The 137,618-nt window shown below is 41.3% G+C and overlaps 1 protein-coding gene across 1 annotated transcript; it reads right to left on the reverse strand.

Moving 5' to 3' along the window:
• Positions 1-14,684: 14,684 nt before the first annotated feature.
• Positions 14,685-93,903, reverse strand: LOC124775072 (elongation factor G, mitochondrial). The gene is made up of 15 exons (XM_047249876.1): positions 93,685-93,903; positions 93,389-93,544; positions 92,107-92,239; positions 77,491-77,695; positions 57,584-57,700; positions 57,350-57,468; positions 57,073-57,262; positions 56,810-56,981; positions 48,733-48,879; positions 39,731-39,925; positions 35,021-35,173; positions 34,787-34,904; positions 30,623-30,742; positions 23,353-23,513; positions 14,685-15,316 (listed from the first exon to the last, which is right to left on the reverse strand). The coding sequence occupies exons 1-15, from the start codon at positions 93,754-93,756 to the stop codon at positions 15,134-15,136; spliced, it is 2,241 nt and encodes a 746-aa protein (XP_047105832.1). The 5' UTR covers positions 93,757-93,903; the 3' UTR covers positions 14,685-15,133.
• Positions 93,904-137,618: the final 43,715 nt, after the last annotated feature.

The raw sequence follows: 137,618 nt of genomic DNA on the forward strand, positions 1-137,618 counted from the left end.
GTCACGGACATGCGTCACTGTTTTGTCGTCTGCTGTATTTGTAAACAGAAGCACGTGCTTGCGTACAACTGTAGTCAAACGTGTAACATTTGTTGTTTCTGTGTGTACTTTTGAAAGGAACACACAGTATCCTTTTCTCTCCCATAATATATTTGCGATATACCTCAGTACTTATGTCGTTTAAGGAATGAGACAGAAAACTACTTTCATTGTTGAGTCACTACGAATACAGGGCGTGTTTTGCATGCTTTCTACAACAATCGAAATAACCCAATGTTAAGAATAAAGTTACTAATAATGAAACAGTATTACACATTTGCATTTTATAAATGTTACCTGGGATGCAATAGTCATTTCGAAAACTTACTTTGCTGTCATTGTTCAGCATGAATTACCGTATATTGTTTTCAGAAATTCTAAACGGTGGTTAGAATTTATACTGCTTCAGTCACATAAATCGCCATACGCACAAGTCCTCCACTTGAGCTGCATAATAAATTAATAACAACTGTGTATAAATAATTAATGTACGGCCTTCGAAACTTTACTGTGGTATTTAATACATCGACATTTGGCCTCACATGAGCGGTACCGGTATGAAAAGGTCATCCAGTGGCAAATGTGATGATCATAAAATTTATGTTGAACGTGTCACTAATACGTAAGTCTTCTTTGCACAAAATAATTTATTTATTCATTTTTTACCGTTACTTCTTCATACCAAAAAATTAACGTGTTGAGTTGAAGGAGCTGTCATTCAGAAAATCTTTTAATTCGTTTTTAAATGTTGATTGGCTCTCTGTTAGACTTTTAATGTTTTTTGGCAATTGACGAAAGATTTTTGTGGCATTATATTTCACCTCTTTCTGTCGCAAAGTAAGATTTAATCAATAATACTGAAGCTCATACTTTCATCTAGTGTTGTAGCTATGCACTTCGCCGTTATTTTTTAATTGGGATGGGTTATTAACAACAAATTTCATAAGTGGATATAAGTATTGCGAAGGTGCTTTGAATATCCCTAGTTACGCAAATAAAGGTCTGCGAGGTGATCTTGGGTGGGCCCCAACTATTATTCTGATTACACACTTTTGTGCAGTGAATACTTTTTTCTCTTGATGATGAATTACCCCAAAATATGATGCCATATGAAAGCAGTGATTGAAAATAGGCATAGTAGGCTAATTTACTGCTGATATGTTTATCACCAAAATTGGCAATAACCTTAATAGCATAAGTAGCTGAACCTAACCGCTTCAGCAGATCATCGATGTCTTTCTTCCAATTGAATTTTTTCATCAATGCACACACCCAGAAAGTCTGAATATCCTGCCGTAGCAATAGGCTTCTGATCATAACCTATATTTATCAATGGTTTTATGCCATTTACTCTACAGAATTGTATATACTGTGTTTCCTCAAAATTTAGTGAGAGTCCATTTGCAGAGAACCACGTAATAATTTCTGAGAGACATTATTTAGAATTTCCTCAGCTGATTCTTGTTTGTTTGTTATGATTACTATACTTGTATCATCAGCAAAACGAACTAGCTTTGCATCTTAATGATTATAGAGTGGCAAGCCACTAATATATATTAAGAACCAAAACTGAACCCTGTGGGACACCATTCTTGATACCTCTCCAGTTAGAGGACTCTGCTGATTTTTGCAGACTATATGTACTGTTAATTTCAACCTTCTGCATTCTTCCAGTTAAATATGAATCAAGCCATTTGTGCACTGTCCCACTCATACCACAATACTCAAGCTTATCTAGAAGAATTTCATGATTCACATGATCAAAAGCCTTTGAGAGGTCACAAAATATCCCAATTGTTGATGTTCAGTTATTCAGTGCATTTAATATTTGATCAGTGAAAGCATATGTAACAGTTTCTGTGGAAAAGCCTTTCTGAAAATCAAATTCACATTTTGTTAGTACTTCATTTTTTACGAATATGTGACGTAACTCTTGAATACATTACTTTCTCAAGAATTTTGGATAAACCCGTCAGAAGTGAAATTGGGATGTAGTTATTAGCATCAGACGTATCCCCTTTTTTAATGCAATGGTTTAACAATAGCATATTTCAGTCTATCTGGAAAAATGCCCTGTTTCAGTGAGCTGCTACATATGTGGCTAAAAATCCTACTTATTTGTTGTGAACAACCTTTTAGTACTCTTCAGTTCCATGTGAGCTCTTACTTTTGAGTGAATTTATTATTTTCCTAATTTCAACAGGAGAGGTGGGATGAATTTCAGTTTTATCAAATTGCATAGGTATTGCATCTTCCATATACTGCCTTGAATTTTCTAATGAGTAGCTGGTTCTTATTTTCTGTACATCTCTTAAAAAATGATCATTAAAAATGTTTTCTACTCCTGACTTCTTACTAACATACATTTCATTGAGTCTGATAGAAATACAGTCTTCCTGTACTCTCAGTTGCCCTGTTTCCCCTTTAACAATATTCCAAATTGTTTTAATTTTACTATCAGATGTGCTAATCTCAGACAAAATGAATGTACTTCTGGACTTTGTAATAACTTATCTTAATATAGTGCAGTAGTTTTTATAACTTTTCACTGTTTCTGGATCATTACTCCTCCTAGCTATAAGATACATTTCCCTTTTCTGTTCACAAGATTTTTTTTTTTTTAGCCCTTTCGTAAGCCATGGCCTTTTAGATGGTTTCTTACAATTATATGCCATTATTTTCTTTGGGAAACTGTTTTCAAACATACTCACAAAGATATCATGAATTAAGTTAAATTTTAAATTAGCATCAGGTTCCCTGTATATCTCATCCCAGTCTAACTGTTGCAAGGTTTCTCAAAAATTTTCAGTTGTGAAATTGTTAATTGAATACACTATTTTAGAGGACTGTTTTGCATTACTGTATGGAACTATGTCATATACTGTAACTAGCTGTGCATCATGATCAGACAGACCATTCTTAACGGGAAAAGTTTTTATTTGATTAAGTTTATTTTGATCAATAAAAACATTGTCTATCATTGTGCTGCTTTCCTCTACCAACTGTGTTGGAAAGCCAATAAGTGATGTCACATTGAAAGAACCAAGTAATACGTCAAGATCGAGCTTTCTATCTGACTCTTTCAGAAAATCTACATTGAAATCCCCACAAACAATAATTTGCTTCCCTCAGTCTGACAGACATCACAACAAAGAATTCAAGTTTTTCAAAAATAGCTGAAAATTTCCCAATGGGGACCTATACCTGGCTACAATTATAAAAGTACTATTGTTTAGTTTAAGCTCACATGCACAAGCTTCTATATGTTGCTCTACACAAATTTTTTAGTTTCCAAATTTTTCAAACCATGGCCGGTTTTAACATATATGCAACTCCTCTCTCCAAAATGTCTCTACTTACATGTGCTGAAAGCTTATATACACCTTCATTTAGCATTTCCATTAGAGTCTTTCAAATAATATATTCACATTTCTATGAATTCTACACTGTGCGGAACCTTGCAAATCTTTTTCCAGCAGCGTTTAGCAAACAATACAGGAAAGCAGCTATATGATTTGTAATAGCAAACATTAAGTAGGTATATTCAGGGAAGACATTGTCTTCATAGGCTGTTTTTTGCAGCCACTATGGAGCCATACACACAGAAGACTATTGATTACCAGTAGGTTGGTAACTGTGGTAGGTACTTATTGATTAAATAGTTGCACCCATAAGGCATTAACAGATGGTAGCATTGCTAGAATATTGCCGTCGAAGACACCGTTTTTAAATTAGCTACATTTGCAGATAATTATCAAAATAGTGTGGAAAAAACAAATGGCATGGTACAATGGTCAGCACACTGGATGTGTGTTTGCGAGGACTAGAAAAAACCAATTTGTTTTACTATGATAAAGCTGTGTTTAGCACTTGCATGAAATAATTGAGAGTTGGGTGTTCCTAGTTACAATGTGTAGCTGCATAACAGACTTAAAGTTGCCTAGTTCTGTAGCAGCCACGTTATTTAAGGTGATTTCATTATTTGACTATCATCAGTGATTCCATATGTACATAATGTCAAGTACTGAATCAAATTATATTTAAAGAGAGCTGTATTACATATTCTAAAATAGATAAATTGTCATATTGACATTTCCTACAGCCCTGGAAAAGCTTTTATGGAGCTCATATCACATGATTATGGGAACTAATTGCAAGATGATATGGCATCAATGACATTTGTGTACCCAGAATCTTACTTTCAAAACATAAGATGAGAGAGTCATATTTATGTGCTCCATACTGGGAAGAAGACTGATAAAGAGTGAATCCACTGCCAGAAAAAGTAGCCGAACAAACACTGAAATTCATTCATATGAACACATTGGTAAATTAATGAAAATTAATAATTTGACATGCTTAGACCTTAAATACATCCATATGTACACACAAAATAACTTACATGTATAACATACTATCACTGGCTGTTGTCTAGCAGTAGAAAACATTTCTGGAGTAATACTGTGGTACTTAGCATCCAGAAATGACAATAACATTGTCATATGAAACTGATGGTTAAACGTTTTGTAGCTGCCATTTTGAGAATGTGAGAGGGCTTATGTTCACATCTTAGTGCATGGATTTTTACAGGTACCGTAATATTAAAAGTCGTTTGTGGCTGTATTGTGATATGAACAGTCTCAGTGTGGCAGAAAGTCATATTATAATCAATGAATAGCTGCTCCAGTTAACAAATATAACTTTCAGGTACACTAGTTAACGGTTTGAATATAATAGTCTGAACAGGTCGTAGACTATAATAAAAAACATATTAGTAACTGGTGTGACTATTCATTAATTCCAGTTACAATTACAAAAGAACAGGACACTCTAAATGTGGAGCAACTATAAGTCTATTTCAGCTGTCAGCTGATGGAATCAGGGCTCAAAAAGCATAAAACAGTAGCAAGTGCTTACTCTAAAAGCAGACAACTTTGTAGATGTGGATGAAATACAGATCAGACTAACGACGCATTGCTGGCATGGAATGATGAACCTACCAGCTGTTCTGAAAAATTCAACGTAGCAGAAAGAATATTTTCTACATGCACAAAAAAGGGTAATGTTGTGGGCTTAAAGAACATTAAGCAATGGTCCAACTCCAATCAAGCTTTAGCTGTATATTATTCAGACTGTACAAGCTATGTGATCAAAATCATGAGGCGGTACATCTAAGCACAGATCAGTATCTTGTATAGTGATACCTAGTTACAATGCATGGATTGCTATCATACTTTAGGTCAATATTGTTCCGTAGAAAAAACTTCAGGACAATGCAGCTAAGGTACAAAGTATTTATTTTACAGATACATATGGGTAAGAATATTATATAAAGTTAACAACCGAGTGTCTTACAAAAGCCTCTTCAGGAACTTCAGGATTCTTACTCTAATCTGCCAATACTTTTGTTCGCTATTGAAATTTGTGGTTAACAACAAGAGTTAATTTAGAACAAAATGTGAAATTTACAACCACAATTCTAGAATTAAAAATGATTTCCATGTACATATGCATCCTAGTCTAGGGTACAAAATTGACGTTTGTAGACTGGTGCAGAAATCTTCAACAGGCTGGTGGTAGATGGTAGGAAGGAGCTGGATATCCTCAGTCAGTCAGAAACAAAGTAAAACTGTACCTTATTAGCCACTATAATTTAGCAGAATATTCTGATCAAGGCATAATCTGCTCTGCTCACAGAACACACATTGTTCCATTCCTCTGTTCAGTTGTACCTCAGTACACTGTTAGACGCAGGTTGCGAGGGGATGAAGTGTGAGAGCGAGTCTGATGAGAGGCACCGCAACAACAAGGCTTACGTAAAAAGTTCTTGACTTTCCTAACAGACATTCTAGAAGCAGCAATGGTCCAAATTTGTGCTGCAGACTAGACACAACTAGAAATAGCTGCTCAAATAGGGTGACATTAAAGGTCCAAATATGTACATTGCTTCCACCTCGAACCAGGATAATGAACACATGCACTCTCCTCTAGTACTGATAAACAGTTCATGTTCAACCAAATAGAAAACTGTATTCCATATTCCAGCCTTCCTCTCCATCTTCTGTTAACATGTCTGTTAGGAAAGTTGGGGTCGCAGTCACTGAAACAAAGGTGGTTTTCTTTGCGGTGTGATCTATTTTTGAAATTTCAATCACCAACTTTCTCTTCTGAATACGTAGTTATTTTGTTGACACCCACCTACATAGGGAGAAATGATCATCATAATAAAATAAGAGAAATCAGAGCTCGAACGGAAAGATTTACGTATTCCTTTTTCCCACGCGTCATTCGAGAATGGAATGGTAGAGTCGTAGTATGAAAATGGTTCAATGAACCCTCTTCCAGGCACTTAAGTGTGAATTGTAGAGTAACCATGTAGATGTAGACGTAGATGTAGATATAGATAGGAAGCAATGTATCCTAATTCATGTTATTACATCCCAGGTTTTCCATCTTTTGCTGTGGGGTTACAGAACATGTTTTACCCATGTATTATGATCTTTTCAGAAAACAAAAATATATAGGAACAAAATGAATTTCAGAGAGGTATTTTAAAATTCAGCTCACTCTGTTAGTCCATGAGATACAGAGGGTCACAGATAAAAGTACATGATTTGGTGCGATTTTCCATAACATCCAGAAGGCATTCCGTGCAGTTCCACAGTGTCACTAAGTGAATAAAATAAAAGATTATGGAATACTGGATCAGCTATGCAGGACATCGTAGTAGATGGAACTCAAAACATAATACGTAACAGGGTGACATTGTATGGTCTACAAGTAAATGCGAATCACAATATTCTCCTAAATAAATTTATTTTATGGGATTGACGGTGTGAATAATTTTTCATGTAAGCAAAAGAATGCAGAAAGTTGTACTTAATAATTCACACAATCCAAGCAGTGGAGATTCTTCTGATTTGGAGAAATCCCTTATGAGGTTCAGTCTTAGGTCCACTGTTGTTTTTCATTTATGTACGTTACCTTCCTTCTAATAAACATAATGTGTTCCTTTTGCAGATGACACTACAACTGCAACCCTTTTGCAGATGACACTACGACTCTAATCAATCCAAACATACACTTGCAACAGACGAACTGGTAATAATGTTCTTAGATGTATTATTGTGTGGTTTCTAGCAAGTGGTCACTCTCACAATTTCAGAAAGAAACAACATATTCAGTTCTGTACCTTTGTGGGTGCTACACCAATGATAAGGTGTGAAAACAATAAGCAAGATGAAAACTTCAAAATGTTTAGATGCCCAAACTGACAAGATATTAAATTGGAAAAATTCATTTCGGAACTCCTAGAAAACCACAGCTCAGCCACGTCTGCACATTGAATCATTGCAAATATTGGAGAGAGACAAATCAGTAAGTCAACATGAAAACAAACTGAAAAAAATCTCTAAAATAATTTCTATTTCTTGTGATGTGTAGGTCTAAATGGTGAAATGAAATATGTGAAGATGTTTTAACAGAGAGGACCAAAGAATGGAAAAGTGGAAATGCTGAAGGAAAATTGAACACTGCAATCAATTGAAACAGTAAAGAAAGGAAAAGGAAAGGATAATTAGAGAGGCACTGAAAAGAGGAAACTGCAGAAATGGAAGAAAACTTTTCAAAAAATAATATCCATGATTTTATGAGCATACTGAAGTGATACCAATCCCAAGTGTCTGTTCCATAAATGAGAAAGGCAGACATAACTTAAGCAACAATGAAATTGTGAAATACCTGCAAAATACTGATTAGATTTTTAGCTGTCCAGAACCAATCCATAAGCTGGAATTAAACACTCATGAAAATCATGAAGAAGATTTATCTCAGACTTTCAAAGAAATTAGATAAGTAATTAAAGCTTTAACAACAATGAAGCTAGTGAAGAAGACTATTACAGTGAAACCTTTAAAATTGTCACTACCATAAACAAAACAAAAAAGGGCTAAAATTAATTTTTGAAGAAATCTGAAAACAGAAAAACTCCCATGAGAGTGGAAGGTAGCCTTGATACATTCACTACATAATAAAGGCAATAAACCAGATACTGTATTAACAGCTACAGATGAATTTCTTTGCTAACAGTTGCAAATAAAATATTATCCAATATTTTACTAAATAGAGTAGAAACAACATTGACCAACCATTTAGGTGAATGTTAAGGCTGTTTTAGCAGGGCAGATCATGCTCTGAACAAATATTTAATGTGAAGTTAAAGCATACAACACAGATTACTGAATTCAGAAGGTACTGTCGCAATTTTTGTTGATTTCGAAACGGCCTTTGATTCAGTTGAAATAGGAACTAAAGATAAAATTATCCGAGAATTGATGTAAAGTCTAAATTAGCAAATCTGATTCATGAAGAAGTTACAAACACAGTATCTAAAGTGAAATTTATTGGAGAAGTATCCAGCCCTTCAAAATAAGAACATGCGTACAGCAATGTGATTGCTTATCTCCAATTCTTCTTAATTCTGCACTAAAAAAATCAGTGGGAACTGGGAGTGAAAAATTGAATGAATGGAAGATTTCATGTACAAGGTTGGAGAGAGGGGGGAAAATACTGGAATTAACTGGTTCACATTTGCAGATGACTTCTGTATTATTCGGAAAATGTTACATCTGCTTTAATATAAATTAATCCTTTAGAGGAAATAGCCAGTAGGAGCATCTTAAGAATTTCTGGAGAGAAAACTACATTTTTAACAAACATTAAAAATGTCCTGAAACTCATGAAAAAGAGATATTGGACAAATAGAGAAGGTAAAAAAAAATTAAATATCTTGGGAAGATAAGAAAACCGTTCAGAAAAAGCTGCTGTAGGGCAAAGGATACATAAAATAGGAAGGGCATATGGCACAACTATAAACATTTACAATAAAAAGTTCCTGTCTAAAAATTCATAAATAAGGCGTTAGAATACATTAGTAAAACCAGAATGTCTATATGCTAGAGTATGTGTACCATTATACTATAATTAGATAAATTAGAAATGCTGCCAAGGTGATAATTACAAAAGTATCATAGAAAACATATCAAAGGTAAAGAGAAAAAAACGTGGTATTTTTTTGGACATTAATATCAAATACAAGAGAGTATATCAACCGAAAAGATCTCGAAATATTTGTGGGATAATAAGTCAACAACACGTTGGAACCACAAAGTAAAAAATAAATAAATAAAAAATATATATAAAAGCTGAAAAAACAGCTTACAGAGACATTCTGAGGGAAAAAGTGTTGTATATGGAAGGATTGCAAGGTAGGAGAGTGAAAAGATGAAAGTGTATGAAGAAAGGGACAACAAATAATGATGGAGGGAATAATGACCATGATGTTGTTACAGAAACAATGGTCACCAAAGGCATAAAGATCACCAAGAAAACTTGTACAAAACATATGTGGGTAACCACTTAAGGAACCGCTGTGCACAGCAGCCGTATATCATTATGAGGAAGTGTAGGAACACACAGCAATCACTCGCAATCCCATTGCATTTTCAAATTTCAGTTATAAATGCACCGAAGATGGCTATTTATAGCTGAACTCTGTATATGCAAGAATAATAAGAAACCAATGGAATTGTGACTGATTGCTGTGTTCCTATCCTTCCTTATAATTGTGGGTAAACCTGCAAGATAAACAGATACATACATGCATATCAAATAAATTAATGAAAAGTGACAAAGACACATCTTAGTTTGATTGTCACATACACTGTAGCCCATATGAAACTTCTAATTGAAATCCTTTGCAATTCTTGGAAGAAAGATAACACAGTTCTTGTCAAATCCTGTTGGGTAAATTCAGAGAATATTTACTCGAAGAAGACTGAGCAACAATTCTGGTGCCATCATTGTATATCTTACATAAGGATCATGAAAATAAGGTAACAGAGGGCACATACAAAGATGTATAGACAGTCATTTTTACTTTGTTCAACATGTGAATGGAATGGGACACAAAATCGACCTTATAAGTATAAAGTATCCTCCACCACGCGTTGTACAGTGGCTTCTGGAATATATATGTAGATGTAATTTTGGGAGTTTGCAGAGGGAGCATTATAGACCTTTTACTGTTCATGTTATATATAAATGACCAGGTGGATAACAATGGAAGCTCAGCAAGACTATTCTCAGATAATTCTGTTGTATATAGGAATGTTGCTATTCCAAGAAACTGTAGCAAAATGCAGATACCCGCACAGGATTGATGCTTCGAGCAGGGCTATCAGTTGATCCCCAATAAATAAACATTACATACAAATGTAAATAGGTGGAAAGATACAAAACTATTCGATTCATTTAGGAGCTATAGCTCACCACTTTTATAAAGTTATATTATAGTACTCGTGATAAATCACTGGAAACAGCAATAACCACAAAACGTCAGGGAGTACCATCAGAAGTAACTTAAATTAGAACCACCATATACCACCTGTTGCTTGAAAGCAAATGCCAGACAGATTCATTGGAAGAATTGTAAGGAAATGTAGCTTATCTTCAAAAGAAATGGCTATAAAAAGCCTCACCAGTTCACGTTTAGTGTTTGTGTGTCTGGTTCATTAACAGGTAGGATTAATAGAAGAGATAATGGAGATTATAATATGAGTGGTGCATTCCGTCCTGGGCTTGATGAACAAGTGCAAAAATGTTACAGAAACCTCATCAGACTCCAGTGACAAATGGTATAACATAGGAATTGTGCACAGCAGGATGGATTATTGTTTAAATACTGAGAGTTTATGTTCCAAGGACAGTCATGTAACATATGAGTTGCCTCAAAATAATGTGTGCGTATTTCTAAGTTTCTTAGTTGCTAAACCTCATACATATACAATTTATGTCAGAAAATAACATGTCCATTTTTTGAAACAGAATACTACATAAACTATTTGTGGCAGAATTATAAAAATCATGGTACAGTTATTTGAACAATGGAAGTGGGTAGTTAAGTGTTACTGGAAAAAGAGAAATTGTGAGTGAGGCTCCACAACATTACAGCACTGAATCTGGAACACATCCACTAACTAGGTTAAAGATTGGAAGAATCCCAGACAAGTTTGAAGTCAATGGAAAAGTACAGGATGTAAAGCTGCAGATGATAGAGAAGTTTAATGACCAACAGAAATGTAGTTGTATTGAGTCAGGCTTTCACGCGATTCCTAGGGAATTCCGGGAGACAATATTATTGTAACATTGCACTCAGGAGAGCAAGTGTTTGAAAAATTTTGTGAACTGAGGAAAGGGAGCTTTACATTTTGAGACTTCTCTGTGCTCCAAACAAGAATATCAATAGGCAAATAAAATTTTGTGATTGTGTTGAAAAAAGGAAAGTTTATAGATTTAATTTGTTTGTTGTATGAAGTAAACTTAACAGAACAGTAACGTGTCATAACAGCATGTACTAAGATAATGAAAATCCACACATTATTGAGCAGAAGTATGTTAATTTACCAGAAGTATCAGTGCTGTGTGTCTTCCAGATGGCTGATTGGGTCATACTTCTTTGTATCGACTGTTATAGAATGTTTCACATTATCACTCCTGATCTTAAAGAATTTCTTGATGGTGTAGATTGTTACTTGGAATAGAATGGAGTATCTCTCCAACTTCAATTCAGTGTAAGGCGTTCCTGATCTCACATTCCCTGACAGATACACAGGACGAAAGTGGGGATATCTAGCTAAGTCTCTTGATTTACTGCTCCCTGTAGTCTTACCTTGGAGTAACTACAGAGAACAAATATATATTGCGAAGCCATAGATGCTGAGAGATTGTGACAGAGCTATTAGAGTACACATGTCAGGTAATTATATTGTTACTGATGACGCATTGTGGCAGGAGCTGTCATTTTGAACATTTAACATTGTGAGGTACACAGTACATCAGAAACTGCATATCTATGTGGTTTTTATTAAATGCAAAATCACTTGAGAAAACTATAAAATTAAGAGACAGAATGACAGGCCAGTAATTAGTTTCAAATGAAATACTGCTGACACACACACACACACACACACACACACACACACACACACACACTTACAAGAAACTACAGTAACTTTTGAAATTATTCATTCCTACCTCAGGGAAAGTAGGGACAGGTCACTCAAGACACCAGCATGAGAGGAACTCATCTGTTGTCATCTTTGCAACATGTGGCTCCTAATCTTCCTGGGGTCTGAGTGAACAGTCCCTATCTTACCTGAGTCAGGAACAAACAGTTCCAAGCTAGGATAATTGTTTGTACTTTAGTTCCTGGTTTTTGGTAGCACTAAGAGTTTATCTGCTGAAGGTAACCACTGGCCACCCATTCTGTTTTGTAATTTTATCGATGCAATTTAATTAAACAAATATTGTTTTTCAGAGACTACATACATTATTTTTTACACATCTGTAAATAATTTTATATTTACATTGGCGTGTACTGCACTACAGGGCTGCTGTAAATAATTTTATATTGCCTGATGATGATCATTTTGATTGAAACTGGTAGCGAATGAAGCTATATTTTATCAGGACCTCTTCGTGGCTCATAAATATTACTCACTTTAAATATTTAGGAGCTACAGCTCACCACTTTTATAAAGTTATATTATAGTACTCGTGATAAATCACTGGAAACAGCAATAACCACAAAACGTCAGGGAGTACCATCAGAAGCACTACCACGAGAAATTATGAGCTCATATGGATACTTTGTGACAGTTGTTCTTCCCATTCACAAATGGAACAAGAGGGCAGGGCAGGGCAGCGTGGGGTGGGGGTTGGAGGGAATGACAGCAGTACCAGAAATACCTTGCACAATATTGATGGTTTGATAATTGACCTACCTGGTGTTGATATTGGGGTTATTCTCAGATGTTGCTCCACAGCTGACCTATGCACATGATTACTTAAGATATTTTGGGAAACTGTTACCACTGTTAGTATAAAGAAAAATACTCATTATTTTTTAAGTAGCTTTGACATGGCATAAGTCATCTTCAGATCTATATGGAGTGTTCAGATGAAAAAGTATGAAATGACATAAAAACCAGATCAACTGAATCTGCATATGCCGCTATGGAATAACATTGTGAGACACCTAGGCAACATGGCATGCGTCACCGCCTCCCCCTAAAAATTTTGAAGTTTGGCCACAGCAGGCAATGTGATGCTCACCGCCTTTTTCTGATGTCAGAAGTCTGATACTCTAATCGAATTCCTCGAGCACTGAAATATCATTAATAGTGAAACTTATTGTGAGACACCTGATAACCCATGCAGATCTATCGAGAGCAAACAGCGTGGGAGTGATTCTGCTCAATAATGCCTGTCCACATGTCTCCAAGGTCACACAGAGTGTAATGGCCAAGTTCTAGTGGGAACAGCTTCAACGTCTGGTGGCACACAACCTGGACATGTTGCCGTGTGACTTCCATGTGTTTGGTCCTCTAAAAAAAAGAAAAAAGGGGGGGGGGGGGAAGACTTCATCTCGGATGACAAACAGAAGGACATAGTGTAGTGGAGGACTGGCTTCTGTCACAGCCACAGGAATCCCGGGAACAGGGAATCCTATAGCTCACGAAACACTGGGATAGTTACGCTTGAGCCTCCGGTGATTACTTCTGAATAAAGACTTCAGTTATACTCACAGTGTTTTTTGTACTTTTACTTTTGAACGACCTGCATAAAAATAATAATGTAAAGCACACATTTGACAAGATGAGGATGAAAAAGTGAACTATAATTAAACTGTACTTTATTCATGCATCCATGGCACATTCCCCCCACCCAAAGGTTATGCATTCATACAGATATGCCTGTCTCAGTAAAATATGTTGGAAAGAGTTTACTTTGCATTACTGTGCGATTGTGGAAATGGTGGCCAGTAATGTAGATAACAGAGTGTGTGTCGAGGGCTCTGCCATCGTGGGAATAACGTGTAGTCCACTTGAGTGTACTGTGCAAGCTGGTGCATTGCCTTTAGCACAGATACCATTGATTTCCAGATAACTGTTAATATCTTTCATTTCCACCCTGTATACACCACATTCTCCTAAATAAAAAAGGGTTTAAATCATTTTACACACTATCCTTTTTCCCATGGATACTAATCCCATAGCAACTTGGGAGAGCCTGTGTGGCATTACGGAATGCAGCAGTAAAACATTGGTAATTTGAAGCTGTGAGCTGGAATGCATGTCATACTTGGATCGCTGTTTGGCAGCATGATGATGAATGGTGGAATGCTTTTTATTATTAAAACACAAAATACTGAGTCTTTGCTGGAGGAAGAGAATTATACAATATCCAATGTTTTAATTGTGTATAGGGAAAGGAAGATTTACAATTTCTGTCTGTAATAATTACGAAACAAAATGTATGTAATATTATTATGAGGCTGGCCCACACAGAATTATACAAGGTGACAGGCATTACATTGCATATTCAAACATTCCAAATAGTCCTTGCAATTCTGTATTTATTATAAACAGATCATGATATACTCTGTTGTTACCAGTGAAAGGTATTCATCTTATGGAAGGTGAAGTTAACAATTTAAAATCTTTGAAAAGCTGAGAAATATGTCAACTGTAGTAACACAGAATTGAAAGTCAAACACAGTTTCTTAACTATGAACAACAACAACATCAAATGTCTCATACTTTTATTGACTGCTATATACAATATTTACATCTCATCCTGATACGAATAACTTACATTTCCAGATCAGAGAGATTGACTTCTAAAGTCCATCCAAAGTTTGTAATATAACACAAACACAATTGTCATTCAGCATAAATAGGTAACCTGTTCTTCAAATCACAGTTTTGTGGCAAAAGTTCTCTAGCCACATCTCTTCAACAAATAATCTCACAGACTGTATCTATGTCTTCAGACCACTGAATAATGTCTAGTAATCAGACATTCAAAATATCACAACTGATCGAGGAGAATACACTGAGTTATTACACAGTAACTCACAGAGACAGTAGTCAAATGGAACGAAAAGTGGAAAGGATATTGATTCCACAGTTTTCCCCCATTACTGTGATAACTAAATATAATTTGCTTAGATCAAATTATCTAAAGACTTTATTTAATTTTTCCTTTTCTTCTGCTGAGGTACATTTCCAATGCTTTCTTGATATTCTTGCATTAGCTGTTCTTGAACATCGGGTAGGCATGGTGAGTAGCGACTGTAATCCATGGCAAATTCCCCCTTCCCCTGTGTGGAGGAACGCAGCTCAGAGGCATAACCAAACATTTCATTGAGAGGTACCTGAAATCATAATATATGCATAATAATGATATACTCAACAGAGTATTAAAAATTTCAATTATACAGTATATTAAAACTGGTCCTTGAATTCATTTCAAACACTGCAGCATATCTGAAAGAAAGGGAGTCCTGTAACAAATGTAACACATCTACAAAATAAAGCAGGAAAAATAAATAAAAAGTGTGAATCAAAAAGGAGTTGATATGCTCTGGACTTCTTTTTCATTCCACATAAACACAATGGCTGCAATGTTATTTTTATTAAGACTGGTGACTATGTTAACAGGGACGGAGCTTATTAGCCATTAGCAGTGCTTTTGTAACTGTATCTGTCACATTCTTTTTGTTAGTTTACCCCTTGGTTAATAAACTGCCAATCTGATACCTACCATTATTTTGAAAATTGTATATGTTTTTATCATAAAAAATGCTTCCCATCAATCATTTTTATTTAATACTTTTCTGCATCAGAGAGACTGGCTTCAAAGGTCAAACCAAAGTTTGTGACATAATACGGACACAGTTGTCATTCAGCATAAATATCACTAGATCCTTCAATTAATACTGTTTCTTGAAACTTTGTACATAGGTTTTCATGGAATAATTAGCACATATTTTCAAGTGTCTGCCAATACAAATTTTTCAGTGTTTCCATGATCCCCTCCCATGAATCAAACAAACCTGTGACCATTTGTGACCCTCTTCTTTCTTTTTTGGAAATCAAGCCATGGGTATTCTTTGTAGTGGAATCAGTGCAGTGTCAGAAATGCTAGTGTTGTTTCTCAAATGAAAGACACTTAATCTGGTCACGGGAAATAAGTGACTGTTTTCCAGTTTTCAGAATAGTGAAATTTTCTGTAGAAGGTTTCCACCCTGCAGATAAACTGGTATTACAACTGGTCTTTTTCACCTATTGGAATTAAAGGAGCTGAATAACACTGTTGGACAGTACATCGTAAGCCAAACACAATTTTAAGGCAGATAGCAACACAGTGAGCAAGATGTTCTACAGAGAAGGCTGAAGTACTATGCTGCATTAACCTGCTTATTTTTTATGCTCGCTAATAATGCAATATTTATAAGCTTCTTCGAGAAGGGCACTAGGTGTCCAACACCTGTAAAGAAATAAAATTTCTTTTGTGCAACTGGTTGTTAATTTTTTTCAACAAATGTACTTACAGTTGCTGAGGATGGACAAAGTACTAGGGCCTAAACCCTTTTTTGTATACATGTAGTATAACTTGTTCATCATATTTGGCACGGATCCTACACACTTGAGCAGTATTCTTAAGATGGGAGGCAGTTGTAACTACTCTGTTTTGTAGAATGAATTTTCCCAATATTATGCCAATGAACTGAAGTCTGTCACCTACCTTACCTAAGAGTGAGGCTATGTGATTGCTCTATTTCTTATCTTTATAAATTGTGGGTTACTCCCAGGTATTTGTAGGAATTAAAGGATGCCAACTATGACTCACTGATATCATCATAAAATACTACCCTCTGCTTTTGTGAAGTACGTTATTTTACATCAACAAAACATTTAAAACAAGTTGCCAACCTCACGATTTTGAAATCTTATTAAGGTCTTATTGTATATTTGTGCATCGTTTTTTTACACAGTTCTTCATTATAGTTAACTATGTCATCCATGAAAATCTGAGCATACAATTCTTATTGTCTGCCATGTATTAATAGACAACATGAACAACAAGGACCTCAACACTTCCCTGGGACACACTTGAAGGTAAACCAGTTGCACTTTCACTACAGAGAAATCCTCAATCTTATCATGAATTGTGTTTGATGCCCCATATGATCATATCCTTTTAATAAATGTTGGTGTTGTACAGAGTCAAATGCTTTTTGAAAGTCAAGAAATACTGCTATCACCAGATTTCCTTGATCCATGACATCTAGAATGTTATCTGAAGGAAGTCCAAGTCATTTCAGACAAATTTCGAGATGGTTTCTTCTACAACGCCACAGCCAACCAGTATATACATACACTGGTATACATGTTTTTCCTTTATGAAGCTGACAAATGATCTATGGACAACTAAATTACTGGTATTGCTACGCCTTTCAAATAGCAATACGGTGTCTGATGGGCTTAATGCTCCCACCTACTGGACAGATCATCATCAGCAGTGTAATATGCCCTCACACTTAGCATCACGGCGAAGAAATTTGGAACTAGACATTGATATAAATTTTGGTGATCAGTAATTCTATGTCATCACCTCTCCTCCTCTTGCTAGCCAAATATCAGCAATGAAAATTCCTTCCACCACCAGGATTCAAACGACCTACTTCGGCACAAGTGTGCATTTGGAACCTTGGCTGCACAGATGGGTTTGTTCCAATTTATGTTAATATGCTCAAGAATGCACACGTCAATGCTAGACCTTCCATCAAACTTTATCACAGTAGTGGAAATTTCAGAACTGAAGGAGAAGACAAGCAAAGAGTTTCTATAGTCCTTCAAATATTCTTAAAAACTTTAGAAGTACACTGGTATCCAAAATTAAAGCAACAAACTGCTATTTCCCCGTCCTGTGTCTGATTCATGATATAATCATACAAACTGTTAAAACATTTCTGTACGATCATGTTCTGTGCGGAAGATAGCACCCCAGTCGAAAGGTAACCACACCAAAGATGATGTCAGGGCACCTATCAAATAGGGTAGTCTTTGCCAGGTAGTCTCACATCCACAATCACTGTTTACACAGTCACAGATGGTGCAGTATGGCACAGAAAAGACACCAACCAGACACACTATGGTGGAGGGCCATAGGCTGACTGGAAGCAAGACAGCCGCAAAATGATGAGAGCCAGTGGCTTAATGTGAATCGTTCTGTTTCTCAGATCTGGCGACAACTTATAGAGACCAAAACTGTACCTCAAAGACCAGTAAAGGGCTGACCACATGTGACATCAGAATGAGGGGACCGTTATTTGGCTCTAAGGGCATGACAGTACCGGCTAGTACTTCATGGCAACTGGCATCTGACCTTGCAGCATCCATTGTACATGTTATATTGAGGCAAACTGTGTACAGAAGGCTTCAGTGGAGTGGCCTTTATTGTTGGAGACCTGCCGTATTCGTACATCTGATGCGTCTTCACAAAAGGGAATGTCTAAAGAGGAGTCATCAACATGGCCACCTGGACGTTCAAACAGTGTGCAAATGTTCTTTTCACAAATAAGTCCCGATTTGGTCTGGAGAGTGATTGTCGGTGATTCACATCTGGAGGGAACATGGAACACAATTTCGAGATCCAAATATTGTGGAAAGAGACCGATATCGAGGATGATCCCTAACTGTGTGGGCAGGGATTATGTTGAGCACTAGAACACATCTTCATGAAATTGTAGGGGTGTATCAGCAAAGTTTAACTGGTTCTCTTGGAAATAGAGAAGATACTGTACACATGGCATGGTTTGCTTGCTCTCTCAATTTGAATCCCATAGAGCATGTCTGGGGTGCACAAGGGAGACGTGTTGTATCACGTCAGCATCCACCAACCACTCTCCAAGACTTGTGAACAGCTCTGCAGGAGGACTGGTTGTTATTGCTTTGAGATGTATGACATCATAAAAATAAAATACAACTATTATAAATTGAGCTCCAATCTTTGAATTTCACAGTAGATTGTATTACTGAGCAATGGTGTAGAGACGCAGAAATCCAACATGTAGTATTATCATTGTATGAAAGGGCAAACTCTTCCAGCAGAACTACTTCAAATGGTGGAGGATCATGCATTTATATCAGAAAAGGAACACATTTCAAATCAAGACATGACCTCAGTACAGTAAGTGAAGACAAACACATTGAAATATCAGCTGTTGAATTAACAGGGCTTGATATCACCAAGAAATTAATCATTTTGTGTGTGTGTATATATCTCCCAGTGGTAGTGTGGGCACTTTTTTCAAAAAAATTAACAGAAGTTCTAGATACAAAGGTCAAAATAATTCTTTGTGGGGACATTAACATCAACACTAATATCATAAATGAATCCAGCAGCACCTTCATAAACATCCTTCAAAGTTTTGGCATGTCCCTATTGATCAACAGTGCAACAAGGGTTACTAAAACGACTGCATAAGTAATTGACCATGTGACCACAAATATGGACAGGGAAAAAGTGATGTAGCTGTGAAAGATCTCGGACTATCGGACCATCTCTGTCAGATAACAGTAAAATCAGGCATCGAATCATTCCCTAAACTACAAGCCTACAAACGACTTCTATCAGAAATCAAAATAAAAGATTTTTCAAAAGAATGAATCCTTCACATCAGGGACATTTCCAGAGCAGTTAAAACAGGCAAGAGTTGTACCTTTGCTTAAGAAAGGTAATGCAGAAGACAGAAAATTACTGGCCCGTTTCCCTGCTGTCAGTGAAATACAAACTTAACAAGAAAATAATTCCAGAACCAAGGGTTGCTACATGAGCAATGGAGAGATGCACATTTGGAATTACTAGAGGAGACAGAAAACAAGAAAAAGGACAAATGATCAAAGCAGAGTGGAAGTTTATGGTACATGTTGCCAGGCAAATGTATGATTGACAGACCAAGGAAGTTCTTTGCTGGACTCCAAGAAACGAGAAAAGACTGAGAAGATTACCCAGTGGATGGTACACAGTTGACATTAAAAAAAACATCAAGGAATGACATAGATGTGAGTTGATGAAGACTGTAATGTATGGATAAATCTAGAGGAGTTCTTTATCTAGCAGTTGATATTAAGTAGCTGAGGATAATAACGGTGCATTTTGGAAAATCATTCCCATTTTCCATTGCAGTCTGCAGAAAAACATCATAATTTGATGCTTTTTTTATCTTGAACCTTCATCAAAATATAAATACTCATCAAATGTACAAGTGACAAGGAGAGGTTGTTGGAAAATCATCTGTAACATGTAACAGTGTAACTGTATATACTTTAGAATAGAAATACAACAAGCATTTTAATTATTGTGTGGGGAGAATTGCTATGATCATAAAAAGAAAATTTTTGAGTCAAATGTTCTCAACTGAATGAAGTTAAAATGATGCATACATATTATGAAAACAGTTTAAGGGAATTGAATGTATCATTACAGCAATATTTCAGAAGCATTCTGATATCTGTTACTAAGTCAGTACTTTTTCTTGAAAACGTCTCACATGATAACACTTGACTTCTGTGCAAAAATGTTCCTGCAAAACTTAAAATTAGCTTCATGATATAGTGTCAAGCAACACTCAACATGCAATAGTCCATCATGATGCTCTGAAGTTACACAGTAATCAAAACTGAGAGGTGGCCATTTGCACAGCATACGCTGCAAATTGCAGATAGCATGGAAGAATAGACCACAAACCAATTGCCAAACCATACTATTATTTAGATAATTCTTTCACCACTTTTCACTGGCTACAACTCAAGCACAATGAATAATTTAAAGGAGGCCAAACCAGCACGAAAGGGGACAAGAAACAACAGCAGCTGAGCACATCGTTTCCACAATCTACAGCAGAGATTGTGAGGAGGGCACAGCAGCAGAGGATCAGCACACTAATGAATCGGACACCGTAATAGAGCATGAAATCTGGCATTTTGACAAGGTACATGGGCTCCTGTTTTATCAGTTCGGCTAACCATTCATGTATCTTGTCTCCTCCTCTTTTGATGAGCTCTGCTGATATCATGTCTATTCCAGGGGCCTTCTCATTTTTTGGTCTGTTTATTGCCTCCTTCACCTCCATCAGAGTTGGTTCTTCGACTAATAAAAGAGATATGGAGAAAAGAAATAATGCTGGAGGAATGGAAAACTGCTGCTGTATGTCCCATATAAAAGAAAGGAGACAAAATTCTGACACAGAACTACACAGGGATATTTCTCCTATGTATATGCTATAAAGTAATATCAAGAATTATACTGAACAGGCTCAACCCATACATTGAGGAAATATTAGACACAGCAGGGTTCAGAAAAGATAAATCAACGATCGACCAAATATTCACACTAAGGGAAATATTAGATAAGAACTGGGAACACAATCATGATACCTTTCATCTGTTTATAGATTTCAACAAAGCTCATGACAGCATAGTAAGAGAGGAAATGTGGGGGATAATGACAGAGTATGGGATATCTGACAAGCTGATAAAGCTAACTAAAATGTGTGTGATGGAATCAAAGTGTAGAGTGAAAGTACAGGGGGAGTTCTCAGAAGCATTTGAAGTAAAAACAGGAGTGGGACAGGAAGATGACATATCACCAACCCTGTTCGATTCGGCCCTCAACAACACCATGAGGAGAGCAACATGTGAAAGTGCAGGAGTCACCATAGGAAAAAAGATAAATGTCCTGGCTTTTCCGGCTGATATTATGCTGATAGGAAAGAACATGGAAGAACTGGAGAAAATGGGAACTGTGCTAAAGGAAGAAGCTAAGAAAGTAAGTCTAACTATAAATGAAAGTAAAACAAAGTTCATGGTATTAGAAAGAAGAGCTCATTTAAGGACCAAACCATCTAAAAATCGGAAATATAACAATACAGAAGACAGACACATTCACGTACCTCGGTGTCAACATCAACCAACAAAACCTTATAGAACAAGAGATAGTAACAAGAATTCAAGCTGGGGGAAGATGTCTAGGAGCTATGCACAACATCGTAAGATTTAAGTTACTATCTAGGCAGGTAAAAATAAGAATATATCAGACCGTCATCAAGCCAATAGTGTGCTATGCAAGTGAGACATGGACCCTGACAAAGAAAACGGAGAAAAAAGTATCACTTTTGAAAATAAAATACCGAGAAAAATATATGGGCCACTGAAAGAAAATGAACAGTGGAGAATAAGGAAAAACAGAGAACTCAGATAATTATACACACTGCCTGACATCGTAACGAGTGTGAAAATTAACACACTAAGATGGTATGGACGTGAGGAGGAGAGGGGAGAACACAATAATAAAGGCTGTAATGGATGGAGAAGCTGAAGGAAAGAGAACACTGGGACAGCTGAGAAAGAGATGGAAGGATAATACCATGGGAGGCATGCAGATACTGGGTCTGGGGGATGAAGATGCAGATGACATGATGAGGCAACAGAGTGTGAAAATTAACACACTAAGATGGTATGGACGTGAGGAGGAGAGGGGAGAACACAATAATAAAGGCTGTAATGGATGGAGAAGCTGAAGGAAAGAGAACACTGGGACAGCTGAGAAAGAGATGGAAGGATAATACCATGGGAGGCATGCAGATACTGGATCTGGGGGATGAAGATGCAGATGACATGATGAGGCAACAGTGTGTTGCGAAAGCTTGAATTTTGTGTGTATGTTTGTGTTTGTTTGTGTGTCTATCGACCTGCCAGCACTTTCGTTCGGTAAGTCACCTCATCTTTGTTTTTATATATATATATATATATATATATATATATATATATATATATATATATATATATATATATATACATACACAACCCTCCTTTCAAGTCACACTGCTATAGTCAGGTAGGATAATTTGCTTGCCTATTGGCAAATTCAGCTAAAGAAATGCATTTTAGTGGTCATATGATGGTGAACATATTTGATGTAGAAGCCTCTTGGCATATGCAAGGCAAAAGTAAAATCAAGACTGGCAATAAAAATATTCAACTCCTACTGAAAATTCTTTGAAATATCACAAACCGACATTTCAGCAGTTCACTTCACCATCAATTCTGAACCAACAACAATGTTGAGACATTAATGTCATTTACCAACTAATTACATGTAAAGATAGTTTCCAATTCATTATTCTAAATCTTCTGTCAATAATCACAAGGATAAGACGACGATTTTTGTGTAACAGCAAAGAAAGAAAATTATGCAAACAAACAAACATGAACACACATACAATAAATCATTTGTGACAGACACAAAAATTTATAGTATATTTTTCAAGTTTCATATCTGAAAAATCTAACATAAAACTGTAAATTTAAATTATAAAATCTTTTAAGTGTAAAACTGGCAAACCTCAGCATAAATTGTAAACCAGCCTTCTTGACTGTCTGTCCCTGTTACGATTCCATGTCTCTTGCTTATATGTCCAGCAATGACTCCTTGAAATTCTTCCGGTGCAGTTATTTCAACTGACATGATTGGTTCCAATATTTGCCACACACCATTCTCAAACACTAAAATTACAAATGACAACAAATAAGTCCAAAATAACATATACAATAGAAAATAAACACTCCTGAAGCATAATTTTAATAACCAAATTAATTTATATGTAATTTGATACAATATGTCTACAGATTTTTTACATTTTACCCATTGCTAAGACTAATACAAGCCTTGACTGTGTTGACATTTTGATACCATTTGCTATGGCCTGAAACAATGGCAACATGACCCATGCCAGCTTCTGTTGTCTAGAAGCCACAACTGGCTCAGACTGCTATGAGTACACGAATATTGATGTGTGAAGTGGCAAACTGTTGTGTTTTGTGTTAAGTCTTGCAGTGGTGTCTGCACACTACTGTGGTGACCACAGTGTGGCAGTCTGCACTGCTGATAGGCAGAATAGGTAAATGACAGCTTTGATTGTGTAGGCCATCACATGAACAGATACAAGATGAAACACCTTGACTCCTACATACCGAAGGAACTCTTGAACAGCAATGGCTACAGCAGGAAGGTTTTGGAACAGGGAGTACTGTCCCTCCTTCACACCACTGTCAGAAGGGCAACACCCACTCATGCGTAGCAACAAATGTGTGAGACTTTTTATTAAGGAACAACATATTCCTGCCCTTGCTTGTCACCCACTGAACATATATGACATACGTTTGGCCAACAACTCAATACTTGGTAATCTGCTCAAAACATTGTGTATCTTAACTTCGACAAGTGAATACTGTTAACAACCAGTTCTACACATAAAAATGCTTCCTAATTACAGTATGGACAGCTCTATCCATGATCATAGAAAAAGAACAGACTAATCTCACATTTACCAATTATTTTTTTTAACAAAAAACTCAAAACAGAATTTTCTACCATGGAATAAAACTTTACAATAGACTGCCTGTTAAGATTAAAGTGATTACTATAACATACTTATTTTAAAAGGTACTTAAAAGCATATGTAAAGCAACGCATTCTATATAGTAAATTACTAGTCACACAACACACAGTAGGGACTTTGGCGTATAGATCTTTCATTTCACGACTCACCTTCACACTCATTTTTTGTTCTTTTTCTTCTTCATGTAGGCAACATTACATCACAGTTCTTTTCCTGAGCTGAATGTATCAGTCACTGTGGATGATGCTGAGTCAGATTTTTATTTAAACAAAGGGGAAGTGTGGTACACAAAATAGAAACCAGACACCATTGTCATGGTCTTCTTGTTGGCTGATAGTGTGTATACTGACTGGTGCTAGGAAGTGAATGTACAGTACAGCACTAGCTTTTTACATTATGAAATAACTCCTTTACAATAATGTATAAACACAACACTAAACATTGGGGGTATGATGAATCTGCTTCATAATGCAGCTAATCTATGGCTTAAAGATAGTTCAATCAAGTATATCCTTCTTGATATTGCAGTTCCTGAAGAACTGTGTTCCTGTGGGATGAATATTTCTTTTTTGTATACAAAAATGCAGAAAATTCAATGACTCCAGACTCTAATGCAGACAATTATTTTTTTATAACACAAACTATTATATGTTGTGATTTCTATAGCAAGAAAACTCGCTGCCATTTTAGAATGAATGAAGGGACTTGATTGCCTCAATGCTACTGAGAAGACAAGAGAAAGAGATCTTGAAATGAGAATATGCGCTGACGAATTTGGCAATATTAACATTCAAATAGTTAAACCCAGACAACCATTCTGAGCAGTATTTGTGTTCAACTTTCTGGCAGATTAAAGCTGTATGCCAGACAAATAGTTGTACAGAATCTTACCTTTCACAGGCAATGTTCTTACTGACTGAGATATCCTGCCATGACTCATGACAAGTTACAAACATGGGTCCAGCTGATAATGGGAAAGAGATGGCAGAGGGGCAATGAAGAATGCAATTCATGTCCTTAAAGTAGGTAGTTAGAGCGTACAGTGCAGGCTTTTACATCCAGTTTTGCATCTTCATTGAGTTTCGTTACATGGACAATAGACCATGGTGTAAGGCATGTTTCTGTGCCTAACATTTTGTCTCCTAATACTGGTGACATCGCCTGAGGGTATAAACACTCAGATAGTACCTTCAAACTCAAGAAACCTCAGCAAGCATCTGTAAAATTCAAGATTAAAACTACGAAGATTCAGAAAACTTAAAGAGATCCCACAATTTCTGCTCTTGAGGTAATGAACAAGTGAATAAAAGCCCTATGGCTGCCATCATTGATTATAAAATTTTCTGAGTCATTAGGTGGCATCAAATTCCTCTTCAAACTTCTTCATTCCTTGAAGTTTTGATGGCATCTTCTTCAGGATTCCACTGGTCCGTTGATGGCAGAACACTCCAGAGCACACGTGGAATTCTGAAGAGGATGCTAGCAGAGGGATCGAAATGTTGAGTAGTGAAGAAGTTTGAAGAGGAATTTGATGCTGCCTAACAACTAAGAAGACTCTGTTATCTAATAAAAAGCCTCTTTGATTTCTTCCACTGAAAGAAGTTGTAATCAAATTGGAAGTGTTGCCACCAAACTTGTATGGTTTATTAAAAATTCAAAAGCCTGGCATTCTGTAAAGGCCTACTGTTAGCATTATTGCCTGCCCGACCTATGGGATTACCAAACATTTGGCCACAGCCATTTATATGAAAAACTGACACTTATATTAACAGAAGAATAAAATTCAAAAGGTTTCTCTTAATGAATTGATGTCACAGGTGGAATGTATTTTCACAAGGATATGGGAGATCTCTCCAAACACTTAGTCAACTTATTTTCTATGGGACAACAAATTCTATGAGCAAACTGATGGTGTGGCTATGGGAAACCCACTCAGCACACTTGTGGTGAATTTGAAGTAACGGCCCTTCAGATGGCTAAGACGACTAAATCCAGTTTCGCCATGTTGATGCTGTTTGGCCCCGTGGAAAGAACAAACACTCTAAATTTTTAAAAAGTTCACAATAGACAAAGAGAAAGAAGGTCAAACTTCATTTTTAGAAGTACAGGTACTCCAAAAACATGACTGAACTTTGTATCCTAAAGTCTACAGAAATCCCATTCAGGAAGATAGGTTCTTTCACAAAAATTTCAATCGCCATTCCAAACAGAAATGAGCAGTAATTAAGGTGTTGGTGGACTAGCCTAAAGAATCTGTGAAAAACAGTACTTTGAGAAGAGCTTGATGATTTAAGAATTACTTTCAGAAGAAATGTCTACTGTAATAAATGGGCCATTACATCCTAAAACATCTGGAGCTTCCAGCAGAAAAGAACAAGTTAACCAAATATTTTCCTTCTCCTCATAAAAAAAGTCATATGTCGTATTGTTAGGATGCTAAGAAATCACGGTACTGACTCAGTTTTTTTCAAACTGACAAGAAAAGTGCATCACTGGTTGAATACCGCAAAAGGACCTATGCCTGCCACTTGCCACATCACAGTTATACATAATATCTTATATGAGGTGCATTCAAGTTCTAAGGCTTCCGATTTTTTTTCTCCGGACTGGAAAGAGATAGAAACATGCGCATTGTTTTAAAATGAGGCCGCACTCATTGTCAATACGTCCCAGAGATGGCAGCACCGTACGGCAGATGGAATTTTACCGCCAGCGGCGAGAATGAGAACTGTTTTAAATACTTAAAATGGCGATGTTTTCCTTACTTGAACAGCGTGCAATCATTCGTTTTCTGATTTTGCGTGGTGTGAAACCAATTGAAATTCACCGACAGTTGAAGGAGACATGTGGTGATGGAGTTATGGATGTGTCGATAGTGCGTTCGTGGGTGCGACAGTTTAATGAAGGCAGAACATCGTGTGACAAACCGAAACAACCTCAGGCTCGCACAAGCCAGTCTGACGACATGATCGAGGAAGTGGAGAGAATTGTTTTGGGGGATCGCCGAATGACTGTTGAACAGATTGCCTCCAGAGTTGGCATTTCTGTGGGTTCTGTGCACACAATCCTGCATGACGACCTGAAAATGCGAAAAGTGTCATCCAGGTGGGTGCCACGAATGCTGATGGACGACCACATGGCTGCCCGTGTGGCATGTTGCCAAGCAATGTTGACGCGCAATGCCAGCATGAATGGGACTTTCTTTTCGTCGGTTGTGACAATGGATGAGACGTGGATGCCATTTTTCAATCCAGAAACAAAGTGCCAGCCAGCTCAATGGAAGCACACAGATTCACCGCCACCAAAAAAATTTCGGGTAACCGCCAGTGCTGAGAAAATGATGGTGTCCATGTTCTGGGACAGCAAAGGCGTAATCCTTACCCATTGCGTTCCAAAGGGTACTACGGTAACAGGTGCATCCTATGAAAATGTTTTTTAAGAACAAATTCCTTCCTGCATTGCAACAAAAACTTCCGGGAAGGGCTGCGCGTGTGCTGTTTCACCAAGACAACTCACCCGCACATCGAGCTAACGTTACGCAACAGTTTCTTCGTGATAACAACTTTGAAGTGATTCCTCATGCTCCCTACTCACCTGACCTGGCTCCTAGTGACTTTTGGCTTTTTCCAACAATGAAAGACACTCTCCGTGGCCGCACATTCACCAGCCGTGCTGCTATTGCCTCAGCGATTTTCCAATGGTCAAAACAGACTCCTAAAGAAGCCTTCGCCGCTGCCATGGAATCATGGCGTCAGCGTTGTGAAAAATGTGTACGTCTGCAGGGCGATTATGTCAAGAAGTAACGTCAGTTTCATCAATTTCGGGTGAATAGTTAATTAGAAAAAAAATCGGAGGCCTTAGAACTTGAATGCACCTCGTATATGCAGTCAAGTGAACATAGGAACAGCCAGAAGAAGCATTAACAACACCTGTCCTAAAGACAGAAATAGTTGTCCAAGAAACATGGATATATCAGCAGTAGCAGATCATGAACTGTAACCAGGAATCACGAAATTCATTCCTCCACTACTATTTGTTTATCAAGATTCAATCATTACTATGGTAGCACGTACGAAGAGACCACAAAATTGAAAAGCACGGAAACAATGTTAACAAAAAGAAGGCTTTAAATTAAACAAGTTGGTTGTCTTAGAACTAAATGAATCTAACAGCATCAACTCTTTCACCCTACAAGGTCCGTATCACAAGTTGGCACATCTCCGTGATCTTAGGAAGTGGCCTGATGATGCTACAACTCAACCACTGCATGGATATGTATAAATAGTTTGGTTTGGTTGTAGCTACTATTCTAGTCTTTATAGCCTCTGATGATGTCTCCAACATTAGAAGACAAAAAGAAACAGACCTTAGACCACAGCCTAATGCCTATGTCATAAAAATGAACAAAGACAGGAAATTAGGTTTCAGGCAATGGGCTGGAGATGGTCAACTACAACAGAAATTCCTTTCTTGTGAGCATAGTGACTACCTACAATTTTTCTTCCAGGGTACTCGGTTCAGGTGATTTTATGGAACATATGTAAGATGTGGGTAGGGTACGGAAGTGTGTGTGTGTGTGTGTGTGTGTGTGTGTGTGTGTGTGTGTGTGTGTGTGGGTGGGTGGGTGGGTGGGGGGGGGGGGGGGGGAGTTGGGCAGAGGAATGGATTTGGGGCAAGATGTTCTAGGAAGCATCTAGGAATGAGAGTGGAGATTCGATGTTGTGCTCTACTTCTGGGATGAGATTACTATGGCAGAGTTAATTGGTGGAAAGAGTCCAACAGTTGGCAAAAACCTTTCATCAGGTAACATTGTGAGATCCAGGGCACTGATGGAATCTTTATCTGCAGGGGTGATGACAAAATACAGCTTCGCTTTCACACTGCAGATAGCCACCAGCTGTTATTGAAAAGGAACCTAGGGAAAGATAGTAAGACCATGTTGTGAAGGTGAATTCCTGGGATGTAACGAGGGTGGTTACATGAGAGCGGGGAAGAGTGCAGTTGAAAAGAGGCATCAACTGAGAAAGGTAAGCAGCATAAAAGTGTTGCTATTGTAGGAATCAGAAGAATGATAATAGATCTTTGATGAGTCCGGCGTAACTGAATTTGGGTGGAATAGGTTGTCAAGTGTCCTGGGTTTCCCTGATTTCTACTTCTTGTGGGAAGGATGGAAGTGAGCTATGGGGAATTCAGCAGAGAGAAATAGTCCACATTGCAGGGTTTGTGTGACATAAGAGGTTGACAGGGCAGGAGATATGGGTGATGGAGTGCAGGAAATTGTATTTGCACAATAAGAGACAAAAGAAGCAGAAAAATTTCCATGATGCCTGAGCCATGGAAAAAAGATTCTGCACAAATTGATTTAAGAGAGATTAGGATTGGAGAATGTGATGACTAAAGAGGTCTTTGTCTGAGGAGGGGTTGGCATTCAGAATAAGGAATTTTTGTAAGAAGGCCATTGGGTGGATATCCTGGGTTAGGCAGTATTTCAGGAAGAGGATGGTTCTGTTAGAGGTGGGCTTTTCTGAAATGAATGTAGCAGGGATACTTTAAGATTGCAATTAAGTTATTCATGTGTTCTTCCATTCATTGTTTACCTCCACAGCATTTATTACAATTTTTATCCTAAAAAATAATTCCTGAAGATCATTTATATTCCTTCCCTCTCCTCACTCATACATTCTATCCCTAATGGATCCCTGTTCTGGTTGGATTTCTCCAATGAACCTATGACTATGGCTGCTCTATATTGTGAAAAATACTATGTACCAGGAACCAAGACGTTGAATAGATTCCTGAATGTAAACAAGTACTACATACACTGACGAGTTAAACATTGCGACCACTGCTCAAGGCAAGATTGAATGCCACCCACTGGCACAGCAGTAAACTCGCACTGATCTGAACCCAACTGAACGTATTTTGGACATTGGTAGGTGTCAGTTCTGTGTCCAAAAACAATCAGCATGTATTTTATGTGAATTGCAAGATTGGTGCATAGACATATAGTGCCACACACCTCCAGAAACCCACAAAGGACTTGTTGAATCTGTGTCATGTAGAATCATTGCTGTGTCATATTCCAAATGTGGACCGGCATGTTATTAAGCAGGTGGTCATAATATTTCAGTTCATCAGCGTATGTAGCAACACTAAATGAAGCATTAAACTGGACAAATATAACAAAATGTAATGACAATGTTAGAATAATACCTTGTTTGACAGCTCCATGTGCTGCAAGCATGAATGCCAGTTCACTAGAGTCAACTATGTGGTGAGCACCATCAAATAATCTGAATTTCACCCCTGCTATTTTGTGGCCAGACAGAAGACCTAAGATGGAAAAAACACATTCAAAAAACAAGTACATTAGAAAAGCAAATTATCAGCCATCAAGATAATAGGCTGCAATTGCAAAAGAACAAACAAATAATTTTCTTCTGAGCTATTAGGACACTCATGACCACACGTTTACAAAATACTCTTGTTAATATTCTTTTTATTTTAAAATGTCAGAAATACTTACACAGTTGCTTATCAACCAATTATTATAAAAAAATTGTACATAGGATCTTTATCATTCGGAAGGTTCATGGCAATCATCTAATAAATTGTATTATAGAAGCTGAACCACAGTTTTAAACCATTTCAGATAAACATCAACCTTAGACCTATGGCTGCTGAACGACCAAATGGAGTTGAAAACTGTTGGTGAAATATGTAAGAACAGTTAGAAGATTGAGCATTCATTGGTGTCATTACACAAATAATGTATAGGTCGTCAACAATGTGAAGTGAATTATACAATACATTAATATTGTAAGTTAAGTCAGCTGCAGGGCATAGCCTGTGGATGATAACTCTGTCTTATTTTTGTCAATATCACATTCTGTATTGTAATAATGAAGGTCAGAAATAACGCCCACAATAATCGTGTGTTCTGTGACAGTTTAGGTTCATACATAAAGATAGATAAGTGGCAAAAATCTGACTGGAATCCAAGTAGTTTATTTGAAGTTTCTCATATATTAACACTGGACAGCAGTACACCTTCTCATTGAGCTAACGATTTTTGTGAAAGTTGTGTGAGCACAAACAATAAACTAAGATTAGCATAACCAAAAAACAACAGATGAATTCAGTGTGAAAATTGTGGCAGATGCTCTTGAAAATCATAGTGCAGCATGTGAGGAAATTTCTGTCAACATCAGTATACCGTTTTTTAACAAATGAGTTGAACAAGAGAAAAATTTCTACACAGTGCTGAACATTGTGACTTTGTTGAAACAAATATTTGACACTGAAGGTCAACCTTTCTTGCACTGAAACATGACTATTGATGATATGTAAGTCAGGGACTTTTAGCAAGAGTTGAAATCACAGTCAAGTGGGGCAAGATCAACTGTCCCTAAGACCAAATTTTTTTGTAGAATCAAATTATGATCTTTAAAATGCATTTTTTATCACATGAACAAAGATAGCATTTTAAATAGAAGTTAGTAAAACCTTCTAAACTTTTGAATGCAGCAACTTAGTGTGTGTGTGTGTGTGTGTGTGTGTGTGTGTGTGCCCATACAAATGCGCACGCACCGCACATTACTCTGGCGATTAGAAAACTGAATCAATTTTAGAGAGAACATAGCAATATGCTCTCACTTATTAGCATGGCATTGCACCCTTACTGCCATGGATGTATGCACTGATCTATTTGAGAAGGGTGTCAAAGTCATATCTTTTTCTGAAATAAGTTGGCTCACAGCTGCTGTAACTGGTCCTTGATATCCGGGACACAGAAACAGAGCTGACATCCAAGCTGTTCCCACACATGTTCTGTCTGGGGCAGATTTGGGGATCTTACTGGCCACAGTCAAGTCTCATCATGTAACACGAGCGGATGAGCATTGCCCTGTTCAAAAATGGCACCACAATGCTGTCACGAGAGAGAACACACGAGGACACGGGATGTCCATCCATTATATACCATTGTGCCATCAGCAATCTCTCAATAACTACCAGCCAACCAATAGCTGCCCACACCCTGATGCCACGAGTAACACTCTTGTGCCTCTCTAAAACATTAGAAGAATAAGACCTCTCTCTAGGTCACTGTCATACTCCCTGGTGATGGTTTTCTGGGACTGCAATACTGGGGTCCATTGCTTAACAATGTGTGAAATAATTTGTCAGCAGTCCATGCTTACCAGCCACAGCACAATTCCAAATGCAGCTGTTTGTGTTGTGGTGTTAATGGCAGCCTAAACATGGGATGGTAATTCCCTAATTTTGCTGCTGCAACACACTAATAGTGCAGGATGACACAGAATGTTACAGGGTGTCCATTACTTGCTCTTGGATGGCAGGTGCAAATATGACAGTGTTCTTATGTGCTCAGTGCACAGTGTGGTAATTCCTCTTGTGGTGGTCAGATGTGGTCGAGGACCTTGACCTGTCCTCGTATTTCCGTGCACACCGACATCAGGCCACTGTCACATCCAAATGCCCCACAAATCTATTGCACAAGTTGACAATCTGGCCAAATGGAGGTCCACAATGGAGCCAATTTCAAACTCTGTGAAGTGCTCGTAACACTGTTTCACATGAGCACAGGACAGCTCAGTGTCCTTCACAGTGATTACTCAACGTATGACACTGTTCATGACCCTCATAAACTCTACCAGGAGGTAGACATGTGGAATGCATGCAGAGAAGAAAGTAGGAAAAGAAAAATGAACTGGATGTGAAGAAGACTAGTAGGCACTAAAATGTCTCTGAAATGGTGAAAAGTATATACCAAATTATAATTCTGAGGACTGCCAAGGCTCAGTTTGATTCAGTTAACCATAATGTACATTGGTTGGTTGGTTTGGGGTATAAACGGAACAAACTACAGAGTCATCAGCCCCTTTTTCCTGACGCAAACAAGGCTCGAGGTAAAACAACACCCAAATTAGTTTGGGAAAGTAAAAGGGGGTAAAAGGAATGTTTAAGCACACCGAAAGAGAAAATGAAAGAAATGAACAAAAAATGGAGAAACGCACACAAGGAAAAGCAGATGAAGGTGTTGAAACCTTAGAGCAGATGGTCTGGACTGGCTGATCATAATAACAAAATAGGGTGAGCCAGCCACTCTGCACACTAAAATGTCCAGCCCAAAAAGACAACGCGAGATGAACACTCACAGGGGAAAAGACGAACAACAACACAAACAAAATGTAAAGAAAGGGTGACAGAGAGTTAAATCAGAGGGAGGGTGGAGGCCTCGAAGGAAGGGTGGAGGCCTCTGAGAGAAGGCCAGACGCCCACACTTAGATGGTATGATAATACCCCCCCCCCCCCCCCCCAATCATGAATAAAATGTAAAACTAAATCTACTGTTGAGACATTGGCACCCAATACTGAAGGTACAGTGCTGGGAAGGTTAAAAGTCCATCACAGAGCAGCTAAAACTGTGCAGATGTGGACGGCAGTCATCGGGGAGTCACAGTGATACCGAGGTGGGTCCTCATGACGGAGGAGGTGACCATGTGTTAGCCACGTATGGCCAATGTGGAGCAGGCAAAGGACAACAGATTCCCTGCGAGTGGCTCGCACGGATGACTGCCACACATTTGTTGTCTCCTTGATAACATGAAGTTTATTTGGTGAACTGAGGGTGTGCCATTCAGTATCCCAGATCGCAAAAACTTTGCGGCTGAAGACCGATCGCAAATCAGTCTCCGGCAGGCCAATCTCCAGAGTTGTTTTACTGGTAGCCTGTTTGGCCAGGCGGTCAGCAAGTTCGTTGGTCAGTATCCCAATATGTCCTGGGGTCCAAATGAAAGTCACTGAACATCTACTGTTGTAAAAGGCATTAAAGTCATTACCAAAGCATGTCGAGGGAAGCAGAGCCCTCAAACTTGCCGAGAAGAGAGAGAAAGTGCCCTAGGAGGGCTTCAGGTGGAACTGAGCCTTTGGGAGCTTGCAATAGGTCCAGCCGAAGCCGTGGCCGAGGTATGGACCGTGGAACTGTACGAAAGGGGACCACAGGAAAGGTGGTAGAGGGGAAGTGTCCAATTCAGCAAGAAACGACCGGACATCCACGGCAAGGCGATTCCATATGTAGAACTTTCAACTATTTCATAAATGTGACTTTCACTGAACATACGAAGATCAAGTTTTTAATTGTATGTGACTCAACTCCCTATTTCATTACAGTCTTGTTTTCTTGTTACACTCGTACATAATAAATCATGAATTTGTTACACAATTGATACATACTACTTCCCAGCATAAAACTGTACAATGTGAAAGTGCAACAATAACATAAAAGAAAAGAATGTAATAATTAGTACAGATAGAAACCTGATAAATATATGATGTAGTTTTGATTGCACAAACCTTTCTCTGCCATCTGACGAAATCCTTTCTCTACTCCAGGAATGAACTGCTTAGGCACATTTGTTCCCTTTGTTTCATCCGAGAACTCCAAAACTGTATTTGCCTCTGGAGGAAGTGGCTGGAAGGATTTTTTTAAAATAATTTTTATGCTTGATGCAGTGTTCAGAAATTTTGCACTCCTTTGAGTTAATCAACATCACCTTAGCTTAATGCATCTGTCAATATCATTATTACCTCCAATACACCTATTACTCTTGCATACTGCCCAGCACCTCCAGACTGCTTCTTATGCAGATAGTCAAATTCACAGGGTTTAACAAGAGTCTCTCTGAAGGAAACTTTGGGCTTACCAAGTACAACTTCACAGGAATACTCTCTTTGCATTCTCTGGAAATGCAGAATAAAATAAATACAATTTATCAAACAATGGAAAATACAGGATGAAATGTAACAATATAATGAAAAGGATAGTCACTACTCACCATATAGCAGAGATGCTGAGTCGCAGAAAGGCATAACAAAAAGACTGTTGGACAGATAGCTTTGGGCCAACAAGGTCTTTGTCAAAAACAGACCCCACACACATACACACACGTATGCAAGCACAACTCACACGAACATGCCCAGTCTCTGGAAGCTGGAGCCAGACTGCAAGCAACAGTGCATTGTGGGATAGGCAACTGGGTCAGGGTAAAGGGGAGGCTTTCGCAGGGAGGGGGAAGGATAGCAAGGTAGGGATGGGGGACAGTAAAGTGCTGCTGGAAGTGTACAGGGACGAGGTGGATAGCAGAGCAGCTAGGTGTAGTCAGGAGCTTAGACGGAGGGCGGAAGAAAAGGGGGGAGGGGGGGGGGGGATAGCGGAAAAGAAGAGAAATAAGAAGACTGGGTGCAATGGTGGAGTAGAGGGTTGTTTAGTGCTGGAACAGGAAGAGGGCAGGGGCTAGATGGGTATGGACAATGACTAATGAAGGTTGAGACCAGGAGAGTTACGGGAACATAGGATATATTGCAGGGAGAGTTCCTACCTGCAAAATTCAGAAACGCTGGGGTCGGTAGGAAGATTCACACGGCACAAGCTGTCAAGCACTCGTTGAAATGAAGGACACATTGTTGGGCAGCGTGCTCAGCGACAGGGTGGTCCAGTTGTTTCTAGGCCACAGCTGACCTCCCAACCTTGTACAAAAACATGTCTCCTGTGCCTTATCTTTCCAGTCACTCAACATCTCCCAAAGTCCCACTATCCGGCCACAGAGGAGCATTCCCCTCATGACTCAGTGCCATGCAAGACTGGAGCAACTGAATTACATTCTCTGCTAAGGTTTCGACTACCTCTCGTCATGCCCTGAAACGAGAAATGTCGCACCCACTATCCTCCCCAACACTCCCACAGTGGTACTCCGCCACCCACCAAACCTACACAATATCCTTGTACATCCCAACACAATCTCTACTCCCAACTCCATGCCTCATGGCTCATACCCCTGTAATAGACCTAGATGCAAGATCTGTCCCATACATCCTCTCACCACCACCACCAACTCCAGTCTGGTCACATCCATCACGTATCCCATCAAAGGCAGGGTTACTTGTGAAACCAGCCATGTGATCTACAAGTTAAGCTGCAACCACTATGTTGCATTCTATGAGGGCATGGCAACCAACAAGCTATATCTCCACATGAATGGCCACCAACAAACTATGCCCAAGAAACAACTGGACCATCCTCTTGTTGTGCATGCCACCCAATACGATGTACTTCATTTCAATGACTGCTTCACAGTTTTTGCCATCTGGATACTTCCCATCAACATCGACTTTTCTGAAATGCGCAACTGGGAACTCTCTTTGCAATGTATCCTATGTTCGCATAGCCCTCCTGGCCTCAATCGTTATTAGTCATTTTCCATACCCATCTAGCCTCTTCCCTGTTCCCATTACATCACCACACAGTCCTCTACTATTCCACCAATGCACCCAGTCTTTTTACTTTACTCCTCTTTTGTTAACCCCCCCCCCCCCCCCCCCCCAAGCTAACCTCCTGATTGTACCTAGCTGCTATACTCTCCACCTCATCCCTGCACACTCCCAGGAGCACTTTACATGTACCCCACCCCTACAATGCTATCCCTCCCCCCTTTCCACCCCTGCCTCCTCCTTACCCCCACCCAGTTGCCTCTTCCATAATGTACTGCTGCTCGCAGTCTGGCCACACAGACTCTGTGGTCATGTTTGTGTGTGTGTGTGTGTGTGTGTGTGTGTGTGTGTGTGTGTGTTGTGTTGTCAATTTTTGACAAAGGCCTTGTTGGCCGAAAGCTAACTACCTGACAGTCTTTGTGTTGGTGCCTTTTTTCAACTTAGGATCTCTGCTACATGGTGAGTAGCAACTATCCTTTTCATTATATAAATGCAATTTATCTCAGACTCCGAAATAACTAATTCCAAAAATTGTGTCAGTTGCTATCATCATATACACATTATTTATGAATAATTGTAAGAGTTGTCAACAAAAAGTGCTGGACATGAGATTGACAATGCTTGCATAAAGCCTTAAAAATTATTTGTGAGAGGTAGTTAGCAAACTGTAGTGTTCTTTAAGTCATAATACATTTGCACAATCTTCTTTATTATACATGTTGATAAAAACCTTATAAGTATGGAAAACTGAAAAGTAGTAATCTGCAAAACGAAAAGCAGAATATTATGAAAACAATTTTACACGGCAAAACAAGAAAGTTCTGTAATTTGATGGTCCAAGTGGCCAAGAATTTTAAATTACTCTGAGTAACTTTTCAAGTTGTTCCTAAAAAGCATCCTGGACACTAATAACTCACATAAAACTCGTCACGTGGAGAATCCCCAATTGAGCATGACAATAAGTTGGAGCTGATTTGTTCAAATTACTCTGCAAATAGTATTTGCTTGTGACTCATTCCTATTCTCTTGATCCAGAAAATGTACTGTTGCACCATTTAAACAAATCCTAAGTTGTCACACATTTAAACTTTATAATTTCAAAACATGGTACACTGCCGGAAACTGTGATGAGAATGGGACTATTAATCACATCAGAATACACGCAGTTTTAGAAGGACTGGAATTTCAAGCAAACAGTAATTAGTTTTAGTTAGTGTCGGAATCATTAAATGGAGTCTAACAACAAGTGATGCTGGAAACTGTGCTTTACAAAGCTACAGAGTAAAGGCAGTTTAAAGTGTGTTTTCAGTAGACGCACTTTAAATTGGAAGACACATATAGACAGTGGTATGGATGGCGCAAAATCAGTTAGTACTGAAAATATCACAAAAATATTGTTCAATAATGGGATCAAGAAAACTGAATGTATATAAAATTATTATTATGACAAATTACTCAGCACAAAATATTCCAGAATTAAAAAACGGAGTTAAGGTGTGGGAGAGTCACCAAACACACAAAAGTGTCACTGAAATTATATAAAAGTAAACTTGTCTGGAGGGTAGTGTAGTCGCAACTTAAAAGAAGAGATGTGTCATACGTTTGTTTGTATTTACTCTTTTTGAACAATTTGCCAATACAGGGCTATTACAAATGATTGAAGCGATTTCATAAATTCACTGTAGCTCCATTCATTGACATATGGTCATGACACACTACAGATACGTAGAAAAACTCATAAAGTTTTGTTCGGCTGAAGCCGCACTTCAGGTTTCTGCCGCCAGAGCGCTCGAGAGCGCAGTGAGACAAAATGGCGACAGGAGCCGAGAAAGCGTATGTCGTGCTTGAAATGCACTCACATCGGTCAATCATAACAGTGCAACGACACTTCAGGACGAAGTTCAACAAAGATCCACCAACTGCTAACTCCATTCGGCGATGGTATGCGCAGTTTAAAGCTTCTGGGATGCCTCTGTAAGGGGAAATCAACGTGTCGGGCTGCAGTGAGCTAAACGTGCCACAGCCGACGGTTTGGAAAATCTTACGGAAAAGGCTAAAGCAGAAGCATTTCTTAAACAGGAGATTGGAAGACCGATGGATCGGTCGTGGTGGAGATCATGATCAACAATTCATGTCATGGCCTCCACGCTCTCCCGACTGAACCCCATGCGATTTCTTTCTGTGGGGTTATGTGAAAGATTTAGTGTTTAAACCTCCTCTACCAAGAAACGCGCCAGAACTGCGAGCTCGAATCAACGATGCTTTCGAACTCATTGATGGGGACATGCTGCGCCGAGTGTGGGAGGAACTTGATTATCGGCTTGATGTCTGCCGAATCACTAAAGGGGCACATATCGGACATTTGTGAATGCCTAAAAAAAACTTTTTGAGTTTTTGTATGTGTGAAAATATCTCAAATAATAAAGTTATTGTAGAGCTGTGAAATCGCTTCAATCATTTGTAATAACCCTGTATATTATATTATTTCTAGCTGATTCCAACAACTATTAATCTACATTTACCCGGGGGTTCTTAAGTGAATGAAACAATAACTAATGTAATGGGAATGAAGAAAAACATGCTATTCAGAAAGAAATACATTTGGACTTCATGTTGTAATCAAATTGCAAGAAGTATTGTTTTCACCTAGTATAAAATCCCAGCACAGTTTATGTAAGTGACTGTCACTAACATTTACATGATCTATATTAAGGAATTGCCAGCATATGCCAAATATTAGTAAGTATGCCAACAATGACCACATCAGAAGTGGTCGCACTGGTTTGCTGTATCATTATTGAACAAATTGTCTTATATTATAACATGTGCTTGTCCCTAACTTGCAAATAAATAATGCTACCAATGAAAAGAGGTGCAAACTTTATACAGAATGTTAGTCAATCATGTGGAAAACCAGCATTAAATTCTGTTGCGGCAGGCTTTTATTATGCACAGCTCTTGCTTATTTTCATAGTAATCATGACACGCAAAGTTAAAATCCTTGTAAAACACATGGCATAAGGAACTTACTTGTGCATAAATTTCCAAATGTAGCTCTCCCATGCCAGATACAATAGTTTCTTTGCTGTCTGGATCGTAATGAAAGCGGAATGTAGGATCCTCTTTTGTGAAACGTGCTACAGCCTTGCTGAAGTTATCTCTGTCTTTTGAATTCACTGGCTTAATAGACATTGAAACCACTGGGTCTGGTACGAAGATAGACTCCTACATTTAAAAAAAGCAGAAGACTATTACGATTTTTAGCACTGTATTAAAGCTTAAACACATACTTAATAAAAAAGTTTATATGCTGTTACTAACTTTTTATCAGGTTTTTAAATTTTATGTCTCTCATAGTAACAACTGTACTCATTTGAGCTCTGACTGCTCCCTACACATACAGCCACGCACGCATGTGCCCACACCACACGTAATTGCAAATTGTGGTTGACAAAGAAGTATAGTTCACACTTTAGAAAGATAACCTATTTCATTTCTTCCATAAGATTTAACACACACTGCCAAATAAATTACCCATGTAACGGACTGCTTTTTGATTCAGAGAATATCACATTATTACTCACAGATAATGAAATATTATCGGTACAGAAGATTTCTTGTCCTCTGCACTTTAACTTACCCTTGAGCCTCAAAAATCTTCTACTGCTAAGCCTCTGATCATTATTTAGTGCTTTAAGCAGTTATGAAATAAATGTACACAAAACTGTCACGTTACTTTTCATTTTCTACTCATTTATTGATATTAAACACAGTTCTGCCTTTGATCAGGATGGCTACTCAGACTTGGGGGAGGGGGGGGGGGGGGGAGGGGGGGGGGGGTGATGGTGTCAGGAGAAGCGCCTCAAAATACTACAATAAAGACTTTTCTTTCCTCTCGACAGGCTGGCTTTCTGGAATTCAGACTGGCTCACTGACTAAACAAGTCAAATGGCACTGTGTTTGTACTAATTGAATTTCCACCACATACTGACATAGGAGTTTGTTCATTGACTGCTGGCATTTCTCACTCTTCATTTGGCTATAAAAAAACCCATTGTGTAATATATAGGGAGTCTTGTTTCTGCTCACTCAAACATCTGACCAAAACGTTTCAAATCTTGGTTGCAGTAACCCATAGATTACTATACCTTTGCCACCCCTACCGCAGCGTGCATCACTCAGTTTGAGGAGTGTACAGTTCGGCTGCTCCTGGCCCCTGCCAAAGATAACTGATCATGGTCCAGCACCTCAATCGCATGCAGCCAAGAGCCAGCAGCCCCTGGAGAGCAAATACTCTTTATATTGCTGTGCTCTGGCTCCAGCCAGCAGTCTGTACTTGTCACCAGCTCTGTGCTCATCACTAGTCTTGAACATGACATTAAACTGTACTGTCTTACTTATGTTATGCAGTGAGGCAGTGACATAATAAATAATTGTTGGTTTTTCAAGACTGTGTCTCTTACTGTGTTTCAAGCCACACCATTAATCATAGGTGAAATATATGCCTCTTTGTAGCCTATCACCTGCATCTGTTTCGATATCTTGAACAGTTTATGAATTATGACAATTTTTACAACCACATGGTTCCTGATGTGCAGCGATGGAATCCGGTGCACCGTCTGCCAAATATAAAATACAAAAACTGAAGAACTAAGACAGATATAATTCTGATTTTAGCTTTCAATAACATTTTGATGTGTTGGATACATTTCATATGCAGGCATGTATGATGGGTAAAATGAACTATATGTTAATTCTACACAATGCATTTTTACCTCTCCAAACAGGAAAACTGGACCTACAAACCATACCACTGGCATTCTGACAGTATTCATTTTAAGGTTTGAATATTCTGGAATTCAATTATTTTGAATAGGAATAACTTCTTAAATGCATGTTTTTTTTAAAAAAAGTAATATGTTCATTAGAAAGTGGAGAGAGGGTGGCTTTCAATTTATGTATGTCAATACTAAAACAAATAATTATCAGTGGGGCCAAATTTTAAATAGTGCAAGGTTTTCATGAATTGTAAATTTGGAATATTTATTGAAATGAAATATATCCTCAAAAACTAATTATACTGTTATCAGTGGTCTCAAAGTTATTCACTGAATAACAAAGTTTAGCAAAATACAGGGTGGGTAAGAATTCAGCAATTTCAAGTACCGCATTACATGGAGAACAGAAAATAGAAAATTAGAAAGTTACTTAACAAGCGAGGTTATTACATGTTGCTATGTCTCAAATTATAAAGAGCTGTTAAATGAAGGGAATGTAAAATGAGTATAGCACTGGGAGTGAGACTGAACTAGGAGAAGATAATTCTCTGAGAAATGTGTTTGTTACACTGTGATGCTTTGGCTTCGACAGGGTGTGTTCCTACAGCATTGATGCATGTTTGGAACCACTTGATGACGGAGGGAGGGTGGGAAGATTAGGGTTTAATGCACTATTGAAACTAAGGTCATTAGAGACAGAACACAAGCTAGATGGTTTAGACGATGGGGAAGAAAATCGGCTTTGCCCTTTCAAAGGAACCATTCTGACATTTTCATGGAGCAATTTGGGGACATCACAGCAAATCTACATAAGGACGATTGGACACAGATTTGAACTGTCATCCTCCCAGATATGAGTCCAGCGCATTAAGTTTGATGAGAGAGGGTCCTGTGCAGAACAAACAGATACTGTGTTCCACAGTATGGGAAAATATTATCTTGTCGGCAAAGGTGTAATGGAGCATACAGCTTCGTCTGCTTGGCAGTGGGAGGCACTGCATGATAAGTTCAATGCCAGTTCCTGTTGACTGGATTGCTGGCACAAATGCTATTCTGTCAGTTTCCATTGTGAAGAGAGACAAATGCATTAATCTGCAATAGGCGACTGAATGATGTAGATGACTTGCTAAATGACAGACTGTAGTATTTTCATGTGAGCCCCTCTTCACACTGGCCAGTGTGTTTTAGGAGCTACCACGATGACTGCAATTGGTACCCTTTGATCTTGGACAGCATATCTAAAAAGAAAAAGTCTTGATTTGCAGTACCACTGGATGCAACAGCTGATCTTGACACTTATTTGGTCATGGTAATCAGAAAGTACATCAAGGAGGCTGCACTGCTTGAGGTATGGTTCCCCTTCTCCATGTGCCCTAGTTAAGGAAGACAAGGCCAGGCTACATGTGGTTGTGAACAATGTTGAGGTGTGTTGCTTCCTGGAAAGCACAATTGCCTGACATGCCACACCTAGAACATGCGTGGGATATAGTCAATTCATTAACACTGTTGATACATTGCAGGCTCACACAGAAGGAAGGTGATTTCTCACAAAAGTTTGCGGACCCCCAGTGAATCAATGCCATAGCATTTAGAGGTTAAGACTGGTTTGGAAGCTTCAGATCTAGGGAATTAACACAGAGACCATAATTGTGTGAAAATAATAATCACTTGAGTATTGTAATGTATTTAATATGAGGCATAATGTTCATTCCAGTAGCATGTATTCTTTGGATGTTATAATTTTCACAAGCATTACTGTATAAATGAGTAATTATGGAATCATATGATTTGCATACTCTGTTTTTAGAAAAATTCTTTAATATTCTATATAATCAACAATTCCATAGAGAATATAGTTACATTACGTCACTACATTTATTATGGCAGTCTAATTGTGTATCTTACAATCACTAATCTCTGTAACCAAATAAGTACAATGTTGATATTTGACTATAGGGTCATTCCATCTCAAATCAACTAACAGTCTGAACCTTGATATCTCAGATTTGGATGATATTTTTTCTTTCTTTTTTTTTTCAGGTAATGTACCCACTCACACTAGTTTAAATTTGAAATTTCAAATTTTTATGACCTTTGGTTTTTGAGTTTCAAGGGTTTAAAAATCAAAAAACCTCTGTTTTTGAACAGTCGATGATTGTTCTAAAATGCCGTAGCTAAAAAACTATACACCTAGAGAGCTCAAACTTGCACCATTGTTTTACTCTAAAAATTACCTTCAATTTGATATGTAACGTGACTATGCTACCTAAATCTGAAAATTTTAAACTATTCCAAAAAACATTTTTTGAAATTTCCAAAATACGTACCCTCGGATTTTTTTATAAAAATTGTATGTGTTGTCTAGCCTAACTGACTACATGCATGCAAAATTTCAAGATGGGATCTCAGTGGGTTCTTGTATAAAATAATATTTTACTACCGCAATATACACTAGTGAGGTGAAAAACAAGACTATTTCTAGGCTATGAATACTAAGGTAGGCCTATGTAATTCTAACAAACTTAAATTATTATGTTAGCCTTTTTATGCAACATTACCCTCTTATTGTTTGTTAATTCATTAAATGATATTTTAATGTGAGAATAAAATATATAAAAAAATAATAACTTAAGAATCTTACGATTTTATACAACATTCAACATGTGGTACATAAAAAAATGTGAGATTTTCATACAGGGTCAAGGCTCTACCCCACTTATTGCCACCTTGATGTAACGGGTGCAATTTTAAGCTCCTTTGGAATACCAGCCAGTCCTACCATAGATTATAATAAGCAATATGAAAAGTGCTATTCAATTATCTATAGAAACATTTCTTTGTTCGGTCTTGTTTGAAGTCACCATTTAATGAAAAGATCTGTGTTGCATAAGTTGAGTTATGTAGTGTTTTTCTTAAGCAACGCACAATCTGTTTATTTGTTTATTTATTTATTTATTATTTTTTTTTTTTTTTTTACAGAGCATCAGAAGAAACTTTATTTATTGAGAGGTAAGATTAAGTATTATATTTTCATTTCCTACAAGTTAAACATGATAAAACATAAAATACGATTATTTACTATATTTATTTTTTCTAGAATGTTCCAAATAATAGTAATGTAGTTATTTAAGTTGTGTGACTTACCAAATGAAAGTGCTGGCAGGTCGACAGACACACAAACAAACACAAACATACACACAGAATTCAAGCTTTCGCAACAAACTGTTGCCTCATTAGGAAGGAGGGAAGGAGAGGGAAAAGACGAAAGGATGTGGGTTTTAAGGGAGAGGGTAAGGAGTCATCCCAATCCCGGGAGCGGAAAGACTTACCTTAGGGGGAAAAAAAGGACGGGTATACACTTGCACACACACCTTTTTTCCCCCTACGGTAAGTCTTTCCACTCCTGGGATTGGAATGACTCCTTACCCTCTCCCTTAAAACCCACATCCTTTCGTCTTTCCCTCTCCTTCCCTCTTTCCTGATGAGGCAACAGTTTGTTGCGAAAGCTTGAATTTTGTGTGTATGTTTGTGTGTCTGTCGACCTGCCAGCACTTTCATTTGGTAAGTCACATCATCTTTGTTTTTAGATATATATTTCCTACGTAGAATGTTTCTCTCTCTCTCTCTCTCTCTCTCTCTCTCTCTCTCTCTCTCTCTCTCTTATATATATATATATATATATATATATATATATACAAAGATCATGTGACTTACCATACGAAAGTGCTGGCAGGTCGATAGAAACACAAACAGACATATATATATATATATATAAAAACACACTTTTTGATAGTAGAATTTGTTGGCTTACAGAAATGGCATCTCAGAAGAATTGGGCAATTATTGCTGCTAAATGTTGTAGCCCTTTTAACGTAGAACAACATAAGAAAGTCCGTGTACAATCACTAAGAAATGTAACAGACTGGATGTGCTCTCTAGACTTAGGAATCATTAGCGGCATGAAAATATGTTATGTATGTAGGAAAAAGGTTAGTGACAAACACAAAACAGAAGATATAGTTTTACCTTACAGTAGCGAAAATGTAAACGATTCTTTTATTGATCCTCAATCTTCTGGAGACTATTTGAACAAGTCATTGGAACTCATTGGTGAGTCACCACCAAAGAAAAAGTTTGCTGTGCCTACCTACACACAGAGAGAAACTTGATAAAATAAAGTCTAGCATAGAAAAAAACTTACTACCAGAATCGAGCCCTGAAGAAGTTATTACTGAACATTCTGAAGGTGAATCAGAGATTATTCAACACTTTAAAGAAAAGTTTGCTCAAACAACAAAAATAAGTGAAAACATGATGATTTTGTCTATCTTACTTATGAGTTGGAGCTGTCAGGAAATAGAAGAAGAATTTGGAGTGACAAACTACATGGCTCATGAGAATATTGTTGACTGTGTAAAAGACTTCTACAATTCTGACAATGTTAGTAGTATGATGCCGGGGAAAAAAGATTGTGTGACCATAAGAAATAAAGATGGAAAAATCCAGATTCAAAAGAGGCTAGTGTTGGCAAATTTGCAAGAAATATACCAATTATTTAAGGAAAAAATCCCTGCAAACAAAATTGGGTTTTCCAAGTTTTGCAAATTAAGACCAAGGAACTGTATCCTGGCTGGAAGAAGTGGCACACATACTGTTTGTGTGTGTACCTTTGTTTTGGATGGAGATAAAACTGCTTTGAAATCTTATGATTCCAGCCTAGTCAAGATGATGTGCACTCCACCATCGCAACAATGTTTCATGGATATTTGCAAAGAATTTCCTGGTGTCTCTACACTTAAAGATCTATTGAATGCAAAGTTCACTGATGATATGATTGATGAAGTTACCTACAAAAAGTGGGTAACTGTAGATAGGTGTTTGATGGAAACTGTAGTAAAAAGTACTGATGACTTTATGGATGAGTTTTTGGGCACACTAATGAAGGTAAAAACTCATTCATTTATAGCTAGTCAGCAGGAAGAATACTACAGCGAAATCAAGGACAATTTAACTGAAGGCCATGTAATAGTCAACTGCGATTTTGCAGAAAACTACTCTTTCGTAGTACAGGATGAAATACAATCATTCCAAGCTACACTGCATCCTTTCATCATATATTATAAATGGGAGGGAAAACTAAAACATCTGCAGTATGTCTTCATATCAGATTGTCTGAAACATAATACAGTCGCTTTCTATGTATTCCAGAAAAAACTGCTAGAAATCATAAAGCAAACCTTGCCTTTTGCACTTAAAAAGATTACTTACTTCTCTGATGGCAGCGCTGCACAATATAAAAATAAGAAAAACTTCCTTAATTTGTGTTTGCATAAAACTGATTTTGAAATTGAGGCAGAGTGGGAGTTCTTTGCAACATCCCATGGCAAGAGTGCGTGCGATGGCCTTTGCGGTACTGTTAAGTGGCTAGCTGCTAAAGCCAGCTTACAAAGGCCATATGACCAACAAATCTTAACACCCAAATCACTTTATGTATTTGCCATGGAAAACATAAAAAACATTGACTTTGAATATTGCACAATAGAGGACTATGAACTGACCAAAGAATACTTACTTCCTCGGTTTAGTGAATTAAAAGCGATTGTGGGAACACAAAAGTTTCACTCATATAAACCCTGCACAGAGAGACAAATTACTGTCAAGCCTTATCATTTTAGTCTGAATGAGTTTCTTGAATATGTGACAACACTGAACCAAATAACACCGTCACATATGGAAAATATTGCTGCTGTTTTTGTGACAGTAGCATATGATGACTCTTGGTGGCTAGGACGCATTGGAGAAAAATACAATGACATGTACCGAATAACTTTTTTACACCCAAAGGGTCCAGCCCAGTATTTTTACTACCCACAACCGAGAGATATATTAGATGTCCCAGGAAATACTCTTTTCCAAACAGTGAATCCAACAACAGCTACGGGAAGAACATACACTTTAAGTGCTAAAGAAATATAGCTGTCTTCTCTTGCTTTGAAAAAAATCTTAAAAGATCATAAAAGAAGCACGTTTAAATTATGTTACACCTACCCTCACTAAACACTAAGTTGTATAAATACCACGTGTAGTAACTTTGTATCGACGCGCAGGTCGCCGAAGTGGCGTCAAATCGAAAGACCTGCACCAGGCGAACGGTCTACCCGACGGGAGGCCCTAGCCACAAGACATTTCATTTCATTTCAACTTTGTAAATACCAATTAGTATTAGAAATACAGTTCTATCCATGCAAATATCAACAGGTTAATCTTTTTCCCAAGTGAAATTACTTATATGCCAATTTCTAATATAAGGAACTTGTAAATGATTATATATAACACTGGAAAACCAAGAAAAAGATAATCTCTGCCATTTACAACTAAGGATGAAGGTGAGTGGCTTTATTCAATATTTTAACTTGTAGCACGTATATTACCAATGAAAATGTGTTCACTTCCTTCTGATGCATAGTTAAAAGAATCATGAACATTAAATTAAAACAACACTATGTCATTTAATGAATTAACAAACAGTAAGAGGGTAATGTTGCACAAAACAGCTAACATAATAATTTAAGTTTGTTAGAATTACATAGGCCTACCTTAGTATTCATAGCCTAGAAATAGTCTGCTTTTCACCTCACTAGTGTGTACTGAGGTAGTAAAATATTGTTTTATACAAGAACCCATTGAGATCCCATCTTGAAATTTTGCATGCATGTAGTCAGTTAGACTGGACAACACATACAATTTTTATTAAAAAAATCCGAGGGTACGTATTTTGGAAATTCCAAAAAATGTATTTTGGAAATTCCAAAAAATGTTCTTTGGAATAGTTTAAAATTTTCAGATTTAGGTAGCATAGTCATGTTGCATATCAAATTGAAGGTAATTTTTAGAAAAAAAAAAAAAAAAAATGGTGCAAGTTTGAGCTCTGTAGGTTGTATAGTTTTTGAGGTACAGCATTTTAAAACAATCATCTATTGATCAAAAACAGAGGGTTTTTTATTTTTAAACCCTTGAAACTCAAAAACCAAAGGTCATAAAAATTTGAAATTTCAAATTTAAACTAGTGTTAGTGGGTACATTACCTGAAAAAACATTCATCCGAATCTGAGAGGTCATGGTTCAAATCATGTAGTACAATTGGTTGATTTGACATAGAATGACCCTATAGTCACATGAATCAAGCACGTTAACATGCTACACAAAGCAGAGTCCTTAGTTGGTGCTTTATAATTATAAAATTGTGTCACTCACCATTGCAAGATTTAATTTTGGATCGAGAACAAAAGTATCACCACTAGCACAATCAACTCCAAACACAGCAAATATGTCTCCAGCATAAACCTCTGAAACATCTTCCATCTGATTAGCATGAAGACGAACTAGACGAGGAATTCGAACCTGTAACCAAATTTGAAAAATAAAGCAAAGATTTAATAGGAAATTATATTTAACTGTATGTGATAATTAAGAATATTACAAAGTGTATCATTCAGATCTCAAACTTAATGGCATGAGGAGAGGGGGGAAAGAGCATGGCAATGGAATTAAGGGGCCAAGGTTGAGCTATATTTGGTGCATTCACTTACATTTTATCCGGAAAGCCCTTTTCCTGATGTAAGGGTTATAAAAGAATGAACAATTGTTCTGTTACAAGTGGTTGTGGAAATATTCTGGCAGAGTCTGGCCTCAGCAGTGGTCATGTGTGGGTGTGATTTACATTTGCGTGAGTGTGTTTGTTTAAGTTGTCTAATTCAGAATAAGGCCTTTCTGGCTGAAAGCTCACTTGTTTGACAGCTTTTTTGCTGTGCCTATCTGCGACTCAACATCTCTGCTATATGGTGAGTAGCAATCTATCCTTTTTGTAATATTATAATTATTCCATCCTGGGTTTTCCAATGTTTAATGACCTTGTAAGTTACTGTTGTTACAAACTGCACAATGCTACTTCCACAATGATATCTGCATATGCAATGAAACAATGAAAGGCAGGATTGGTTCAGATTGAGAAGGTGCAAAGAATGGATTAGCATATCAGGGTCTGTACAGTTTAAGGCCCCTACCATCGTCTTTGTTGGTTGGTTGGTTGGTTGGTTGGTTTAAGAGAGACCAAACTGCTTGGTCAGCAGTCCCTTGTTCCTGTTAAAACAATCATACAGGGGAAAGAAGAAAACAAACGAGATGTGGAGTACAATACCGAAAAGGAAGGAAATACGACAAGAATGACAGAAAGACAACAAACAATACAAAGAACGAAAGACGACAAGAAAACCGCAGAGAGACACAAGAAAGAGGTAGAAGAGATTAAAACAAGAAAGCAGATTACCATGTCTGGCTGTCCATGAGAATGAAAAGGAGAAGCCAGCCACATGGCAACACATTAAAATTTCCACCGTAAAAGCACTAGGGTGGAGGACACAGAGGGACAAAGGACATGCGCAAAAACTTAGATCAAATGATAAAACACACTCTCATGAATAAAACGTAAAACTAAAGTTGCTGTTGAGGCATTGTCACCTAACACCATAGGTAGAGAGCTGGGAAAGTAAAAAGTCCGCCGCAGAGTGGCTAAAAGTGGTCAGTCAAGCAAGAGTTGGACGACCGTCATTTGTGAGCCACAGCCACACTGAGGCGGGTCCTCGCGATGGAGGGGGTAACAATGTGTTAGCCACATATGGCCAATGTGGAGCCGGCAGAGGACACCTGATTCCGTACGAAAAGCCAGCAGGGAAGACTTCCGCACATTCGTAGTCTCCTTAATGACATGCAGTTTGTTGTGCGTACTGTTATGCCATTCCATCTCTTAAAGGCTAAAAACCTTGCGGCGTAAGACAGAACGCAGGTCAGTTTCAGAGATGCCCATCTCCAGAAGTGGTTTCCGCATAGCCCGTTTGGCCACCCTGTCAGCAACTTCGTTGCCTGGGATTTTGATGTGTCCTGGGGTCCACACAAACACCACTGAACGACTGGACCATTCCAGTGCAGAGATGGACTCTTGGATGGTTGCTACCAAAGGATGGTAAGGGTAGCACTGGTTGATAGCTTTTAGGCTGCTCAGGGAGTCAGAACAGAGCAGAAACGACTCACCAGAACACAAATGGATGTACTGAAGTGCATGAGATACGGCCACAAGCTCTGCAGTGAATAGATTGCAGCCAGCGGGCAAGGAATGCTGTTCAATATAGTCTCTGTGGACATAGGCAAAGACAACATTACCATCAGCCGTTGAGCCATTGGTGAAAACAACTTCAGAGCCCCAGAACACATCAAGAATAAGTGACGCCAGAGAGTGGCGGGGTTAACAGAGTACGTAGGGCCATGCAACAGATCCAGAAAAATCTTTGACAGAGCTGTACACTATGGATGTGTACGTGAATGGACCTCCAGTAGAGGTCGTAAAGGGAAGGACTCCAGTTCAGACAGGGGATCACATGTGAACCGCAATCATTAGCTCTGAGTTGGGCCGCCGATGCGGGAGATGAACTGCTATGGGGAGGGAGGAGAGGGCTGGGGGCGGATGAGGGGTGGGCGGAAAGGAGACGGTAATTTGGATGCTCAGGAGAACTACAAATGTTTGCAACATAACTGGCAAGCAGTTGTGCACGTCAGATCTGCAATGAAGGTGCACGTCAGATCTGCAATGAAGGGACTCCAGCCTCCACCAGGACACTGGGCACCGGGCTCATCCGAACGGTTGCCATCGCTAGCCGAACACCACAGTGCTGCACTGGGTCGAGTAAACGCGATGTTGAGGGCACCACTGAACCGTAAACCAGACTTGCATAGTCAAGGCGGGACTGAACAAAGGCTCTGTAGAGCTGCAGCAGCATAGAGCGATCTGCACCCCAGTTGGTGTTGCTCAGGCAGTGGACGGCATTGAGGTGCTGCCAGCACTTCTGCTTAAGCTGACAAAGGTGAGGTAGCCAAGTCACTCGGGTATCAAGAATCAGTCCTAAGAATCAATAAGGTAAAGTTCTAGTTCCGGATGAACAGTACGATGCCAACAGAAGTGCATGACACATGACTTTGCAGCTGAAAACTGGAAGCCGTGGGCTAGAACTGATGACTGCGCCTTGTGAATGGCTCTCTATAAGCACCACTCAGCATCACCAGTTCCGGAGGAGCAGTACAAAATGCAGAAGTCATCAGCATGCAGAGAAAGTGAGACCGATGGCCCTACAGCTGCTGCTAGACCATTAATAGCCACAAAAATTGAGAGACACTCAATACGGAGCCCTGCGGAATGCCATTCTCCTGAATACGGGGAGAACTATGGGAGGCATCAACTTGGACACGGACAGTACGGAGCGATAGGAAATTCTGGATAGAAATCTGGAGTGGGCCTCAGAGACCCCACCTGTATAATGTGGCAAGAATATGATGTCACCAGGTAGTGTCATACACTTTGCGTAGATAAAAAAAGGCAGCAACCAGGTGTTGGCGTCTGGGAAAGGCTGTTTGGATGGCAGAGTTGAGAGACACAAGATTATCAGTGGTAGAGCGACCCTGGTGGAAGCTGCCCTGACATGGAGCCAGTAGGCCACATGACTCCAGGACCCAACTGAACCGCCAACACACCATACATTCCAGCAGCTTACAAAGAATGTTGGCGAGGCTGATGAGCCAATAGCTATCCACATCATGCAGGTTTTTACCAGGTTTTACCACCGGAATGATGGTGCTCTCTCGTCATTGCGATGGAAAGACGTCATTGCACCACATCTGGGTGATGACAATGATGATGATGATATGTCACTTGTAGTCGGATGAAAGATGTTTAATCATCTGACTGTAGATCCAATCCGGCCTACGAGCTGTGTCAGGGCAATGTACAAGGGAGCTGAGGAGCTTCCACTCTGTAAATTGGGCGTTACAGGGTTCACTGTGGTGTGTATTGAACAAGAGGACTTCCTTTCCATCCGCCATTTGAGGGTGCGAAAGGCCAGGGGGTAGTTCTCCAATGCAGAGGCTCGAGCATAGTGCTCAGCAAAGTGCTCGGCAATCGCATTTGCGTCGGTAGAATACACGCCACTGATGTTAACGCCAGGGACACCTGTTGGGGTCTGCTGCCCAAAAAGACGTCTGATCTTCGTCCAGACTTGGGAAGGTGACTTATGGCACCCAATGGTCGATACGAACCTCTCCCAACACTCATGTTTCTGTCATTTTATAAGTTGGCGCTCGCGGGCACGGAGCCGCTTAAAGGCTATAAAGTGTTCCAAGGAAGGGTGCCGCTTACATAGCTGTAGAGCATGCCACTGCTCTTTAATTGCCTCAGTGACTTCCAGTGACCACCAAGGGACTGTCTTTCGTCGGGGGCAACCTAAAAATGAGGGATCGCGTCTTCCGCCACAGGAACGATCGTCGCAGTGACCTGCTCAACCAAATCAATGGCACCGTGTGGGAGATACAATGGTGACAGCAGAGGTGAAGGCTTCCCAGTCTGCCTTGTTGAAAGCCCATCTGGGTAGGTGTCAGTGGGCATAACGTCACGTGAGTGACAGGAAGATGGGGAAGTGGTCACTACCACACTGGTCATCATGGGGTCTCCAGTGGATAGATGGGAGAAGTTCTGGGCTGCCCACAAAGGGTTATGAGCGTAAAAACCACCCAAAGTAGGCAGTTGATAAATCAGTGCAGCCAATGCAGTCAGGTGTACTGTGCCATCCGGAGCAAGATATACATTGCAGACAGTTATTTCCTGCATTGTCCTTATCCTGATAGCCACAGCTTCAAGAGGGGTTGAAGGGGCACAGATTCACCGCATACTGGGTTCAGGACATAGACACAAACTCCACCTGACACACTATTATAGTCACTACAGTTCTTGTAATATCCCCTATAGCCACCAAGGGCAAGGGTCCGCGCTGCCAGGCCAGGTTTCCTGGAGGGCAATGCATAATGCAGGTGTAAAGCTTGAAAGTTGCCATAGCTCATCCAGGTGGTGGAAAAAACTGCAGCAATTCCACTGGAGGGTGACGTTATCGTGAGGCTGGGAAGGCATGAAGAGTGCAAGGAGGCAGGTTATGCCCCAGGGTCACCTGCTGCCACTGACTAAGTATTTGTATCCATTCCTATGGTGGATGAGGCATCAGTGAGATCCAGGTCCTCAGGGGATGCTACGATCTCCACCTCATGCTCAGATGCAGAACTGGTAGGGAGTGGTGGTGTTGGGGCCACCAGAGGATCCCGTTTCTTGAGGGTCCCATTTCTTAGCAGACTACTACTTTGTTTGCTTGCCCTCTTGCTTCTCTTTAGGAGCCCGCTGAGAGGACTTCTCTGATGTAGCTCCAGGCATGGAGGAAGACCGTGAAGCTCTTCGTCCAGCAGCTTTTCGCCCCTTCAGTCACAGGTGAGTGTCTTCCGTGGCATTAGTGAAAACCTTGGGAGAGAGGGTCCCAGGGGACTCCTTCTGCAAGAGAGGAGCTGGAGAAGGCTGTTGCTTCTCTGGCAGCGGGGAGGGAACCAATGTCCCCTCGTTTGGGGGGGGGGGGGGGGCTGCTCCCGAAATGGGTACTTTGGGAGCAACAGAAGGAGATTTGTCCCCTACCACCAAGGGGGCAGAAGTTATCTCACGACCCGGAGAGCCCACTGTTCGTGGCACAGGCTGAGGAACCACTGGCACTTGGGACGGCGATGGTGACGTAGCTGCAGCATATGTTGATGTCAACCGAATGGGGTGTAATCTTTCAAATTTAGTTTAGCCTCTATGTATGTAAACCGGTCCAGGGTCTTGTACTCCATGATTTTCCGCTCCTTTTGGTGTACCGGGCAGTCTGCTCTCCACAGTTGATGCAAGTGGGAGGAGGCGCACACGGAGTATCTGGGTGCAATGGACATCTGCAGTCTTGACATGTGGCACTCGAAGTGCAGCGGGAAGACATGTGCCTGAATTTCCAGCACTTAAAAGCACCGCACAGGGGAGGGACTTATGGTTTAACGTCACAGTGGTAAACCATTACCTTGACCTTTTCAGGCAATGAATCACCCTCAAAGGCCAAGATAAAGGCACCGGTAGCAACCCTGTTGTCTTTGGGTCCCCCGTAAAACGTGCCAGATGAAATGAACACCCTGCCGTTCTAAATTGGTGTGGCGCTCATCATCAGACTGCAAGAGGAGATCGCGATGGAAAATAATCCCCTGGACCATGTGGAGGCTTTTATGGGGAATGACGGAAACAGGACCATCACCCAGCTTGTCACAGGCGAGTGATGCTCGGGATTGGGCTGGGGATGCTGTTTAAATCAAGACTGCACTGTTTCGCATCTTGGACAGCGCTGTCACTTCTCCAAACTTATCCTCAAGGTCTTCAACAAAATACTGAGGCTTCAAAGGTCGAAAGGAGTCTCCATCAGTTCTGCTGCAGACTAAAAACCAAGGCTAATATGGCTCTCTTCATCCCATTCTTCATCTTGTAGCCCTACGTTCCTCCCATGGTGTAGTGAGGGAGGGAAATGATTTAGGGTCGTACCTGTCGGCATTGTATTTGATCTTGCCACCCACTCCGATCAGGGGCTCTCCCTATGGGCACCAAACAGCCACAGCAAATGCCACCTGGCATGATGGCCATTGCCGGGAGTCCTGATGCCCCAGGAAGACAGGAATACACTCCTTGGCATATGTGGGGAGTTTATAGCTCAGGCATCAGCAGTGCGAACCCTGTGTTGTCAGGGGATTACCACCAAATGGGTACATGACGGCCCCACCACAACGGACTGGCTACTGTTCTGGATATTGGGTGAAGTGAAATCCAATATTGTCATGGGGGCGAAAGAGGACAGGAGACAACGGAAAGAGGATGGCATACCCTGGAAAGTGTCCTCGCCCAAATAGTTGAATCACAGATGGAGATGCAAAGCCATGACAAGAGATTCAGGAGATCGAATCTAAGGGCACTATGGATGATTCGCGCACCATGTAAGGCATCCCTCCTCATATGGCCTGAACTACTGCAGAATTTTGAAAGTGGCAGGTCAAACCATAGAATGGGACCTTAACTCATAGGGCCGAAAAGTTTGAGACTCCTTTTAGTCACCTCTTACAACAGGCAAGAATACCTCAGCCCTATTCTAACCCCCAGACCCGCAGGGTGGCTACTGTTATCTTCTCCTTGATTATAACGTAATATTTTGACTGATTGGGTTACATCTAGTTTAGGTTCTTAATGACAAAATGCCTGATATTATTATTATTATATTATTTTAGTAGTTACAAATATAGAGTTTACTCATTTAGGATTTCTTTATGGACATAGTACCTCAAACGCACTTTGTCTGTCTAATGCTATGGCACTGAAACTGATCATTTAATTACAGTTCAGTACCCATATTTGGATCGAAATAAATTTTTTGATAGTTATTTTTTATTGAATAGACTTTCTAATTTCAGTCTTAGACTTTACTTTTACATTATCAAACCATGTAACAGAAATATACAGAGCCTTGATCTTAAATACCAATTGATGACATGGTCACATCAAACACAGAACAAAAGCTTGGGTTGGGGAATGACACCAGCTGTGTCTCTTTGTGGAAGCCATTGTGTCTTCTCAATAAGTACTTTACTCCGAACCATATCCAGACCTTGTCATTCTGGCAGCTTCTTTCATTTTATAGTTATGTTTGTCTCACCGCTGTGGTAGATGGCATGTAACTCCCACAAATGTAGCCCATTGCTGACATACTCAAAAAGGGTAAAGAGATGTTTTCAGAAAAAAAAGGCTACATCAAGTGATAAACTGCTAAGAAAAAAGCATAGCAGCTTTAAGATATTTTTGTGTTACAATGAGTGAAAGACAAGCAGGTCGCATGAGGTAAGTGTGTGACGTGTGCTAAAATTTCCTTTTCAGAAGGCTGACTGCTGATACTGGTTGAGGTCTATTAAGAGTAGCCTAATGAGCAGTCAAGTATCTAATACCAGAAAGTACATTAGATATCCTCATTACAAAACCAGACTATGTACAACTGTTCGTCCACACAGTTTGCTTGCACCTGTAAGCAGTGATAGCTAGTAATTTCAGAATGTTCTTCACACTGTAGGACCCTGTGAACTGTCCCTTATCAGTATATGTGTGTGCTTTCCTACATGTGTCTCTTTTTTGCATTTTTAATGCGGAATATGTCTTAGTTCTAGCAGACTTAACTGAAGAACTGGTAATGAATGGAAAAATAAGTGTGTGCGTGTGTGTGTGTGTGTGTGTGTGTGTGTGTGTGTGTGTGTGTAGGTTCTCTGATTTAGTTGGTTAAAATCTCTACTTCTGTTGCATTCTAACTTACTATAATTTTTTAAACATATTAATCAGCTCACGATATGTTACAGAATTATACCTTACCTTTTTATTTGTCCTGGCATTGAATATAGTGTCTCCTTTCTTCAGCATTCCTTGGTAACATCTTAGATATGTCAGCTGACCATATCTTCCTGCTTCTAGTTTAAATGCAAGTGCAACAAATGGAGTGCTTCCATCTCTCACAGGACTTAAAATTATTTTTTCTTGCTTCTTTCTAAAATGACAACACTGCAAATTTAATATTTTTGTTGTATATGCTATGAGTAATGTTATGATGCTACCAAATTTTACATGAAGTAACTTACCCCTCCTCTTCTCTTAGTGCCACGTTTTGTACTTCTCCTGGGTTTGGCAGATAGTCAACTACACCATCCAAGAGTGGCTGAACACCTTTGTTCTTTAATGCTGTTCCAACCATAACAGGTGTGAATGAACGACGCAGGCATGCACGGCGTATAGCAGATTTCAAATCAGCTTCTGATGGAGTCTTTTCCTCTGTGAGTTTTCATAAAATATTCAAAAATAAATATGCCTTAAAGGAGGTAGCATTTGAAAGATATCAACATGTTAAATAAAAATTACCAAGAAACATTTCACCAAGAACATCATCTGCATTTGAAACATGTTCAATTAATTCTTGCCGTCTGTCCTCACATTCTGCTCTCATGCTTTGTGGCACTTCATCTTCTCTCACAACTTCCCTGAAAATTGACAAACAATTCCATGTATTTTTGAAAACACAACTGAAAGAAATAAAGAAAAAAACAGTAATGGCACATTTCTCATTATATTGGCATAAACTGAAATAATACCTACCCATGCTGTCCTTCGAAATACAGAGCCTTCCTTTCTATGAGATCTACAATCCCTTTTGTATCAGATTCTACACCAATGGGTAATTGAAGAAATGCTGCATTGTGCCCCAGTTTTGACCTGAAAATGCATCATAGTGAATTTGGTTATTCAATATGTATCTCCCTTTGCTTGTTTTCCTCCTCCTCAAACATGAAAATTTCAGATTTCCTCTGAACTAGTATGAGGGTGGTTTGAAAAGTTCTCAGAATCACGAGGAGAGGTCAGCACTAGTGCAACAAGTTGTTCACGTCATATTCATTGGACTGTTGCGTGTAAACACATGCCACGTCGGTGCTCTTGGAAGAGAACTGTGGTGGTGATGTGGCTCTGTTGTTCCTGTATAGCGATTTGCAAAGATGGGGGAGGGAAAAAAAAATATTGAGATTCGAGCAGTGATTAACTACTTCGTAAAGAAAGGTACGAAAGCAAAGGACATTCATGCTGATTTCCAGAATACACTAAGGGAGTCTGTTCCTTCATAGTCAAATGATGCCACGTGGACAACTGAATTCAAATTTGGTCGGTCGAGTTTAGAAGATGATCCAAGCAGTGGTCGGCCAAGGTTGTCACTACTCCAGAAACCATCGCAAAAGTGCACAAAATGGTCATGGAGGACCAGTGCATGAAATTGCTCACACTTGCCAGATGTCATCTGAAAGGATATATCACATTTTAACTGAAGAATTAAAAATGAAAAAATTATCTGCAAGATGGGTGCCATGACTATTGATGCTGGATCAAAAACGCATGAGAATAGACATATCAGAACAATGTTTGGCCTGTTTCAGGAAAAACAAATAAGATTTTTTAGCACCGGTTTGTGACCACTGATGAAATTGGGTACACTACTATACCCCAGAGACAAAACAACTGGCATTAGTATTCAGGATGTGAATGGGATTCTGTTTGTAGATTATCTTGCCACTGGGCAAACAATTATTGGAGAATACTATGCTAACCTCCTGGACAAATTGCAACAAAAGAAATGTGAAAAAAGGTCAGGTTTAGCAAAGAAGAAAGTTATCTTCCATCAAGACAATGTGCGCCTGCAAATGTGCCATCACCATGGCAAAATTACATGAACTAAGGTCTGAATTTTTGAGACACCCACCTTATTCACCTGATATGGCTCTGTCATTTGATCTCCTCCCAAAACTGAAAATTTTTCTTGAGGCCTGGAGGAAACACATTTTTGAGATGGGATCAAGGCACTGGAACATCGTTGGACCAAGTGCATTAATCTATAAGGAGATTACATTGAAATATAAAAAAAGTTTCAGTGATGTAAGTACTTTTTTTCTATTCCGTTCCGAGAACTTTTCAGGCCATCCTCTTAACAAGTATGTGAGAAATGATGTAAATCCTTTTTTGCGGGAAGATAAGCAGTTTTGATGTATGACAAAATAACAGAAGCCATATTGTGAGGAAACGGAAGGGAATTGGATAAAAGAAAAGATCAATGTGTTCAGCGGTGTGAGGGACAGAAAAGGAAATCTGTTTACAAAGATGAAACATTAAATGAGGAGCAGTGCTGATGAGGGAAACACTGACAACTTATAAATTATTTTAAAACTATATATAAATATGAATATAATAGGGAAACATTCCACGCGGGAAAAATATATTTAAAAACAAAGATGATGTGACTTACCATACGAAAGCGCTGGCAGGTCGATAGAAACACAGACAGACACATACATACACACAAAATTCTAGCTTTCGCAACCAATCGTTGCTTCGTCAGGAAAGAGGGAAGGAGAGGGAAAGACGAAAGGATGTGGGTTTTAAGGGAGAGTGTAAGGAGTCATTCCAATCCCGGGAGCGGAAAGACTTACCTTAGGGGGAAAAAAAGACAGGTATACACTCGCGCACACACACACACACACATATCCATCCGCACATACACAGAAAAAGGTCTGCTTGTGTCTGTGTATGTGCGGATGGATATGTGTGTGTGTGCGCGAGTGTATACTATCCGAGCCATCTGGATCCTCCCCTCCACCACCAGCTTTTCTGAACTGCCCACAAAATAATACCAGCCTCAACCTACTGTAACCTACGGTCCCTACACCTCTGGACATAATGCTGTTGGTGGCGATAGCAAAAATGGCTCCCTGCTTACACTTCCTTGGGGTACACTGCTTTCTTGAATGAAGCAGTTTGATATTATGTTTCCAAACCTATACCAAATCAATCAGAAAAAGAGTGTAAACTCAGGACATATATTACATGAAAGGAAAAGTGTCCTCATATTCCCCATTCAAAAGATCTTCAAAAATATTATGCCAATACCTGCTGTCTTAGGCTTTCTTGATAACAACACACAGTGTCATTTGTGTTGGAACATTACCTGTACTGCTGACTCCAGCATGCTGAAATAATTTAGGCTGGATGTAGCTAAGTAGACTTCTGAACATCAGAACCCAAACAAAGTAATGAGCAATTATTTGTCAAGACCCCTTCCTATGTAAGATGTTAACACGAGGAGATAAAGTTACTTCTTATGGTAGTTTCTTAAGGGTGATGCGTGAGCATTAGTAACAGTCACTGACAACCACAGCCATTTTTCGCCACACAGGTCAGTCATCCTTCCTACAAAATGTTGTAACCTCTTTTGTACAGGAGCATTATATGATTTGAAGTATTTCTATAGGAGACATAAGGAGGCAGGTTTTAACTGTACTAGGATCTTCTCTCTATGAGTCCTGCAACAATTCTAATAAAATAATAATAATAATAATAATAATTTTTTGCTTTCAGATATTTGCTCTCTTTTATGTGAGAACACTCATAGGAAATATATCAAGTCCTGATGCAACCTTCGCAATGTGTGTTGCAAACAAAGAAAACAATAAAATAAAGACTAAGAAGTCAAAAAAGCACAAAAAAACATTACTGAGAGTGACGAGAACTGGGTAACTTCCAATGTTACGAGACACTTTCACTGTCTGCAGTTCTCTGCATAGGCAATGTTTATGCTGCAAATAACTTACTTGACATGGTTGAGCGAAATTGACACTCTTTCCTTGGTAAACACAAGAAGCCAGGCAAACAGGTCAAGTAGGGCTGACCGAGCAAAGTTACCTCAAGAGATGCCTGCTGATGCAGTGAGCATTGTTGCCAAGGTGGCAAGGTGGCTGCCTTGTGTTGTCACTAAGCATACAGAGCACCAGTGGAATAGTATTGACACAGCAGAAAGGCAGCACCAACAGAGTGGATGGCCTGATTACTTCATGTCCGCACCATAGTTCTGTTGTGACTTGTGGTGGAACCCAGTGTCTTAGCAAAATGAGCACATGCCAGGACTGCATAAATATTCTTAATTTATAGTCAGAGGTACTGCAGTTTGCCAGCACCCAGTGCCAAGGAGAGACCTACAGCTGTCCATGAGTCTCCACAGTACTACAGGTTTTTCTCTCCAAACTTAGCCATTGCCAACTGCAGCACTGCTGTTCATGCAGAGTCTAATGCTGTTGGCCTGCTACCTCGGAAGTCTACAGCTCAAGACTAGGGCCATGCAGCCACTCATCCATCATAACTTGCGCAAGAAAACTCCTTCCTGCTTGTATGGGTAGACACTTAAGGTTGGGAGCTGTCTCTTCTACAGTGGGTCTACAACATGATCTCACGCGCCATGGCCTCATCTGGAGCTGCTTGGCTGTCGCTAGGTAGCAAGGCTGCCATTGTGGGATACTGTTTGTTGGTGTCAGCAGACTTGCCTTGCTGATGGCATCATTGCTTCCTTGCCTGCACAAAACTGCTGGCAGCCTATGACCATTACCCTCATGCTAACCATAGTACATTCCTTGCCAGCTGTGTACAGCCTATGTCTTGCAGGCATTAACCTCTCTGGACATTGTCACAACTAGTGTCACACTGAGTAATAAATGAATGATTTAACAAGACTGTTTTCTTGACGATACATCATACAACTACCAGGCAACCACTCACTGCTACCCCGCCCTGTGTGGTGGACTACCAGCATCCTGACCTCCAATTGCCCTGTTCCATCACCCACAATGGCAGCCAACCATACCAGCCACTGTAGGTGGTGACAGTAGAGGTAAATGACCAGGATCGTGTGTCTGGCTGCCGCGTGCAGTTCGGCAGTATGGTTTTGGTAGATGAGTTTTTATTTTAGTCATCTTTTTTACTTTTTTTTTATCCACAGCCATGATAAATTACACAGGACGAGCATAGAACTCTGATGGTGTAATTCACAAAAGCAGATGGACCTGTGAAGTTTTCACAGTTTAAGGGGAATTGTAAAGCATATTATTTGCAGGCAGTCAGATACCAATACTGTAATTTAATGGTTGGTTGGTTGGTTTGGGGAAGGAGACCAGACAGCGAGGTCATCGGTCTCATCGGAGTAGGGGAGGATAGGGAAGGAAGTCGGCCGTGCCCTTTCAAAGGAACCATCCCGGCATTTGCCTGGAGCGATTTAGGGAAATCACGGAAAACCTAAATCAGGATGGCCGGACGCGGGATTGAACCGTCGTCCTCCCGAACGCGAGTCCAGTGTCTAACCACTGCGTCACCTCGCTTGGTGGTGTAATTTAATGGGTCATAAATTACTGTGTAAGTAGGCAGTGCCAGTTATGTGTGGCATACACAGATGTTATGGACATGAAGTAAGTCAGTGCTCAGAATCTCAATGGACTATGATCTGTCATAAGAATTAGTGTCATTTTTCTTGTATCTCAATCCAAGTGTTTGTAGTGGAAATCCTTGCTTTGCATGTACTTTAAGTATATTGTATTGTATTGTTAGATAGAGGTTGCGCAAATGCCAGAAACACAAGCAATGACGATGCAAGAACACAGTTGAAGTTTTGGCGATATGTATGGCTGAACCAATGCAGAAGAGTGCCATGTTACAATGCAGCCAGACCTTTTAATGGCATAAAGTGAGTATAAACAACCCGGAATGGTGGAGGCAAGGGCTTCAGTCGGTATAGCAGCTCCTTCTGTGAACCATGTTGCGGATCGTTTAGTGGCTCTCTTTCTGGGAAAACCAAGTAAGGATGCAAGCATAGGTTTCTGTGGCCATTGTCAAAGTCAATAAAATTGTTCTGTCTCTGTGACTGCATTGTCAATGTGTAAAACTTATGATGTCTTGACCATTAATACAAGTTGCCTTCCTCTGCTGACTGCTGAATGAGACAAGTTTGGTTCTTACATACTGCTGGAAGAGGCTGTTATTGAACTCTGGCAGGGTATTGAGCATGAGGAAGAGAGGTGCTTGATGTTCTTTATAGGTGTTTGCATTCTTTCTTTTCATTGGTAGAAATAGAGTTCATTGATTGGAGTTTGCTTTATTTCTTGCCACTGGTGGAAACAGGCAAATGGCAGTTGTGAAGTAGCACTGTTTACTTATGGGCTCTGTGGTCTCCTATGTGCCTGTGTGTGTTGCTTCACAAAAGCTGCCATTCCATAGTGCTGTTACTACTTGCAGCCAAGACGCCAGAAGGCGGCACTTGTCCTCTTCATTCACGTTGGCGGGTCACTTGGCTATTTTTATCGCCTCTCTAATCTTCCTCCTGAATGTAAAAAGCTGTTTCATCTGTATACAGGCTTCTCAAAATTCTATCTGTTTGCCACACTCTTCCTGCTGTTCTGCCAATGCTGACTTGATATGTTGTCTAAATTGGATACATCTTTCATTTCAGATACCGATGTGCTGATGGATGCTCCTTCTCACCTACATACACTAGTCCAAACTCAAACCTGATTTCGTAAACTCCAGTAGCATTTAGCATGTCAACTGCATATTTCACTGAGCCAAGAAATCTTTTATTCTGTTGCTGCTTCAAAAAATCAGCTTGATACCTACTCGAGGGAATTTTGACGACATGTTCAGTAACCCCTTGAACATATGGTAGTACAATGATGATTTGGGCTTCCTTCTGCACTTCCCTCCTGCATTCATCCTTTGCCACTGTAGTTTTATCTATCATCTTCATCCCATAACCACTGGCTCCAACAATGGACCCGAGGTTTTTTAGTTCAGCCTTCGGACCTCCTCCTTCGCTGATCCTGGGACGCTCTTGGTTAAAGTGTGCAGGGCGGATTTCTCCTGCACAGGGTGGTGGTTGGTGGAGGCATGTAGGTACCTGTCTATACTGGTGGGCTTTCTATATACTCTATGCCCAATTTACCATCAGGCTTTCGGTAAATTTCCATTCCTTTCTCTGTCTGTAGTGAACTGGATTCTGCTGTGCTGCTGACAGAGGTGCTGGTGGAAGTTCTGTAGCTCCTCTTCTGTGTGTGGCCAGGTAATGAAGGTGTCATCAAAATACTGGAGCCAGCATTCTGGGCCATCAACACGTGGGTATCTGAACATGAAAGATATACCCAACTAAGACAACACATCAAGTCATTGGTGGCAGAACACCATGATGAGTGAGGCAAACAGATTGAATTCTGAGATTACTGTATACTGTTGAAACAGCCTCTTGCCTTCAGGAGGAAAATTAGAAACAGCTAAGTGGCCCACCAACATGAATAAAGAGGATGGGTACCAACTTCTGGCACCTCGGTTGCTGGGAGTAACAGTGCTACAGTACAAAAACTCATGCAAAGCAACAAACACAGGTGTGCTGGAGACCACAGGGGCTGAAGGTACACAGAGTACCGGCACGCCTCAGCCGGCACTAGTCGACAGGTGAAATGTTAAGTCACAACTGCCGCCCTATTTTCCATTTGCCTATTTCCACCAGTGGCATGCAATAAAACAAACACCAATCAAGAACCCTTACTTCCACCAATGAAATGAAGTAATGAAAACGCCAATACACAATGTCTAACACCCCTCCTCCTCATCCTGAATAGCCAATCAGAGTTTGATAACAGCCTCTTCCGCCAGTAAGTAAGAACCAAACTTTTCTCATTCAGCAGTTAGTGAAAATAATATCGTGAGGAAGGTCACTTACAATAGCTGAAGTTTTACACACTGACAATGCGGTCAAGATCCAGAAGAATACTGACTACAACTACGGATGTGTTAATGTTTACTGACTACCTGGAAGCTGCTGCTAGTCTGGGTAATTGGCCAGGCGATGTACATTTGCTTATGGCTAAGTTATGAGTAGTATGTGATACAAAGATGTACACCACGTAGCTTGTGGGGTTAAATAAGGTGCACACATTTGAACAACTTAGAAAGGGACTCTATCAGTGGTACTTCAAAAAGAATAGTGTAGATTCTTCAGGGAATAACTTAACAAAATGTCTCAGAAATGAAACAAATTGGTGCAGGCATTCTTAGAAACAATCAGAAAAATCAATGGACATACTTATGAACTGACACAGAATGAAGAGGCAGGTAAAATTATTTTACAAGAGGCAGAACAAAGGGCACTAGATATATGTTCGGAAACGATGCTGCTAACCGCAGTGTTATGAAGTTAGCATAGTGGGGCATTGGGCACGAGTCTGTCAAGTAAAAAGCACAGTGAATGGCATCATGGCAAGTGCTTGTTAAATGCCATCAGGAATGCCTCAACTGCTAGACATCATTTCCAGAAAATCAGAACGCTGAAAAAGTATTTGCAATGGCAGATTGAAGCCTGGCTGGGATTGTAAACAGAATGGAACATAGGCATTTATTGGACACAGGGGCTTATGTTTCAGTAACTAGTCCAGACCTCCTGGGAAGGCACAAACTGAAGTCTCTGCAATGTAGGTTATGTGGAGTAAGGACAAAGATTTTGTATCATTCAGGTCAGTACAGATAAATTTCTGTATTTTCAGGATTATATGGAAGTATTAGCCCTTGTCAGTGAGGGATAGTGCACAACCTCGGGCTGGATTTTCTTAATAAGCATCAAGAAAAAGGTGATATATCCCAGCATACTTTTGATCTCAGTGGGATGTTTTTGCGACTGGGGGCAACCGCTGCAAGTGATAAAGTGTCACAAGGCTCGTGATCATGAAGGTGGAAGCAAATAAATTGCACGCACATTCATTAAAGCTCAATTTGCATGATAAAGTACCAAAAGGTACAGGAAAATTACTGTGGGTGAGTGTTGATACTGACGTAATGGACAACATGTTGTGTGTTATAGTGCCATTAGAACTTAATGATGAACTGGATACTTTGCACAATTTTCTGTGTAGAAATGTGGCAAGCACACAGGAAATCGACATTATAAGGTTCTGATGAGTGTAGATAATTCTGGGTCTGATGAAGAAGATCAGTCAAGATGCCTACTGATTGCCAATTTGAACATCCTAGATGGGGATGATTTGGATAGGTCGAGTAGGAACATTTGCCACAAGCAAATCATCAATGCATCTGCATTACACAATGAGGTAAAGCATTTAAAAGGAAAAGATAAGTCTGCTATGGAAACTCAATCAGTAAGATTTGCAGATTTGTTCAATCCCAGTGGCCCAATACCAGTGACACCCATGACTTAGCAAAATATTCAGATGTGGAATAACCCCCAGTCTACAGAAAGCTGTACAAAATACTTAAATGTCTGCAACCTATAAGAAAAATTCATCAATCAGCTATTAGCTGATGCCATACTGAGGAGAGTGCTGGTCCAGGGGCAGCAGCCATCATTGTTGTCCCAAAGAAATCACCAGATGGAACAAAGAAATACAAATTTAGTTGTGATTAAAAATACCTAATCACAAGAACAATCAAGGATGTGTATCCTACGCTGAACATAACAGAAACTTTGGACAACCTAGGTCAATGTAAATGCTTTTCCACAATGGAGTTGAAGAGTGGATATCATGGATTAGAATTGGTTCCACACGATTGGCCGCAGATTGCATTTACCATTCCATGAGGTCACAATCAGTATACACAGGCGCCATTCAGGTTCAAAAAGACACCATCTACATTGCAGAGGTTACTGAATGGAGCACTAAGGAGATTAAAGTCATGGCAGTATACAGTCCATTTAGATGAAGATACTGTGTGATCTAAAGGTGCATGCCCAGTGACTGGAGAAAGTGTTCAAGAGGTTATGTTTGGCATGTTTAACATTAAGTATTGGAAAATGTCGCTTTACATCCTTGGAGGTAAACTATTTAGGTCATATAATTAACCCAGATGGCGTCAAGACTGACACAAGGTTATGTGCTGTCCCTGAATTCTTACCGCCACAAACAACAAGCAGCTTCAATCATTTCTAAGACTGTGTTATTAGTATAGAAAATTGATTTAGCTGAAATTGCTAGACAGTCAACTCATTTGTTGAAAAAAGTGTGGAATTCCAGTGGTCAACTGTCCGACCACATTTGAGAAATAGAAAGAGGCATTAAATATTTGCAAATTATGAGAAGGAATCTACAATTTCCTGTGACACAAGCAATCACGCAATTGGATATATTCTAAGTTAGGACACAGAAGGCAGGGAACACCCAGTAGCACACATGCATTGAGATAGTTCAATAAAGGTGAATGGAATTACAAAACCGCAGAGAAAGATAAGGCGAGTGTTATATACAATATTATCTATTTCTGTTGTTACCTATATAGTGGGAAATACAAATTTATGATGGACTATGCAGCATTAAAGTGGTTTACAGGAATTGAAGATCCTTTGAGTTGATTAACGCACTGTGTTTTAAAACTTAGGGAATTCTATTACAAGATGGGACACAAGCCCCGCAGGAAAAACAGCAATGTTGATGACTTGCACAGAAAGATTGGCAGAAACCTAGCTGTTTGGCAAGAAATGCTGCTTGCCGACGAAGACTGCCAGTTATTTAGCACACAGCCACAATTCGCAACACATAAGGGGCTATTGTGTAGGATGATGAAGTGCAAGCCACATATTGTGATATCTTCAGCTTTGAAGGTCGAAGTGTTGATGGAAGCACATGACCATGCATTAACAGGTACCAGAGAGCAAAGGATAACTAATGATTGAACAGCTGAGCAACACTGGCAGGGGACACAGAGGCAGGATGTCGACCAGTATGTGAGGAATGGTGTCCCTCGTGCACAACATGCTGATCTGAGTTATCAATGAGTACCAGAGAGCTTTCCAGAGGCATCAGAATAATCTGAAATGGTGGGAATGGACATTTTGGGTCTGTTCAACATAAAACTGGCAGGTAACCGCAATGTGTTAACCATCATAGACCACTTTTCAAATTATGTCTCAATGACTGCAATCACGAAGCAACAAGCAAATAAAGTGGCACAGACTACGGTAAACAACTGGTTACTGAAGTTTGGCATTCCTGACAGTAATTACAGACCATGGCACCAACTTTATTTTGAGTTGATTAAACAGTTATGCTATCTATTACAGATGCATAAGCTAAGAACTAGACCTTTTCACACCCCCACCAGGCCCCCGTCAAATGAGAGAAGGGAATGTGTACATCATACTGTTGGCAAGATGTTAAGTTGTTATATATACAGCCACTACAATGATTAGGATGTTTACCTGCCTTGTCACAGTTGTGTACACTTCTAAAGTACACAGCAGCATTGGACTTTCACTATACAATGTTGTTATACAGTAGAAAGATGGCAACACCTTTTGAAGTGAATAAGTCAAAAATTAGAAAAAAATGGGAAGTTGGTGAAGACATTATGGGAGGTTTGGAAACAGACGGAAAAAGTAAATATGATACCGCTCAAATGTCAAGAACAAGTGGGACAATATGTTGACAAATTACCTGAGTACAAAATCAGTCAATGGGTTATCCTGGTGAATCCCTGCAGACCAAAGGGTAAAATAAAAAAAAAAATTCTTCACTCAGTACTAAAGGCAATATCAAGTCACAGAAATGACTTCACTTGTGAATGTGAAGTTACAGTTATCAACAAAAACTTCCATTGTTCATGTAGGGTGCATCAAGCTTAAGAGAACTGTGGATGCTTTGCCATAAATACCAGTGTTGTTACCAGTGAAGAGAAGAAAAAAAAATGGGAGTTGACAAGCAGGATGTATGCAGAGTACCTTGAGCACCCAGATTACACCAACAGATATCTGCATCTAAATCTAGATATATCAGCAGGGCAGGATAAATGAAGTAGTTTTATGAGTAAAACATATGATGCCTGTGGTCCTATTTTATTGTAGTGGTGTTATGCTGCATTTTGTTAAGTTCCGTGATGGGTGTTTAGTTTGTAAGTGAAGGGGAGCATGCTACAATGAAATGGTGGTAGTATGGTAATGAATTGTGTGTACGCCAACCTTTGTGAGATGGGAGGGAGAATGATGCAAATTCTTTTACCCCAGATGGTGTTACTGTGGTGTCTTCCGAAGATTGAGATGACAAAGCTAGGCTGACAACTTGCAACACAACCACAAGAAACAACTGTCACTGTAAGCTGCATTGACGAATGGCTGACACAGCTATAGCCACGTCCAAGAACATTTTGCTACGCCAATGCATCCATTCATCTACTTACAGCTGAGCACCAGGAAAACTTTATGTTATTATCTATATATAAAAATAAAGATGAGGTGACTTACCGAACAAAAGCGCTGGCAGGTCGATAGACACACAAACAAACACAAACATACACACAAAATTCAAGCTTTCGCAACAAACTGTTGCCTCATCAGGAAAGAGGGAAGGAGAGGGGAAGACGAAAGGAAGTGGGTTTTAAGAGAGAGGGTAAGGAGTCATTCCAATCCCGGGAGCGGAAAGACTTACCTTAGGGGGAAAAAAGGACAGGTATACACTCGCACACACGCACATATCCATCCACACATACAGACACAAGCAGACATGTCTGCTTTTGTTCGGTAAGTCACCTTATCTTTGTTTTTATATATAATTTTTCCCACGTGGAATGTTTCCTTCCATTATATTATGTTATTATCTGGTAGACACTGGGTCTGATGTAAGCACGTTGCCAATAGACAGAGATATGTAATTCAAGTACAGTTTGTTAGTTCATCTCACAGCAGCAAACAGCTGATAACAACGTATGGCGGCTGCAGCAAAGATGTGAATTCAGGTTTTCATCATACTTGTCATTGCACATTTGTAGTGACGGATATGCCGAAACCAATCTTAGGAGCAGATTTTCTGTACACATACAGTAACACCACCAATATTCAGTTGGCTCGACTCAGGAAAGGAGAAGAAATGGCAACTGGGTTTCTAGGAAAATTCAGAGAAAGAGGAGGCAGTTGGGTATAAGTGACAGAGGTAGACCACACAAATGCCGACCACAGTGGCACATAACACAATTCATCACATAAACACAGTGCCAAGCCCTCCAGTCTCTTTTAGAGTGAGAAGATTGGCAGCAGCACATTCATGGGTGCAAAAGCCGAGTTCAAACGTATGTTAGAAAAAGGAGTGATACGAAGATATGGCAGTGCATGAGGCTCACCTTTATGTGTAGTAAAAAAAAAGGCAGAGGGGGGGGGGGGAGAGCGAGAGGGGGAGGGAGGGAGGGAGGGAGGGAGGAAGAGATACGGAAGTTAGAGGCCTTGTGTGATTACAGGGAGTTGAATGCTTGCACAATGCCCTATCAATATCCATTGTCCAATATGTGTGATTTTATGAATGTACTAGTGGGAGCAAAATGTTCCAGCATCATAGATTATCAAATGGTGTATCATCAAATACTGGTTGCAGATGCTGACATATGGAAGACAACTGTCATTACACCTTTTGGCCTCTTAGAATTTTTACGTATGCCATTTGGCCTTAAAAATGTGGCTCAAATGTGGCAATGTTTCACTAATGAGGCGTTATGAGGATTAGACTTCATCTTCGCCTGTCTTGACGACATACTGGTGTTTTCAGCGAAATAAATTCTCCATGAGGTGCAGTTTAAAGCAGTTTTTGATAAGACTATGTAGGTACAGGAAGATAATTAATGAAAATAAGTGCAACTTGCAAAAAAATCCACATGACATACCTGGTTCACACAGTTTCAGCAGACTACATCCGCCCATTGGAAGAGAAAGCAAAATTTATATAACAAACACCTCGGCCATTGAATTTGCGACAATTATGTAAGTTCTTAGGTGGTGTAAATTTTTACTGACATCTGCCGGGAGCAGCTCCTTTACAAGCACAACTTGCAGAGACGGTGACAGATTCTAGTACCAATAAACATCACAAGCTAGATTGGACACCCTGCATGTAGCAAGTCTTTGAACAGATCAAGACAAGTCTGAAGCAAGCATTTTTACTGGCCCATCCTGAAAGAGATGCAACACTACCTAAAACAGTCGATCCAAATCAGCGAGCCATTGGAGCAGCGTTGCATAAAGGGTCTGTTGGGCACTGCCAGCCATTAGGGTTTTTATCACAAAAACTCATGGAAGCACATAGGAACTGGAGTGTGTAAAACCAAGAACTGTTAGCAGTATACAAATCAAAAAGGCACTTTTGGCCTTATGTTGATGGTTGACCATTTTCAGTGTTCACAGACCTCAAACCACTCTCCATTGCATTCAGCAACCATACCGACACTGTCAGTTAGGCAGTTCAGACAGAGTACATAAGCCTGTTCACCATTGGCTTATGTCGTGTAAAAGGAGCAGGGAATAATATATCAAAATATTTCTCAAGTGTTGTGGCGAGAACCAATTCTGTGGATTATGCGAGGCGGGCAAGACAGCAAAGAGAAGACATACAACTTCACGTTTTTTGGCAGAGTACCTCCACAGGGTTGAGACTGCAAGAATATGTCTGGAAGGTGATGAAATTAAAATATGTGAGATACCTCACAAGGAAGACATATACCATTCATTTCTGAACATTTATGGTGTAAGATATTCAAAAGCATATACAATTTGGCTCATCCAGGTACATGAACAAGTTGCTGATGGAATGCTTTGTTTGACCTGGAGTTAGGAATAAGTGTTGAAGGTGGACACAGGCATGCTCTGCCTGTCAACTTTGTAATGTGGGATGTCATGTGAAGAAACCAGTGGGGCACTCTGATGAACCATCTGGTCATTTTGAACATGTGCATCTCAATATCTTTGGTCCACTACTGGTGTCTGAATGTTACTGTTATCTGCTAGCAGCGATTGACAGGTTAACGAGGCGGGCAGAAACTGTATTGATTCAAGACATATCAGCAGAGACAAAGTCGAAATTTCTTGGTGACATAGGTAGCAAGATTTGGATGCCCAGTGCAAGTCATGACTGACCAGGATTGTCAGTTCAAATCCTCATTATTTCTTGAACTGACAAACATTTGTGGACTCTGATGTCACCATAGAACAAGTTATCGTCCAGAAAGTACAGGAATGATAGCAATGGCACAGAACACTTAAAGCTGCATTGATGTGTCATGGTGACAGTTGGTCTCCTAAAGGGACATCCTCCTCTAGCATTACTTTTCCTCAACAGTAGTAGTCAATTTTGAGCAGGTCAATATTATCTCTGCTGTTTTTCTAAAAACATTCATGTAATTTTATACACAACATGTTATATTTCAAGCTAAAATTTATGAATAGGAATTACTTTACTTTCAATGCTACAACTGATATGTACTAGCTATGAACATACACTCATTTTTTTCCCCTGGAAACATTTGAAATTACGAAATATTTGACACACTTCAAATTTCTATTATTAATTATGCAATCAAGTGCTACTTATTATGTTTATTTCTGGATTCATTTATGAAATAATAATCGAATGTAACAGAAATTCATTTGTCAAGAAAAATTGTAATCCCTTTGGAATACTGTTATTACCACAGAGTGAAGTAGTAGTAAGCATGCCTCTGATGTGATTACATGCATTTTTTGTATTTGGGCAAACAATGTAATTTCAGCTTTGTTAATGTGAAAATTTAAAAGACTGTGTGATATATTAAAATGTGACAAAATAAATTAACGTAAAACAATGAGAACCTAAAATGTTAGAATTTCAGCTTCAGCTTCAAGGATCAGACCCCTAGACAAGGACAACTGGAGCTAAGTCTACAGGAAAAAGATATGGAAACTATAAAGTTTATCGTAATCTTACTCTCGTTAAATCTTCAGGAAAGACTTAACCATAGTGGGCACTAGCAGCAATAAAGTAGGAGAGGGAAGATTACAGTCTACAGCATTGCCACTGGTGTTATTGGGTCTGTGCACTGTTTTCAAACCTGATCTAGGGGCATCCACAACAGAGCTTCCGCGCGGAGAAGTCTTGCACCTTCCTAGTGAGTTCTTTGAAGAGTGTATGAGTTAGACTGGCTTACTGCATTTATTGAAGGGGGTTAAAGCACAGCTGGCTAATCTCCACCCACAACAGTTGAAATGGCATGGTGACACTCCTTCATTTGTGCACGGAGACTTAAGCAAGTGTTCACATGTGATGTTACAAACCAATACAGTAAGAGGCCCATTGCAGACTGGACTTTATAAAGTACAGCAATGTAAGGCACACACAATGAAGCTCCAGGTTTACAATAAACCAGTGCTGTGTCAGTCGTTCGAGTGAAGCCTGCTTATTTACTGCTGGAAGACTTAAAGCATCAAGACGCACAAGACTCACAGTGGAATATGGTGCCAGAATAGGAGCAAGCATCTTCCAGAACAGCAAATAAACCAAATCTGGTAGAAGATATGGCAGTAGAAGAACAAGACACACAACCAGTGATTTATAAAAGGGCAGGTCAGAATACAATTTTCCACACATACCTGGAACTCCGCTCTACTGGGAGAGGGCTGCTTGGGAACGGGAAGATAGACAAAATAAATAAAGAGTTATGCACAGTTCAGCAGTCAGCATCAAAAAAACATTAACTATTTGAATACTGTTTATTCTTTGCCTTTGATGTTCCCTTGTTTGCTCCCTTTTATGTTTTACAAGAAAGAGAAACAAAGTTGTATGTTTTTGCATGTGCACGTAAGAAGTTATTATTTAATATGATGTTACATAGCAGCCAAAGGTTTATAAAGTCTATACATGTACAGCCCTACTTGCCTGGTTAAATTTTACACAACTCACGTGTGGAGGGCTTCCCAGAGGTTGCCAGTTAATGATCATTTTGCAACAACAGTCATTCCGCCCATCACTACGTAGCACATCTTGAGGTTAATGTTCTTTTTTAATACACGTTTGTACCTCCCTACAACCCAAATGGTTTCTATATGAAACTCAATGTTCTGCCATTGCATCCTACAGTGTTTGCTGAAACATGAACAGATGGAGGATCCAGCACTACAATTACTGGTTAAGCCCCTCAGGGGAGAAAGAGGATGGTCATAGGTTAGACTCGCAATGCAGAAAGAGTAATGGAAGTAGCAGAGCATGGTAAAATCTCAGGGGCACATGTTTATTAATCGCATACCCACGAAAGCGTTGTGTGCATTCTGGGGAGATCAATTGTGTTCCTAGTGATTTAACTTTTCCTTGATACCATGAACCATGGACCTTGCCGTTGGTGGGGAGGCTTGCGTGCCTCAGCGATACAGGTAGCCATACCGTAGGTGCAACCACAACGGAGGGGTATCTGTTGAGAGGCCAGACAAACGTGTGGTTCCTGAAGAGGGGCAGCAGCCTTTTCAGTAGTTGCAAGGGCAACAGTCTGGATGATTGACTGATCTGGCCTTGTAACAATAACCAAAACGGCCTTGCTGTGCTGATACTGCGAACGGCTGAAAGCAAGGGGAAACTACAGCCGTAATTTTTCCCAAGGGCATGCAGCTTTACTGTATGATTACATGATGATGGCGTCCTCTTGGGTAAAATATTCCGGAGGTAAAATAGTCCCCCATTCGGATCTCCGGGCGGGGACTACTCAAGAGGATGTCGTTATCAGGAGAAAGAAAACTGACGTTCTACGGATCGGAGCGTGGAATGTCAGATCCCTTAATCGAGCAGGTAGGTTAGAAAATTTAAAAAAGGGAAATGGATAGGTTGAAGTTAGATATAGTGGGAATTAGTGAAGTTCGGTGGCAGGAGGAACAAGACTTCTGGTCAGGTGACTACAGGGTTATAAACACAAAATCAAATAGGGGTAATGCAGGAGTAGGTTTAATAATGAATAGGAAAATAGGAATGCGGGTAAGCTACTACAAACAGCATAGTGAACGCATTATTGTGGCCAAGATAGATACGAAGCCCACACCTACTACAGTAGTACAAGTTTATATGCCAACTAGCTCTGCAGATGACGAAGAAATTGAAGAAATGTATGATGAAATAAAAGAAATTATTCAGATTGTGAAGGGAGACGAAAATTTAATAGTCATGGGTGACTGGAATTCGAGTGTAGGAAAAGGGAGAGAAGGAAACATAGTACGTGAATATGGATTGGGGCTAAGAAATGAAAGAGGAAGCCGCCTGGTAGAATTTTGCACAGAGCACAACAATCATAACTAACACTTGGTTTAAGAATCATGAAAAAAGGTTGTATACATGGAAGAACCCTGGAGATACTAAAAGGTATCAGATAGATTATATAATGGTAAGACAGAGATTTAGGAACCAGGTTTTAAATTGTAAGACATTTCCAGGGGCAGATGTGGACTCTGACCACAATCTATTGGTTATGACCTGTAGATTAAAACTGAAGAAACTGCAAAAAGGTGGGAATTTAAGGAGATGGGACCTGGATAAACTAAAAGAACCAGAGGTTGTACAGAGATTCAGGGAGAGCATAAGGGAGCAATTGATAGGAATGGGGGAAATAAATACAGTAGAAGAAGAATGGGTAGCTTTGAGGGATGAAGTAGTGAAGGCAGCAGAGGATCAAGTAGGTAAAAAGACAAGGGCTAGTAGAAATCCTTGGGTAACAGAAGAAATATTGAATTTAATTGATGAAAGGTGAAAATATAAAAATGCAGTAAATGAAGCAGGCAAAAAGGAATACAAACGTCTCAAAAATGAGATCGACAGTAAGTGCAAAATGGCTAAGCAGGGATAGCTAGAGGACAAATGTAAGGATGTAGAGGCCTATCTCACTAGGGGTAAGATAGATACTGCCTACAGGAAAATTAAAGAGACCTTTGGAGAAAAGAGAACCACTTGTATGAATATCAAGAGCTCAGATGGGAACCCAGTTCTAAGCAAAGAAGGGAAAGCAGAAAGGTGGAAGGACTATATAGAGGGTCTATACAAGGGCGATGTACTTGAGGACAATATTATGGAAATGGAAGAGGATGTAGATGAAGATGAAATGGGAGATATGATACTGCGTGAAGAGTTTGACAGAGCACTGAAAGACCTGAGTCGAAACAAGGCCCCCGGAGTAGACAAATTCCATTGGAACTACTGACGGCCTTGGGAGAGCCAGTCCTGACAAAACTCTACCATCTGGTGCGCAAGATGTATGAAACAGGCGAAATACCCTCAGACTTCAAGAAGAATATAATAATTCCGATCCCAAAGAAAGCAGGTGTTGACAGATGTGAAAATTACCGAACTATCAGTTTAATAAGTCACAGCTGCAAAATACTAACACGAATTCTTTACAGACGAATGGAAAAACTAGTAGAAGCCGACCTCGGGGAAGATCAGTTTGGATTCCGTAGAAACACTGGAACACGTGAGGCAATACTGACCTTACGACTTATCTTAGAAGAAAGATTAAGGAAAGGCAAACCTACATTTCTAGCATTTGTAGACTTAGAGAAAGCTTTTGACAATGTTGACTGGAATACTCTCTTTCAAATTCTGAAGGTGGCAGGGGTAAAATACAGGGAGCGAAAGGCTATTTACAATTTGTACAGAAACCAGATGGCAGTTATAAGAGTCGAGGGACATGAAAGGGAAGTAGTGGTTGGGAGGGGAGTAAGACAGGATTGTAGCCTCTCCCCGATGTTGTTCAATCTGTATATTGAGCAAGCAGTAAAGGAAACAAAAGAAAAATTCGGAGTAGGTATTAAAATTCATGGAGAAGAAATAAAAACTTTGAGGTTCGCCGATGACATTGTAATTCTGTCAGAGACAGCAAAGGACTTGGAAGAGCAGTTGAGTGGAATGGATAGTGTCTTGAAAGGAGGATATAAGATGAACATCAACAAAAGCAAAACAAGGATAATGGAATGTAGTCTAATTAAGTCGGGTGATGCTGAGGGAATTAGATTAGGAAATGAGGCACTTAAAGTAGTAAAGAAGTTTTGCTATTTGGGGAGCAAAATAACTAATGATGGTCGAAGTAGAGAGGATATAAAATGTAGGCTGCAATGGCAAGGAAAGCGTTTCTGCAAGAAGAGAAATTTGTTAACATCCAGTATTGATTTAAGTGTCAGGAAGTCATTTCTGAAAGTATTCGTATGGAGTGTAGCCATGTATGGAAGTCAAACATGGACGATATATAGTTTGGACAAGAAGAGAATAGAAGCTTTCGAAATGTGGTGCTACAGAAGAATGCTGAAGATTAGATGGGTAGATCACATAACTAATGAGGAAGTATTGAATAGGATTGGAGAGAAGAGAAGTTTGTGGCACAACTTGACCAGAAGAAGGGATTGGTTGGTAGGACATGTTCTGAGGCATCAAGGGATCACCAATTTAGTATTGGAGGGCAGCGTGGAGGGTAAAAATCGTAGAGGGAGACCAAGAGATGAATACACTAAGCAGATTCAGAAGGATGTAGGTTGCAGTAGGTACTGGGAGATGAAAAAGCTTGCACAGGATAGAGTAGCATGGAGAGTTGCATCAAACCAGTCTCAGGACTGAATACCACAACAACAACAACAACATTGATACCAACAGCCGATAAACTGATTAACTACATCACTCACTGAGTCATGTTCACGTATAGAGTGTCACACATAAGAGTAGTAATAAAACTGACAAGAAATTAGATGCAACATAATATAAAAAATTAATAAAATGAACTATACAATAAGTTTTCAAGGCATTTTTTTCTGTTCAGTGTTTCTGAAAACAATTACAACACGGATGAATTCAGTATAGCTATCTTTGTCTGTTGCAGTCATGTTAGATAATTACCTTATTTACCTTATTTGTGAGAGAACTCTGACTGGATTTGCTCCCATCCTGTCAAGTTTGTTTATAAACGCGATGCAGGGTACACTGTAACGTTTCATTTGCCTGTTTACAGTTAGGGTCTGGCTCTGCACGCCACCTACAGCACACAAGACAAGTATTGCCCCATCAAGAACTCTGAGGGCACGTTCCACTTCAACAGTAAAGTCCACGTGACCTGTTAATCAGCAAAAGGAATAAATTGATGATGAATATAAAGGAAAATGGATAATTAATTATATACAAGAAAGTAGGCTACATTGTTGCATGTGTTATTACAGGAAACAAAGCTACACTAATTTGGATAATATGACCCACACAATATTTCGAGTTCATTCAAATTGCATGAATTAAAGCCTCCCCCAATGAACCATAGACCTTGCCGTTGGTGGGGAGGCTCGCGTGCCTCAGCGATACAGATGTCCGTACCGTAGGTGCAACCACAACAGAGGGGTATCTGTTGAGAGGCCAGACAAGCGTATGGTTCCTGAAGAGGGGCAGCAGCCTTTTCAGTTGTTGCAGGGGCAACAGTCTGGATGATTGACTGATCTGGCCTTATAACACTAACCAAAACGGCCTTGCTGTGCTGGTACTGCGAACGGCTGAAAGCAAGGTGAAACTATGGCCGTAATTTTTTCCCAAGGGCATGCAGCTTTACTGTATGGTAAATGATGATGGCGTCCTCTTGGGTAAAATATTCTGAAGGTAAAATAGTCCCCCATTTGGATCTCCGGGCAGGGACTACTCAGGAGGATGCCATTATCAGGAGAAAGAAAACTGGCGTTCTACGGATCGGAGCATGGGATATCAGATCCCTTAATCGGGTAGGTAGGTTAGAAAATTTAAAAAGGGAAATGGATAGGTTAAAGTTAGATATAGTGGGAATTAGTGAAGTTCGGTGGCAGGAGGAACAAGACTTTTGGTCAGGTGAAGACAGGGTTATAAATACAAAATCAAATAGGGGTAATGCAGGAGTAGGTTTAATAATGAATAGGAAAATAGGAATGCGGGTAAGCTACTACAAACAGCATAGTGAACGCATTATTGTGGCCAAGATAGATACGAAGCCCACACCTACTACAGTAGTACAAGTTTATATGCCAACTAGCTCTGCAGATGACGAAGAAATTGAAGAAATGTATGATGAAATAAAAGAAATTATTCAGATTGTGAAGGGAGACGAAAATTTAATAGTCATGGGTGACTGGAATTCGAGTGTAGGAAAAGGGAGAGAAGGAAACATAGTACGTGAATATGGATTGGGGCTAAGAAATGAAAGAGGAAGCCGCCTGGTAGAATTTTGCACAGAGCACAACAATCATAACTAACACTTGGTTTAAGAATCATGAAAGAAGGTTGTATACATGGAAGAACCCTGGAGATACTAAAAGGTATCAGATAGATTATATAATGGTAAGACAGAGATTTAGGAACCAGGTTTTAAATTGTAAAACATTTCCAGGGGCAGATGTGGACTCTGACCACAATCTATTGGTTATGACCTGTAGATTAAAACTGAAGAAACTGCAGAAAGGTGGGAATCTAAGGATATGGGACCTGGATAAACTGACTAAACCAGAGGTTGTACAGAGTTTCAGGGAGACCATAAGGGAACAATTGACAAGAATGGGGGAAAGAAATACAGTAGAAGAAGAATGGGTAGCTTTGAGGGATGAAGTAGTGAAGGCAGCAGAGGATCAAGTAGGTAAAAAGACGAGGGCTAGTAGAAATCCTTGGGTGACAGAAGAAATATTGAATTTAATTGACGAAAGGAGAAAATATAAAAATGCATTAAGTGCAGCAGGCAAAAAGGAATAGGACGTCTCAAAAATGAGATCAACACGAAGTGCAAAATGGCTAAGCAGGGATGGCTAGAGGACAAATGTAAGGATGTAGAGGCTTATCTCATGAGGAGTAAGATAGATACTGCCTACAGGAAAATTAAAGAGACCTTTGGAGAAAAGAGAACCACTTGTATGAATATCAAGAGCTCAGATGGAAACCAAGTTCTAAGCAAAGAAGGGAAACCAGAAAGGTGGATGGAGTATATAGAGGGTCTATACAAGGGCGATGTACTTGAGGGCAATGTTATAGAAATGGAAGGGGATGTAGATCAAGATGAAATGGGAAATATCATACTGCGTGAAGAGTTTGATAGAGCACTGAAAGACCTAAGTCGAAAAAAGGCCCCGGGAGTAGACAACATTCCATTAGAACTACTGACAGCCTTAGGAGAGCCAGTCCTGACAAAACTCTACCATCTGGTGAGCAAAATGTATTAGACAGGCGAAATACCCTCAGACTTCAAGAAGAATATAATAATTCCAATCCCAACGAAAGCAGGTGTTGACAGATGTGAAAATTACCGAACTATCAGTTTAATAAGTCACGGCTGCAAAATACTAACGCGAATTCTTTACAGACAAATGGAAAAACTGGTAGAAGCCGACCTCGGGGAAGATCAGTTTGGATTCCGTAGAAATATGGGAACACGCGAGGCAATACTGATCCTACGATTTATTTTAGAAGCTAGATTAAGAAAAGGCAAACCTACGTTTCTAGCATTTGTAGACTTAGAGAAAGCTTTTGACAATGTTGACTGGAATACTCTATTTCAAATTCTGAAGGTGGCAGGGGTAAAATACAGGGAGCAAAAGGCTATTTACAATTTGTACAGAAACCAGATGGCAGTTGTAAGAGTCAAGGGACATGAAAGGGAAGCAGTGGTTGGGAAGGGAGTGAGACAGGGTTGTAGCCTCTCCCCGATGTTGTTCAATCTGTATATTGAGCAAGCAGTAAAAGAAACGAAAGAAAAATTCGAAGTAGGTATTAAAATCCACGGAGAAGAAATAAAAACTTTAAAGTTTGCCGATGACATTGTAATTCTGTCAGAGACACCAAAGGACTTGGAAGAGCAGTTGAACGGAATGGACAGTGTCTTGAAAGGAGGATATAAGATGAACATCAACAAAAGCAAAACGAGGATAATTGAATGTAGTCGAATTAAGTCGGGTGATGCTGAGGGAATTAGATTGGGAAATGAGACACTTAAAGTAGTAAAGGAGTTTTGCTATTTGGGGAGCAAAATAACCGATGATTGTCGAAGTAGAGAGGATATAAAATGTAGACTGGCAATGGCAAGGAAAGCGTTTCTGCAAGAAGAGAAATTTGTTAACATCCAGTATTGATTTAAGTGTCAGGAAGTCGTTTCTGAAAGTATTTGTATGGAGTGTAGCCATGTATGGAAGTGAAACATGGACAATAAATAATTTGGACATGAAGAGAATAGAAGCTTCTGAAATGTGGTGCTACAGAAGAATGCTGAAGATTAGATGGAATTATCACATAACTAATGATAAGGTATTGAATAGAATTGGGGAGAAGAGGAGTTTGTGGCAAAACTTGACTAGAAGAAGGGATCGATTGGTAGGACATGTTCTGAGGCATCAAGGGATCACCAATTTAGTATTGGAGGGCAGAGTGGAGGATTAAAAATCGTAGAGGGAGACCAAGAGATGAATACACAAGCAGATTCAGAAGGATGTAGTCTACAGTACGTACTGGGAGATGAAGAAGCTTGCACAGGATAGAATAGCATGGAGAGCTGCATCAAACCAGTCTCAGGACTGAAGACCACAACAACAACAACAACAACAAAGCCAAGAGAAGAAAATTTGAACTCAAAGAACTGTAAAACACAGGCCACAGAGTTCAAAATTCTTTTAAGATTGGCATTAAAGTCTCCACAAGCAGTGATTCTCCACTTAGCAATGCTTCATTAAAACTGTTTCTAGCTACTAAGAGGCTTAACATATTTTCTGTTGGCTGCCTGCTACACATCACAGTCGTACAACAGGAATCACTGACCCTCCACAGTCTTTTTCCAAGGGATCAAAGGCATGATAATCACACAGGATGAGATCACGACTAACGACGGGCGCTGTATTGTTTGTCTCTTGAGTTGGCGTAACTTCTGAGTTACGGCATTTGTGAAGAGTGCACCATTCCACAATAGTGGTTTTGTGGCAGATATGCTGCCCCATATACAGTCTTCATTCTCTGATGAATGTCTACTGATGTTTGTCCTTTGGCTTTGTACTGGCTGTTACCTATCTCGTTTCTTAGATAACTGAAAAATTGTGGAATCTTATGCAGTATATTGTGGTAGGACCACAATCTCACCAGTGTTTTTGAATGAGTATAATACGAGTAGTTCCAGCACAATTTCGGCAAGACTTATTTATTAGTAGCTGCTGAAAGATTACACACTGCAGATCTCATTTGTCTAGGGGTTCTCGAAGTTTTGTCCGCAAAATAATCATTCCAACAAGCATGGCCTGGGTTTTCTTCTTGTTTGAAATAAACACTACCGGATCTGAAATACTTTCTGCTAAAAATTATATTTATTCATACTTTTTGTTTAGTAACTACACCATTTTCACTATGAACATTGATACTCTAAATGCATTATACTGCACTGGTCACATAAACATGCCCATCTCCCTCCAATACCGACAAAGAAGTGGCGGGCAAGCCAACGTGCCCGGAAGTTGCAGACATTCCTGCATTCCAGATTCTTTGGTCTACTGACCTTAATAAACTCCAAAGATACATATAAATATACAACATTTAACATCTTAAATGAATCCATTATTTATCATAAAAGAAAATATTCATAATTAAATAAACACATTTTCTGGCAACATAATGAAGTTACCTTAACTCTTTACTGTGGGCATCGTACTTTTTGCATGAGATAAACTTTATCTCCGACAGTTAATTACATTACAGCTTCCAGGAAAAGACTAACAATACATTGGTCCTGTTTGAATGCATTTGGTAATAACATCACCATAGTTAACATTTCTGCATTTACCGCATGCAAGTCAGAAAGATACAAATGCCACACTAATTTCTTGCCTACAAGTTTGTGCTTATATACTCGTATTGGAGTCATGCTATTTTGCATACATGCTACAACACACTCAAACAGAAACTTTTTGATTGCCCGTTACAGATCAGCATGATAGCCAAAGGAGTTGCCTTTCTCCTGCACTTTCCAAACTAAGCAGAACAAGAGTAAAACACCTGAGGCATTCATGCAATAAAGCAGTTATAGGTGTAAAAGATGTATCATCTTCATCCTGACGATACTATGAAAGAATCACCCAATAAAACTGGTTGTGGGGAACATTGATGCCCCAGAGAGAGATTCCTTGAAAGAAACCTAAGAAAAGGTAATTCACGCACAAAAGAATTTGGTTACAGAACACTGATTTAACCACTTCCCAATTCTTGAGTGTTGCTTATTAATCTGGGACCCTTACTAGTTAATCTTAATACTGGACACAGGGAAGATTACAAGAGATGCACATTTTGTCACTGTCATTTTGTAAGTGCAAAAGCATAACGGAAATAGTAGCTGATGCTACAAGAGTTGAATTTTCCCTCATGGACGTGATTGTTGTTTAAATTCCAATACTGTGCATGCCAAGAACAGCCTGGCAACATATTACTTCCTCCTACACATGTCTCACACAAAACCTCATGATGAGAGAAACAAAAATACTAGACCTCATATGCAGCATTGGTGACATACTTTCTCCCCATGTACCACTCTGAACGGTTGGTTGGTTGGTTGGTTGGTTTGTTTAAACGAGGGGGAGAGGGACCAAACTACGAGGTCATCCGTCCCTTGTTCCGAATAAAACAATGCCACAAGTGTGAGAATAAAATAAATGAGACTGACAACTCAAAACGGAATGAAAGGAAAAAATCACAACAACGCTGAAGGGCAACAAACATGTAAATGGACAAAAGGCGACAAGAAAACCACAGAAACAGAAGAAACCGGGTGATGAGATTAAAACAAAAAAGCAGATTACCATGGCTGGCTGACCATGAGAACAAAAAAGGAGAACACATTAAAACCTAAACCCTAGAAGCACTAGGGTGTGGGACACAGAGGGACAAAGGACATGCACTAAAACTTAGATCAAATGATAAAACCCACCCTCATGAATAAAACGTAAAACTAAATCAGCCGATGAGGCACTGTCAGATAAAATTAGCAGCACTGAGTCTGGTAACCCAAGATTTCGTGACTGGGCAGTCAAAGTGGGACAGTGCAGCAGAATATGAGCCACTGTCAACCAGGTGCCGCAGGAGGTAACTGAGGGTCGACCAAGCGTGGCCAACGAGGAGCCGGCAGAGACAACTGATTCCCCGCGAGAGGCCCACATGGAGGTCTTCCACACACTCTCCTTAATGACATGCAGTTTGTTGTGTGTACTGTTATGCCATTTCGTCTCCCAAAGCCGAAAGACCCTACGGCGTAAGTTAGAACGCAGGTCAGGTTCAGAGATGCCCATCTCCAGATGCAGTTTCCGCATAGTCTGTTTGTCCACCCTGTCAGCAAGTTCGTTACCTGGGATGCCAACATGTCCTGGGATCCACACAAACACCTCTGAAAAGCGGGACCGGTCCAGGGCATAGATGGACTCCTGGATGGACGCTACCAAAGGATGGCAAGGGTAGTACTGGTCGATAGTCTGTAGGCTGCTCAAAGAGTCAGTACACAGAAGAAACGATTTCGTGGGGCATGAACGGATACACTGAAGTGCATGAGAGATAGCCACAAGCTCTGCGGCGAATACACTGCAGCCATCGGGCAAGGAATGCTGTTCAAAATGTCATCTGTGGAGTAGGTGAAGCCAACATGACCATCAGCCATAGAGCCGTTGGTGTAAACCATTTCAGAGCCCCGGAACACGTCAAGAGTCAAGAGGAAGTGACAGCGGAGAGTGGCAGGAGTAACTGAGTCCTTAGGGTCATGCAACCGGTCCAGACGAATCTGCAGCCCAGGTGTACACCATGGAGGTGTATGCGGACGGACCTGGATGGGAGGCGGTAAAGGAAAGGACTCCAGTTCAGACAGAAGGGATCACATGTGAACCACAATTATTTGCCCTGACCTGTGCCGCCGATGCGGGAGATGAACAGCCATGGGTGGGAGAAAGAGACGGTAATTCGGATGCTCAGGAGAACTACAAATGTGTACAACATAACTGGCAAGCATTTGTGCATGTTGGATCTGCAATGGAGTGACTCAAGCCTCCACCAGGACACTGGGCACCGGATTCATTCTAAAAGCTCCCGGCACAAGGCGAACACCACAGAAGTGCACTGAGCCGAGTAAACGCAACACTGAGGGCACCAATAAACTGTAAACCAGACTTGGACAGTCAAGGCGAGGCTGAACAATGGCTCTGCAGAGCTGCAGCAACGCAGAGCGATCTGCACCACAGTTGGTGTTGCTCTGGCAGTGGACGGCATTGAGGTGCTGCCAGCACTTCTGCTTAAGCTGACAAAGGTGAGGTAGCCAAGTCAATCGGGTATAAGGAACCAGTCCTAAAAATTGATAAGGTAAAGTTCTGGTTCCGGATGAATGGTACGATGTCGACAGAAGTGCATGACACATGACTTTGCAGCTGAAAACTGGAAGCCGTGGGCTAGAACTAATGACTGCGCCTTGTGAATGGCTCCCTATAAGCGCCACTCAGCAACACCAGTTCTGGTGGAGCAGTACGAAATGCAGAAGTCATCTGCATACACAGAAGGTGAGACCGATGGCCCTACAGCTGCTGCTAGACCATTAATAATTAATAGTCACTAAAAATAGAGAGAGACACTCAATACGGAGCCCTGCGGAATGCCATTCTCTTGAACATGGGGGAACTATGAGAGGCACCTACTAGGACACGGACAGTAAGAGGCGACACTAAATTCTGGATAAAAATCTGGAGTGGGCCTCAGAGACCCCACCCATATAATGCGGCAAGAATATGATGTCGCCAGGTGTCGCTTTGCATAAATCAAAAAAGACGGCAACCAAGTGTTGGCATCTGGAAAAGGTTGTTTGGATGGCAGAATCGAGGGACACAAGATTATCAGTCGTAGAGTGACCCTGGTGGAAGCTGCCCTGCCATGGAGCCAGTAGGCCACGTGATTCCAGAACCGAACCCAACCCAACCCAACACTGACACACCATATGTTCCAGCAGCTTACAAAACAATGTTGGTGAGGCTGATGGGCCAATAGCTATCCACATCAAGCGGGTTTTTACGGGTTTGAGCACCGGAACAATGGTGCTCTCATGCCATTGCGATGGAAAGACACCATCACACCAGATCCAGTTGAAGATGATGAGAGATGTTTAATCACCTGACGGTGGATCAGATGCGGCCCAGGAGCTGTGTCAGGGCAATGTGCAAGTGCGCTGAGGAGATCCCACTCCGTAAAAGGGGCATTGTAGGGTTCACCGTGGCCTGTATTGAATGAGAGGACTTTCCTTTCCATCACCGTATGAGGGTGCGAAAGGCTGGGGGGTAGTTCTCCGACGCAGAGGCTCGAGCTTAGTGCTCAGCAAAGTGCTCGGCAATCGCATTTGAGTCGGTACATAGCACGCCATTGATGGTCACGCCAGGGACACTTGTTTGGGTCTGGTACCCAAAAAGACATCTGATCTTCATCCAGACTTGGGAAGATGACATATGGCACCCAATGGTCAACACATACCTCTCCCAACGCCCTGCTTCCGTTGTTTTATAAGCTGGCGTACACAGGCACAGAGCTGCTTAAAGGCTCTAGGGAAGGGTCCCGCTTATGTCACTGTAGAGCTTGCTGACACTTTGTAATTGCCTCAGCGACTTCCGGCGACCACCAAGGGAAAGTCTTTTTGCCAGGGACACCCTAAAGAGCGAGGGATTGCGTTTTCTGCCACAGAAACAATTGTAGTTGTCACATGCTCAACCATCACATCGATGCTACCATGTGGGGGAGAGTCAACAGTGACATCAGAGGTGAAAGTTTCTCAGTCTGCCTTGTTTAAAGCCCATCTGGGCAGGCATCCGTGGGCCTGATGCTGGGACAGTGACAGGAAGGTGGGGAAGTGGTCACTACCCCACAGATCGTCATGTGCTCTCCAGTGGATAGATGGGAGAAGTCCTGGGCTGAAAACTGATAAATCAGTGGCCTAGTAACTACCTTGAGCCGAGCCACACTGAAATGTATGGCGACCCCAGTATTTAAGAGGCAGAGGTCGAACTGGGACAATAAAGTTTTGACATCTCCGCCATGGCTAGTAAGCACAGTGTCACCCCACAAGGGGTTATGGGCATTAAAATCTCCCAAAAGTAGGAAAGGTTTAGGGAGTTGATCAATCAGTGCAGCTAATACATTCAGGGATATTGCACAATCTGGACGAAGATGTACACTGCAGACAGTTATTTCTTGCATAGTCCGAATTCTGACAGCCACAGCTTCAAGAGTGGTTTGAAGGAGCACAGTTTCACTACATACTGAGTTTAGGACATAAACGCAAACTCCATCTGACACTTGATTATAGTCGCTACGGTTGCTGTAATATCCTTTATAGTGGCGGACTGCAGGAGCCCGCATTGCCGAGAACCATGTTTCCTGGAGGGCAATGCAGAAAGCAAATGTAAAGCTTAACAGCTGCCATAGCTCAGCCAGGCGATGGAAAAAACCGCCGCAATTCCACTGGAGGATGACATCATCGTGAGACTGGGAAGGCATGGAACATTCAATGAGGCAGTTTATGCCTCAGGGTCACCTGCTGTCACCGACTTTTTGCCTAAGCAGTCTATATCCATTGTGTCTGAGGATCCGGCGAGATCCAGGTCCTCAGCAGATGCCAGAATCTCCAGCCATCCTCAGAGGCAGAGCTTTTAGGTAGCGGTGGTGTGGGTGTCACCACAAGTTCCTTGTTCTTGAGGGTCCCTTTTTCGATTTCTCTGGTTGTTCCTTGGGTTTCCCTGGCTGCGAGGACTTCACTGAATCAGTCTCCGGGACTGAGGATGACCGTCTTTCCCACTAGAAGAAACCTGGGAAGGGAGTGACCCAAGGGACCCCTTCCTGGAGAGAGGAGCCAAGGAAGCCTTACAATTCTCTAGCTCAGAAGTGGGGACTGAAATTCTCGATGGTTGGGGGATGTTGCTCCCGAAGTAGGTGGTGCGGGACCAACAGGGAGGAAAGTCCCCCCCACCACCCACCAAGGGGGCAGGTGTAGTCTCCCGGTTCTGAGAGGTGACAGGAATTCAAGGAACTGATGGAGCGACAACTGTTCTCGTAGCAGCGACATATGAGGTGGTCATGGCCACAGCATGTAGGCACTCAAATTTCCTCTTAGCCTCAATGTAGGTCAGTCAGTCCAGGGTCTTATATTCCATGATTTTCCTCTCTTTGTGTAAAATCCTGCAGTCTGCCAAGCAAGGTGAGTGATAATCTTCGCACTTGACACTGATGGGAGGCAGGGCACCTGGAGTATTGGGATGCGATTGACATCCACAGTCTTGATAGGTGGGGCTGGAAGTACAGCAGGAAGACATATGGCCGAACTTCCAGCAATTAAAGCACAGAATCAGGGGAAGGGTATATGGCTTGACGTCACAGCGGTAGACCATCACCTTGAACTTCTTGGGCAATGTGTCACCCTCGAAGGCCAAGATGAAGGCACCGGTGGCAACCTGGTTATCCCTCGGACCCCGATGGATGCGCCAGACAAAATGAACATCTCACCACTCATCAGACTGCAAAACGAGGTCCCCCTGGATCATATTTAGGCTCTTATGAGGCATGATGGTAACAAACACCCCCCAACTTACCACAAGAGAGAAATGCCTATGTATGGCCAGAGGATGCTGTTTTTATCAAAACTGAACCAGAGCGCATTTTGGACAAGCCCTCCACGTCCCTAAACTTGTCCTCCAAATGCTCCATAAACTGAGGCTTCATGGACATCAAAGATTCCCCATCAACTCTCGAGCATACAAGGTAATGGAGCAAATAAACTTCACTGCCATTCCTAGCCTGGCGTTCCTCCCATGGTGTGGCCACGGAGGGGAACGACTTGGGGCCATATTTCTTAGCATTGTAGTTAGATTTTGCCTGCTTAGACACTGCTGGTGGCGGACCACCAGCACGAGATGATGTACTATGCTTCATGGCATGTCACCAGCCCTGATGCCACCCACTCCAACCAGGGGCCCTCCCCACGGGTGCCACCCAGCCACTGCAAAGGCCACCTGGCACAATGGCCATTGCCAGGAGTCCCGATGCCCCAGGGTGACGGGCATCTACTCCTCGGCATACATGGGGAGTTAACGGTGCAGGCATCACCAGAGCAATCCTTGTGTTGTCAGGGGGCTACAATCAACAGGGTACATGGCAGCCCCACCACCATGGACTGGCTACCGTGCTGGATATGAGGTGCAAAAAAGTCCATGGTCATCGTCGGCACAGAAAGTGACACTGCATAGTGTATGGTGGAAAACGCACCCAGGAAGGTGTCCTCGCCCAAGAGATGGAGAATGGGGAGGACTGCAATGCAACGACAAGAAAGTGGGCTGAAGATCTCAATGCACAATGTACACAAGCACCATGTAAGACGCCCTTCCCCAATTGACTTGCTCTTCGGGAAAATTTTGAAAAATTGAGGTCAAACCCCACAGGTGATCATCACATAATGGCCAAAACGTGCGAGACTCCTTTTAATCGCCTCTTACGGCAGGCAGGAATACCTTGGGCCTATTCTAACCCCCAGACCTGCAGGGGAGATTCATGAATGACACAGGAAAGGGGTTGAAATCACAGCTATATCATATGTACCCTCCATGACACACCATAAGGTGGCTTTCGAAATATAGTTGTAGATCTAAAATAGCATCCTGATCATCAAAATTTAACTATTATGTCCATATTGGACAGCAGATTTAATGAAGGCTCTACACCAGTTACATAATTTATGGAAGTTTGGGAAAGATAAACGAGAAAAATTTTTAAACTATAATTAATAATTCTTCATGCTCTCCTGGTGAGGTGTTGTCATATTGAACAATCTGATTTCTGCCAGTTATTCGCACCTTTCTTGCATGATATTTCAGCTGTGTGACTTGCAGCCTTCTTCAGGTACTATCTGATACTGATTCCAGCGTGGAACGTGTCCGATATTTATGCCATGTTGTGCTACGCGCCCTGCCTATGGTCCATGTCATGTCAGGTGCTCTGTCCGCAGTATGCACCCACCAATAGCAGTGACTGTAGTATTTCCGTGTAGCTGTGGCCGCTTCAAATGCTCTGTGTGTACTTTGTGGTTATTATCCATTGCTCAATCTTGCTATATGGAGTTCTAAATGATGTCCAAGGCGTGTTAGACATTTTAGCTTCTGACTGTTGTCATTTATGGTCTCATGTGATCTAGGACATGCTGCGTGGGACACACTGTCTGAGGTCCATGCCCACCAGGAATGGCTGTAGTGTTGCTTTCAGGCTCATAGTGTTCAAATTACTGCTCAAGACTCGGTAGAACATCCTCCAGTATGCTGTCTGAGGTACCATCTCACACGCATCCTTTGCTACACATACTGAGCTGTTTTTTTTTTTCCTGACTCCACCTTTATGCCTGTGTCCCCTGGGATCTTGGTGTTGCCTCCACTGTATCTTCAGAAGATCGAGCACTGGGTTCCGGGCAGAGCTCAAGTGGCAACCGGTGTCACAGTTAATGAGATTCTGCATGACCTAATCCCAATAGGTTCTTTGATGACACTGTCCCAGTATCTCAATGTTTGTGTTAGAATCTTGGCAACATTATAGCTCATGGAATGACTGAGTTCTAAACAATGCTCGGCAGTCACTGACTTGGTTGCCTGTCTGAGCTGAGTGTGCTTTTGGTGTTCTTTGCAGCTGATGTCAATGGTCCTAGTCGTCTGGCTGATGTATGCCATACTACATTCACATGGTATGTGGTGAAAGCCCAGTTTTTGTAATCCCAGGTCACCCTTCACAATCCCTAGTAGAGCCTTAATATTGGTGGGTAGCTGTAACATGCTATTGGTGTAATGTTTGAGGAGAATTCTGCTGATTTTGGTAGATATCAGCCCAATATACGGCAAATATACAACAATCTCTGTTTCTTCTTGTACCTCTTCAGGAACCTCTGTTGGAGAGAGAGGGCACAGTGTCTTTTGAACATCTCTGTAAGAGTACTATCCTTTTTTTAAATGCACGCAATACCATTTGATTGTATTGTTTATATATTTACAGCCCAGGTTCATCATCTTGTACGAAGATCAGTAAATAATATTTGGAGCAGATCATATTTAATAAAAACAGATTTACTTTGGTATATAAAAGATGAACACATGTCCTTGAGTAGTAATGATTGTGAAATTTCGCTCTCGAGATGATGATTTTACATCTGACATAATTTGGCAATGGAGATAGAATACCTACAATCTGTCTTCTACAAAAATGGATACTCTCCTCGAGATGTTCAAAAGACACTGTGGCCTGTTTCCCCACCAGAGGTTTCTGAAGAAATACAAAAAGAAATCAAGGAGATTGCATATGTGCCACATGTTGGGTTCACATCTGCCAAAATCAGCAGAATTCTCCTCAAACATAACATCAAGAGTGTGTTACAGCCATCCACCAAGATTAAGGCTCTACTAGAGGGTTTTAAGGATGACCTGGGTTTACAGAAATTGGGCCTTTACCACATACCATGTAAATGTGATATGGCATACAACGCCCAGATGACTAGGACTATTGACATCAGCTGCAAAGAACACCAAAGGCACAACCGGCTCAGACAGGCAACCAAGTCAGTGTCTGCCAAGCATTGTTTAGAACTCAGTCATTCCATGAGCTATAATGTTGCCAAGATCCAAACACAAACATTGAGATACTGGGACAGCATCATCAAAGAATCTATTGAGATTAAGCTCTGCCAGGAACCCTATCTTCTGAAGACGCAACAGAGGCAAAATCAAGACCCTGCAGGACATAGGTATAAAAGATGCAGTTAGAGAAAACAGCTCAGTACATGTAGCAAAGGATGCACATGAAATAGTACCTCAGACAAGAGACCCAATACCTGAGGACGTTCTACCAAGTCAAGAGCGGCAATATGAACACCAGCGGCCTGAAAATAACACGGCAGACCCTCCTGGTGGGCACGGACCTCGGACAGAACGCATGACATGGCATGCCACAATAACAGGATGTCCTAGATCACAGGATGGGTTAAATGAAAACAATTGAAAGGCAAAATGTGTAACATGACTTGGACATCATTCAGAACTCCATACAGCAAGACTGACAACGGACAAGAACACAAAATGTGCGCATTGTTCAGAACAGCCATGGCTAATAGAAAACAATACAGTTGCTGCTACTGGTTGGCACATACCACAGACAAGCGTGCCGGATACAGCATGGACCACAGAGAAACACCTAGCACAACATAAGCATAAATACCAGACTCGTTCCACACTGGAATCAGTATCAGACAGCACCGGAAGAAGACTGGGAGTCACGCAGTTGAAATAGCATGCAAGAAAGACACGTATAACTGGCAGAAACTCAACTGCTCAACATAACAAAAAATAAATATATAAAGATAAGTGTCCAAAGATGCTGACCATTCTAAACTACATGTTGAAAAATACATTTTGGGACAAAAGTTCTCTTTTACAATCAAATCATGAATATAAATACAAAGCTTTTTACCTGGTGTGTCAATAATATTTATGTTATATCCTTTCCAAAGTGTGTATGTAGCAGCAGATTGAATTGTGATGCCTCTCTGTCTTTCAAGTTCCATAGAGTCCATTGTGGCACCAACATTGTCTTTTCCTTTTACCTGCGAAAAAATTTTGTATTCACACTCTGTGAAACTTGAAACTGTGTAACAAACTATGCAAATATATGACAAAGATCAGGTATAACAGCACTTTCAAAAGAACTGGTAGGAGCCAGTAAAGCTACATTACAAAAGCTCACGATAGCAATTTCTGTGTAAATATTGGTTTTCCAGTTCACAATATATGTCTAGTATATTGATGATTGTGGCACTGACACTCTGTTTTGAGTTTTTGCCAGCAGTTGTATTTGGGGACAGACTGATCTGAAATATAGTCTGAGGCCCAGGTTAGGTTGGGTGGTGATGGGTCAATTGTGAGTTTCCAGACTCAACAAATATGTCAAACAATAAAAAGCTATTTTCAATGAAGACAGTAATGACTAACGTATCTTTCTTTCTTCACACACACACACACACACACACACACACACACACACACACACCTCAAAGCAAAGTTACTATTACGGCCCTGGTGAAAACATCCATTTTTCCTACTGTCGTCTGATATTTTCAAGGCTTTACAAACAAGAATATGCAAACATAAATAAACTTATTCCTGTGGAAGCCTCACTACTTTGATGGTTTCTGTTTTGTTAATGGTTTCTTGTTGTTAGCGACAACATCCATCAGATGTTTCTAGAAGTCACATCTCCTCCATGTTAATGATGTCATCAATCTATTGGAGCAGTATTGGTTTGTTTATTAAAGCCAAAAAATTGCTGGCAGTACCGGAAACTTGAGCTTCAGCACTCCACAAATGAAACTCACTGATCTTTCAGTTAGGCCTGGAAATTAAAAGCATGGCCCATTTAATTTCGCTTGGATCAATAAAATAGATACCACAGGTTTGCGCCTCACAGTCGAAATTATTCACCTGCTAGCTTGGTATCTAACGCTCACGAGCATCTTATGGACGAAATACTTAAGTAATATGTCGTACATAAGAAGAGAAAGCGGCGGCGGCGGCCTGGAACTGGAGGACTAAGGGACTTCCCTACCTACATGAAACGGAAGTACTTTATTGCAAACAGGGACACAGAAAGAAGACTGTACACATGGAGAACGTCGACACAACAGTGTGGACTCCTGGGATAAAGTGAGACGTTTGTAGAATCCTCTAAATGTTACGGAGGCGGGTTACTGACATACCTCGTGCATCTCTGAGATTCGCCCAGTATAAAACAATATTCTTTCGGTAAGAGTTGTTTTCCCGGAATCAATGTGTGCTGAGATACCAATGTTCCGTATGTGATCCAATTCTTTATGTTCAGCATATTTGGCGTAAGATGAGAAAACATTTCTATCCTGTAAAAGAAAACAAGTTATCTACTAGCGTGAAAAAACTTGGGACAATAAGAACAAATCAAACAGTTATGGGGAGGCATACAGGATATAGGGCTACAGTATATTACATTCATGATATTTTACTATGTTTTCTGGTTTACCTCCTTTAAATTTGAGGTTAGCTTTAAGATTTTACGTAATGATTTTCGATCGATGTACTTAAAAACTGACATGTTTCCGTCTCACTAAATATTTAATATATAAACACGGAATTAGTATTTAGGACACAAATATTCGAATTTATTACTTCACTTTCATATATAACAACATTTTTACACTATTCACAGCACCGCTAATTACAAACACATGGTGTCAAACATTATCGACAAGACGGATTGCAAAGACTTGCCCACTTACAACGAATGCACCAGTACAGCATGTTGATTAATGGCACCAAACATACATGCAACAAAGCTGTCGGTGTCAACTTCAAATTCAACATCCTGGGCACAGTAAAGAAGGACTATCATCTCAGATTAAATATACTAGCAGCTAAAGACGCTATAGCACACAGGCATCACTCATGTCGTTTAAAGCACTATACACAATGGATAAAAATTACGTTCATTTACTCTGCTGTGGTAAAACTGGTGAATTCCTATTTCCCTTTGAGGAAACATGCTTGTAGAGGTACATAAATCTACTAATGTGTAACAATATATAATAAGCAACTCGCTGAATTATCTTTTGGTACATAAACGACATGATTTTGAGTTGCTGCTGTAGTAAAGAGAGTGAGTAGTTCTGGTGAGCTAGGGTAACAAATTGCTTGGATACTGGATTGTTTGTAAGATATCGTGATCTTCCGTCCTTATGGAGATAAGTAGAGGGCCATGTCCACATTTTGCTTAATCACCTATTTTATAAAAGAAATAATAAAAGCTGTACCTATCCTCAACCAGACGGTTAGTGTAAATGCAGACGTGTTTTATTAGGAATAATTCTATTGAAGGCATTTACCCTTATCTTCTTCTAACATTTGACCTAAATTACTCAACCAGTCATAGGGAGACTACACATTAATGCTGACTCTGAACCATGAGAAACTTGTCATTTTGCACACTGGCAGGTTATTGCTGTAGGTTTGTTGCAGGGCTAAAAAACTACATTAACCAGCACATTCAACAACAGTGTAAAACATATGTAAACCTAAGTCAGTGATAGCACCAAAGATAATCATTAAAATAGTTGTTACTCTCATACAGCATCACACGGCACATAACACGGCACTTGACCACTCCCCCTTACTGTCAATGATACTTTCTGTTGAATCAGACGTGCCGTCTGGACTCTGTAACAAGGGGTCATACACAGGTTACTGATAGCACATTAGAGGTTGCCTCCGATGTCTGTTGCAGCTGATCTGTAATGGATACTGGAGCAGCTAGAATGTTTGTTCAAGTCCATTGTGTGTGAAGATGAGTCTTTACCAATGTATGGTGCATGGGAAACAGGTTTAATCCTGTCAACAGAGATGATCGTTGGTGTACCCATCACATCGGGTTTGAATGTCATGTCTTCCCTACTGATGACATCGAAGTGTGGCTGCAGTGGTTTGTGTACTGTGCCGTGCCATACAAAGACATGATGGCACTCCTGTAGCTTCTCAAAAGCAAAAGGGCGACGGCTCTGCTGATACCTTGGAGCAATGGTATGTAGTTGCAGAATTTGTGTACACAGCTTTTGTACGAAATCTACAGTCGTCTGGCACGTTAGCAAAGAACTCTCCAGCCAGTCGTATCGGCTGTTCATAAACAAGTTCTGCAGTCACAGCTTTCAGGTCTCCTTTCAGCGACACATGGTGACGCAGGAGGACGATGGACAACGTCGCTGTCCACCACTGTGAGTCGTGGCATCGAAGCAACACTTTCAGTTGGCGGTGCATGCATTGAATTAAACCATTTGCTGCTGGGTAGTAAGCTGTAGTTCTAATCCACTTCATACTGAGTAGGACGGCTAGTGCTTTGAACAGAAGCTACTCAAATTGTCTTCTCCGGTCTGTCGTAATTCATAGAGGCACACCAAAACAGGTGATCCATCCCCAGAAGAAAGCAGTCGCGACAGTTTTGGCGGTATTGTCGGTGATTGGGAACACCTCGGGCCAGCGTGTGCAACTATTGATGGATGCAAGGCAGTAGGTGCTTCCTTCTGATGGTGTGAGAGGTCCTAAGAGGTCTAGATGGACATGTTTAAGTCGATGACCTGGAGGAAGAAACATGCCAATAGTGACCTAATGTGCCATCTGACTTTATTTAATAAGCAGGCCATAGCTTGTCGAACATATTGACTGCAATCTTTGTCCATGTGTGGCCAACCAAAACTTTGTGTCACCATATTGGTAGTGGCTCCTGCTCCATGGTGCGACTTGTTATGTAAACAGGCGATTTCCTGTTGGTGAAAGTCAATAGTCACAACATGGTGGCTGCTAGTTAGTGGTGATGTTATAATACAGCAGCGCAGTTGACAGTGGGAATGTAATATGACGGAGTTGTAGGCCAGATGGTTGCACTAACAAATCTTGTAACGCACTGCCTGACTGTTGAGCTGCAGGGAGATATTCAAAATCAACTACATCAGTGATTGCGTCGATCTGAGATAGAGTGTCAGTTCTCCATCAACATGAAAAATATTGGTGTTGAACTGTCCAATATAGTCGAGATGCAGCAGCTGGCGAGGTGACGCTTTCCCAGGACGCTGCCGGAAAACATATGTTAGTGGCTTGCGATCTGTGATGAGAGTGAACTGTTGTCCCTCCAACATGTGACGAAATTTCTTCATAGCATCATAGGTAGCATACAGCTCATGATCAAAGGTGGACCATTTCTATTGAGGTGACGATTACTTGTTACGTAAAAATGTTAAGGGCTGCCAGTGCTTTTCTATTTGCTCTTGCAGTGCAGCACTAATTGCAGTGGCAGGCACGTCAACCATCAAGAAGAGAGGCGCCTGGCAATTTAGCTTCTGCAATGGCAGTCTTTAGCTCGGTAAATGCCACCTCAGCTTCACTATTTCACTACAGTTTGTCCGTTAGCTTCGCCGAACAATGCAAGAATTTGTTCAGAAGTGCAGCTAGGAAAGCATGATTTCTGTTGTGCTCTTCCAGTGTACGACCTGCTACGACAATATCGTCCAAATAGTTTGAACAGTTTGGTGTTTGAGCAGTCAGTTGTTCCAAATACCGTTGGAAAATGGCAGGTGCTTAAGCACTGCCAAAAATCAAACGCAATTATTTAAACAAGCCTAAATGAGTGTTCACTATACACACTTGATGAGATTCTTCATCTAGTGTATTTGAAGATATGTGTCGCACAAATCAATTTTTAAAAAGTAACGACCAGCGCCTGACCTGTCCATCACGGCCTCTGGGTGTGGCAGTGGATAAGTATCAATGACAGTTTGTGGGTTGACTTAAAATCAACACATAGGCGAATGCGACCAGAAGGTTTGGGGAGCAAAACCAGTGGACTTGTCCATTGACTAGCTCGTACAGGCGCAATAGCTCCACTATCTTGCAAGTCTTTAAGTTCAGTAGCGACTGTGCCCCCTAATGCAATGGGAACAGTTCTGGCCTGGCAAAATTTCGGCTGAGCATTGTCTTTAAGGGGCTCCGGAAAGGCTCAAAATCATGAAAAGTTCAATTTTTACTTTTTTGCGTTTTCTGAATCTGCAGACTATTACCTTTTAATAGATATATAATTTATTCAATTCCGAAGACTACAACTATTTTTAAATTTTTTTTGAAATGTGTTCTACATGGGCGTGACCCACTGTGGCACTGTTAAACTGCTGTCAAATGGTGTTATTATTAACGTCCGTGTGCATCAGGTACATTTTAGTGATGTGAGATAAAGTATGTGTTGTGGCTAATCTGTGATGGTTCAATATATATCGCTGGTGTGATTGTCGATTGTTTCATGTTTATTTACTCTGTCGTTATCTCGAAAATATTCGTAATTAATTCTGTTTCTTGAGTCTCTGTTTTGTTGAAGTATAATAATGAGTAAAAGTAAAGTTATTAGAAATCCTCTGTAGGCTTTTAAGAAAAGCAGAAATGTTGGAAAGCCAAAGGTATGTGTTATTACTGTAAACAATAAAGACGATAACCAAGTGAGTGAACCTAACCTCTCAAGTACACCTGCCCATAGCAGTCAAAGTGGGAAAGAAAATACTTCACAGAAGAAGCTTGGTTCAATGAGTGAAAACTATGAATGTTTTATGGGCGAATCGGATGTGAATGAAATATTTGATATGTCGGTTCTCAAAGGAATTTTTTCAAACTGTGTAAGATGTATTCATTGCAGTGAAGTTGGTCTGGAACTCTCCATAATAAAGCACGTAGGACTTGCTAGTGAAATACAACTGAAATGTGATAAGTGTTCATACATGACCACCTTTTGGAACAGTGTTGCAGTAACTGCAACTGAAGAAAATGGTAGCAAAATCTACGAACACAACAACGAGAGATGCTTGCTTTAGACAAGGAACGACTTCGGGCTGCAGACAGGGCTGTAAAGAGTCTAGAAATACAAGCAAGAGTAAACAGGAGGAGGAACAAGAGGAAGCTGGAGGAGGAGTTTGCAGAGGATGAAGATAATCCATCCTATGGACCTGGAATGCACTAAAAAGTTAATCCAATCTTTGTCGCTCGATTCCCAAAACTTTTATTTTCTCATACTAATTACATGTTTTCTAAGGATCTTCCAAACATATTTGTTTCAAACTTTCAGTAAATGTTACACAGTACCTTCTGCATAATTTAACACAGCCTTTTTCCAAAAAACTGTAAATTTTTGAATATATAAATAAAAAATTGCAAAAAATGTTGTGAATTTTCATTACAATTCAAAAAATCATCTTTAATAACTGAACTAAAATTTTGTAAAATCCCTGTGTTAAGTTGTAGCCCATATTCCAATAAATAATCTGTAAAAAGTTCAACTTCCTACCTCAAATACTTTGAGAGGAAAGATGTAATTTATAAGCGTTATTTTAACATTGCAAGTATAGGGCGTTCCGGAGCCCCTTAAGAGTAGTATGTGTAACAAAATTATTGGCTTTGCCTAAACCTTCAGAAAAAAGTCCAAGGAATTTTTTAGCAAGCTAGCTACACTGTCTTTTGCATTGAATACAGACACTGACAACACATTGTCCTGTATTTTAAAACCAAAAAAATGAAATAGATCAGGGCCAAATATGTTCTCACAATCGCGTGATTTCAGCACAGTGAAAGTTACATTTCGCGTATGTGAGCGATACATTGCAGGCAAAATACATGGTCTGGGAAAGGGGATGTCTTGTCCATGATAAGCTGTTAGGTGCGTGTAGTTTTAGACAGGTGTGGGGAGCCTAACAGTTCATATGTGTTATAGTTCAGAAATGAAACAGAGGCACCCATGTCCAACTGAAATTTCACACATTTTCCACAAAGAATCAAATGAACAAAAAGTTTGTTGGCCTGGCGTAGCACTTAAGAAACTGTTTACTTTCCAGTTTTGTTAATGCCTGTTGCATATTTTGGATACACTGTATCAATTACATGGGTCTTGTGACTAGATGTACGTGAGTGGGTAGAATTTTTAAGTTTGTTCCGATGCAGACATAAGGATGTACATGTCCCTTCTTGCCAAAAGTGTAGCACTGTGCTTGTCGGGACAGGCAGTCTTGGTGTTTGTGCCATGAATAGCACCACAGGCATGCCTTAATTCTGTTCACCTGTGTAGAGAGTTGTTTATGGAGAGTTGTTTACTTGGGGAGGGGCGTGCAAGCTGCCGCTGCCTAATGGGCTGGTCGAGAGCAATGGACTCAACCCAACAAATTGCTGGCTGCTCAAACTTACAGGCCGACATGGCACCTGAATCATACTGATCTAGTATTATTACTATGTGCTGAAATGATGGATCAGATTGTTTCAAAATCTGTTCTCTAAGCCTGACATCCGTGGCATTGTACAAAATCGTACCACATAACATTACATCTGAATATAAAGTACCCAGCACATTTGAATTTGCATTTCTCCATCATACCCAACAAATCTGTTACCCACAAACGATAGGTTTGTTCTGACTGTTTTTTGCAATTACAGAATTGGTACCTAGCTGCTACCACTTTCACTTGTTGGTCATAATAGTTAGTTAGCGAATCAACAACCTGATCATACAAAAGTCCACTTGGAGTGGAGTTTTTGAATGAATCAAAACACTCTCTATTGTTGACAATAAATAAGGCAATTTCACAGTACCTGGTACATTGTGAGCAAGTAAGTCGGCTTCAGATTGTTGAGAACACTCAAGCCATTTCTCTTCTTGGTCATGAAACTGGCGAAAAGACCATATAGTACTCTGTGATACTGCAGGCGCCTGCTGTACTGCATTCGTTTGATTCGAAAGGAGCTGTTGTACCGTATTGAGTAGAGGGGCAATCTGTTGCGTCTGAAACTGAAACATCTGTCCTGAATGTTAAAGTCGAACAAATAAAAAGAATCAAGACCAAATATGTTTTCACAATCGCGTGATTTCAGCATTGTAAAAGTCACTGTTAGCGTATGCGAGCGATACACGGCAGGCAAAGTACATGTTCTGAGAAAGGGATTGTCTTGCCCATTATAAGCCGTCAGTTGTGTGGTAGTTTGAGAAAGGCGTGGGAAGCCTAGCAGTTCATACGTGTGACTATTATCAATGTGACAGAGGCACCTGTGTCCAATTGAAATTTCACACATCTCCTATAAAGAAGTAAATGAACAAAAAGTTTGTTTGACTGGTGTATCACTGAAGAAACTGCTCACGTGCCAGTTTGCGAATGCCTGTTGCAGACTTTGAATATACTGCATTAATGACATAGGCCTTCTGACTAGATTTTTGTGAGTGGGCTGAATTCTTATGTTTGTTCCGTTGCAAACATACGGATTGTACACGTCCTTTCCTACCACAAGTGTAACACTGAGCTTGTTGAAAGGGGCAGTCTTGGCATTTGTGCCATGAATAACACTGAGGACAAGACTTTATTCTGTTCACCTGTGCAGCCGCCTGTTTAGCAAACTGCTTACATAGCGTGAAGCGTTATTTTTTCAGCGTGGCTAGTGCAAGCTGCCGCTGAGTGAGTCAATCACAAACAAGGCACTCAACCTGACGCATCACTGGCTGCTCAAATTTATCAGATAAAGGGCATCTGACTCGTACTGGTCTAGTATTTGCACTACCTGCTGGAATGATGAACCAGACTGTTTCAAAATCTGTTCTCTAAGTTTGACATTAAGTACATTGCACACGATCACATCACGCATCATTAACATCTGAATGTCCGCAGCTCGTGGTCTTGCGGTAGCGTTCTCGTTTCCTGCGCATGGGGTCCCGGGTTCGATTCCCAGCGGGGTCAGGGATTTTCTCTACCTCGTGATGACTGGGTGTTCTGTGTTCTTCATCATCATTTCATCATCATTGACTTGCAAGTCGCCGTAAGTGGCGTCAACTATAAAGGACTTGCAATACGGCGGCCGAACTTCCCCGCAAGGGGCCTCCCGAACAATGCCATACGCTCATTTCATTTTCAACATCTGAATATAAAGCACCGCTAGCACATTTCTATTTCCTTGTCATACCTGCAAATCTGTTACCCACTCGCGATAAGTTTGTTGTGTTTTTTGCAGTTAAAGCATTTATACCCAGTTGCTACCACATTCACTTGTTGGGTATAATAGTTAGCCAATCTACCACCTGTTCATAAGGCAGTTCACTCAGAGTGGTGTTAGGAAATAATTTTTTGATGAGGTGGAACACCACACTTCCTACTGCAGATAAGAAACAATGGCTTTTCACAATACCTGGTACTTTGTGAGCAAGTATGTGTTCTTCGAATTGTTGCAACCACTCGATCTGTTCCTCATCTTGTTCACCAAAACTGGCGAAAAGGCGTTATATCTGTAGGTGTTGCTGTAGGTGGTGTTTGTTCCGTCAGGTGTGCAGCGTTGGCCAGTAGCTGCAGCACCGTGTTGAGCATCATAGACATTTGCTGCATCTGGAAACTGAGTAGGGGGTGTGTCACGTCTGCTACAACGAACTGCCATTCCAGTTTGCGCCATAGGCCTAAGTTCAATACTGAAGTGACTTCACCAAACATTGTGTGTGTAGAACCATTGAAAGCATAAAGGTGTCAGTCATCACAGCTGGGATGCAGCTGAGGGACAGATGGATAGACTGATATGTCAGCATGGGTGTCTGTCAAACACTGCAGTCAGTTTCGGTGTTCAGTTCCACTCCTCGTCTTTGAGGAATGACGTAATGTGTGATATTTTGTTTATGTTGCAGACTGTAGTTGTGAATATGAAATGTTTTCTCTGGATTTATTCATTATATCAAGGGCTATTGGGGGCTGTAATATCTGTTGTACAGCGGGGAAAGAAAAGGATTCCAATGTATCAAGACCATTTGGGTGAATACTGTTTGAGGAAGAGTTTTCGTAAAGGTTATTGCGTATTTCTAGCATTTATGAGAATCAGATTACCTTCCAATAGGAACATGGGTGCACTCAGTGACTGTGATATGATTAAGAAATTATAGAGCGCAACAATCAGTCGTCCTTTTTTTGCAGGTTTTATTTGGCAAATCCAGATTTCCGCTAGTGCCTAGCCATTATCAACACTGTTTTCTATTCTCAATGCATGTCAGTTCCCTGTTGTTCAGGCGTCAGTCACAGTTCTTTGAATACCTGATATTCAAAGATCTGTGACTGACGCCTGAACAACAGGGAACTGACATGCACTGAGAATAGAAAATAGTGTATTGATAATGGCTAGGCACTAGTGGAAATCTGGATTTGCCAAATAAAATCTGCAAAAAAAATTATGAGAACAGTCATTGAGAGGTACAAGTCCCGTTTTTTTTTGTCAGATGAGGGTGAATTCCATATTGTTTTTCTTGTTTTCCACTGGTTTTTTTCTGTTACAGTGGTTTGTGGGTTTGGTACTTTTTTGATTTCTGTGGAGGGTGGTTTTTCTGTCATTTTAATGTTCTTTGGTACAATGGTGGGGTGAGGGGTTGGTTGTTGTTTCTTGTGGATCTCGGTTTCTGTGATTGGTTTGCGAAATTATTTGTGTTTCTTATATTAAAATTTTGGAGTCAGGTGGGGGAGGGTGGTGGGGAAGAACTTGTCTGGTTGGTACCTCCTTTATGCCTGGCATTTAGAGTTTCTTATTAATTTTTTGATCAATTATCTTGGTTTTTCCTTATTTTGTTACAGTTTGATCTCCTATCATTCTATTGCTTGTTATATCCACATCTTCTTCTTTTTAAACAACTTATGGGAATTCAGCCAGGTTACATTAACAGGTCTCTTATCTTGTTCCTGTCAGCCTCGATCTTTCACTCCTTTGGAAGTTGATATACAAGGTGGTCCACTGATCGTGACCAGACCAAATATCTCACGAAATAAGCATCAAACGAAAAAACTACAAAGAACGAAACTTGTCTAGCTTGAAGGGGGAAACCAGATGGCGCTATGGTTGGCCCACTAGGTGGTGCTGCCATAGGTCAAACGGATATCAACTGCATTTTTTAAAAGAGGAACCCCCATTTTTATTACATATTCGTGTAGTACATAACAAAGTATGAATGTTTTAGTTGGACCACTTTTTTGGCTTTGTGATAGATGGCGCTTTAATAGTCACAAACATGGCTCACAATTTTAGATGAACAGTTGTTAACAGGTAGATTTTTTAAATTAAAACACAGAACGTAGGTATGTTTGAACATTTTATTTTGGTAGTTCCAATGTGATACATGTACCTTTGTGAACTTATCATTTCTGAGAACGCATGCTGTTATAGCGTAATTACCTGTAAATACCACATTAATTCAAGAAATGCTCAAAATGATGTCCATCAACCACAATGCATTTGGCAATAGGTGTAACAACATTCCTCTCAACAGCGAGTAGGTCGCCTTCTGTAATGTTCGCACGTGCATTGACAATGTGCTGACGCATGTTGTCAGGTGTTGTTGGTGGATCACGATAGCAAATATCCTTCAACTTGCCCCACAGAATGAAATCCGGGGATGTCAGATCAGATGAACGTGCGGGCCATGGTATGGTGCATCACGACCAATCCACCTGTCATGAAATATGCTATTCAATACCGCTTCAACTGCATGCGAGCTATGTGCCGGACATCCATCATGTTGGAAGTACGTCGTAATTCTGTCATGCAGTGAAACATCTTGTAGTAACATCAGTAGAACATTACGTAGGAAATCAGCATACATTGCACCATTTAGATTGCCATCGATAAAATGGGGGCCAATTATCCTTCCTCCCACAATGCCGCACCATACATTAACCCGCCAAGGTCGCTGATGTTCCACTTGTCGCAGCCATCGTGGATTTTCCGTTGCCCAAAAGTGCATATTATGCTGGTTTACGTTACCGCTGTCGGTGAATGACGCTTCATCACTAAATAGAACGCGTGCAAAAAATCTGTCACCGTCCCGTAATTGATCTTGTGCCCAGTGGCAGAACTGTCCACAACGTTCAAAGTCATCGTCATGCAATTCCTGGTGCACTGGAATATGGTACGGGTGCAATCGATGTTGATGTAGCGTTCTCAACATCGACGTTTTTGAGATTCCCGATTCTCGCGCAGTTTGTCTGCTACTGATCTGCGGATTAGCCGCGACAGCAGCTAAAACACCTACTTGGGCATCGTCATTTGTTGCAGGTCGTGGTTGACGTTACACATGTGGCTGTACACTTCCTGTTTCCTTAAATAACGTAACTATCCGGCGATCGGTCCGGACACTTGAATGATGTCGTCCAGGATACCGAGCAGCATACATAGCACACGCCCATTGGGCATTTTGGCCACAATAGCCATACATCAGCACGATATCGACCTTTTCCGCAATTGGTAAACAGTCCATTTTAACACGGGTAATGTATCACGAAGCAGATACCGTCCACACTGGTGGAATTTTACGTGATACCATGTACTTATACGTTTGTGACTATTACAGCGCTATCTATCACAAAGCGAAAAAAGTGTTCCAACTAAAACATTCATATTTCTTTACTTACTACACGAATATGTGATTAAAAATGGGGGTTCCTATTTAAAAAACGCAATTGATATCCGTTTGGCCTATGGCAGCGCCAACTAGCGGGCCAACCATAGCGCCATGTGGTTCTCCCCTTCAAGCTAGATAAGTTTCGTCATTGTAGTTTTTTCGTTTGATGCTTATTTCGTGAGATATTTGACCTGGTCACGATCAATGGACCACCCTGTATAGTAAGCTTCTCTATATGTAGCCATTTTTCCATTTTGATGTTTTTGCTATATTTCTATCAATTTTACTTACAATCCTCAGGTACAGATTCTATGGTTTGTCATTTTCGAGCTACTGTAGGTGCTGTGAGTTACATGCAGTCTAGTTACCAGTTCCAAGGATTGTAACTTTTCCATATTTTTGTCATTTCACCATAGTTATTTGGAGAGCAATTACAAATGCAGAAACGTTATTACATTTCAGTGCATGTAACTCCTCCATAAGCCATTTACATGTCAATCATAAAACGGTTGGAATCGGCAACTGGAGTTTGCCAATATAGGTGAATTCTAGTTATGGATTCCAGTATTTGTTACTTGTTATGGATTTTTGTTACTTCCTTTTTTAGGATGTAGTTTGTCAGTCTGTGCATATTTAATGTTACTATTTCGTATTTACCATTCACTTTATTTTTCTATTGCCCTGTTGTAATTTAGTTTCTCCCACCCAAGACCCCAAACTTCCTGCGCTTGTCCCATTTGAATGAATAATTAATATTAAAATTAATGGAGTTTTATAATAGTATGACTTCACCATGTGTTATGTTGTAATGCAGTTGAGTGGTTTCTTATGCTCCTCTACTCGCTTAAATTTCGATAATAATTCCTATCAGACATGAAGTTCTTTTGTCATTCTTGCTCTTATTTATTTTTGTTATCTTAAATACATTTACATATGACTCGCACATAAATAGGTAATTGCTTTAAATGTGAGGTAATTTTATCGCATGCTACATTTGTTTGTTTGTGGGTATGATCTGCTCCTTTCACAGAATGCCTCTATGTAGCGGTTTTACCTCAGGTATGACGTCATTGCTCCAAGCCGACATATGGAATCAGACACTGGAATTTATCCAAAAATTATAACTTTCACCAATGTTCCATTGCAAATAGTCGACGACTGTCGTCTAGAGAGCCAGTGGCCGCCATCACTGACTTCCTGCTGACTTTCTCTGTTGGCCTGGTGAGCTATGGTTCTGTGCCTCAGAACCATGCCGTTGGTGGTGCCAGGAAAGACTTGCTGACAAAGGTGAGCGGCTGCACTGTTACAATGAGCAGTGGCGACGGGGTCGGCGACTGGTAGTCTAGGTCCACATTGCAATAACTTGCACAGTGTGCTTGGCAACCTGTGCTTGTAGCGCAGTGAAGACGCTATCTGCATGATGGTGTGGGCAAACAGTTGCGACGCATACAGATGGATACATTTCCACTATGCGATCACCAGTTTGTGTGAGTGTGTCTAGATCAACGCCGCAATGAAACACACCATGGCTACTGCTGTTACCCTAAGAAAATGGCGAGAAAATAGGTCACTTGCGCTACCACCATCGACCGCCATCTCTTCCTAGGAACTGGTGGGAAATGAACTCAGCCTGCCTGTGCTGGATGTAAGTCTTTATTTTGCATGCATTTAAACAATTAAAGGCAGTACCACCATCAAGTGTGTTCAACATGAGATCTGGAGTCCAACTGACCCAGTACACAGTGCTGTCAGCAGAGGGTGCTGCCAACCCTTTCATGACATAATCCAAGATGGCGGTCTGGAGAGGGAAAATGGCGGGAAAATGACTCAGCCTGGGGTGGGCTGCTGGAGAGAGGAAGGAGTGTATTTTATTTATTTTTGGAACTATTCATTTAGGGACGGATTTCGCCTAGTTTATTTATTACACTGATACAAGACACACACTCTGACGTGCCTGGAGTCGCAATTCACAGCCTACAGATCCACTAATTATTCGTAAATTACCGAAATAACGTATGTTAAACGCTCTTCAGACACGCTCATTAATTCTGAACTGTCCAAATAATGCACTACACAGCACACAGAAGTGCAAACTTCTCTTAAACTATCAAAATAACGCAGTACACTGATGTACTGGCACAAAATCAACTCCTAAATTACCGAAATAATGCATATATAACGCTCTGCCAACAACCTCACAACGCTTAAACAACCGAAAATAATGCACTGCACAAACGCTCAGTGCACATAAAAAACGCTGTCGAACTATAGTCAATCATGACATATCAGAGGCTCCAAAGTGCACATGCATCAACGCCACCGCGAGTCACCACTGCTGCCAAGCCACGCACAGGTGTCTGTTGTGGTCCCACAAGCATGAGGCGGCGGCATCCCTTTCACATTTGACACCTGAGAAATCCCTGTAGAAAATACGTGTTCACCTAGGCACCATTGCTGACGTGATGACACATACCTGTGGTGCGGGTCCAGCGCCAAGAGAGATGTTTGCATAGCAGTTAAAAGGTTCGCAATGTCATACTGACGTGACAGGTCATGCTATAGAAATATGTTCGACTGCGATCCTCATGGGCCAGCCCATTCGTCACTCAATTTACCGTCAAACTGCTGCCGGTGTGGGAGAACTGTCCGCCATAGTTTTCTGCCGACGAGACTTTCATCGGCAAAAAACTACATATTTTACAAATCGCTATATTGCACTGACAGTTAAATCCTGCAAAAGAGCCCTACATATCGTCAAATACGAAAAGACTCTTACCCAATTACCCTGCTCTGCCACTGACGATGGGAGCGAAGACTGGATGGGAGTGAAGACCAATTTGCAGAGCGACTCACCCTCGCAGACGCTGCAGAAATCTATTCCATTGCTTCCCAGAATAGCACAGGCTGCTTTCTCTTCCTCGCGATCCTAATTGGACATTCGAGCTGCGCCTAGCCATGCACAAGTTCATACCTGCCCAGCGTGATTGACACATCGCCGTGAAATGCGCACGCATAGCTACACACCATGACAAGTGCATCTAAAAATGTTCTCAATCTTATACTGATGTCACTTGACTGTGTAAAATAAGAACCAAGTCGACCTCTCGGAATTTGTATAGTGTCCCAGAAATAGTTAACGCTCGCTTTTGTAGGAGCTTTCGTGATGTCACAGCTTGTATGCATGGAAATTCTTGCCCTAAAAGAACCTGTTTACGAAAATAGCGCAGAATAACGTCGAATGCATTCTTTCTCGCGGTCCTGTTTTCAACATATACAAACATTCTCATCGCTATGTAGAGACACCTATATCCCAGCAAAAAGGATGTCTTCTGAATCAATGTGGCATTATGATTAGCTCTTATCGAATTTACCTGCTGAAATACTGATGCCGCCGGTATGGAAGCACCGTCTGCCTTTTTTTTCTGCAGACAACACTTTCAGCGGCAAAGAAACTATGTTACACAGATCGCCATATTGCACCGACAATTAAACCTTTCAAAGTTCCCTACATACTGTCAAATACGGAAAGACTCTTACTCAATTACATTGCTCTCCCACTGAGAACAGGAGTTTGAATATTGGAGTGTGAAAGAGATCTCCCACCCAACAATATGTCACTGCGTACCGTGTCGATGTAGTAAACATACTGTATTTTCCAGACTGTAGCGCCTTTAACCGCTTGGCCACCCCGGCCGGCCATCGCCTGTAACTCAGTGGATGTATCACAGAACCTCTGACATGGCTTCAAGACAGAATGCGTTACAAATACTGGTGGTGGCGTGAGGGAGTTGAAAATATAGGTTTCATACCACGCTCCTTAGCTGAATAACTTTCAAAATTCGGTAATTTTATTACGAGCGTGCACCGTTGGCGACGTGTAACCGCATTGCTGGTCTGATAATATACACTCCAGGGATCACCATCTATATTCAGTGTCACGGTATTTGTCTGGAAAAACCACGTCATTCATAGGTAATTCCATATATGGATTAATAAAGCAGGTACAGCTTTTAACATGGATACTTGTGTGCACCTGTACAACAAAGACCGCTTGTGACCGTAATATATAGCGGTTATTCCCTCCCATGTAAATTGTTCAGTTGACTGCTTCTGCACATTTCGCGCCTTTATTTAGTTGAGGGAACATCGATTGTGGTGTGTGCATGTAGCAGGTAAAAGAAGGGTGGACAGGTCATGCTATAGATATATGTTCGACTGCGATCCTCATGGGCCTGCCCTAGACATGAGAAACATCTTAGTTGAGTTTGTAAATTGTAGGGATGATTTGGAATCTGTTACATCACCGACATCGGTATTCGCAAGTGAAAATAACCAGTTTCCTCTATTTGTTTCGAGTTCTCACGTAAAGGTCTTCACATACGGGATAAGTTTCTAGTTACTCAGTGCTCTACAGCACGCCCCACCTCGCTAAAGTTTTGCGTTTGTAGAGAAGTAATTTCCAGTCTATATCTTCGGAATTATGTTGAGCGAGCGATCGGTAGGATAGTGCTGTGTGCTTGATATCGAGAAATATCGCGAAAATGGTACAATACAGGGTTATTACAAATGACTGAAGCGATTTCACAGCTCTACAATAACTTTATTATTTGAGATATTTTCACAATGCTTTGCACACACATACAAAAACTCAAAAAGTTTTTTTAGGCATTCACAAATGTTCGATATGAGCCCCTTTAGTGATTCGGCAGACATCAAGCCGATAATCAAGTTCCTCCCACACTCGGCGCAGCATGTCCCCATCAATGAGTTCGAAAGCATCGTTGATTCGAGCTCGCAGTTCTGGCGCGTTTCTTGGTAGAGGAGGTTTAAACACTGAATCTTTCACATAACCCCACAGAAAGAAATCACATCGGGTTAGACTTAACCCGATGCATGGAGGCTGGTCTCCAGTTGTGGCATGAGCCAATTTTCCAGCATGTCCAGATACACGTGTCCTGTAACGTTTTTTCTGTAGAAGAAAAAGGGGCCGTAAACTTTAAACCGTGAGATTGCACAAAACACGTTAACTTTTGATGAATTGCGAATTTGCTGCACGAATGCGTGAGGATTCTCTACCGCCCAGATTCGCACATTGTGTCTGTTCACTTCACCATGAAGAAAAAATGTTGCTTCATCACTGAAAACAAGTTTTGCACTGAACGCATCCTCTTCCATGAGCTGTTGCAACCGCGCCGAAAATTCAAAGCGTTTGACTTTGTCATCGGGTGTCAGGGCTTGTAGCAATTGTAAACGGTAAGGCTTCTGCTTTAGCCTTTTCCGTAAGATTTTCCAAACCGTCGGCTGTGGTACGTTTAGCTCCCTGCTTGCTTTATTCGTCGACTTCCGCGGGCTACGCGTGAAACTTGCCCGCACGCGTTCAACCATTTCTTCACTCACTGCAGGCCGACCCGTTGATTTTCCCTTACAGAGGCATCCAGAAGCTTTAAACTGCGCATACCATCGCCGAATGGAGTTAGCAGTTGGTGGATCTTTGTTGAACTTCGTCCTGAAGTGTCGTTGCACTGTTATGACTGACTGATGTGAGTGCATTTCAAGCACGACATACGCTTTCTCGGCTCCTGTCGCCATTTTGTCTCACTGCGCTCTCGAGCGCTCTGGCGGCAGAAACCTGAAGTGCGGCTTCAGCCGAACAAAACTTTATGAGTTTTTCTACATATCTGTAGTGTGTCGTGACCATATGTCAATGAATGGAGCTACAGTGAATTTATGAAATCGCTTCAATCATTTGTAATAGCCCCGTATAATGGCAAACCATACATGCGTTCTTGTAATCCCAGAGTCTGGAGATGGGTGTAGAAAAGCAAGCAAGTAGGTCCGGAACAGAAACAGTAATGCGTATGTGCCGAGGGGAAACGAGCCCTAATTTGTAGAACAGTTCTCAGAGTGACTTCGGTCCACTGAGGGCACTCTGGTCACCCATTGGGAGTGGATGACCGGCGACCTCACAGGGAAATATCTAATGCTGCGAGGAGTATATACGGTGCTCTCTGTCTTCGCGGTAAATGTACAAGTGATGTAAAAGGGGTGATGTATGGCGCAGGATACGAGTTGTACACTCCTGGAAATGGAAAAAAGAACACATTGACACCGGTGTGTCAGACCAACCATACTTGCTCCGGACACTGCGAGAGAGCTGTACAAGCAATGATCACACGCACGGCACAGCGGACACACCAGGAACCGCGGTGTTGGCCGTCGAATGGCGCTAGCTGCGCAGCATTTGTGCACCGCCGCCGTCAGTGTCAGCCAGTTTGCCGTGGCATACGGAGCTCCATCGCAGTCTTTAACACTGGTAGCATGCCGCGACAGCGTGTAAGTGAACCGTATGTGCAGTTGACGGACTTTGAGGGAGGGCGTATAGTGGGCATGCGGGAGGCCAGGTGGACGTACCGCCGAATTGCTCAACACGTGGGGCGTGAGGTCTCCACAGTACATCGATGTTGTCGCCAGTGGTCGGCGGAAGGTGCACATGCCCGTCGACCTGGGACCGGACCGCAGCGACGCACGGATGCAAGCCAAGACCGTAGGATCCTACGCAGTGCCGTAGGGGACCGCACCGCCACTTCCCAGCAAATTAGGGACACTGTTGCTCCTGGGGTATCGGCGAGGACCATTCGCAACCGTCTCCATGAAGCTGGGCTACGGTCCCGCACACCGTTAGGCCGTCTTCCGCTCACGCCCCAACATCGTGCAGCCCGCCTCCAGTGGTGTCGCGACAGGCGTGAATGGAGGGACGAATGGAGATGTGTCGTCTTCAGCGATGATAGTCGCTTCTGCCTTGGTGCCAATGATGGTCGTATGCGTGTTTGGCGCCGTGCAGGTGAGCGCCACAATCAGGACTGCATACGACCGAGGCACACAGGGCCAACACCCGGCATCATGGTGTGGGGAGCGATCTCCTACACTGGCCGTACACCACTGGTGATCGTCGAGGGGACACTGAATAGTGCACGGTATATCCAAACCGTCATCGAACCCATCGTTCTACCATTCCTAGACCGACAAGGGAACTTGCTGTTCCAACAGGACAATGCACGTCCGCATGTATCCCGTGCCACCCAACGTGCTCTAGAAGGTGTAAGTCAACTACCCTGGCCAGCAAGATCTCCGGATCTGTCCCCCATTGAGCATGTTTGGGACTGGATGAAGCGTCGTCTCACGCAGTCTGCACGTCCAGAAGAACGCTGGTCCAACTGAGGCGCCAGGTGGAAATGGCATGGCAAGCCGTTCCACAGGACTACATCCAGCATCTCTACGATCGTCTCCATGGGAGAATAGCAGCCTGCATTGCTGCGAAAGGTGGATATACACTGTACTAGTGCCGACATTGTGCATGCTCTGTTGCCTGTGTCTATGTGCCTGTGGTTCTGTCAGTGTGATCATGTGATGTATCTGACCCCAGGAATGTGTCAATAAAGTTTCCCCTTCCTGGGACAATGAATTCACGGTGTTCTTATTTCAATTTCCAGGAGCACTCCTGGAAATGGAAAAAAGAACACATTGACACCGGTGTGTCAGACCCACCATACTTGCTCCGGACACTGCGAGAGGGCTGTACAAGCAATGATCACACGCACGGCACAGCGGACACACCAGGAACCGCGGTGTTGGCCGTCGAATGGCGCTAGCTGCGCAGCATTTGTGCACCGCCGCCGTCAGTGTCAGCCAGTTTGCCGTGGCATACGGAGCTCCATCGCAGTCTTTAACACTGGTAGCATGCCGCGACAGCGTGGACGTGAACTGTATGTGCAGTTGACGGACTTTGAGCGAGGGCGTATAGTGGGCATGCGGGAGGCCGGGTGGACGTACCGCCGAATTGCTCAACACGTGGGGCGTGAGGTCTCCACAGTACATCGATGTTGTCGCCAGTGGTCGGCGGAAGGTGCACGTGCCCGTCGACCTGGGACCGGACTGCAGCGACGCACGGATGCACGCCAAGACCGTAGGATCCTACGCAGTGCCGTAGGGGACCGCACCGCCACTTCCCAGCAAATTAGGGACACTGTTGCTCCTGGGGTATCGGCGAGGACCATTCGCAACCATCTCCATGAAGCTGGGCTACGGTCCCGCACACCGTTAGGCCGTCTTCCGCTCACGCCCCAACATCGTGCAGCCCGCCTCCAGTGGTGTCGCGACAGGCGTGAATGGAGGGACGAATGGAGACGTGTCGTCTTCAGCGATGATAGTCGCTTCTGCCTTGGTGCCAATGATGGTCGTATGCGTGTTTGGCGCCGTGCAGGTGAGCGCCACAATCAGGACTGCATACGACCGAGGCACACAGGGCCAACACCCGGCATCATGGTGTGGGGAGCGATTTCCTACACTGGCCGTACACCACTGGTGATCGTCGAGGGGACACTGAATAGTGCACGGTACATCCAAACCGTCATCGAACCCATCGCTCTACCATTCCTAGACCGGCAAGGGAACTTGCTGTTCCAACAGGACAATGCACGTCCGCATGTATCCCGTGCCACCCAACGTGCTCTAGGAGGTGTAAGTCAACTACCCTGGCCAGCAAGATCTCCGGATCTGTCCCCCATTGAGCGTGTTTGGGACTGGATGAAGCGTCGTCTCACGTGGTCTGCACGTCCAGCACGAACGCTGGTCCAACTGAGGCGCCAGGTGGAAATGGCATGGCAAGCCGTTCCACAGGACTACATCCAGCATCTCTACGATCGTCTCCATGGGAGAATAGCTGCCTGCATTGCTGCGAAAGGTGGATATACACTGTACTAGTGCCGACATTGTGCATGCTCTGTTGCCTGTGTCTATTTGCCTGTGGTTCTGTCAGTGTGACCATGTGATGTATCTGACCCCAGGAATGTGTCAATAAAGTTTCCCCTTCCTGGGACAATGAATTCACGGTGTTCTTATTTCAATTTCCAGGAGTGTATCTCTGCTTAGCAACGTAAACAGAGATCGCAGTTTGGTTCGCATTGCGAAATAATTTAAAAATATAGTTGTATTACAGACAGTTATACTTTGAGCGGTGTCCATTATCGTTCATACCCTTCTGACAAGCAATTACGCAAAAGTTTCGTTTATCTGGGACCAGAATATCGGCTTTTCCGGCCGTCCTGAGCGGACGCGCTGTGGCACTTCTGTTTGGATTTCATGACTCTGCGTAAAAGTGTTGTGTAAAATTGTGATTGTGGTGATGCAGCATTTTAGTTTCCTTGTTTTCGCGAGCTGTTAACTGCTGATATGGCAACAATGTTTCCCAGAAAGCTTACCCTAAGATTGGATTTGACAAAGCAACCCGTAATGTTCAGCCAAGTTCACTAGAAATTCATGACTGGATCGCTGACGTTATTGGCATTACTTCGGATCAGACGCACACTGCTTATTATGCCATGGAGCAATACTGCTTTTTTGTGAAGCTGCTTTCCCCGTTGGTGCTGGAACGGATTTTGCAGAAATTTGAAGGAAAAGCTGAATTCCGCCATCGCGATAATTCGGTGAGTACAGTTACCATTTCAAATGCTGATGTTGATTATAAACAAGTCAGAGTATTTAATTTGCCCCCTGAGGTAGAAAACTGCTACTTAAAAGACGCATTATCTAAATACGGTGACATCAGGCAAATTCGTAATGAACGATAGTCAAGTCAGCATAGATTGCAATGCTTTAGTGGTGTTCGTTCTGTCGATATGCAAGTCAAACAAAACATTCCATCTCATATTTTGGTTTGTGGCTACAAAGCGCGCGTTATATACAATGGACAGACTTTGACTTGTCATATATGTAATGAAAGTGGGCATCTCCGGCAAAACTGTCCAAAAAAGGTGTTTATATTGCAGAATAATTTACAACAGCGTAAAAGGTTAACATTGGCTGATCTTGTGACTGAAAATCAGATGACGGGTGGTGAAGTTTCCAGCATTTCGGGGAATGTAGACGACAGGCCACAAAATACTCTTGAAGCATTTCTACCATTACTCAGGAAAGACACTGTAGACAATCCGGCTGGAAAAAGTAGTATAGCCACTAACAAGAGACGTCGAACTTGTGACGGCAGTAGCACAGATGAAGAAGATATCAACCTGTCACTGAAAGCTGTAGGTGACATTCAGAAAACAGTACTGGAAACTGTTCCAGACAATATTGTCAGGGTAGATTCGAACTCTGAGTCAAGTACATCAGTAGACAAATCGAATACGCTACCATCACCCGAACAAGTCGAAGTGACGAGTCCCATTCTGTAGCGCTGGACGCGCCAGTAGATGGCAATGCGCTGCTCTTGGTGACGCCACAACCCTGCGCTGAAGTACCCGTACGTCAATCAATGCAGACAGATTCACTCGCGGATGCAACTGAAAGCAAACATGACGAGGTAGCGAGTGATTGTCAACAACAGGCGACGTCACAGCCCAAATCCCAAGACGAAGAAGCGGTGTTTTACAGCAATAATACACAAACAGTAAACGAAAGTGTTCATAGAAGTGATGGGGCACTGGAAGAATGTTTGCAAACTGCTTCTGCGCCGCCTTTGGCAGACGAGATGGTGGCACACGACTGCCCCTCAGATCCACCGACACCGCTCTCGGTGGAAAACTGCTCAGGGGGTGGGCGGAGCAGACATTCGGTGAAGGCTAGTGTCAATGCAAACCGCAAGAAAAGTAAAAAGAAAGGTTCTAATGCAAACCGTGACGGTGGTATCCAGTCAGATTCTCAGGAAGTATCCGGCATGGAGTGGCATGAAATGATAGACTAGCGGGAAAAAGGTCACTCCCCTATGTTACAGTCATATACGATTACCACGTTAAACATTAATAGGATACAGTCGGATGTTAAAATAGCTGCTCTGAAACAGTTTCTGTATGAGTCAGCGACGGATATTGCTCTCCTACAGGAAGTGGTATTCCCACAATTAAATTTTTCCAATTACGTTGATTTTTACAATATTTCCACTGAAACGAATGTTGGCACGGCCATTTTAGTTAGAGAAGGCATCCCCGTACATGACGTTGATAAATTGGAATCGGGGCGAAGTATTGGAATAAATGTAGCAGGAGTTACTATAGTCAATTTATATGCTCCTTCTGGCAGCAGTAATAGAGCTGCAAGAGCCACATTCTTTAATGAAAGCGTAATTTATTTACTGAGGAAAAACCCCCTCCAACTTATAATAGGGGGAGATTTTAATTGTGTATTGAGTCGAAAGGATCAAATCCCCAACTTCAATTACTCAACTGACTTGAGACGTCTTGTTGTTGATTTAAAATTAAAAGATGCGTGGGAAATAAAATACCCAACAATGGTCAACTTCACTCATATTGTTGCGAATTCCTGTAGTAGAATTGACAGAATTTACGTATCGGAAAATTTAGCAGATAAAGTACTGAAAACAGAAACTGTTAGTTTTTCCGATCACAGTGCGTTGTTGATCTGCGTAAATTTATCACCACAACCCACCCGAAGAGTAAGAAGCCAGTAGAATCTAAATATATCGTTATTATCAGAAGAAGACTTACAAGATGCCCTAACCAGAGCTTGGGAAATGTGTCTCCGTTCACTGAACGACTTTCCAAGTGTGATAGAATGGTGGACACAACGAGCGAAACCGAAGCTAAGGAAAGTTTTAATATCTTTTAGTATAGATATGGCCAGAGAAAGGAAACAGACTGTAGAATTCTACTACAGCGTGCTCAGGGACCTCTACGATCAGACAGATGCAATTCCTACAAGATTAAAAGACATCAAGAAAATAAAAGCAAAGTTAATAAGTCTGAAACGTAAGGAACTGGAGGGACTTAAAATAAAATCCAAAGCAAAGTCAGTCACTGAAGATGAGACTGCTGCATTGTACCACCTTGTCAGACACACCAAGAATAGAAGAAGAAGTTTCATGGATGAACTTCAAATAGATGATGGTACCATAATCACCACCCAGAAGGAAATAATTAAAGAGATCTCAGCGTACTCTGAAAGTATGTATGCGTCAGGGGAAACAAATGAAGAAGAATACGATGAGCTCTTTGGTACATATCTTCCACGAATATCGCGAGATGATGATGAGAACATTTCTTCGGACATCACCAAGGAAGATGTATTAGAAATCGTGTGCAGCTCCCCTGCTAAAAAATATCCAGGACCTGACGGATTGCCCATTGAATTCTATAAACGATTTTGGACCCTAATAGGAGAAAAGTTCACCGAAGTTGTCAATGAAGTCTTACAAGGAAAGCCAGTGCCTGCAGATATCAAACAATGCAAAATCGTGTTGATCCCGAAGAACAGAGGCTGCAAAAAAATAAACAACCTACGGCAGATTTCGCTTTTAAATTCAGATTATAAAATTATAGCTCGAGTAATTAACAAGCGCTTTACACCATGCACTGCTGACATCATAGGCCAACAGCAGACTTGTGCTTTTAGAGGAACGATTTTACAAACTGCGGCTTTGTATCGCGATGTCATTGCACTAGCGCAGGCTAGTAACATAAAATGTGGACTGCTTTTCATAGACTTCCATAAGGCATTTGATCAAATTAATCACAAATACCTGATAGAGATAATGCGCCGAATGGACTTCCTGCCAAAAACCATCGACATCATCAAGAACATGGCTATGGGTGTTACTGCACAAATCTCCGTTAACTGTCAACTGACAAAAAAAATTGAAATAAAAAGGGGTGTTACCCAAGGAAGTCCTTTATCCATGCTCCTGTTCGTTATATCGCTGGAACCTTTCTTGAGACAGCTACAGCACAGGCTGACAGGCATTACCATTCAAGGAACAAAGACCGTGGTTGGTGCTTACGCGGACGATGTAGGCGTAATCATCAGAGACCAAACAGATGTGACACAACTAGATACTTGCAAAATACTGTTCCGCATCAGGTGCGAGGGTAAATGAAAATAAAAGTAAATTTCTAAATATAAAGCGGCTTGCTAACTTACGCATTGAGTGGGCGAACCATGTTAATGAACACAAAGCTCTTGGAATGGCATTGACAACGTCCCTTTTAAAAATGATAGCAATAAATTGGCGGGAGGTGGCAAGAAAAATCAAAGGAGCTTTGATTGAAAACTGTCAACGTAGCATATACCAGTTCTAGAGAATACTGTTTATCAACACGTATATTTTATCCAAGGCCTACTACATAGCACAGGTTCTCCCCATTCCATCAATGGTGGCGAAGACGATCAAGTCCACCTTAGCAAAGTTCTTGTGGAAAGGGGAATTGTTTCGAGTGCCGGTGAAGACAGCAGTTTTGGATCCAAGTAATGGCGGAATGGGTCTAATCGACATCAAGTCTAAAGCAATGGAATTGTATGTCAAACGAACGTGGAGCATAATGTGTAATGATCCAGGGTGCATTACAGCAAAACTATACGATATTGTCAGGCCAGAAAGTGTAGAGCCGCCGATAAATATACAAAAAATAAGTTTTAAGCTGAAACATATTAGGGGGTATTATCTTGAACTAAGTTATCTCAGCAAAAAGATTTTAAACTCCAAAAACGTTACAGCAAAGGCGATTTTAGCTGAAAGACGGAAACATGAAAGGAAAAATAACATAGAAACCAAATATGCTGAAATAGCATGGAATGTGGTCTGGAAAAACATCAGTAGTGATGTTCTTTCGTCTGACGTGAGAACAGCGTGGTACAAGGTAGTCAATAACATCATCAGCACTAATGGGCGTCTCTTTGCCATCGGTTTAAGTGACACAAACCTCTGCAGCAAATGCAACCTCGTTGATAGTGTGCCTCATCGTTACACATGTGGAGATCGGATTATCAACTGGAGGTGGACCAGGGAGAAAATTTCTCAAATAACAAGAACTTCAGCAAACAATGTACCGACTAACATTTTCTTCAGACCAGAGGAAAGTTACTACCCTCAGGCAAAAAATAACGCAGTGATTTGGTTAATGGGCAAATATACAAGTTATGTTTTTAACAATATTGGGAGCGATGAACATATTGAATACAAGATGTATATGGAAAATGAATTCGAGAAAATACTCAAATATCAGAATCACAATAAGAAATATGGTAACATGCTCCGAATTGTCTTCAGCCGAATGGGTATAGGTTAGGAACTAGATTCCTAGTAGAGAGGGAATGGATTGGGTCACGTTCCCGACCCAAACCTCACCTGCAAGTCACATATGAAAAAAATCAGCAGCACAGCAGATACAAGAATATGGCGAGAAACATCTGGTGTCTGATATAAAGGAAGATCTTGAACTCCCTATAGATGCGTTTAGAAGGCTGGAACTGACAAAAATAACAAGGCAGTGAAAATTTTGCGATGTCGCTGTTCGGGACTTCTCTTCTGTCCATGTAATTTACCCTGGAAGGAACACACATCAAGGATTTACTGAATGATTAATTTTGGTCTGGGAAATGATGATGAGGAACCTCAGGCTCCAGAAGGAGAAAATGTGCGTGCTGAACTGCCACCAGTTGAAGGTGACAGTGAAGGTGCTGCTGCTAAAGACTCATACTTTGAATGCTGTAATTTATGACTGCAATTATCTGTCACCTTATTTATGTCATTTCATTGTAGCCATTTTTGTTACTGTTTTTGGTGAATAAAAAAAAAGAAAAAAGAAAAAAAAGCGGTTAAAGGCGCTACAGTCTGGAACCGCGCGACTGCTACGGTCGCAGGTTCGAATCCTGCCTCGGGCATGGATGTGTGTGATGTCCTTAGGTTAGTTAGGTTTAAGTAGTTCTAAGTTCTAGGGGACTGATGACCTTAGAAGTTAAGTCCCATAGTGCTCAGAGCCATTTGAACCATTTTTTATAGGCGATGATTGACTGAGAAGGATCACAAACAGTAGTAGATGGTGTGATGACTGAGGTCGTGAGAAAGCTTTTCAGATCTCTAGTGCTACGCTCTCGGTAGAAATGATGTCTATGATTTGGAATCAAGTCTTTCCATTCGACCACATAGCTGCGCTGGATCCTATGGAGAAGTCCTTTAATGATTACAGCCACTATTGAATCATTTTTCTGGCATTCTCATATCTCGAAACGAGCCACCTTTCTCGAACCTATCTGCTACAGTAAAATTCCAACATGGCTTTAGGTAGCCCCTATGCATCTTGCAACTTCCCCTCAGACTCTGCACTACCGTCCCTGCAGCTTTGCGCGTGTGATCGTTCTAATGTAAGTCGGAACTGAGTAGAAGTCGGAGAAAGCTATATCTACCATCTTCTGCAACCGTGTAGAAACAGGCGAAGCTGAGTTACTGCGACAGAACTGTGTTTTGAGCATTCGGCGGAAACGAAGCCTGCTCCTGTAACATGAGTTACTATAAAGGACAGTACGGGAACTGGGGGAAGGATACGGATTTTGCTACTGCATTGTGGTGCTTCTCCAAACTACAAGCAGGTACTACAGATCCACGTCCCTCAGGGCCCATTCATGTCTATCGCCCCAACATTCTATCATTGTTATTCGGTACCATCCACCAGAGAAAAATTACGAACTATAAAAGCTCCACTAATTTGATCTGGTAGAGAACTCGATAAGATTTTTATCGCATCTCTCTCCTCCCATATATCTGAAACAAATACCGCATTTACTTAAACAGAAAATTTTTCTGTGCAAATGCATGTAGCATATGTGGCGATGCAGGCGATACAGGCATTGATCCACCGCACAAAAGTTTCATCATGTGTATTGTAGGACGAGGACCATACCCCGCAGACTATGCTGTAAGTCGCAAGAGACGCTCTCTGTGACCCTGTGTCGTTGTTTGAAACATTGTTTTTTTTCTGCTGTAGCACCCTTTGTACACTGCCATATAGTCTGCTTTTCCGCCACGACTTCGAGGTCTGTGTCAGGTTCTAAACTGACATTACCTCACGCAGAAAACTAGACATCGCACAGTGTAAATCATGTTGTTACTGTGGTTACCATAACACGCTACACACACTGGAAGAGTTAGTCAGCGTTGTGGAGAGTTTCCAAACTGCTGTCTGAAAGTGACTGACGCCCTCTACATTTAAACTCATCTGTCACAGTGACAGGATAGCTGATGGCTCTGCATTCCATTTCGACTGATTCCTCATATGACAGTCACGTACACCATCACTGTTTCGGTGCTATCGATCCCCAGAAGGTATTGTCCCTCCACCAAAACACTTTCTCCAACTCAAACAAGCGATGTCAGTCAATCATTATGTGGTAACCAACAGCGTACCAGTGGATGGATAGGGCGGAAAAGACACAATCAATGTACTCTAATAATAAGCATCACAGTTGATAGTGCGAACCATTTTAGCAATTTTACAGTAATTTCAACACCGAGCAATGATGTGACAGCATGTTTCTCAATTTCAGTATCATAGCTAAACCACCCCCTCTCTATTTTGTATCATTGCGAATGTAGACAGATGACTGTGCAGTATGTCCATTAATTGTTAATTCTCGATAACATACATCATCAAAGTATACCAGACAGCACTCTACATATTTCCAGCACCTCGAGCATAGTGCATAATTTACGATATATCTCCGTGCGGATGGGAGGCACAGAGCATTCTCACAGTCTGTTGTGTCTGATTTTCATCAGTTTGTGATGTTCATTAGGTAGCTAAAGTTGTTGGATAGTACTTTACATAAAGAAGCATGCCATGCTAAACCTCTAGACAGATTCATCAGATTATCGAAACCCTCAGTGGACCACACAGCTTCATTTTATTTAATTTTTGTTTGCTTAAGATCTAATATGGCTGACAGAATAAGTTTCCTTTTGTAGGGCTAGGATATAACCACTAGGACTGCTCATGCCATGAGCTTTAGAATGTACATGTTTTGAGCTTTCTGAAGAACATGTAGCGCCACTATTGGACGTCCTTTCTTCAAAATCTCATGTCGTTCAGTTTAAAATTAACTTGAAAACGAAAGCTCCTGCAAGAAAGTGATGATGTCCTCACTCTAAAGCTATACATCAGTACTTATACAAGGTTCTGCTTCATTAATATTTACTGCATACACGAGACAACTACTGAAAACGAGAAAACTAACTTAAAAGAACCCTAGAGGAACGGCCACACGTGGCGCCAAAACGCATGCCAACACGACCATGACAGCCTGTATAACTTCTTCTGTTCCTAGTAGTGACGTCATAGTTACCATGGCTGTTTCGGCGTACCGCCAAGCGCCGGCACGAAGATCGAGAACGATATAGCAGAGAGCGCTCTGAGACGACGTCAGCCAAAAGCACGCGGGCTGGGACGCCACCACGACTGCAGCGGCATCTACACGAAGAGAATTAAAGCGACGCGGCATCTAGCCACACTAGAAGAGAAGAGAGCACTAGAAGAGCTGCAGTGATATTAACAATAGACGCAACTTATGAAATTGTGTGATTAGCTTGCATGGTAGCTGGATATATCAAAGGACACTGATTATTTGCATGTTGCCAATTACTTGTGACCCATCATGTAGAAACGAAAGTTAAGTATTCTCAGTTCAATTACTGTAATAAACTCTATTAATATGATTTTGTGTGTTGTCTAGTTATCTGAGAAAACAGCTTCCTAAGCACTATATAAGCAGATGTTATGTTGAATGGTGCGATTGTGTATAATGTAACTGATGTCAAACTTAGAGTACTGATCTTGAAACAGTCCGTTCCATCATTTCAGCAAGTAGCGAAACTACTAGACCAGTACCATTCAGATGCCCTGTTAGGTGATAAATTTGAGCTGCCAGTGATGTGTCAGGTTGAGGCCCTTGTTTGTGATCGACCCACTCAACGGTAGCTCGCACTAGCCACGCCGAGTAAATAACGCTTCACGCCGCGTAAACAGTTCGCTAAACAGGCGGCTACACAGGTGAACAGAATTAAGTCTTGCCCTCAGTGTTATTCACGGCACAAATGCCAAGACTGCCCCTCTTGACAAGCTCAGTGTTACGCTTGTGGTAGGAAAGGACGTGTACAATCCGTATGTTTGCAATGGAACAAACATAAGAATTCAGCCCACCCACAAAAATCTAGTCGCAAGGCCCATGTCATTAATGCAGTACATTCAAAGTCTGCAACAGACATTTGCAAACTGGCACATGAGCAGTTTCTTCAGTGATACACCAGTCAAACAAACGTTTTGTTCATTTACACCATTGTGGGAAATACCGGAAATTTTAGTTGGACACAGATGTCTCTGTCACATTACTAAATCGTCACACGCATGAACTGTTACGCTCCCCATGCCTTTCTCAAACTAGCACGCAACTGACGGCTTACATTATTTGATCAAAAGTATCCAGACACTCCCAAAACACAAGTTTTTCATATTAGGTGCATCGTGCTGCCACCTACAGCCAGGCACTCCATTTCAGCGACCTTATTAGTCATTAGACATCGTGAGAGAGCAGAATGGGGCGCTCTGTGGAACTCACGGACTCCGAACGTGGTCACGTGATTGGGTGTCACTCCTAAACATGCATTGGTCAACTGCTTCCGATATGATAGTGAAGTGGAAACGTGAAGGGACACGTACAGCACAAAAGCGTACAGGACGACCTCGTCTGTTGAGTACCAGAGACTGCCGACAGTTGTAATGTGTAAAAGGAATACATACACCCACACCATCACACAGAAATTCCAAACTGCATCAGGATCGACTGCAAGTACTATGACAGTTAGGAGGGAGATGAGAAAACTTGGATTTCATAATCGAGCAGCGGCTCATATGCCACACATCACGCCTGTAAATACCAAACGACGCCTCGCTTGGTGTAAGGAGTGTAAACATTGGACGACTGAACAGTGGCAAAACGTTGTGTGGAGTGACGAATCACGGTACACAATGTGACGGTCCGATGGCAGGGTGTGGGTTTGGCGAACTCCCGGTGAACATCACCTGCCAGCGTGTGTGGTGCCGACAGTAAAATTCGGAGACAATGGTGTTATGGTGTGGTCGTGTTTTTCATGGAGGGGCAATTGCACCCCTTGTTGTTTGTGTGGCACTGTCACAGCACAGGCCTACATTGAGGTTTTAAGCACCTTCTTGCTTCCCACAATTTGGGGATGGCGACTGCATCTTTCAACACGATCGAGCACCTGTTCATAATGCACGGTCTGTGGCGGAGTGGTTACACGACAATAACATCCCTGTAATAGACTGGCCTGCACAGAGCCCTGACCTGAATCCTACAGAACAACTTTGGGATGTTTTGGAACGCCGACTTCGTGGTGGGTCTCACCGACCGACATCGATATCTCTCCTCAGTGCAGCACTCCGTGTAGAATGGGCTGCCATTCTCCAAGAAACATTCTAGCGCTTGATTGAACGTATGCATGCGAGAGTGGAAGCTGTCATCAAGGCTAAGGGTTGGTCAACACCATACTGAATTCCAACATTAGAGTGGGAGGCGCCACGAACTTGTAAGTCATTTTCAGCCAGGTGTCCGGATACTTTTGATCACATAGTGCATAACGGACAAGACATTCCTCTTCTCGGAACATGTACATTGTCTGCCATGTATCGCTCGCATACGTGAAGAGAGACTTTTGCAATGCTGAAATCACACGATTGTAAGAACATATTTGGTCTTGATTCTTTTGATCTGTTTGGCTTTAACATTCAGGACAATGTGTTGTCAGTGTCTGCATTCCATGCAAAAGACGATGTAGCTAGCTTGGTAAAAGAATTCCTGGGTCTCTTTTCTGAAGGTTTAGGAAAGGCTAATAATATTGTTACACATATTACTCTGAAAGAAATTGCTCAGCCGAAATATTCCCGGGCCAGAACTGTTCCCATTGCATTACGGGACAGAGTCGCATTTGAACTTACAGAATTGCAAGATAGCAGAGTTATTGCGCCTCTGTCAGCTAGTCAGTGAGCAAGTCCACTGACTAGCATTTGCCGGTGTGTTGACTATAAGTCTACAGTCAACCCACAGACTGCCTTTGACCCTTATCCATTGCCACGCTCTGAGGATCTCATGAACAAATTAGGCGCTGGACGCTACTTTTCAAAAATTGATTTGCGCGACGCGTATCTTCAAATACCACTAGATGAAGAATCTCAAAAAGTGAGTGTAGTGAATACTCTTTTGGGCTTGTTTAAATAATTACGTTTACTTTTGGCAGTGCCTCCGCACCCGCCATTTTCCAACAGTATTTAGAACAACCGACTGCGCAAGTACCAAACTGTTCAAACTATTTGGACAATGTTGTCGTAGCAGGTCGTACAGCTGAAGAACACATTGAAAATTTTCGTGCTTTGTTTCGTGTGTTGTCTGATGCAGTGTAGACTGGACAAGTTTGATTTTTTTAAACCTGGACTGCAGTATCTTGGTCGTGTAATAAATGATAAGGGTGTACATCTTCTTCAGTTGCATTTGTTAGCCGTGAGAGATTTGCCAGTTCCTCGCAATGTCACAGAATTGCAGTCAGTCTTAGGGAAAATAAACTATTATATTCGGTTCATACCGAATGCTGTACAAATTGCGGCTCAATTGCATCGCTTGCGTCGCAAGAATGTCTCCTTTGGTTGGACAGATGAGTGCCAAGCAGCTTTTCAAAAACTTGAAGATGCATTGCTCAGTGGTCGATGCTTAGTTCACTTTGATCCTGACAAACCAACTGCATTGCAAGTTGACGCTTCCCCATGCGGAATCGATGCAGTGCTTTTGCACTGAACTGGTGATGAAGACAAGCTCATTATTTCACGTAAAAAGTGTTGTCCAAAGTTCAATGTAACTACTCACAAACTGAGAAAGAGGATTTTGCTATTGTGTATTGTGTCACCGAATTCCATCACTATTTGTATGGCAGAAAATTCTACTTAGTAACGAATCACAAGCCACTGCAGTCATTGTTTCATCCGATGAAACCGGTTCCTGTACGAACTGCCCAAAAATTGCAAAGATGGGCTTTGCTGCTGTCTCAATACCAGTACTAGATTTTGTATCGTCCGACGGCTCAACGTGGTAATGCGGTCGCTCTTTCACGTCTTCCGATTGGTCCTGACACAGACGTTGACACTTCTGCTGCATCTTGTTGTCACATCGATGCTCAGGATTCTGAACTGCTTCAGTCTTTTCCGCTGAACTATAAGGAAATTGCACAGGCCAAGGCAGCTGATTCAGATTTGAACATTTTGCTAACATACATTCGCACATCTTGGCCTCGTTCTTTGCATAGCATAAACAACTCTGTTGTGCGCCGATACTTTGCGCGTCGCCATAGCCTCGCAATAGAGAAAGGAGTGATTCTTGTTCAAAATGACGGTGGACAGTCACGTGTGTTGATCCCTAAAGCTTTGCAAAATGTAGTGTTGCAGTTACTTCACGAAGGACACTGGGGGATCGTTCGTACGAAACAGTTAGCGCGTCGACACTGTACTTCCTGTTAACTCGCAGTATGTACTAACGAGAATTGCATCTTCCACTTGAATATGCTACACTCCTGGAAATTGAAATAAGAACACCGTGAATTCATTGTCCCAGGAAGGGGAAACTTTATTGACACATTCCTGGGGTCAGATACATCACATGATCACACTGACAGAACCACAGGCACATAGACACAGGCAACAGAGCATGCACAATGTCGGCACTAGTACAGTGTATATCCACCTTTCGCAGCAATGCAGGCTGCTATTCTCCCATGGAGACGATCGTAGAGATGCTGGATGTAGTCCTGTGGAACGGCTTGCCATGCCATTTCCACCTGGCGCCTCAGTTGGACCAGCGTTCGTGCTGGACGTGCAGACCGCGTGAGACGACGCTTCATCAAGTCCCAAACATGCTCAATGGGGGACAGATCCGGAGATCTTGCTGGCCAGGGTAGTTGACTTACACCTTCTAGAGCACGTTGGGTGGCACGGGATACATGCGGACGTGCATTGTCCTGTTGGAACAGCAAGTTCCCTTGCCGGTCTAGGAATGGTAGAGCGATGGGTTCGATGACGGTTTGGATGTACCGTGCACTATTCAGTGTCCCCTCGATGATCACCAATGGTGTACGGCCAGTGTAGGAGATCGCTCCCCACACCATGATGCCGGGTGTTGGCCCTGTGTGCCTCGGTCGTATGCAGTCCTGATTGTGGCGCTCACCTGCACGGCGCCAAACACGCATACGACCATCATTGGCACCAAGGCAGAAGCGACTCTCATCGCTGAAGACGACACATCTCCATTCGTCCCTCCATTCACGCCTGTCGCGACACCACTGGAGGCGGGCTGCACGATGTTGGGGCGTGAGCGGAAGACGGCCTAACGGTATGCGGGACCGTAGCCCAGCTTCATGGAGACGGTTGCGAATGGTCCTCGCCGATACCCCAGGAGCAACAGTGTCCCTAATTTGCTGGGAAGTGGCGGTGCGGTCCCCTACGGCACTGCGCAGGATCCTACGGTCTTGGCGTGCATCCGTGCGTCGCTGCGGTCCGGTCCCAGGTCGACGGGCACGTGCACCTTCCGCCGACCACTGGCGACAACATCGATGTACTGTGGAGACCTCACGCCCCACGTGTTGAGCAATTCGGCGGTACGTCCACCCGGCCTCCCGCATGCCCACTATACGCCCTCGCTCAAAGTCCGTCAACTGCACATACGGTTCACGTCCACGCTGTCGCGGCATGCTACCAGTGTTACAGACTGCGATGGAGCTCCGTATGCCACGGCAAACTGGCTGACACTGACGGCGGCGGTGCACAAATGCTGCGCAGCTAGCGCCATTCGACGGCCAACACCGCGGTTCCTGGTGTGTCCGCTGTGCCGTGCGTGTGATCATTGCTTGTACAGCCCTCTCGCAGTGTCCGGAGCAAGTATGGTGGGTCTGACACACCGGTGTCAATGTGTTCTTTTTTCCATTTCCAGGAGTGTATTATGAAGTCTTACTGATTAACAGTACTACAGCAAAATTTAATTTACGATCAATACTCGATATAAAGGGTATAACGGCTTGTTTATAGCATTTAGTCTCTTCTGCTCAACAGTACTCATTACATATTGGAAATGGTGCCCTATGCAACTCATAATCATTTTAGCATGATTTTATTTTATTGTACGCCAGTACAGCCGCAACAACTTATAAGTAGGCCCATGGACTTCCCATCATTAAAGGACTAATAATAGTAAGATTCCATAATAGCGGATTCCAGTAGAAGATTCGGTTTTCGTTCGTACGGACACACCTAGTTACGAGTTAACAGGTGGAGAAAAGTAGTTTGTCTCCTGATTTGAGCGTGCGAGCGAGCGCAGGACTATCTTCGTGACGTACGCGCCGCGGCCTGTGTTTCTCGTAGGCCTCGTTCACGCATGTGCGGAAAGTCTGTCCTCTCCGCCACAAAAATTCCCTGCTTGGCATAAGTCGCAGGCACTGTGGCAACGTGTGCGCATAGACTTTGCAGGACCTTTTTGAAACACTCGCTGGTTGATTGTGGTTGACTCATATAGCAACTTTCCTTTCGCTTTGCCAATGAACTCGACAACGTCAGGTAGCACAATTCAGGTGTTGTCCTTTATTTTTTGCCTCAAAGTTTTACCCTCAGTTCACGTCAAATGAATTTGAAACATTCTGTGAACGCAATGGCATACAGCATCTAACTAATGCACCGTTCCATCCACTGTCAAATGGTGAAGCGGAACGTTTTGTCCGAAACTTTCAAGCAGCAGATGGCCAAGCTTCGCTCCGCACACACCAGGAATCAAGCATTGCAATTTTTTCTCGCCTTCTATCGTTCACACTCATGGGATGGACTATCGCCTGGGGAATTGCTTCACAGCCGCCGCCATCGCACACTGCTCCACCTGCTCCACCCTCCTTAGCATCCGGCGCCGAAGGAAGGCCGCAAGTATTGCTTCACATCGCATGATATTGTCTTTTACAGGGTTTTTAGCGGCAGCAGACCGTGTGCGCGAGGCGAGATCTCCGTCGACTTGGCGCTAACATGTATCTTATTTCAGGTCCAGATGGCCTGCAGCACCGACATCAAAATCAACGTCGCCTGTATCATGTACACGATGATCTTTCAGTGCCTCTTCCCCCAGATTCACGGATCCCGAGGACAGTGCGGCCGTAGCAGCCGCCAGAGGGTGTCATCACGACACCGCGGGACGACCCCATGGAGACGAACCCTTCGCCTCCTCCGCCTCCTCTCTTCCTCCCGATGGAGCTGGACCCGCCCACACCGCAGCAGTCGCCACCTTCTTCATCTGGTTCATGGCATCAGGGCATCAGGAAGTGGACACGTACCCTTCTGGTCGTTTTCCGGCGAACGTTTCCGTCAGAACGAAAGCCGGATAACGGGTTACAACTGGAAGATTGACGTCTCCTACAGCCAGCAGAGCGCCCACACTCTTGCCTCCCCCGTCGTTGTCGCACTCCCTACACGACGACGGTCCGTCGCTTTGCCGGGGGTGGAGGGGGGGGGGGAGGGGGGAGGAATGTTCCGGCGTAACGACCAGCGCCAGCACGAAGATCAAGGACGACACAGCAGGGAGGGCTGTGAGACGACGTCAAGCAGCAGCACGCTGACTAGGACGTCACCACGATTGGAGCGGCATCTACACGAAGAGAATAAGAGCGACGCGCCGCCAAGCCACGGCGGTACTAGTATAGGGGACTAGAAGAGTCACACTAGAGGAGGTGCACTAGAAAAGCTGCAGTGATATTAACGATAGCAGTGACTTATGAACTTGTGTGATTAGCTTGCATAGTAATTGTATATATCAAAGGACATTGATTATTTGCATATCACCAATTAATTGCGACCCATCATGCAGACATGAAAGTTAAGTATTGTCAGTTCAATTACTGTAATAAACTCCATTAAAATGATTTGGTAGTGTGTTATCTAGTTATCTGAGAAAACAGCTTCCTAGGCACCCTATAAGAGACGATTGGGCAGGATGCCACAGTGACAACCAAAAGTTTACAGATGGCCTGGCATGTGTCTAGCTTCCTCACGATATGCTTCGAACCTCCCCACCATAGGTTACTGTTAGCTTTCTTACTGTGACTTGCTCTCTAGTGTTCGTGATCAATGACAAAAGTTCATAAAGGTTTATTTTAAAACTTATTGCTGTTAATACTAGTACTATGCTGCTGTTACTACCACTTCTACCTCAGAAATGTGAGGAGGCCCAGCCTCCCTTGCGTCCTCTGAGAGGACTGCCCTCTGCTAGCCACTGCTCACACCCAACAATGACACTGAAGTGGTTACAGAAACAGAACATGCACAACGAGTTTCTGCTAAAGTGCGATATCGGTGGTACGAGCAGGGCTATATCTGTAGCATGATGGGGTGTATAGAGAAGACGACTGCTTATGGGGGTCAACTAAAGAATGGGATACAACCCATTGGCTTTGACCAGTGATATCATAGTTTACTCATAGATATTAATGTCTTTATTTTAGGCCATAGATAAAAAGTCGGTTATCTTCTGTAGCGAGGCGTCATCATTGTAAATCGAAATATAAGAACGTATTTTTATGTGACAGGGTACATTGTGTACGATTTTTGTCGCTTGTATTAATTTAAATCGTTTGTTTGTTTTAGTTCATTTGGTACTTGTTTTCATTCTTAGTGAGTCTGAGATATTTTTGAAAACATGCTTTTCATTCTGGACAATTTTTACTTTTAGATTTTTGTTTGTGGGTATGTATTTATCTATTTCTATGAATATGGAAGATCTTTAAGCAGGGTTCATTAACTGCAGTATGGAATACTAATTTTACAGTTGTCACTGTAAAGGAATTTAAAACTGGCTGCATGCATGACGATACTGGTTGCTTCACTTTTGTCTGCACAAAAAATTTGATCAGTATTTTGCCACTAACATTTATGGAATTAGTTGTAATAGTTCTGTGTGTGGCTTCATCAAAAACTTTAGAAAAAACTATGTGTATTTTAGTAGTGGAGGAAATCTCTTAAATCCATCAAATTATGTCTTTTGAAAAAGGTGGTACATAGTACCATCTTTCATAAAACATTCACAGGCAATAACCTATGTCATGTAGTCTGCCCATCTGGTAGTGAGCTGTAGAGTGGCTACCAGAGAGCTATCTTTCAACCACAAGCGTTCTTTGTCATGAACTACAATGGAAGTTGTAAAACCTATATAAAGGGGTCTTAATGACACAAGATTATTAGCGAAATAAGATCCAATAACTCAAATGAGAGTTTTAACATCTGTGCATGAGAACAGATTCAAAAAGCTGTTCTGGTAGTGCTCAATACTCTTAAAATAAGTGTGCTGGACGCGCTACCATGTTTTATTGATGGTGCAGTATCAAGGTTTAAGATTATGGAATTAATGATATTGTCTGGTGCACTAAATATGCAAAGAGGTTTAATTATACAGACTGCTGGCAACTGTTCAAAATAGAGAAATCAGTATTTGAACTCACCAAAGAAATAAGAATAAGAAGGATAAGTCTGACAAAGAAAAGGGAGAAAGAACATCACTAGAAACAAAGCACTGGTTGGTGTCGCTGAGAAGTTCTAGGCACTTCAGTCTGGAACTGCATGACCGCTACGGTCACAGGTTCGAATCCTACCTCGAGCATGGATGTGTGTGATGTCGTTAGTTTAGTTAGGTTTAAGTAGTTCTAGGTTCTAAGAGACTGATGATCTCAGATGTTAAGTCCCATAGTGCTCAAAGCTATTTGAACCAGAGCCAGAAACAAAGTGGATATGGATCTGGGATGCATCAATGGTATGCAGGTTAGATAGCAACACAGGTTTTAACTTTAACTTGAATTTCCTTAAAGTTCACTTTCTTATGCTATGGTATGCAGTGGCTAAAATCTGTTAAAGACAAAGGTCTGAAATTTCGTATACTGGCCTAAGACATACATAACTAAAATGTAGTCTATTCTTATGACCTAAATTTGAAATTAAAGACGTTTTAAAGAAAAATTATGAAATAATTACTGAAACTTTTAATAGTCATCAACCATAATTTATGATGGATGTGTGTGATGTCGTTAGTTTAGTTAGGTTTAAGTAGTTCTAGGTTCTAAGAGACTGATGATCTCAGATGTTAAGTCCCATAGTGCTCTAAGCTATTTGAACCAGAGCCAGAAACAAAGTGGATATGGATCATGGATGCATCAATGGTATGCAGATTAGATAGCGACACAGGTTTTAACTTTAACTTGAATTTCCTTAAAGTTCACTTTTTTATGCTATGGTATGCAGTGGCTAAAATCTGTTAAAGACAAAGGTCTGAAATTTCGTATACTGGCTTAAGACATACATGACTAAAATGTAGTCTATTCCTATGACTTAAATTTGAAATTAAAGACGTTTTAAAGAAAAATTATGAAATAATTACTGAAACTTTTAATAGTCATTAACCATAATTTATGAAAGCTACACCTTTTTTTAAAGTTCTGCTTGCAAGATAATAGTGTGAAGAGCTTCCAGAAAAAATCAAGCTTATAGTTCGTTTTTATTTCAAAATCTGTGAACCTACTTTGAATATAAATAATTAACATCCTTTATTTTACTTGCAACACAAAATAAAATTCAGAAAATAGCCATGAGGCCAAAAGCTGTGCTTCATTCCCAAAAGTATCCCCAAAGGATCTGTTAAAAGATGGTACACATTGTATGGGCTTCCAGCTCTTATTCTTTGAGCTACACCATTTAGAAAGTTATACCAGTCCCCTTAAGCTGCACAACAGAAGCACCCTTTAAACCCTGTCATAATCGTAAGTAGTAAACAATTATAAACTATAATTATTGGTTGTAAACAGAGAAAAGTCTGAAGTGGGCCAAACTTATAATCTTTGTAAACAAAAAAATAAGTGGCATACGCTTCTGAATGAAATTTCTCAACAAATGTACAATAAAATCGCTAATAAAAAATTTACACTGTACAACTAATGAACTATTACTGGGGAAACTCTGATATCAGAAGTTGCTTTATAGTCCAAATCCGACTTAGAAGGATACAGAAATGCATCCTTCATGAGATTATGCAATCCACTTTTTATTTTATTTAATTTGTTCCTTAAATCATACCTATAAAATGTTTGTTTGTTTGTTTGCTATTTTCTTTTTGTCTTATCTACATACATACAATGTTACACATATAACATGTGTTATGTCAGAGCACTGAAGTAATGGTGGATCATGATTGTGAAATAATGGGTGGATATTGCAATTTTAGCAGCCATGAGATAGAATTTTATAAAGTATGTTTTCAAACTACACTACTGGCCATTAAAATTGCTACACATCGAAAATGGCGTGCTACAGACGCGAAATTTAACCGACAGGAATAAGATGCTGTGATATGCAAATGATTAGCTTTTCAGAGCATTCACACAACGTTGGCGCCGGTGGCGACACCTACAATGTGCAGACATGAGGAAAGTTTCCAACCGATTTCTCATACACAAACAGCAGTTGACCGGCGTTGCCTGGTGAAACGTTGTTGTGATGCCTCGTGTAAGGAGGAGAAATGGGTACAATCACGTTTCCGACTTTGGTAAAGGTCGGATTGGAGCCTATCGCGATTGCGGTTTATCGTATCGCGACATTGCTGCTCTCGCTGGTAGAGATCTAATGACTGTTAGCAGAATATGGAATCGGTGGGTTCAGGAGGGTAATAAGGAACGCCTTGCTGGTTCCCAACGACCTCGTATCACTAGCAGTCGGGATGACAGGCATCTTATCCGCATGGCTGTAACGGATCGTGTAGCCACGTCTCGATCCCTGAGTCAACAGATGGGGACGTTTGCAAGACAACAACCATCTTCACGAACAGTTCGACGACGTTTGCAGCAGCATGGACTATCAGCTCGGAGACCATGGCGGCGGTTACTCTCGACGCTGCATCACAGATAGGAGCGCCTGCGATGGTGTACTCGACGACGAACCTGGGTGCACGAATGGCAAAACGTCATTTTTTCGGATGAATCCAAGTTCTGTTTACAGCATCATGATGGTCGCATCCGTGCTTGGCGACATCGCGGTGAAAGCACATTGGAAGTGGGTATTTGTCATCGCCATACTGGCGTATTACCAGGCTTGATGGTATTGGGTGCCATTGGTTACACGTCTCGGTCACCTCTTGTTCGCATTGACGGCACTTTGAACAGTGGACGTTACATTTCAGATGTGTTACGACTCGTGGCTCTACCCTTCAATCGATCCCTGCGAAACGCTACATTTCAGCAGGGTAATGGACGACCGCATGTTGCAGGTCCTGTAGGGGCCTTTCTGGATACAGAAAATGTTCGACTGCAGCCCTGGCCAGCACATTCTCCAGTTCTCTCACCAGTTGAAAACGTCTGGTCAATGGTGGCCAAGCACCTGGCTCGTCACAATACGCTGGTCACTACTCTTGATGATCTGTGGTATCGTGTTGAAGCTGCATGGGCAGCTATACCTGTACATGCCAGCTAAGCTCTGTTTGATTCAATGCCCAGGTGTATCAAGGCCGTTATTACGGCCAGAGTTGGTTGTTCTGGATACTGATTTCTCAGGATGTATGCTCCCAAATTGCGTGAAAATGTATTTACATGTCAGTTCTAGTATAATATATTTGTCTAATGAATACCCGTTTATCATCTGCATTTCTTATTGGTGTAGCAATTTTAATGGCCAGTAGTGTATATTAATTTCTTCTGAAACAGATGTGATTGCGCCAAGGGCTTGGTGAGATATGCCCCCACCAAGGGTCCAGGCACAGAGAGGGCGGGAAAACTGACCAGAAAAAAAGGTAACTTAACAATTAACCTTTTAGAAGTGCATGACTTCTCCTAACCATTGTGTTCCTGCCCTCTGGCCTATGACAAGAATCCAGTACTTTACCTTGCCCTGCAGCTAGAATGTATCCTGTTGTCACAGAGTCATATCTATAATTCCGTTTCGTCCAAGTACTATCATAAAAACCGAGGGCACCCATACCCACTGGCAATGGGTGGCCATCCCCACCTCTACCTCTTGGGGGAAGGAAAAAAATTAAGTTTATTCAGGCCTTTTTCTTTCAAGGAAACGATTTAGAAGTCAGTGTTACACTGGTTTTTAACACAGTCGAATATGAAAACTTTTTATAACTACACTACTGGACATTAAAATTTCTGCACCACGAAGGTGACGTACTACGGACGCGAAATTTAACCGACAGGAATAAGATGCTGTGATATGCAAATGATTATCTTTTCAGAGCATTCACACAACGTTGGCGCCGGTGGCGACACCTAAAACATGCTGACATGAGGAAAGTTTCCAACTGATTTCTCATACACAAACAGCAGTTGACCGGCGTTACCAGGTGAAACGTTGTTGTGATGCCTCGTGTAAGGAGGAGAAATGGGTACAATCACGTTTCCGACTTTGATAAACGTCGGATTGTAGCCTATTGCGATTGCGGTTAATCGTATCGCGACATTTCTGCTGGCGTTGGTCGAGATCCAATGACTGTTAGCAGAATATGGAATCGGTGGGTTCAGGGGGTAATACAGAACGCCGTGCTCGATCCCAACGGCCTAATATCACTAGCAGTCGAGATGACAGGCATCTTACCCTCATGGCTGTAACGGATCGTGCAGCAACGTCTCGATCCCTGAGTCAACAGATGGGGACGTTTGCAAGACAGCAACCATCTGCACGAACAGTTCGACGACGTTTGCAGCAGCATGGACCATCAGCTTGGAGACCATGGCTGCGGTTACCCTTGACGCTGCATCACAGACAGGAACACCTGCGATGGTGTACTCAACGACGAACCTGGGTGCACGAATGGCAAAACGTCATTTTTTTCGGATGAATCCAGGTTCTGTTTACAGCATCATGATGGTCGCATCCGTGCTTGGCGACATCGCGGTGAACGCACATTGGAAGCGTGTATTCGTCATCGCCATACTGGCGTATCACCAGGCTTGATGGTATATGGTGCCATTGGTTACACGTCTCGGCACTTTGAACAGTGGACGTTACTTTTCAGATGTGTTACGACTCATGGCTCTACTCTTCATTCGATCCCTGCGAAACCCTACATATCAGCAGGATAATGCATGACCGCATGTTGCAGGTCCTGTACGGGCCTTTCTGGATATAGAAAGTTTTCGACTGCTGCCCTGGCCAGCACATTCTCCAGATCTCTCACCAATTGAAAACGTCTGGTCAATGGTGGCCAAGCACCTGGCTCGTCACTATACGCAGGTCACTATTCTTGATGAACTGTGGTATCGTGTTGAAGCTGCATGGGCAGCTGTACCCGTACACGCCATCCAAGCTGTGTTTGACTCAATGCCCAGGCGTATAAAGGCCGTTATTATGGCCAGAGGTGGTTGTTCTGGGTACTGATTTCTCAGGATCTATGCACCCAAATTGCGTGAAAACGTAATCACATGTCAGTTCTCGTATAATATATTTGCCCAATGAATACCCGTTCATCATCAGCATTTGTTATTGGTGTAGCAATTTTAATGGCCAGTAGTATACTTACAAGTCGCCATTTGTCTTCCAAAATACCAAAAATATAGTACCTCCAGATGTAGGCCATCCTAGTAAGTATTGTATGGACCCCCTTGTACAGAAATGACTGCTGCCTAACAGATGTATATCTCTCCACAGTTTATGTAGCAACAGTGCGTTTTGTTAACACAGATACTTTCTACACAAATAGCAGAAGTTCAAGAACAAAATTCTTGCTGTTTTATAGGATCTGAAAGGTCAGCTAAAAGGTGTTGAGGCAAATATACTTTTCGCCCCAGTATTGTCAATTTTTGTCGATTTCTGCAGATTCTGGACTGGAGTTCGATTGTTTGAACAAGAGTGCTTCAAAATATTTCACAGAATAATAGATGGAAGAGAAAACAGATCTCATGTACAACACACAGTTTAATCTGATGTTAATTTCTGGTCAAGAAACGCCCTAAATTAAAACTCCTTATCGTATCTGCAATAATCGCCAGATGATTTTGCTGCCAAACATAGCGGAGGTATTGATATTATGGTGCTAGTTAATTCAATAGCTTTCAAATACAGATAAAAGAGCTGTTGCGGAACATTGGCAAAGCTTCCTATCTGGATATTTTAAAGTTTTTTTTAGAGTATCAGTTAAGAGACGATTGTCCAAACATCAAACAAGCTATGAATATATTTATGACAAAACCATTAATTGTAGCATACTTTGAACGCAGTTTCAAAAAATTAAAGCCAAATTCACACATTCAGCAAAAGTTTTGCCACAGCTAGTGGCATACTATTTCTGCATATGTGAACTCTCACTTTTTTTGACACAACTTAAGAGACTTAACTTTTATCAAGCGACAAAATGTTCAGCTTGTTTGTTCTTTGTTGCTCCATTTTCCTTCCGTCACTGCTGCCTGTTGGCTGTATTTTGAAACACGAGCATTCTGTCGCAGTTATAGTGGAGTAAGTGCTGGTGTACTCCATTCGATTTTAGTATGTTAACAGTTTATAGCTGTACAAATTGAAAACTGGGATCAGCAAGTACATTTTCGCAGCCTCTGAAACTACAGAAACAATAACCTATGTCTGATCTTCTGTAGCAGTGTTTGTGTGTTTCTGTGGGGAATTGGGGGGGGGGGGGGGGAGGGTGAGCATGTGTGCGCGCCTGCACGTAATGTTTGCAAACCAATGAAGTACCTAACAACCTTAAAAGATTTTTGGATGAATAGAGAAAAAAACTTCATATGTAACAAAAAAGGGAGTCGTATAAAGTTTGCGATTTGCGAGACAAGACTCTGTATGCACTATATCAATTATGGATTATAAATGCGGGAAGTATCCCACGAGTGTGCTGTGCCAGCTGTTATTAGAATTGCCTACATCAAAGAACAGAATAAGATTCTAATCTCTTGGAAGTGTGACATGTATGCATATGGTATTTACATATCAGCTGTTGGTTAGTTTGCCATAGCAGACAGCATTTTCGTCTCTGACTGCTATATTTTTTTATAAATGTGTATGTGGCCAGTGATTTATCCATCTTCGAAATCTAGTTTCAGATGCAACATTTGGGTTATGTTTTCCTTGTATTTAACTCTTATCACT

This window comes from Schistocerca piceifrons, chromosome 2, assembly GCF_021461385.2.
Source record: "Schistocerca piceifrons isolate TAMUIC-IGC-003096 chromosome 2, iqSchPice1.1, whole genome shotgun sequence".
In the NCBI taxonomy this organism is placed as follows: domain Eukaryota; kingdom Metazoa; phylum Arthropoda; class Insecta; order Orthoptera; family Acrididae; genus Schistocerca; species Schistocerca piceifrons.

Bases quoted from the DNA above. Each gene is read 5' to 3' on its own strand.
- LOC124775072 (XM_047249876.1), bottom strand. From the start codon at position 93,756: ATGTCAGTTTTTAAGTACATCGATCGAAAATCATTACGTAAAATCTTA. The intron at 57,263-57,349 runs GTAATTTTTATT...GAAAACTCACAG, and splicing joins TCTTGGTGAAATGTTTCTTG to AGGAAAAGACTCCATCAGAA. The intron at 39,926-48,732 runs GTGAGTGACACA...TTTTAAATGTAG, and splicing joins CAAAATTAAATCTTGCAATG to GAGTCTATCTTCGTACCAGA.